The sequence below is a fragment of the Emydura macquarii genome, unplaced genomic scaffold (genome assembly GCF_026122565.2).
Source record: "Emydura macquarii macquarii isolate MOO-44397 ecotype Brisbane River unplaced genomic scaffold, CSIRO-AGI_Emac_v2 contig_1230, whole genome shotgun sequence".
Lineage (NCBI taxonomy): Eukaryota > Metazoa > Chordata > Testudines > Chelidae > Emydura > Emydura macquarii.
Genome location: NW_027131367.1, coordinates 16,603,932 through 16,733,166, shown reverse-complemented (window position 1 = coordinate 16,733,166; position 129,235 = coordinate 16,603,932). Strand labels below are relative to the sequence as shown.

Below are 129,235 nucleotides of genomic sequence, written 5' to 3'. Positions count from 1 at the left end.
TTGTCTGCTGCCTATTTGTGTGAGGGGAGAGGTGTGACAGCAACCAAGAATGCGAGCAAGAGTAATAAATTGCTAGGCAGAAAGCAGCCAAAGGAAACTCACCCAGTCTCAAGGCTCCATATCATTGTCTAACTACAAGTCCATATTTGTGATGAGCTCGACTGTTAGTAAAAGAGGAAACTAATGCAAGTAATCAGAAATAGCTGTGTGCCAGGCAGCTAGATTCTCGTCTTTCAAAACCTTTCACAAAACTCACTCCTTCCACAAGGCCCACAACTCACTGGGAGCCATCTTACCTCGCCATTTTACCTGCGGCTGTGGTAGGTGGGCGCTTTGTTCATTTGTTAAGGTGAATGTGCCAAGCTCAGTGCTAAGCCACCTGGGGAAAAAGCTGGTGTGTGTCTCTATTAGTTGTTGTTTTATTTTTAAAGTAAGCTTTCCTCTGGATCTTCTCCTGCATCTTATATCTCAGTTGTGTTGTCTTAAGTTTAAACTCCTAGGGGGAGAGTCTAAAAACAGAGTGCAAGACTGAAACATGAGCACATAATATATACATTCCGACTACCCCACTACATCCTTTTAGGTCCTCAGAGGATAACGGTTTTCAGATTGATGGTTTGGTGGTATTTTTGGCAATAGAAAAAAGTCTACAAGAATAATCTTATTCCTTAGTGTAACATTTGACAGCTTTGGGACATTGTGGATAAATACATTCATGGGGCCTGGTCCTTGGTGTTCTTCATGAAGAAATTTGCCCCAAATATCTTTATCCATTTCCTCATGCCCCCACAATAACCTCAACTTTGGCCCTCTCCCCTTCTTTCCCCCCTCCCCCCCCTTCCTCCCACTACTATCTGAATGGCAGAAGAGTCCCAGCTACAGACAGGCAACCTCAAGCTCCCCACTTGCCATGCCTCTGCCCAAGTCATCGGATAACATTGTATGGGAATTGCTCATCTGTGCTTTGCTTGTAACAGACTGAAGACCACAGAACCTTCTTATAAAGAGTATGCTGCTCAGTCTGTGATGAACGCATCCCAGACGTATTATATTTATTAGTGCTGACAGCTTTGCAGTTTAATACCTTCCTTGTAGCTAACTGCTACCCATGAACCTTGATATTTTTATCTTAAGAACTGGAACTCGGGGCCTCTCAGCTTAATTTTCTAAATGCATTTTGGCTCTTGCAAATGGCTTGTGATCCAATGAATCCCCGTGCGCTGCAGACATTATCACTTTCAAGGGAAGTTTAACATGTTTCAGAGCCTTTGCTGGGATTTTTATCTAGGCCTCAGCCTCAGCTATTAAAACGTCTTCCTCTACTAATCTTCCCTGAATTAGACACTCCTTACCATTAAGCACGCACAGCGGGGCTATAATCAAAAAGCATTTCCCATGTCTGAATCCTGCAGGGAGGTACCTTCATGAGAAGCAGTTCTAAGCTAACTGTTCTTTCTTTGCACCAGGCCAGCCTTGTGATTTGTAGGGGCCTGAGCAAAGGCAGAAGCCAGAAGGGGCTTGAGCTCGCAAGGGTACTCACGCTGAAGTCTTGTTGAGAAGACGTAAGAAGCAGCTGTTGCCAGGCACTCTTTGTAGGGGCTGCATAGTGTTGGAATTTGCCCCCTCGTCCAGTCCAAATTAGCCCAAATCTGACGTCATTAAGGGCATGCCACAGAGCATGTCTTTCTTTCCCAGACATTAGAAAATGGGACAGAACTGGGAGGAAGGTTTAAAGTTTGAACTGTTTTGCTAGCTAGGGGTACTGTGCACCAAGCTCTGGAGTGATCTGATGTATTTTTTTCTAGTTATGTCAGGGCCTTAGAGCATGAGATTAGGCATCCTTTGTGCGTGTATAAAGCTACGCTAATTTTGCTCATGCAGCTTTTTTTGTGGGGTTATGGGTTTCTGAAATACATGAGCCATGCCTGCTAGAATTTAGTGTAACACAAGCTTCACCCAGCTACCCCCATTGAGGCAGGCAAGGTAGTTTTCTATGGACAGAGAGAAGAGAGGGGAGGGACCACTAGTTTGCCTGATCTTATCCTACCTCCGCCTATGCCTCTTACAAACCTATTGGGCTGACATTTGCAATACAAATGAGACTTGTTCTGAGGTGGGTGTGTAGGGAAAGCTACAAACTTGAGAGGGTGGGGGGAAAAAAGTAAAATCTTCTAGTTTGAGACTTTAGTACTTAAAACAAAAGAAAACCGAAGGTGGTCTTACATGAAAAAGGCAATAAGGCAACATTAGATTAGACACCCAATTCCATACTTAGGCATCCAGATAAATGGCATCCATAGGAATGGATGCAAGTGACTTCCATGGGCATTGTGAGTCCTTAGTATCTCTCCAAAATAAAACTAGCCCTTTATATAAATCAAATAGCAAACTGAGCCTTAAAAGGTAACCTTCAAAGCTGGTTTTTAAAAGGCTTTTTATTTTGTACCTAATTTGAGGGCCCGCTCGACTTGGTAGCTAACTTAGTCCTTCATATAGACTAATCCTTTTAATATTTCAGAGAGGGGTAAAGGCTTCATACTTCGGAAATTATGAGAGAGGGAAGCCACCTAGTGCACTGCTATCAGATTATGGGCCTGTCCCAGGCAAGTGCAGAATGTGATGTTTCCCCCGACCTCATTGCAGAGGATATGTTAGATCTTGATCTTTTCATTAGCTAGTTATTGTACGCCGTGCACTCAATGTTTACATGGGGCCAGGACTCTGCCAGTTTGTCTGCTCCTCCTTTGTGAGCAGATGGTATATTGACAAGGATTCCAACTGCACGTTCCATTTAGGAAATAAAGCAATGCTCATGTTTTTACCCTTAGCAAACTGGCTGGTCACCACAGAGAGAACACCAGAGGAAGTTTAGGTTTTAGCGGCTGGCTTCGAAAAGGGGCTCTAATTTGTTGAATTTGGGAATATATCTAGCAGGTGGAAGGTTGCCAGATTTCCCCATAGATCTCCAGTCAAACAGAAAACTGGATCATGTGACAGTGGGGAAATGAGCGAGGATGTTTTGTGGGAAGAAGGAGAGGATGTTGGGTTGGGCCTTTTGTACAGGAGGGGCAGATAGAAGGGGATGCAGGATTGTTAGGAAGCTGATAAAAGGTATCTCTTGTGGGGAGGGAGGAGGAAGGTTGCAAGGGAGGTAGAAAGCTGATTGGGTGTCAAAAGAGGAAGAATTAGCTGTTGAAGGAGGCTTGTGGTGCTTTGGGGGTCAGGGGAATAGAAGAGCATGAGTACCACCAACAGTGCCATGTACAGAGGACATGTACTAGTCCATAGTGCTGTAAGGTCTAACCCTTTCAGTACCTCTTCATGCCCTGTTTGGCTTTGCAGATCAGCAGTTAGTGCTAACATCTGAAATGGTGTCAACAGCAGGTGAGGAGGAAGGTGAGATTTGCTATTCGCCCAGAGACAGAGCAAGATGCAATATCCCTTTGCCCGAAGGGCTTGAGTACGGTGTTCAGTGAATGACTCGTTCAGTGTAGAGGAAGTTCAAATCAATTTGCAGAGCTCCTTGAACCTCTCTTCACCTATTGAAGCAAAGCCTGTTGGGGCAAACTCCGCGCAGCTTCCCAGTCGAGTAGCAACAAGACAGTAATGAAGCAAGCACAGAGCCAGAGACTTCATGCTGCCTTAATGCATTGAAAAGCTTTGGCATGGACACAACAGGGAAACCGGATCTAGACAATCACAGGAGCAGGGTGCTAACCACCACCTCCAGAATCCAGCATAAAATCCAAGGCTTCTGATCAATGCTTAGCTGCCACAGAGACAGGAGCTCTATAAAAACCTCAGAAGAGCCTGAAAAGAGCAAGTCCGAGTTGTTCTCCTTGTGTTAATTAAAAAGGAATCCAAGGTAGTAGCTAAATTGAAATGATTAAAAATCCCTCAACTAGCCCTTTATATAAATCAAATAGCAAACTGAGCCTTAAAAGGTAACCTTCAAAGCTGGTTTTTAAAAGACTTTTATGCACAAAAAAAGAGGAAAGTTTAAAAAAGCCATGCTTTCAAAAATAGTTCATGTCAGGAGAGAGTCTCATTAACTGCTCTCAGCAGGATTCAGTGAAGGATTGGTTGTTGATCTGAATGAGAAGAACACCCAGAGTTACAATAATAATGATTAAAACAAACCAAAAAAGCCAGGGCCAGATCCTCAGCAGGTGTAAATTGGCATAATTCCATTGGAGTCAACCAACACACACACACCGGGTGAGAATCTGTGTAGAGTGCCAAGTATCTGAGACATGACTTAGCCTACAAGATCTACATAGGATTATAGACTAGTTATTTGACTAGCCAACTGCAGTGCTATTATATATAATATATTACATGCAAAGTAGAGTATCATTTCCATTTATGTACTCCAGGAAATAGTCTGATTACCAGCCCATACGTCAGTTTGACACTTTAGAGTGATGTAGTTAATACTCTTCTTTAAGGGGTTCCATGTTGTTTCTCTTCCTGATGTCATGGGGTCTCTATTTAAAGTCATGGGTCTCTTGAAGAGATGTTTTGCGTGGTTCTTTTCCCCTCCAAGTGGTTCTATTTTTATTCAACTAAATTCCTCATGGAGCTCCTTCTCCACAGCAGCCTGGGCACAGATTGCATGAGGTATATTCATTTGGAGCACTTTGGCATATTAATTTGGAACATTCAGTTAAGAACTGCAGTGGAGTATTTTACTATTTCGCTTTCCTGATTGTTTGCTCTACCTGTTTGAACATTAGTCCTCAAGAGACTTGAATTCCATTTCATTCAGAAATTTTGTAACCATGGGTAACTGCTGAGCTGATGTGACTTTGGTTTGCTGTAGGGATGTTGTTAAGGTTGTCAGGTTTTCAAATCAACTTGCTTTGGCAGTTTTTTCATTTCAATGCATTTACCTTATGATTTTTGTCCTCAAAGCAGTTCAAATTGAAAGCAAAAAAACACCCAATATATTGAGAATGGTGCATGTATGCTTTCCTTCAGCACACGTGTCCCAATTTCTTTAGATACACCAGCTCTCCAATTTAAAAGATGAACATCAAAAGAAGTCTAAACAAGTCACCCTCTTTTGGTCAGGGGCATGGCTTAGTGTGAACTGATCCACCTTTGTATTTCAGACTTCCAAGGTCAGAGGAGCGGAGTAGTTTGAGATCAGTCCCAGTCTCTTGTCAATGGTTGGGTCCATTTTGATTTTTTCTCTTGGAAGTTCAAACGATTCTTTCAAACTACAAAGGTGATCGATCTGCATATTGAGGGTGAAGGACTTCAGTGGCACTGGTTCAACTTTGCTGTGCTCCTAGACGTCTCCAATTGGCCTCACCTCAGAGTGAGGACAGTGATGATAGACTGACCAGCAATAAACTGCCTGGCAGCCAATACTAAGAGCTGTAAAAGAACATCTTGTTCAAAAGGGGTTTGTCTCATAAGGAAGCTTTCAGAAAAGGGCACATTCTGCATCATCTTCTATTGAAGGGGGAGCTGCCTTTACACTCACTCCTCCCACCAAATGTTTTAAAGCAAAGAAATTTCCATGTATTTTCTTTAGTGGCAGGAATCTGCTTGGGAGCCATATGGCAGACAGGCTTTGCTGGGGTCTTTCAAGACTCGTCTCCATTCAGAGCGAACATGGGTGTCTCAGTGAATCTGATGGGAAGTTCTACAGGGATGACCCAGATGTCCCTTCACAGTACCCCGTAAAGAGTCTTGAGGGCCAAATGAAAGTGGTTCCATAGTCTGCCCTAACTTTGCTATTGCAAAAGCTGCACCGGGGTGGAATTTGCACTTTGCTCAGATGCCAGTGGCTCTCTTGTACCGAACAAGACCCTGCTGAGAGATGCAGGTGAAAATCTAGCTCTCACTTATTTTCAGCCACTGGAATCCATGTACGTAAATATCCTGGTACTGCAGGCTTCTTTTCGCTAGTACTCTAGGTTTCCTGGGTAGGCACCTCAATGCTGAGCACCACCTCATTCTGTTGTACATGCTCTAACAGTCTCATCTTGCAAGTTGCTTAGCATCCGTAGCTTGTATTGACATCCATGGGCCGAGATAGAGACGGTCATGGACAAATTTGAGAAAGGAGCAGTTCAAGCACCATATTGGGTTAGAGTATTCATAACTGAATGGGAGGGAGGGAGGCCCTGGCTGCTGCCATCAAAGTGTTAGTCCTAGAAGTTTGGGGTCCATTGCTCTGATTACTGAAGTTATATGGTGGATCATGTACAAGCTATTCTGAGTCTGAACACACGTTCTTGCAATAATGCACCTTATCCCTCTCAGATTTTTTTTTTTTTTTGCATATGGGTATCTATAGAAAGATTTGATGTAGGATGCGGCAAACAAAGCCTCAGGTAGGCAGAGTATTTTGGATTTGCGATCTGTAGTAGAGAGAAAGCCTGCAAGTTAGTTAATTAAGTGCTAAAGCCACCTGCATGTCAGGTGCAGTCTCTTCCTTGCCAAGAAGTTGTGTGCAATGTGCAGCTGTCTTGTGGTTGTACACACAGATGCTTCTGTGGAATTAGGGGGACTTCACTGTCATGAAAGGAAGAAGCTTAAGAAACTTTTTGAAGAATCCAGAAATTAAATCTTTCAGTTAATAGCCCGAGTGAGGTTTCCTTAAATGTTTGCGGACACTTTGGTGTGGTAACGTTTAAATCTTACTGTCATCACGTCTTTGCTATCAAACCTTAGGACACTGAGAACACCGCATATTAAAATAATCATGATTTTTAAGCTAAATGATAAGTTTAGGGTTCTTTTTATTTGCCTTTTGGTGTGAGGCTTTGCATTTATGCTTGAGCTTTTTTCTGAGACCAAAAGCGGTAGGTTTTTATTTAAAAAACAAAACAAAACAAAAAAACCCAAACAATGAAGGTCAAGATTCTCACATCACGTGATGTCATCACAATTCTGGGGTTAACTGCACATCTGCCCCCTCCATGGACTGCTAAAGGGCTCCCCTTTAGATTTCAGGCCTCCAGTCTTTACCTCTTTATGGGAGGGACCCATGTCCCTCTCCTTCCAGACCAAGAACTGAGACTTGCAGTCCTCCCTGCCTGGCCTTAGTCAAACACCTGTGGTTCGCTGGCTCTTAGAGACAATGACAGGGTTTCCAGGGCCTAGCCACCTTTCACAGCACACACAACATTTCGTTTTAGGACAAAAGGATTACAGAGAAAACATAAAACAATAAACAAGCTATTCACATGCATAGTAGGTGTCACCCACCTTCCATAGGGAGAGCCGGGCAAGTCCCAGTCCTTCAAAGCCTTGCAGTAGGGTATTGCCCTCTTGGTTACAATCTCATGTCAGTTTTTGGATCCAAGTGAGGGACCCTGAGCCATTCCCGGCTGCCTATTTATATCGCAAGCTCTTTCTCTGTCTCCTAGGTCTCTTGAACCTGGTCTGACTCAGTCTGTGCAATTCCCTCAGGGGCAGGTACTTCTCCGAAGTTGTTTACCTGTCCCAGGATCTGCAGTGATTACTCCCACACAAACACTAATTTGAGTCCTTGAAGGGGGAAAGTTGAGTAACCCGTGCCCCTGCCCCGGTGTAAGAAACCAGTCCTTAGCTCAGCTGATAACATTTATAGATACAAAAGTTTATGGCGGCGTAACAGCAATCCTTTGAAATTTCCATTCTTCCAAGGTCTTGCCTCCGTCACATCCAGAAGCTGGGGCCTAAGAAAAAACCCCAGCAAGTATTATGAGATTCGTGGTAGTCATGGGTTGGCAACACTGCAAAGATATTTGTCCTTTCCCCACATAATCAGCCCTGACCTACTCTCCATTCCTTTCCTCCCTGTAGCTTGTCTGAATGTAGGAAGAGCCCGGATTACTAGGCAGAAAGTTTCAGGCTCCATCCCTGCCTCACCTTTGCCACTAGTAGCACTTCCTGTGTGGAACCACTCTGGACTCCAAACGGAACAGAACCTTGCTGTGAATGTAGGGTGCAAAGGGGGAGTGAGGGGAGCTACTGAGTAAGCAAGCAGTGGGGGGTAGCTCAAGGCTGGGAAGAAGCATCCTAGCCGTTCCTCCTGCTGCTGGTTCCCGGTGCTCTTTCCGCCCCCTCCCTTGCTGACTGACAGCCTGTGATGCTCCCCAGCCCCCTAGATGCTGGTGCCCTGTCCCCTACCACACCCCAAGAGCTGGCGCATGTGCTCCTGCCCCTTCCCCAGGCCAGCTGTCTCCTTCAGGACCCACAGTGGCTGCAAGGCAGGGAGAGAAGTGTGTAGCTACCGGCTGCCTGGCAGCCAGCCTGATCATGTGCACCTGCCGGCTGGGTCCCCGAGTCTGCTCTCCTCCTCCTCTCCCCTCACCCCCTTGCACACGCACAGGGGCAGAAACACAGCCCGATCCTGTTCTTGCCTTTGAGAGATAGTGCAGGCAGAACACTTTTGGGGGGACAATATATTAGGCACCCCACCCAACATTTCTGTTGCAGTGGTGTTAGCCCCTCCCACCCACCTGATTCCATGGCCCCCGCTGGACTCCATGCTAGAACCTCTGTGCTCCCTGCCTCGGTTGTATATTGCCTGAGGGAAGCAAGAAGTTTAAACATCAGGAGCAGTGGGGAACAGTTGCGACTCACTGCAGGCAAGAATCACATGGCCCTGGACTAGAAACCCTACCTGCTTCTTTCAGCTCACCCCCAACTAGCAGACTCTCCTAAGTTCCTGGAAGTTAGCCAGTCCCCTGAAGACCTCCTCCTGGCATTAAACTAGTTCCCTAAGCATTAATTCTTTGCAAACTAGTCAGAGATGTCAGTGCATTGGGTTACGTCAGCCATAATAAAAAGAGTGCAAAGTCTATAAAGCCTTTCTCCATGATCTGGGTCTTGGGACTCTGTTAGAGTCTCCTACTTCATTCATTCTGCTTGGTGTTTATTTTCTCACCATACAATCATAGTAAAACAAGGCTCCAGGAGCAAAGGTGGGTGTGAGGGCCCTCTCACTGTAGATACTTCTGGAGGATGATGGCAAATAATTTGAGACTCTGACTCTTAACTTAAAAATGACTGCCCAAAAAGAAAAATGAAATGATGTTAGGTAGCTGAAGGATAACACGACCCATCTCAGTTCCATTGCAGGAGCCCCGTCCATACACACAATCATCTCTGGGTGATTCTCACCACATACTACATAAGAGAGGTTTGTTTGCACACATCTCTGCAGCTGTAGTCACTAGCAATGCATATACAATATTGTTGTGCAAGTAAGAGTCCAAGGGACAAGACTTATAGGTTTGTTCCCATCTCTAGCTTCTATTAGGCCATCTAGTGCCCATCCTCTGCACAGTATGTCAGATCCTCTGCTGGTGTAAATCAGTGTTGCTTCATGGAACATGGTGGAGCTACGGTGACTGAGGATTTGGCCCTATATATTTTCTAGTGGTTTATCCAGAGCAATTTTAGATGTTGCCTTCATATTTAACAAGGCATTTGGGAAGAGGTGTGTGAGGGGTAAAGGGTGACTGTATTTGGGGGCTATAGGCTTAGTGGTAAATTGGTCAGGGATCACTGTTTTGTGCAAACAGCACAGTATGATAGACATACTGTGACATTTACAAATACAAAAAAATATGTACATGCCTAGAGCCAGGGGTAGGTATTTAGGGTTTTATAATATATATAATTTACTTTTTAAAAGCCAACGCATTCTCTATTGCATCCTGGTACTCCTAGCAACAATACACTATATGCTTCCTTGTACCATGCTAAACTCTAGGCACTCTCCTGGATGTTTCTGCCCTTTCAGTTATGTCCTTGTATCAGCCCCAAACTATACATCTTTAACTCTTTTAGACTCGCCTCATAAGCCATTTCTCCCTCCAGGAAGTGATATTTCATGAATGGATGAGCGTGTCTTTTTCATTCCAAAATTTAGAGATGCCCTAAATCAGTGGCTCTCAACCGTTGCAGATTACAGTACACCTTTCGGGGGTCTTGCATAGCCCAAGTTTCACCTCATTTAAAAACTACTTGCTTACAAAATCAGACATAAAAATGCAGACGTCAAGACACTGTTACTGAAAAATTGCTTACCTTCTCACGTTTAACCATATCATTATAAAATAAATGAATTGGAATATAAATACTGTACTTACATTTCAGTGGCTAGCATATAAAGCGGTATAAACAAGTGATTGTCTGCATGAAATTTTAGTATATTATGACTTCACTAGTGCTTTTGATGTAGCCTGTTGTAAAATGAGGCAAAAATCTAGATGAATTAGTGTACCCCCTGGAAGATCTCTGTGTACTCCTGGGATACACGTGGTTGAGAACCACTGCCCTAAATGCCCTGGACTCTGGTTGTGCTATTGCTTGCCAGATTTATGTTTCTTCCCCCAAACTAGCTGCTTTTCACACTTGCTCCTTAAAGGTACCTGGTAATTACCTGGTGCTAATGGAAAACTCCATCATAATAGGAAGACTTTAACTGCTTCATTTATTTACAGAGAGGAGAAATATCACAGGTAAGACTATAAGGGCTGGACTCTATGGTCCACTAAGGCCACTTTGTGCCAGGTAAATAGTGCAAAGTGGACTTAAAGCAGCCAAACCTGGGCAGGGGATCTCTCTGTACAGAGCCACCTCCAACACCAGCTGCCACCCTCCTCCTGGCATGAGGGGAGGCAGAGGGGGTTGGGGTTGGGTTGTGAGTGGGTCAGGGAACAGAGTGGGAGCAGAGTTCTGCTATGCCTGATCTGACTCCATCCAAGCAGAGGTCGGATGGAATGGAGAATCGGGGCCTACACATCTTAAAACATGAATCAAAATCAGTCAAACAGACAGGGGCCATCTTGAAAATTTAAAGATGCAGAATAGATTGTAAAGATTATTATTTCCCAGTTAAAGTCTCGGAAAGCAGGGACTGTCAAAGCTGTAGTATGGCAAGCTCTGTTTTGGACAAATAACTGTAGTCATGATTAAGCCAACTCTTAACTAACCAAATGGGGCCCTTCCCCTACTTAGCTTTCCAAATTATTCAATAACAGAACAATTAAAATGAGCATGTAATTATTAGCTATTCCAGATACTGCGGTTGCCAGTTGCTGCTTCCTAAACCACCAGCTGTTAACATACTGAAAAATAAAGTCCATCATGCAGAGTGGACTGGTTTGAAATCAAGGTGATTTAATCATGATTTAAATCATCAAGTGGAAAGCCTCGATTTAAATAATTGATTTTAATCAACTTTTCCATTTGTATTTAAGTTATTTTTCTAAAGAAAAGTATAAATTGGTTGTTTTAACCAATAAAACATGGTGATTTACATTAGATTTGGTAGATCTTTTTGCTACCTAAGAGGGTACATAACGCTATACATTTATTTAGGCAATTATATAGCTTAATATTTTTAGATTCTTATTAATTGTACATTTTTAGTATATTAGAAAATGGTGAATGATCTATTTCTCATTTACTAGATAATTAACTTTTTGCTCATGATTTCTGTCAAGCTTCATTAGGATGATAACTGGAATTTAATTAAACACACAAAGCAGCATATAAAATGTATTTTTACTAAAAAAACCAATGTATAGTAACCTGCTGTGCAATATTCAAAAAACTTGACCTCAGAAGTTGAAAGGTTTGACTCTGATTCTTTTTTAATGCAGAAAAGCAGCCTTTAACTCAAAATTCTGGATAGAGGCTCATGGATTTAGAATATTTATTTTTTTATTTAAGATATTTTAAGAGATTACAGTAAGTTTAGGCCTTAACATATTTTGTATTAAATTCAGATTTTATTTTAAACAGATTTAATTTGAAAAAGAAAAAAATTATTTAACCAACAAAATAAAAAAATCCAATTTAAATAAAAATTCCAATTTTTTGGATTTTTCAAAAACTCATTGATTTTTATCTACCCTGCTGTCATGCCTGAGATGAACTGCTGCAAATTGGGGGGAAAAAGCAACAGAACAACCCTTCTCACCCCACCATGTATTTTAAGAAGCAAACATAAAGAAAGCTAAAATCCCCAATATAGCACGTAGAGAACTAGAATGGGGTAAAACCTCTAAGATTTAACACCTCTCAAATAAGATCAAAATGTCCAGAACTCAGTGTTTTAAAGGGTATTATAAACTTTACAGCAAAAAAATGAAACCTCCTAATATTTCTTAACGGTGAAGCTGATCTTTTTCAGCCCTACTTTGCATCACAAGAAAGCTTTATGTAGCATTAAGCCTCCAATAAGGGTGGAGGGAAAGGAATCAATAGTCCTACTCCTTGAAATAGAGAGAGGGGAAACTCTATAACATAGAGCCCTGCATCAGATTTTAGACAAATAGGTGCCAAACACCCACTCTCAGAGATGCATTTACATGGCCCATGTGGCCTATTCAGGCTCTGCAGAATCTAAGCTTTTGTTGGAAAAAGGGGAAAATTAAAATGGTTATCTACAGTAGAAAGTTACATCAGTACTACAAAAAGTTTATCTAGAATCCCTAATCTTGATAATTAATCTAAACTGATTTAAATGTCAGTGATTTACCAACTTTTGAGCTAAATCAAAATAAATGAGTTTTAAATGAGTTTAAGTGCATCAGCATTAAGGATTTGCAGCAGCGTAACCAGAATGAATTAAAATAGAATGATGCTGGTGCAACTTGTCTAATACAGAACAGCCCTAAAACTCTAGCTCATATGCCTGCGGAGATCCCTGGGTAAAGCGTTAGCTTCTTGTGTTTGCACACAGTCTGAAACAATAGCTGGGAGATGTGTAAAATTTCCCTAGCCCCCAAAACTCTCATTGGGGGTTAACTCTAACTAAAGTCTGATAATGACATTAAATATCAATGAACTGTTTCATTGCCCATAATTTTTGCAGATGAATGAGAAGTGGAGTGGGACTGGGAGCGGTTGGGATGGAAATGCAGAGGGAAGAAAGGAGGATGAGAAACAAAGGCAGAAATAGCAACATTCTAAAGATAAGCAAATACTCCCACTGACGATAAGGAATAAGTGAATAACTATAAGTTCAATTACTACAAAGGCCATATTAATCCTTGACCTTTCTGTAGCCATCTGTTTGACATCAGTAGCAATTACTGTGGACTGAGGGGTGTCCATGGTCCAAAATTTATACCCCAGCCAAAGCCTAGAATGAGATGGGGATTTCAGCCTTTTGCACAAATAGAGCTTGAACCCCATGCATTAGAGCTTTCTCAAGATAGGGGGCCTAATTAGGATGTGAGAGGAAAGAGAAACTAGACCTTTTTTATTAAGAGCACTGTCTTTCCCAATACTATTTCCATGCTTTCTTGTTTAAAAAAAAATACATACAATCTTTAACTAGGAGCAAGTGGTTGTCAGTCCTGCTTAGAACACGCATCCAGTGTCCTGCTTTGAATTCCAGATATTTCTAAGGAAGAGGAAAAGAAAAGCACCCGTTGTTTTATACCTTTACATACCTACTAACAGGGACGATGGTAGAGATACACTACCTGGAAACAGAAACAAGGAGAGCTTTTGGATTGGGTCTTACATGTTCTAGCAATGGGAGTAACTGTGACTTCTCCAAGTTCTTTTCATATGGTTTCCATCATGTAATGGCGGTTGGAGCACTACAACGAAATACCTTTACAGGGACACATTAAAGTTGTTGGGCAGTGTAGTGAGGGGCATGGTCTCCCTTGGAGACTGTCGGGAAGCCATGCCCACCGCCCCGGAAGCAGAGGGGTTGAGCCAAGACAGGAACTGGAAGTATAAAGGCTGGGCCCTACAACAACTCAGATTCACAGCCGCTGAAGGAAAGGATGTCTCCTGCCTGCTGCTGGAGAGAGGCGCTGGTGAGGACCCGGCTACTCTGACTCACCCAACCCGTTGGATAACTAAGACAGCGAGGGCTTGGTTGGACGACCACTGGTAACGCACCCTGGGGAGGCTGATGATGACCCTTGGCCGCAGGTACACGGGCATGGGGTGGAGGAAATAGCCCAGGGTAGCTGACTTAGGTCCGGCTGGGCTTGTACTCGAGCGCCTATCAGTGAGTTGCAGCTGGAGTCCCATGACCCAGTGGCGGACCGCTCTGCCAACGATAGGGCCCTGGGCTGCCTGCGTCCCTCTCCCCCCTTGCCACCTCACCCCTGCTGGGGTAGCCTCCTGCGAAGCAGACTGCTTGTCTGCCCCTCCCTGCCTGAGGGCTACAGACTCTTTTGTCCACCCGGCCCTGCCTGAGGGTCCAGGCCTAGAGACGGAAGAGAACTAATCCCATCTGGAGTTTGCCTACGCAGGTGGTGCGGCAGTGATTGAGCCGCTGCATGACCTCCCTCTGAGCCTGACAGGAAGGGACAGACCAGCTCTTCCACAGGCAGCTAAAGCTTTTGGCCGCAGATCTTAAATGCCTGAGGTGAAATTATGGCTCCATTAAAGTCAATGGGAATCTTACCATTGATTCCTGATCCCAGGGGAGGGCAGTGAGTATGGGTCGATAGTAACTTCAAATGGATACATGCTGGCTAAGCCATAGCCCAGCCCTCAGCATAGTCATATTTCCCCTAATATATACTTGGTGACTAAAACAAAAACACGGCAATGCAATCCACTAAGGATAATCTCCATGGAAATTTAATTCACCCATTCATTGCTTTGCTATGTGGAAATACCCTAGATAGTTTTTACACAGGATGATGATCAGTGCAGCTGGTGGAATTACTTGAAGACACATGATCTAGCAGTATGCAAATTAAGGGGAGAACAAGTGACAGTGAGACGCCATAAGAATTGTGGCCTCCCAGAGAAATTAAAAAACTGGCAGAGATGCCCTATGCCCACTTCCACCAATACTCACTTACGACACTATCTTGCCTTATTACATAGATGTGCATGCTCAACATGCAAGGGAACGTCACATGCAAGTCAAATCTTGCAAGTTTCTCCCCGTCCTGCTGTCAATAGGGCAGCTTCCAATGCTGATTTGTGATGGCATGTCCGTTTCCAGATAGTGTGTTCAATGTCTATGAATAGCCGCAGGGTTATTGTTGGTCCAGCTTCTTCACTAAGACAAGAGAGTGACAAACACAGCATGAAAGCATCAGGCAGCATTAACTGGCCTTGCTGGCAAGAGAGGGAACCGTGTGCCATGCTAGCTAGAAATAACTAAAGCAGGCACACGTACAGATTTGCGGCTGTGGTAGCTCATTTACTGTTGGGCTCTTCTCCCTCTCCTTGCAGAAGGAATGCAGAGCCAGCAGCACTAGTACCAAGATTGCCAAAGGTGAGAGTGGTTTGCTGATTTAAAGGTCGATCTAACTGCATCCGGTGAAATCCTGTTCTAGCCCCAGTTTACGATCAGGGTACTGTGACTGGGGCATTTGCCATAGACTCATGCTCCAGAACCACAGCGCCTTCTTTTTTTTTTAAAGACAGTTTCTAACGCTTAAGATTGTGATAACCTTGAAAGCAGAGTGTGTACATTGATGCAGTGCTGCATTCCCACGTCTGCAGAGCGCCTGAAGCAATAGCTCAGAGGTCTGCAGTGGTCTATCCATCCTAATGAGGAGTTGAAACGTGAACATGACCACTTAAGTGCCAACAGTAATTATTTCACTGCTGATCACTTTAGCAGAAACATCTCGGTAATGCATTTGTCCCACAATCTAAATCCCTCCCCTTTTCCTTGGGTGCCAGTTGTTCCAGCTTCCCTCTGGCTTTTGTAATTCATTTGTCAGTACAAAAATCTTTGACATACTGAAAACAGAAGTGTGAGGATGATCAAAATAAATGTAATGTAAAAAACCCCCCACTCTACTGCATTGATTCTATGTTCATATTTAGTTCAATCTTTTAGTTAATCTTTTAATGGGCTGCAGAGTTTGCAGAGACAAGGTGGGTGAGGAAATATATTTTATTGTACCAACTTCTGTTGCGGTCGGCCCTGCTGGAGTGCTACAGAATCTAGGGGTCTTGCTGCAGATCTGAAGTGCAGCTTGCTGTGGGAGTGCATGGGGCCTCTGTGATAAAATGACACGAACGTCCTGGCTATTTTGTGACATAGCCTGTTATACATGCATTGGGCTGTTTTCTGGGTCTCTTTGAGGGGACCTGCTGAAGGAAGAAGCATTCTTTCTCATGTCCTGGACCTGCTTTAAATTCAGTGACAATCACCAACAGACAAGTGGCAACTCAATGAGACACTAGTGTGCAAGGAGGCTAGCTGGCCCCCTCATGGAGGGGGATTTGGCTATTCAAAGGTTTTGATTTCAGTAGAGGTTTGGGCTGGTTTTAGCCTGAGGTTGTATCACTTCTCCCTGACAGAGGCTATGTCTACATTACAGCTTATGTTGGCATAATTTATATCACTCAGGAGTGTGAATAAACCACCTGGGTGACATAAATTATGCTGACAAAAGCGCCAGTGTAGCTACTGCCTTCTCCCGCTGGTGTAGCTGCTCCTCTCATAGAGGTGGTTTTACGATGCCAACAGCAGAGCTCGTCCATTGGCATAGAGCGGCTTCACCAGACATGCTGCAATGGCACAGCCTGTGCTGCTGCAGTGCTGTATATGTAGATAAGCCCCTAGGAAAACACCTGGAACCAAAGCATGCATGGGGAGGGGAGAGAAGAGGAATTGTTTGTTTTCCCCCCAAACCGACTGTTATCAAAATGAAAGGGCAACTTAAACCTGAAGAGCCCTCTCAAAACAGTTCAAAGAGGCACCAAAATCAGCTGCAAGAATGATGGTCTGCTCTCAAATCACCAAGAGTCTTTTGAAGGAAGAGCAGAGCAGGGCATCTGTGGGATGCAGGCAGACTTCCCAGAGGCTGCTTATCCTCCATTACCCGGGTATTCACATTCGCCAGGGAGACCTGATGTGAGGGTTGAGGAGGTGCTTTGCGAGTAGAGAGCCATTTCCTGTGTAGCTAAAGTTGCACTTGGAAAGAGATGACACCAAAGCAAAGCAATTCAGCTGATATTCCTTCTGCTTTCTGAACTCTGAAAAGTTCTTAGCTGCGCCTGCAGGGGGACGCTTTCTCAAGAGATGTAATCTTTCTAAAAGGTGTCAGTGAAATGACCACAGGAAGCTCTGCTCATTTAGCAACCGATGAAGCCCCTAGGCTGGGATTACCTAGGGATTATATTTTTGCTTTGTAAATCCCCTACCCCTGAGAGATCCAGCCATTAGAGCAGGAAGCAGCATAGGGTCTGAGGGAGGCAGTGCATAGAATCATAGGACTGGAAGGGATCTTGTGAGGTCATCTAATCCAGTCCCCTGCCCTGAAGGCAGGACCAAGTACTATCTAGACCATCCCTGACAGGTCTAACCTACTCTTAAAAACTGCCAGTGACAGATTCCACAACCTCCCTAGGGTGGAAGAAATTCATTTCCATACTAAGCAGTTTATCAGCAGGAAGGCTACAGACAGTGTGTAAATTTCATAGAAAAAATGAAAAAAGGAAATTTTAAGTTAAAGTTTCTGGCATTTATTGGCCAAGATTGCACAGACCTTACACTCAATTCAAAGGCCTCTCTCTGTCTGTCACATCTCATCAATTTAAACATTTCAGGGAATATTCTAGGCGTCAGTGGTTAGAGCCCTATTGATTTTTGGGGGAAATCAGAAAACCAAAAAGGGGGGAAATGGGGAGACACATGGATCTCTCTCTCTCTTGGTACAAAGCTCCCATCACGTTAGACTTGAGAGACAGGTGATCAGAAATAGCTGATGCTGGGAGTCAAGGATCCAAGATTTGACCTTCCCACCTCACCTCCTATTGCAAGTTCTAACTCTGGGAGATGTTCCAGAAACTGCACTGATGCTATGGAACTGAGAAATATTTTTAGCAGCAAAATCATGTCAAGCCTGCCAAGCACAGCTGTTGTATTCCTTGTGGTCTGAATTATAATCTTAGCTGACTAGCTGTCATTAATTTAAAAGTGGCATATAAACTCTTCTGATACACAAATGTTTCCTCCTTCTGTCCATTAATAGCTAATGGAAACATGAGATCTCCCTAAAGGCATGTAAGCCTTTATCCTTTCGTACTTAGCACTTTGTCTTTTTGTACTTAACACCTTTCATCCAAGCATCTCAAAGCACTTTACAGACATTAATTAGGTCTTTAAAGTCTCCTGTAAACCAGGGAACACATTAATCATCCCCATTTTATATATGGGTAAATAGAGGCACAGAGAGGTTAAAGGACTTGTCCAAGGTTACCCAGTAAGTCAGTGGCAGAGCATGAAACAGAAGCCAGGAGTCCTGACCCCCAACCTTCTATTCTAGCTATTTAAAAAAAAGGTCTCTTTTCAGCTCAGAGGTTTTAAGGCTGTCAGCTGTCTTATTCTAAACCTGCATAATTACACAGCACCCCACTGCTAGAATTGTCAGGAGGGCTGGCTTCTGGGCCCCGGTGTCAGATGGTGTAAAGATAAATACATCACTGAGATACTGATAGCAGCATGAGTGAGATACAGTCACGTACAGTGCAAGCAGGCTCTGTGTCAGCTCCCCACACAGCTCTGCTAATGCTCCTTAATCTGGACCTTGCGGTACATCTGTTGTTCTTGCAGAGGAGCTCTCAGCTTTGCTAATGTGATCTTGTCTGAGAGCCCATCTGTGATTCAGGTCCCCTGCAAGGAGAATGCAATTGATACTGAATTGTTTGATGGGGACACACACAAAATAGGGATGTGGCCACGATCCCCACACACATTTATACACAAAACCTAAATCAGACTTGAAATCAGCTTTCATTTATACTAGAGCGAAGCTGCAGAAACTCCTGTGAAATCAGTGAAGTTATTCAGGATTTGCACCAGGGTAACTGAGAGCACACGTCAATCCCAGCTCTTAGAGGTTAAATAAATACACTGCATAAGCTTCACAGGGCTTTGACCTGCTCGAGGTGTTGAGGGGGAAGTTTTAGAGGCATGGGTGTCCCAATTTCCCTCTTCTTCCCCCCATGCGCTCCTGCAAGACAAATAGTTAATTCAATTTCCCCTTTTCCATCCATGTACATTTTTGTTTATATTCAATTAGATCTGAAACGTAATTACTCTAGAGAAAACTTGGTTAGGATAGAGCTCACAGCTGCAGTCCTGATGGTTCTCAAATGTGAAATTAACAGTTCCAAATGAAAAGAGGTGGTTGAATGACACACGGTTTGCTGGAAGGCACAGTAGGAACATGTATATGAAGCTGTGACTCTGTGGTGTAAGGACCCTGGTGCAAGAATAGGCCAGGGGCCGCCTTCCTGATTCCAAAATCCACCCCCTCTTCCAGCACCCCCACAGCCTCGGTCCCTCCAGCCCCTCACACAACCCACTATTCCCTCCATGACCCCCCCTTGCTCCCTACAGTTTTTCCTCAACTCCCTTCAGTCCAGCCCTCAGCTCCTCTAGCCCCAATCTAATCACCCTTCCAGACCCTTTTAGTTCATTGCCTGCCCCACGCTTCCCTGAGCCACAAGCCTTTCCTCCCCTCCCGGCTCCCCGCCTCCCCCAGCAGTGCTCACCTTATATCTTTTAGCCTAGTGGTTAGAGCACTCACTTGGGATGTGAGAGACCCAGGTTCATTGCCCCCTCTCTGCCAGAGGGGAAAGAAGATTTGAACTGTGGCCTTCTACCTCTCTCGTGAGTGCTCCAACCACTGAACTACGGGATATTCTCCCAGGGGCTCCCTCAATCTCTCCTGTTTGCTCTAATGTAGAGAAAGAGTGATTGGAGTAAAATGCCTCCAGCTGCGTGCCCTCACTCCTGGATTACAAAGTCTTTCTCACACTCTCTCTCAGGCCCAGTGGCTTTGAAGTAATAGAGAAAACGGGGGTCCAGAGAGCAGGATTGTGAAAGGGTTAAATTCCATTAAAATTCCATTGTGTGTCCCACTGAGAGACAGGGAAGTAGGACCCAACTGCAGGAAGTGCTCTGCAAGGGTGGTTCTCCTTTCCTCCTTCCAACTGTCCTTATCGAGAAGAAAAACAAAATAGGGACTGGCGTATTTTCACCTTGAAGTGATGTTTACATGGATGATGTTTTCCTTGTCTGTGGAAAACACTGCAGTGTTATTATCTAGGGTCTGTGAGGCTCCATTCTGGATCAGGTAGCGGGAGATGATTGGCCAAAACTGATTGGGGGGGGCAGGTTTAATGGACTATATATAGAGATGGTCTCCACACAGGTGCTAATTTCAGGTGGAAACTCAGTCTAGTTGGGAAGTCTGCTCCAGGAGAGGCTCAGTCCAGCTGGAGAGTTTAGGGTAGTCCAGGAGTTCCCTGCAGCTGGGGAATGTATCAGAACTCAGAAGCCTGCCTGAGCCTGGGAGTTTAGTTTAGTTTAGCTCAGAGCAAGAGCCTTCAGGTGTTTACTTCAGTCCTGCGCACCCGTACCAATTTCAAAAGCTGCAGGTGGGTTAAAGTTCAGTCTGACTAGAACCTAGAGCACTGAGGTGCTTGTATTACCCCTGCTGCCATAGTATCTGCACCCCTCACCATCTGTAATGTGTTTATCCTCACAGCCCCCCCTCCATGAAGCTGAACGTGACATCGCCTCCATTTCACAGGCAGGGACCTGAGGCACAGGTGAGCAGCGCAGAGCCTGATTTCTGTGCGCCTAGAAAATCACAGGGCGAGTCACAAAGCCTTCATGAGGTGTCACGGCTCCTGCGCAATAAATGGGGGGAAACGGGCACCTGAGATGGCGGTTCACAAAAGCCTCTGAGCACGCCCAGTGGATCAGGGCCCACACGTGGCTTTGGCCAAGCAGCCATCTTCCCCCAGTTCATGAATCACAAGCAGAGACCGGTGCCTCCCTGCAGCCCAGATTTAGGCACCAAATGCCATAAAAGGGCCAGGGCTTAAGCATACACTCCCTTTGCTGGCATTCCCTATGGGCTAGTTTAAGGGGCTCCCCCCGCAGAGTGCTGTTTTCTGTGGATCCTATTCAAAGGTACCTATCTGTCCCCATTCATTGCATAGGAGCTTCGGCTCTTGACTCAGGCTTTGTGGGTCACAGTGTTGTTCCTGTGATTTTCTAGGTGCTGTGACATTGAGCAACACACACCTATGTCTCTTTTGTGGAGCTTGGCCTCCATGACTGAGTCAAGGTCACTCAGGAAGTCCATGGCAGAGAAGGGAGATAAACCTTGGTCACCTCAGCCCTAGGCTAATACCTGAGTCAGTGGGGCCATTCTTCTCCCCTGTTAGCATTCAGTTAGAACCCTTCACGCCTGTGAAGGAGGATGTATAATAAAGGGGTGTTTATGATGAGCCCACAAGAATTTTGTAAATTAAACTAGCATTGGTGCACCCAGCCCCTGCTCCCCCCCAACAAACAAACACCAGATCAGTCACCAGTGTTACGTGGCAAATTAAAACGAGTTAGTAAAATGCCAAACACTGGTTAGTCCCAGCTAGGGTGACCAGACGTCCTGACTGTATTGGTACCCTCCTGATATTAGGGGCTTTGTCTTACATAGGCAGCTATATCTCCTGCACCCCTGAAAAAAAAAAGTGTCCCTTTTTTCACACTTGTTATCTGGTCACCAGAGCTTGGCACTTTCCTCTAGAATGTTTCCAGGGAGGCTGGTGCAGCAAGTCACAAGACTGGAGCCAGTTTGGATTCTGCCCCATTAGAAACACCAGGAAGAAATGTTAGGCTATGAAAATAAGATCTCTCTCCTTAAAGGCTTTCTTCTCCACGTGACACTGTTAAAGGAAGAAAGAGCTAGGCTGGTGCCCTCATTACCCACAATCAGCATCTTTTAGCAGCTGAAGTGGGTAGTGAATTTTTGCCTTGGGTTATCCACAGGAAATGCCTGGATGGGCCACTAGGAGACAGCACGGCTCCACAGACATACCATAGCTGGCACATTTCACTGGATGTCAGTAGAGCTGCACAACAGGTAGGAAATAACTAACTGCCTTGGGGTGGCATTCTCTAGCTCCTCTCATTCCAAACCCACGTGGCCCTCTCATGAAACCAGGAGATTTCCCACATCCTCTCCCTTCGAAGGGAACCTCTGTAAACCAGCCTCACTTGATTGCATGTTTAACACGGAGAGCGGGGAGGATTTTTTGTATTGATATTGTGTTCGGTAAGGAAGAGACGCACGTTCCAACGAAGTTGACAATGATCAAAGAAGTGGCCTCACAGGATTCGTGGGAGCTGGGACAATGTCATGGGTGGGATATCGTGGGTCGTGTGCATCACGTTGTTTTAACTGCTTATCAGATCATGGCTCATTGTCTGTTTGCTTAGTATGAACAGCAGAGAGGGCTGCTTTCCCCAAGGACTGGCTTTAGGACTGACAAGAATCTAAATGACCAGATGCAGGAATGTCCTGCGGCTAGAGGGCTGGGGTGGGAAGTGGGTCTGGTTTGCCTTCTCCGCTGGTCTTGCTGCTAGTGTGGAAATTGAGCATAAGTGGCTGGTTCTGTGTGGAAAGGAAGATCCTTAAGAGTTGCTCATCATGCTAGTGCCTCAGGCTGATCCTGCCTCTCCTCCCACTATTAATTTAAGGGCCCACTATATATACAGGCTACAAAATGTTCTTAGAATCACTCCTGTTATTGTTCCTCTTCTCATGTTCAATGACATAGTAATGAAAACTGATGTTAAAACATGACTTAGGAAAACCTAAATCATTTGATCCAAATATTAATCTCTGAATCAAAAATCTTGCAAACTCCCTGCCGCATGCACCAGCTTTGATGTGCCACAGAAGTCATTAAAAATGGACAGCAGCCCCTTCAATTATGTATTGGGAGTTTATTTTAAAAGGTGGAAGAGCCAGCAACAAATGGAAGTGTCAACAGAAACCCAGCATGATTCAAAAGAGCTCTCCTGTGCCTGGGAAAACAGAAATATTCTCACCAGTCCCACAGAAGAGCCCGGTTCTCTTTTTAGACCAAAGATAGAAAAACTACAGTGTCTGCAATAAATGAACGAAGGGGGAAAACTTTTGGGGGCACTGCATTGACTAGTGGTCCTTTTTGTGGTTATTATTTTACCATAAGCATTTAATGAGTCTGGAAAAGTTTTCCCATGATGAAACTATTGATTTTGCTGAGAAATGGGCATGGTGTTTTTTTAATTGCAATCTCTGGCCAAACAACAACAAAATGCTGTACTCCTTCCTAAAACTGCTACTTCCATTTATCTGGAAAACTAGCTGAGATCTGGGATCTGTAAGTTTGGATCAGACAAACCAAAGCCTTGTCTCAGTGGAGTCTGACTTGCATCAGGGAGCCATTTTAAAAAACACAGGGTTAAAAGTAGTTTTTGCCTGGTCAGACTAAAAAAGAGCAACCCAGGTAAAATTGTTTTCAGACAATGTTAGAAAACAGTTTTCTAGACAAGGAGTTATATTTTCCCCTTGGTTACAAGCTAATTGACCTGATTTACACCTATCTAAGTAAAACCTCAGGTTTTAACAAGTTTTGTGATTTTTATCACGAGTCTTAGGATATCTGGAGTTTTTTTGTAAAGCCCAGCTCCTGGATTCATGTTGTTGTGTGAGAATCTCAGCTTTCATTTTTTAAAAATTAAGTGTCTAGCCCTTGTGGTTGTAGAAAAAGGCTTGAAAGCCCAAAGCGAGCGCACCCTAAAAGCACAGAAACCTGGAGGCAACAAAAAGGACCCAAATCTCATGATCTTTGAGAGCCTGACTCATGATTTTTGCAAGCATGGGGTTGTCAATACTACCAACTAGTCTAAAAACAACTTGCTAACACTGTTTTAAAAGTGGTTTGTCTGGTTCATATTCACTAAACTGACCATGTTTTACCCACTTCTGCAGAACCATTCAAACTGTGCATGGATTCATGGGGTCCTACCATGAGTCCAACTCCAGTGTGAATTGAGGCCAAAATTGCAGACACCTTGCACTATTCCCCACAACCTCAATGTACCCGTTGGGTCCTACCTGTTTGCTATTTACCTAGTGGCTAAAGAGGCTTGTTTGCCCACGTGGGTGTCCTATTGACCGTCTGCCCAGATCTGCTATAATTAAAGCCAGCATTAAAAGCCGATAGATCTCTGGTCTTAAGGACTATTTCAGCTTTAATTAAGGCTTTGCTGCTAGTGGAGGAGTTGGTTAGGCCCATTCCAAAAGCTAGCATCTTAATTAATTTTGGGGGGGGGTTGCAGTTTAAAAGGAAGATACATGAATATAGCCCTGCAAATTTGTGGATATCCACTTTATATCCACGGACCATTTTTGCAAATCAGATGCGGATACAAATTTTGTATCCACGCAGGGCTTTTTGTGGGAAGTCTTATACCGTGTTTGGAAAGGGTACTCATTCCTAGTTTCCAAAAGTAACAGACACCTCAGTTAAAACACCAGGAGCGGCTAGTGTCAGCCACGTACAGACCCAAAGAGCTGGTGTAAAATATCCCCTCTAAAAGGATTTCTATTTTTGAGTGGATCAGAGCTCTCAAGCTTTGGTAGTTTCGTTACTCCAAGAAAACAGGGAGAGTGGGGGTTTGCTACAGACACCTTCACCTTTTTAGTGGAATTCTGCTCACTGGGACTAAGAGAAATTCCTGGGGAGTCGCATTTGCACAGGATTGCAAGTCAAGCTGTGCTTGTAGAAGGCAGTTAGAAGGTATATTAAATGGAATAATGCTTGCCTGTGATGCTGCTAGAAAGTTGCCATTGAATGTAGCATAACGGTAGTCATTCCTGGAGTCTGGTCCCTGGCCACTTTTGTTATGCCAGGCTCTCTTCTGCCTATCTACTTCGTCTGCCTCTCTGTCAGTGCCTTGAACTTGCACCTCCAGAAGCAGCATCTCCTGTGGTTCAGTGTGAAGACAGAATTGCTTGTGGAACGGCCCTTTGCAACCACATGCTTTGGTGTCAGTTGGTATAGCGGGCTCCTATCTGGAGGAGTCCACCAGGGAAGTGTCAGAGCCTCCCAGCTAGCTGCAGGTGGATGGTGATGGTTTTGGGGTGGGACTAGACTGAAGCAAACACTAGCACCAGCAGTGCAATGTCAAAGACCTTATATCTTCCCTTCTAAGACAGTTCCCTCAGCCTTTTGTTGTTGCTCTTCTCTGAAATCCCTTTGATTTACCCAGTGTTCTGGAAATATGGCATCCAGGGAGTATTCTAACTGCACTGTCACCAACATCATGCGATGTGGGTCTCTCCCTTTCTGGGGCTGACACATCAGGATTTAGAATATCACATTGGTCACATTGGTCTATTTTTTGTCCCCATGTTATGTTGCAAGCTTATATTTAATTTGCCCTTCACTATCTTCTCTAGGTCTTTTTCTGCATAATTACTTTCCAAGTTTATCACTCACATTTAATAATTACTTTTTGGGATTATTTCTCCTCAGATGTATTAGCTTGCATTTCTCCAAGATGAAATCTCATGTATTTTCTAATATTTCTGATCTATCTAGGTCTCTTGTATTATTTCCTGGTCTTCATGGGTGTTTTTATACTTTATGATTTACTATTTTATGTGATATAATTACCCCTTCTCCTTTATCTAGGGAAAAGCATAGGCACTCATACTGCACCCATCACTATGGTATTAAAGAATCTAAATATAATAGAACATCAGAAGACGACAGATACTAGGACTAGCATTGAAAATGGGAATGCTGCAGGAAAGGTTCTGGGGGTTATAGCAGATCACAAATTGAATATGAGGCCACAGTGTAATGCTGAAGTGAAAAAGACAAATGCCATTTCTGGGCTAATATTAACAAGAGTGTCGTATCTCAGACGTGGAAGGAAACTGTTCCACTCTTCTCAGCATTGGTGAGGCCTCGGCTTGAGGACTGTGCACAGTTTTGGGTACTGCACTTTAAAAAAGATATGAACAAATTGGAGTGAGTCCAGAGGACAGCAACAAAAATGATGAGGTTTAGAGAACCTGGACTATGAGGAAAGGGTGAAAGAACTGGGCATGTTTAGTCTAGAGAGAGAAGGCTGAGGGGGACATAAGTCTTCAAATATGTGAAAGGTTGTTATAAAGAGAAAGGTGATCACTTGTTCTCCATGTCCACCGAGTGTAGGAGAAATAGTAATGGGCTTAATCTGCCGCCGGGAATATTTAGGTTAGATGTTAGGAAAAACTAACTGTAAATTAGTTAAGCACTGGAACAGATTACCTCGGCTGGTTGTGGAATCCCTGTCATTGGAGGTTTTAAAGAACAGGTTACACAAACAGCTGTCAGAGATGGTGTAGGCATACTTAATCCTGCCTCAGGGTGGGGAGAAGGTCTAGATGAACTCTTTGAAGTGCCTTCAGCCCTACTTGTCTATAATTTACTTTAGTCATCCACAAAGACTGACTTATCTTCTCCATAACTTTGTAATTCTACTTCCCATAACATTTTCCCATGGGAACATCTTGTTACAGTTGCCAAGCGATAGAAGTCAAGAATACCCCATATTTAACAAGACCAGGCTGCAGTCAGCGTAGATTTTTTCACTGTATGGGTCCTGAGGAAACATCCCCTTTACTCAGATATGAGCACGTTGCAAAGACAACATCTGGAATCTATACAGCCTGGCTCAAATAAGTAGTGATTCCCCTCTCAGCATCATATTGTTCTGGTCCTTGATAGCAGCAATCCTCTCACAACCAGCAGAGACAGATACACTCAAATCTCCCCACATCTCCTTTCAGAATTACACTTAACCTTGGTTCTTTGTTACGGGTGCTGTTTTCTAGTGAAGACAAGCCCAGAAATGTGAAGCAAAGTAAAGGAAACAATTTGCTACCAATTATTAATCAAAATGGGGATTAGTTCCAAAAAAAGGCAAGTACTTAAAATGTTGTAAAAGTACATGATACATTGTCTGTCTTAACATGCCCTGTGTCTTGCCACCCAGACGCCTCAGTGATAAGCACATTAGATCTATGTAAATCTACCTAAAGCTCATGCTTCAGGGTTTCAGCTGTCCACTGGGCAGGAGTCAGGAAGGGATTCCCACCCCCACCCCACCATGTATTCTGAGAGGGCTTTCTTTTAATCTCCTTTCTCTGCAGCATCAGGGATGGCCATGGCTGGAGATGGGACTGTGGGGAGGGGGAGTGGGCTAGAAGGGGGTTGGGCCAGGTTGCTAAGGTGGCAGGGAGCATTCTCTCTCTCGGGTGCTTGGCTGGCTGGTGGTTGTTCACATGTGCGGGGTGTAACTGATCGCCATATGTGGAGTTGGGAAGGAATCTCCCCCAGTCCGATTGGCAGTGACCTGGTTTTTGGGAAGTTTTTTTTGCCTTACTCTGCAGCGTGTTGGTCACTTATTAGGGTTATCTGAGTATATCTCACTTAATAATTTCCCTGCCATTGTAGGGGCCTTGTACACTGGTGGACCTTGATCCTTCCTATCCTCCGGGTGGTGCTGCTGGCCTGTGATATGCAAGAGGTCAGAGTAGATGATCTAGTGGTCCCTTCCGGCGTTAAACTCTCTGATTCTATGACACATTAGCTAGCTAGTCTCCATGCTAAGGGAAGATAGCTATGGTTTCCTCCGTCCCTGGCAATGGCCAGCTGCTGTAACAGTCCCTGGGATCACCTGCAGCTGGCACAAATTACAGCAGCCTCCACAGTGCTGTAAATGATCCCAGGGAGTGACCCAAGTCACAGAAGAAACATGGCTTAAAGTTATCTTTGTCCCCACTCCATGTTACTTGGGAGCGAGCTCGCTGAGAGTAACTTGGGGCCCTGGTACATCATGTTTGCTGGGGCCCCAACCCCTGCCATTTCATCCCACTTAGACATTTTGAAGGCAACTGAGCTTGAGGTACTGGTACAATTGTCCCCTCTTCCTCTGCCTCTTGTCAGCCCTGACTGTGCGCTCCTCAGTAGTAGCCAGTCGACTGAGGGGAAAACCACTGAACCATTTAATTTTAATAATTAAATATAATAATATTAATATTAATAATTTTGTCTGAATTGAGGTTTTACCCTTTAAAAAAAGGCCACAAGCATATTATTGAAATAGATGTGCTGGAAGTTTGCTGTTAGGTGGAAGAACAATAATTAGTAGTATATATTGAACCACAGTGACTTGAGTGGGGTTCTGCCACCAATTAATTTGGCCTATGATGTCCATTTCTGACCTCTTTTCCCTAGAAAATGCAGTAAAAAGGCTCAAGGCAGCAGAGCAGTTTCTAGTTGTTGAATTACACAGTCAGAAAACACCACCAGCATGCTATTTAATTCTTTGAGTTCCTCATCTTGCTCTTAAAAGAGACTGCTGCAGACTGCAAGGAAATTCTGCCATGAACATTGCTCTAATGCATGTCCTCCACAACTCTGATGCCACCTGTTGCAGCTTTATCATCAGTCTCACAATATTCGGTGTTTTTCTTAAAACCTGGCTCTTGGCGTCAGCTGATTACAAGAGAATCCCAGCGTTCTTTTATAAAAAAACTTTCTAGCCCTCATGATTACAGAGAAAAGCTTGAAAATCTGATTCCTAACAAAGAAAACAACAAAACAAAACCAACCCCAGTAACAACAACCAGAAGGTCAATAAAAAGAACCCCAGATGTCTTATTCCACTTCATCTGATTTTTAAGACAATCTCATGATTCCAGAGGACTTGGCCCATGAGTCTGTTGTGCCTGGGCTTGCCCATACTGCCATAATGAAGGTACAAATGTAGCCTTTGCCCACTTCTGAGAATGAAGTTTGATCAAAGTGCAGATCACACTATAAAAGAGAGTTTAACTCTAAGATGAAGTAAGAAAGGTCTTTAAAAGTCTCCTGAGGACATTCTGAACAGTTAATAGTAATATGTGCAGGACAAAGGAGATTTCAAACCCCCAGGTGTCTTAGTCATGGAGCCTGGGTTCCAGTGGATGAGTACATAGGCAGTGCCACAGAACCACAGCTCAGCCATGCAAAGCTTGGAAGCCGTTTGCCCAAGATGTAAACAAAATACCCAGAAAGCCAGTTCCCAGCTGCACCTTGGCTTTATGGGCCCCTTAAGCCTTACCTTGGCCAGACATTCCTCTGGTTCCCATGTGTCTGGAGCCCCTGGCTCTCCTCACTTGTCCTTCAGTGTGGCCATGCCCAGGGACTCCGAGCCGTAATCATACTGGTTGCTGGAAGACATGGACCTTCCCCAGGAGCACTGCAGGTTGGAGCTGCGCTTGCGGAAGGAGGAGGTGAAGCGGTAGAAGCTGCGGTGCCTGTTGCGCAGGTACTCCCGGTAGTTCTTGGTGAGCAGGGTGTAGAGGAAGGGGTTGATGCAGCTGTTGCTGTAGGTCAGGCAGGTCACCAGGTAGTTAATGGACTTTTGGGCCTGGGAAGTCAGCTGCAGGGAGCCGTGGTAGAGGCGCACCAGCTGCCAGATCCAGAAGGGCAGGAAGCAAGCCCAGAAGACCAGCACGATGCTGAAGACCATGATCAGCACCTTCTGCTTGGGGGACCGCTTGCCCTCCTTGTGGGGTGGGTTCCTCTGGGACTCCAGGTAGGTCCGGGCCAGCCGCGTGTACAGGTAGCCGATGATCACCCCCGGGGCCATGATGCTGGTGCTGAAGAGCACGGTCAGGTAGATCCTGTAGGCGTCGGCGCTCCAGGTCGGGGCGCACATCCGCTTCACCCGGCCCCCGGCCTGGCCCACCTCGGTCAGGGTGACCATCAGCATCATGGGCAGGGTGAGGAGCAGGGAGACGGACCAGATGGCCCCGGCCGTGGCTTTCCGGTAGCCCTGGGAGCGCTTGAGGGTGTCCAGGGGCCGGGTGACGGCCTGGTAGCGCTCGGTGCACATGAGGGTGAGGGTGAAGATGCTGGCGTGCATGGTGAGCAGGTCCAGGCTGAGCAGGATGCGGCAGCCCAGGTCGCCGAAGTACCAGTCCTGGGCCAGGTAGGTGCAGACGATGAAGGGGATGGTGGAGAGGTAGAGCAGGTCGGCCAGCGCCAGGCTGACGATGGAGCTGTACATGGGGGCGGCGCAGCGCACCGGGTGGCACATCACCGCCAGGGTGTAGCCGTTCCCCGCCACCCCGGCCACGTACATGCAGGACAGCACCGTGCCGAAGGCGGAGGTGATGAGCAGCTCGCCGCCGCCGCCCGCCCCGGGGCCCGCGGGCCGGCCGGACGCGTTGCCTGCCCCGACGGCGGTGAGGTTGGGCTCCATCGGGGGCTCAGGGGCGGCGGGCTCCGGCTGCCGGGCGCACGGCGGCGGGCATCGCCCCCGGGGCTGCTGCTGCTGCGGCGCCCGGCCCGACGCGCTCCCCCCGGCGGAGCAGGCGGGACGGGAGGCGACGGTGCCAAGAGCCGCCGCCAGGCCCCGGCCAGCTCCCGCCGCGCCGCGCCGCTCCCCGCGCTGCCCTTCCCCGCCTGCCCGCTGCGCCCTCTGCGGCTCCCCCGCCCCGGGGCACGGCCCGGCCCGGCCAAGCCGCCTCCCGCGGGCTCCAGCCCCGGCCCTGGGGAGCGGCGCGGCGCGGCGGCAGCGGCTCGGGGCCGGGAAAGCTGCCGGGAGGCGGGCGGGGGAGGGGAGGTGGCCGCCGGGTGGTTCTTGGGGTGACCCGGGGCCGCGTGTCTGAGCGCGCACGTGGGTGGCTGGCAGCCAGGCTCCGGCCGGCAGGGCGGCGTGGGTGGGGTGGGCTGGGCCCGGCTCTCCGCCCTCCCCGGGCTGGGGGTGTCTCTAGCCCCGCGCTGGCTTGTGGCTTCCTTCTCCTCCGGCAGGAGCCGCTCAGCTCAAACCCACCCCAGGGAAAACGGGGGTGAAACAAGCCCCCCCCGCAGGCTCGAGCCCCCAGCCGTGCCCCACCCGCGGCGCTCCCACGGGCGACACTAGGCACGGCCGGGAGGGACGCGCCCCGCCCCGCCCCGGCCCGCCCACGGTGGCCGTCTCCTCCCCGGAGTAAGGCGAAGAGGTGCCTGCCTGCTCCGGAGCGGGCTGGCGTGTAGGCAGGACTTGTCTGAGCACCTGGCCCCGGGTTCATGGACGGGCAGGACGCCAGGCAGGGTTGTCAACCTCCGGAAATGCAGGCACAGGCAGTAAAAAACTGTGCCGCGTTAACACTGCCGGTGAGTACATGAAAATGTCCCTGAAATCGGGTAGAACTAAAACATTTAGCAGTTTCTTGTTTTCTGTGGTTGCACACGCCCAATTGATCAATTACCTGCAGCTAGACAATGGGTAATTCCGAATTCCCGTGCACAGAAGGTGGTGAGCCAGTACACACCTTCTGACATTGTCGTTTTGTTTATGGTATTTTCAGTGATGTCAGTAAAAAGTTTATGGTGCCAGTTAAAAAAAAATCAACTTCAGATCTTCATGTCAGTAAAACCTAAAATGCTAAATGAGCCGGGGGCACAGGTCGCTTGCTTCATCCTTTTCTGGACACCGGGATGATGCCCCCTGGGGCCCAGCTGGCAGTGAGTGACAGATCCTGATCCTGCGTTTCACTAACATTAACAAGCCAGATTCTCTGCTCAGGTATTGCTGCTCTGTGGGGGCAAAGGAGTGGAGTCTGGCCCTATCTGCCTCTCCTGGTGTGATGCCATGGGAGGCTCCTAGGCCATCCCTCCAGGGACCTGTTGGGAGAGTGTTTAGCCCAGGCTATGCCCGACCAATTCTGACCCACTGTATGTTGGAGCAGCCCCTTTGAGTGAGGAAAGGAATGATAAAAAGTTAGAAAAGCTGATCTATGAGGAAAGGCCAATAACTGGCCATGTGTAGTCTTGAGAAAATCAAACTGTGTGTGCGCACAGAGGGACCTAACAGCTGTCTTCCAATATGTGAAGGGCTGTTGGCAATAGGATGGTGATCAATTGTTCTCCATGTCCACTGAAGGTAGGAGAAGAAGGAAGGGGCCAAATCGGCAACAAGGGAGATACAGATAGATTTAGCTATTAAGAAATCTTTGTATCAGGATAGTTAAGCACTGGAACAGGTTAGCAAGGGAGGCTGTGGAAAAGCCTCTTCATGGAGGTTTTTAAGAACAGGTTAGAAAACACCTGTCAGGGATGGTTTAGGTTTACTTGGTTCTGCCTCAGTGGGGGAGGATGGAGTAGATGACTCCTCCAGGTACTTTCCAGCCTTGTGATTCTATGATTTACACTGGAGCTGGACCAGTTTGAGAATCCAATGGCCAGAACTAACTCCCTGGCTGCTCCCCTGCCATTCCCCCTTACACAAAGTTGATTTTTGCACAAGGGACAATCAGGATCTTATGTATTTAATTTCACAAAGCCCCCCTTCAGGACAGGAAGGATCATTAACTCCGTTGTGCAGACATGCCTTGTCCAAGATCATACTGTGAGGCACTGGGCACAGCCCAATCCAGCTTTATGCATTCGTCACCCTGGCACAAATGAACTGCAAAAGCCACATGGCTGTGAATGGTCAGCCGCAGCCTGTGCTAGAAGGAAGCAGAGAAGTTAGATCTAAACATGAAAAGACAAAGACAATGGTGACATCTACGCCCTCTGACCCCAAAGGGTCCTAGAGACCAGGCTCCAGCCCAAGCCCACGTTTACACAGCCATGAAACAGCCCCGCAGCCTGAGCCCTGGGTTTTGTTTTTGCTGTGTAGACATACCCTAAGAGGCTTTCTACCTTTGAATTGAAATGCTATCAGGGATTGCTGCATGTTAGCAATATTTGCATATGACGAAGGAGGAGGTCATGTGCCAAATTTACAGCATCGTCGGAGCATTACCTGATATTGTCAAGATGATCAGAGGAAGAAAACTTGAGTTTCCAGGACCTGTGGGCCAGAGGAGCAGAGGAAGATTGCTGAAATGTGTGTGTTGCAGGAACTGATGCCAGGGACTGGGGCTGGGGGCACCTGTGGTGACTGGTTTTCGATGAAGTGGCTGACTGGACAGGATGCAGTGTGACGTGCTTCTCAAGGCTGTGTAAAGAATGCAAAACCATGGAGGCAGATTGCTGGCCAATGACTCTTGTGTGTCTGTGTTTATTGTTCACTGTGACGTGACTCTATAGTGGTTTGAGCTGAGTTTGTCTACACAGCGAGGTAATGCAGGCTATGGGGCTGTGAATTGTGGAGTGCGCTAATGTGCTGTGTTCCACCTGGTCCACGTAGACCCTGGTGGCACTGACTAAAAGGTACGTGGTTCATATTAACACAGTCCTGTTTCAAACTACACCACCATGAGCTAGGTACCTTTAGCACACCAGCAGGGTCTACGCACAGGACAGCTGGCGCACAACCCATCAGGACCTTCTACAATTCACACTCTTGTAGTCTGCATTGCGCCGTTGCATAGACAAACCCTATGTGTGCATGTCGTCTGGGTTTAGCAGCCCTCAACCATGGTGGCACAAAGGTTGCATGAGTGTAACCCCCCACGAGCTCTCCGCAGACATCCAGCCGAGTGGGACTTTGCTCCATGTTATACAGGTGCTTCGAAGTAAAATCTTACTAACACTGAGCACTCACTTTTAAAGGACTTTGCAAAGGTGAGTAAGAAGTAGACCAAGGCAGTGAGGGGCAAAGTGACTGGAGATGCCAATGGAGGGTAGGTGGGTTGGTGGAATGAATGAATGAATTAATTAATTTTGCTCCAGATTGTGGAGCAGTGGAAACCCACAAAGGCTGACTAGCCTAACCCTTTTGTCCCTCTCTTGCTTGAAGAAATAAAGTATTAGGAAATGGATTTCGAGATGTAAGATTGATGATGCCATCAGCAAAAGCATATACTGTCATAATCCTCCTCTCCCAAAAGAGCGACAGCAAGATTCAGACTAAGATGTGGACTTTTCATGGGACTTTGCCTTGCCTTTTTTCATTGCAGTTTTCCTCTTCTTTCCAGGATTTCCTTCTTTGGCAAGTGCCAGCTCAATGCTTTACCTTACAGCTGCCAAATGAATCGAAGCAGAGATCACCCTGTCAACAGCAACAGCAACAGTGAGAAACAGAGACAGACATTTATGTTTCTCAGCTACTAAGTACCTATCATTCTGGGCATGTTCAGAGACAGATCTGGACAGCAATGGCCAGGTTTCAAGAGCAGGGCCAGTACTGAGGAGGCCCGAAAGAGCATACCTATTTTTTTAAATGGCTGTTGGTTTATAGATCTTGTTTGTTCTCTATCTGCTTTTAATATCAAGCCAGTATTGTAGATAAATTGAAATCTGAGTTTTAAGGTGACAGCTGATTCGTCTTGCTATTCCCAAGCACCTAAAGGAATGAATGAGGTTTATAAGAAAAACTTATAACACAATTTTGAAAATAGAGATGGGCAAATCTGAGTGTAGTTTTAGTTCTGTAAAACCAGTGGAGGTCCAGATTCTGGCCCTGTTTTAAAGACTGGCGTGGGTTTAGGACATCCATATTTAAAGGGGGGATTTTCCAACGGCATAATGGGAATTAGGTCCCCAATTACCACTGACTTCCAATGGGAACTGGATGCCTAGCTGACCTTTGTGCTTTTGAAAATCTCCCTGTGTCTCCATCCTGTTGAGATGACGCCCATGTTTGTTTATGTTATTTAACCACAACTGAAAATGTTTTAGTTTAAGCCCTGGCTCAGTATTGTAGCATGCTACGAAGTGGCAAAACTCCCATTGACTTCAATGTGACCAGGATTTGGCCCTTTAAAAATATTCGATTGACTTCTCATCTGTCATTTACTACACGGTCTGACAAGAAGCCACAGAACCAGGCTCTGCCGCAAATATGTGTCTGTGTCTTCACAGCTATGCAAACTTTTAAACTACCTTGAATAAAGTGGCTGGTTTAAATGTGATTTGAATCCTGATGGAGGGGGAGAGTGAGATTCTCCAATACAGTTCTGTTGGACAGGGATTAGCTTTAAGTGGTTCAGCTGTGGTATCGAAAGAGTTTAGATCCAGGCACTGGGACTAGAATTCTCGCCACCATAAAGTCTGAATCCCCGTACAAGGCTGCATTCCGTCCTGGAAGCTCCCCTGAGCAGCTGGGAATTCTGTAGGCTGTGTTATACAGGAGGTCCGACCTAATGATCTCTTCTGGACTTTAAATCCAAGGAATCCCACAGATTTAATCTGTAATCTCTTAAAATAATTAAAGTATAGATTATTAGTAATATGATTTATTATTATTTACTTTTATTTATTTTATTTATTAATCTTCCCCTACTGAGGCACTTGGGTTATGCACAAAAATACAATGCAGTAAAGACCGTTTTAAACTATAATTTAACCTTCTGTTTTATTGATTGTCCACTTTCAGAGGGAATGGTTTTTTCAGGTACTTGGAGCCTGCTTATTAGAACTTCCTAACTAACTAATTGATTCATTAGGAAAAGGGCAGCCGTGGTGTACAGGATGGGAAAGGAATGAGCAGTCATGTCCCATGTCATTTTTATGACAGCATTGGCTTCCTCAGCTAATAGCTGCTACTTCATTAATGAAGGGCAGAAGGCAAGCGTGTATAATGTGGGAAGCTGAAAGCCATAGCCTTTGTAAATTGGAAACAGGCTCGGGCTCCTCCATTCAGGTTTGACTGGCTGCACAACTAGTGTGCTGGTTGGACAGGAAGGAGTTGAGGGGCATGCATGTATGGGAACTCACTCATGGATTGAGACTTGAGTGCCATGATCATTTTTAAGTAGGAGTCTGTTGGTTTTTATGCATATTCAGGATGAATTACATGCCTCAGATAAGAGGTTGTGTCATTTGGCATTCCCCCCCCCACATGCTGCATCCCATGTTTGCTAAAGCCATGCAGCACACCCTCCAGCCTTCCGAATGAGGAGGATTGGATAGAATTTCTTTCAGATCTAGCAAAGTGTTTCTGTATCTGGTCAGCCAAGCATGCTGCGGTTGCTGCAAGCGTTCCTGTCACAGCAGGGGCAGAGACATATCTTGACTCAAGGTGTATCAAGCTTGAGTCTTGCACATGGCAGTACATAGCTCTCATTGGACACCCCAGGCTAAAGAAAGGACAATTACTGCCCTTGTAATTCTGCCTCTCTGAAGAGATCGTTTTGCAGGATTTTCATGTCTAGGTTTCAAACAGATGGGACTCCACAAGCTCTAAAGGAGTAGTGGGTGGAAGGGCAAGACCACCATTGGTGTTCTTGTGTCATCTCAGAACTGAAATGCTGATCCTGGGACCCATCTGTCAGTTTCTGATTTAACAGGAAGCGAATATTCTTCACAGACAAATTAGCTAATCACGAAACAAAATACCTGGAGAATTAAGTGCTCAGTTTGTGCTGAGAGCTCAGACCGCTCTTAACACCTCAGCAGGGCAAAGGTCAAAGGCAGTACCGCAGCATTTGAGGCATCTTCAGAGATGTCCAGAGATTGAGTTGGCTAGGTCCCTGAACACACACTGCCAGCTGAGGCTCCCCAGATCCATCGCTCAGCCCTGAACCTGTAGGCTCAAAACTCAAAATAATCAACCTTTAAATGTAGAACTCGTAAGTGCTTTGTAGCTTTAGTGTGGAAATAGAGGAGAATAAGGCCAGATTCTCAGCAGGTGTAGCTCTGTTTAAGTCAAAGGAGCTACATGGACATACATGCAATCCCCAGAGCTGAGCACAGTGCTTACAGCTATATATAGACTTATTGACTGCTGTGGGACCCCATGCAGCAATAAGTACTATGGCTTAGTAGTGGGTGTTTGTAGCATCTTGTCCTTGCACTGGAGCATCTGAAAACAGATCTCACCCCACTGCCTTTGACGGAGAGTGTAACTTTTGTGCCTTTTGGGCGGAGGTTACAGTGATGCTAGGAATTTCAAAGAAGAGAGCCAGCCCTTGGAAGGATGGTGTGCTTGGGGTTAAGGCACTGGACTGGGACTCAGGAGATCTGGATTTGATTTGCACCCGAGCTCTCTATCTGACTTTGGGCAAGTCACTTGATCTTTCCAACTCAGTTCCCAATCAGTAAAATGGGGATGAAAATATTTCCTTGAACTGACTTGTCTGTTTAGATTGTGCAGGTACTCTCTCTTACTCTCTGTCTAGCAGGATGAGGATCTTATTTCACTCAGGGCCTTTAGAGGCACAACTGTAATACTACTAATAGCAATAAGCTCAAGCCATTTCTAGAGGCTCAACACCTCTCTCCACACATTACAGCAAGATTTGAGTGGGGGAAAGCCCTTTAGATTCAGGACAGTACATTGCAGGGCATTGCTCAACCTTGTTTGCCACTCAGGCTGGTGCAAGGGAGGCAAAATACTGGCTGTCGGAGAGATTTTCTCTTACACAATATGTCAGTGTACAGTGAGGAATCTGTGTCAAACAGTTAACAGGTCTCTGCTCCAAACTATGTAAATAGGAGTGCCAAAAAAGAGGCAAGTTTGATCTGGGAACTTGAACTCCCCTGTAGTTAGCTGGCATTCTGGGAGCAGAAAAGCCTTTATAGACACCGCTGCTTTTGCTGCCTGATTCATCTTTGCTCAAGTGAATCCAGGAAAAAGTCACCAGAGTTTGCACCCACACATTTCTCTCCCACTGAGGAACTAACTCACTCCAGGGTCTAAACTCTTCTCTGACCATTTGGAAGCTAGGTCAGTATTTTTACTGCCATTTGTAATCCTAATCCTGTATTATTAGAGGTCTTAAAGTACAGGAAAGGCAACTTCCCCTGTTTATTTTCCACCTTCCCTTGTAAGAGTAGAACAGGGATGTCTCTTTTGCAGTCTCTACACTGAATTTGTTGGAGCAGTTAATACTTAATCATTGCAAAGTCAAGGTAAATACATTGAATATGTTTGAGAAGAGGGCAAAAGGGGAAGGAATTTCCTCCTGTGAAATAAATGGTTCCTAGTCAAACCTCACCCTTCGGGCCTGATTCAAAGCTCAGTGAAATCAGTGGGGATCTTTCCCTTGACTTCAGTGAGCTTCAGATCAGACCCGTGATGCACAAACAATGAACTTGTTGGGCCTACTCTAGAAATGGGCTCAAACCACCACTTGGGACTCAAACAGCCCTAGGAGACTTCGAGGACATTTGAATCTGGATTATGATCTTGACATTGCAGCATAGGATCCTTTTCATTGTGGATGCTTTATAGCTTTTCCAGTAGTGATCACACACGGTGCATCATGAAGCAGTAATAATAGCTCTTGGGTAGTGTGTTGTATCTTTAAATCTCAGTGTAAAACATGATTAAACCTCACAACACTAATGGGAGGTAGGGGTATGTGTGTGTAAATCCAACCTTCTCCCTGCTGCTATGTTATTTCTATCCCTTTCATCATCTGCTTCTTTTTCTTTTACATTTCTTTCCTCTTCTCAAGCTACCTCATGGAGACACACAGTATGGGGGAAAAGAAGAAAGAGAACATGAAACAGCCCACTCCACTGAGAGGGGATTCCAAAAGCTGCCAAAATCCTCCAAAAAGACAGACTTCGTCCTTTTTCTTGCCTTCTCCTCTTGGGAGTTCGCAGTGTCTTGTGATCCTAGGAACAATTTGTGTTCTGATGTCTTTGCGTCTTAATTATTCAGCATCACAGGTTTGAATTTGTCACTGACAGAGTTTCCTGCTGACGGGGATTTCTGCCCATGAAAAGCTGCAGCTAAGAGGTCTTGGCACTTGAATGTACATCAGCAAATAAAATAAATGCATCATAATCATCAACTTGTGGGCCACTCACTTATGCAGTTGCAGCTCAACTGGAGTCAATAGAGTTAGAGTCATTAATACCAGCAGTGAATTTGACTTAATATCTAGATTTGGTTCAGACATGTTTAGGAAAGTCCAGGCACCATGCTAAACAGGACAAATGTGTTATTTACTCCATGTGTGCCCCTACATTCCTATTTTTGCAACTGTTTGGCCAATGATCTCCGGATGGCGGGTCCATGGAATTGATGCACTGTTAGATGCTTCTGCTGAGCCTACATGGGGTTTTTACCAGAGCTTCCTAGATTAAGGGATCCATACAAGAGTCTGCACACAGTGCATAGAACTACTACATTGTACCATGCCAGTGTGACACCATCCACTGCAGAAGGGTAGCAACTGTCTTCCCAAAGCAGTCTCTTCTCCTTGCCAGCCCATGACATGGGTTTCCATGGAAGAGCTGGGTTCTGGCAAGGAAGATCTGAAGCAAAGTGAAAGATACAGTGATGAAAGAGTTGGTTTTTGTTTTTTAAATGCAACTCTCTAAAGGAGTAGATAAAATTCAATATGAAAATCAATGTCAGGAGACCCGATAGGCTGTGTATTATAATGCCTATCTCTCAAGCTTTCTCCTTTACGTTGCAGATGACCAGAGTCTTAACCAATCCATGCCTTAGCTTTGTAGGTGTCAGGGTGAGACTAGATTAGATGATTTTCATGTCAAAATACGGGTACTTTTATTAATGCAAACATCCTGGAGCACAAGTCCCTACACTTTGTCTCTAAAATGGAATATTTGATTTTTTTCCCATTAGTATCATGTTGTTCTCGTTTCCTGGCAGCTAGAGCAGAGTCTCTGGGGTACATGACGTGCAAGAAAGAGAACATTAAAATCTGCCATGCCATATAATCAGATCACATTGTAATGTGAAAGTCTGGCATAGTGCTCCATAAGGCTTTGGGGCCATAAAATGTCATTCCTCATTTCCCAGGATAAATTCATGCCCTCACCTCAACTTGTCTGGAATAGTCATTTGTATTTATTCTCATGGTGTCTCTTGCTTTGCTTTCTTTTGATTTAAAGTGTATTTAGGTCCCGTCAAATGAGCCTGTTTTATAGCTGTGGAGAGTGAAGTCCTCTGTTCTTCTGCAGAAATACTGGTGCAAGCCTTCCCTGCCCGTGTGCCCTTCCAGCCTGATGCCCAGGGCTTGCTTCTAAGGGGTAGGAGAGTAGTTCATTTACTATGGCCCATTCATACCGTGGCTTTCCTTGCCTAGTCTCAGTAAGCGCCCATCCTATAGTTTATCCCCCATCACATAGATTAACTGTCATAGTACAGTGGATTGCTCACTCCTCTTCAATTAGCTATACAATAGTAAAACAACCCCTGCCAAACAGAGTGCAGCAAACTTCCTCTTGCTCTGCCCAATCCTGCCCTAACACCTGGGGAAAGGAGCATGGCAGGTACCTAAGCATGTCACTTGGTTGTGGGAGATTCTTTGGTGGAAAAACCTTCTGGTAGGAACAGAGATGTCATGCAGACTATTAGTTGGTAATAATTTTCAATCCCCATTGATATGGGTCAGATTGGAACAGCTGACTTAGAAATGACAGACACCAAGGGCTTTTATTTTGTTGAATATATTTCTTTATGGGCCGAGCATCCTTCACCGTAACATGTGTGCATCTCAAATGTGAAGGAATTGAGCCTTTGATAGGCTAAGGAGCAAGGAATGAGAAGTAGAGATGGTATATCTATGAAAACATTATCTAGAGAAGAAAAATTGTTTCTAAACATCATCAAGGCAAATCTCAAAGGAACGTAGCCTCCTTGCAGATCAAGTGCCATCCAGATCAAGCTCTAGCTATATCATTAAGATGGTCTAGCTGGATGTTCAGTCTGTGACTGTCAGTCATTGTCTATCTTTTTGTGCCACTGAAGCTTTGGCACCCCTGTTATCGCTGGGCATGTGGCAGCATTCCTAAAGAAACGTGCTTAGTGATTCTTTGGTCTTCTGTCCTAATCATATGTCTGTACCAAGAAAGCTGCTGAAACTGAGCCATTGCTAATGAAGTGGTTGGTAGGTACAGTTACAAATATCCTCATTGCTGATCTTGTCCTGTCTCTTAACATGGAGCAGTGGATGAAGATGACAAGACTGGAAAATGCCGATCTGCCACTCTTTGGCCTTCTTCACCACCCCCTGGTTCACTGCCATACAATATAGTTAGTATAATGATAGTTTGCTAGATCTGCAGCTATGTGGTAATCTTAATGTCCCAGCATCTCCACCGATCCACTGATGGCCAGCACATGTGGTGGCTGTTCTATACAAGAGAGATATTTCTAAACAGAAGGTATTTTAAAGTTTACCGTAATGTGTCAGCAGCTCTTTAACTTGGAGACACTAGTACAGAGAATTAATGTTCATGCAGCGATGAATTTGTCTCTAACAAGTTTTTTTCTATGCTGGATGTTAAAGGTAAATTTCACTCTGTCAAGCAGCTCTTAGGAAGAAAACACCTGGCACCATGCAGATGAATTGCCTATTTAAAGCTTAGGGCTTTTTGTTCTTTTATAGAGGAAAAGAAGTGAGCTGAATAAAAGTCTGGGGGAGGATTGTTCAGAGGTGACGAGGCACTAGAGGAGGAGGTATTAAACTGGGAGAGAAAATGCCATTTCTTCTTATCTCTTGTCGTATTGCAAACCCAACTTTTCCACCCCCCACTGAGCATGGCTGTAAAATATTATGGTGGCTCAGTGGAGTTCAGTATCTCTAAGATGGAGTTCCTCTTTCTCCCTTTGCTGAGCCTTTACCAACTTCTACCTTTGTGGGTCTCAAAGCCCAGGTTACTGGGGGACATTGTAGCACCAGATTTTTAAAGAGCCAGTGCAGTGGGCATCGTGATAGTGAAGCAGACAAGTGACCCAATCTCTGAAGACACTTACTTGGATTTGGAGGTGGAGCCTACTGGCTAGCCCCAGGGAGTGGCCTCCTAATTGCCCCTGGGTGCTGCAGTGGTAAAAGGGCACTAGACCCTCCTTAGTGAACGGATTAAGGGCAAGCATGTATGTGGGGGCTGGGACCTGCTGGAGGAAGGGGATAGAGTGGTGTCGTAGGGTGGATGGGGAGGTAAAGGGCCTGACCTAAATGTTTTTCCCCACAGCCCCTCTTTAGGTTGGGAGAGGTCTGGGGTCTTTACTCCACTTCCCTATGTTAGGAAGAAGCAGGGACATTTTAATGCCTCTGCTTACCATAGCAAGGTGAGGGAGAGTTGGCAGTTGGGAAGAAATTTTGTTTCCCAAGTCCTGGTGAACTGGACAAAGAGCAATAGGGGCAGGCGTTTTCTCCCCTCCCTCCAACTAGGGGCCATAACAATTCTTCTCTTTCAAGGCCCATGGAGATGAGCCATTGGCTGAGTCTATCTTCCCTCCCTTTCACCGGAGCCCAAGGAGAACAGCAGCAGAGGGTGTGTTGTTCTCTCCATACCCCGAAGAACCGTGGGAGGAGAGTTCATGTTTTCCCACACCCCACTCCCATTCTAAGAGGATAGAGGAAGCGCTGCCAGCCTGGTGGGGAGCTTCTTTCCCTCAGCCCCATGGAACATGGAGGAATGGGGGGAGTAGCTGGCAGAGTTCAAGCTTTACCCAGATCCCTGAGCTCCAGGATGGCCCACTGGCCTCGAGCGGTTGAATATTGACTGAAAGACTCTGAGATCCATTTTGGCTGGAGGTTGTATGATTTGATTTACTTAGTCCTGACTCTCATTTAACAACTAAACCACACGTCCACCCCCAGTGGCTTCTGGGAGGTGTAATTCCATTGGACTACTGCTCTGTATTGAGCGGAACACCAACAGGGAGGATTCTGTGAGACCAGTTGCGTCGCCAAGCCAAGTGATGAGACACTGGCTAATGTCACTGGCATGTATCCCAGCATTTTGTTTGTTGACTGAAGGTGTTGCTTCTGAGAGATCCTGGAGGTGCCACAGTGCAGTTACCCTGCCAAGATTCAGGTTTCTCTGAAGTCTCAATTAAATATCAATTGAGCATCAGAAACATTTATTCCATGTACAATTACTGTCACAATGACTTAGCTCAGGGAGCGCCATAGCAATGCATGTCATCAGCTGTAGGGTATAGAGCTGGGTCGATTCAATAATAACAGTTTGCTCACTAGTTCTATAACGCAAATGACCAACACTTTACATGGTTTTTAAATACACTTACGATGCAATCTGGCATCGATCAAATCTATGATATTCAAGCATTCCATTTAGGAACATGGGACATGTCATACTGAATCTAGCCAGTGCTCTGTTGAGTCTAGTGTTCTTCTCGGCTATAATGCATGTAGCTGATGTGCAGTGATCTGGGACACTTGGAATCTCCAGAGGCTATTGTATCACTTAAAAAGCCTTATATGTACCTTTATGAGCTAGGGATTATATACTGGCCCTATGGGAAAGTCACAAGGGTTTCCTACAGGAACTAAAATCATGTGGGGGTAATTAATGCAAATCCCTTAAGAGTAACCCTGGGTGCCCCTCAATGTCAACTATCCAAGGACCCACCATGCTGTAACCCACATCAGGCCTGACACTCTCTTTGTCCCAACACACTTGTCATATTCTGTATCTAAAATGTGTCATGTATGGTATCTTATGTAAACTGGTGGCACGTGGGTTCTGAAAATCATTGTGTGATGTATGTACAGACTACATACAAAAGGTGATACAGGTGTGCTGGATATATGTTTGTTTGGAGGCAGAGCATAAAACCAACCTGCCCTAGACAAAGGAATATGTATTTACCTGTCTGACTGGCTTGATTACAGCTAGAGAACAATGGAAGTACATTTGCATATAAGCTAAACAAAGCCATCAAGCTAAATGAGTGGGGGAGAAAACCGTTTAACAATTATGATGGGCAGACAGAATCTGCACCCCGGGAAGCCTTCCTGGGTCTTAAGGCAAATACAGTTCACTTTGAATAATATAAGGGGAGCAAAAGGGACATTGTAGTTATCCATCATAGAGGGGGAGATAGGGCACAGCACCCTTTGAACCTATGAAACCTGGATCCTCTTGACCTGAAAGGCAGGAGATTCTGCCTGGTAACTTGATGTAAGTAAGAAAACTGCTCAGGCAAAGCGTGTAGCTTGCTAACATTAAGTTTTCGGTACTTAGAAAGTGTGTTTCATTTTGTTTGTGACAGTAGCTCTCTGTTATTCTTGCTTACTATCACTTAAAGCTATGTTCTTTGTGGTTTATTACAAACCATGTTCGTGCTGTGTATTAACAAGGGAGGGAGCAAACTGTATTAACTGTCTCTTGGAAGGCAGCAAACTTAATAGCTTCTGTGAATGTCCAGTGAGAGGGACTGGAGACCGCAGGGAGACGTCTCCGAGGAACTTGGAAACAGGGATAGTTACTTGCAAGGCAAGGACTGGACTGGCAGAGACCTGCAGAGTCTGCTGGCAAGGCAGACAAGCTGGTATGTTAGGGCGCTGGCATCGAGCTTAACAAAGCTCACTTGGCGACTCCGAGTTCTGAGCAAGATGTCACACTTCAGCAGGAAAACAAGTCTGGAGAAGTCTCCTGCCCCTGGGGAGAGTCGTTTCTAACCTTTGTGGTGATCAGTTTATGACCTGACGCACCCAATTTGATTATCATAGGAAACAAGGGCCGTATTTTCAACGGTAATTAGGTGCCTAGTGGAAATTTCAAACACACCTAAGCAGGTTAGGTGCCTGATTCCCACTGATTCACTGGGACCTACGCACCTGATTAGTCACTTTTGAAATTTCCCCTGGGCACATATCTGCATCTTTAGATGCCTAAATTCCTTTGTAAATGTGGCCCTGCATGTGTAAAGTGCTAATTCCCTCTGGCGATGGGAGTTGAGGTGTCTCAGCACTATTTAGAAAGCTCTCCATATTTCATCAGATCCAATACTCTGGCATGAATAACTACTTATGTTATTGCACTCATGTTGTAACCATGTCAGTCCCAGGATGTTAGAGACAAGGTGCATGAAGTAATATCTTTTATTGGACCAACTTCTGCTCCTGAGAGAGATAAGCTCTGAGGATCTGAGGAAGAGCTGCTCTGTGTCAGTTGAAAGCTTGCCTCCCTCACCCACAGAAGTTGGTCCAATAAAAGATATTACCTCACCCACCTTGTCTCTCTACTTACTTTATTATGGATCAGAGAATTATCCGCTACAGAGGATATTTTTGCAGCTTCCGCTAGGGTATATACAACAGCTACTGTGTATTATGATTGTACAATTGTAATACATACAATTAGCTACATGCTAATTAAATACTAACTGTTAATTTAAAAAAATGAGGCATGAATCTATATTGCTAGCACTGGAGGAGTAAATACTGATTGCTTATTAAGTAAAGATCAGCTATGCTTTACTATGCAACCTCACTCCGATATAGCTTATCTGAATGCATAGTGCAGAGTATTTGGAAAGGATTTAAAGTGTTGCCTGTTGGTATTACACAGCCAAGGAGTTTACTGAGTGACAGTCATATTGCAATTTAATCACTTAATGCTTCCAGCTGTTAGTGATGAGCTTGGCTGTGTTTCAGCCATTCAAAAATGGGCAGATTCATTAAGGTTTACCCTGTGAGGTAGCTGGTTTACTCATGCTTAATCCTCCAGATAGATCACCTGATACTTAACCTCTTTTGTTTGCATAATGTGAGGTTTTATGCCTGTGGCAAGACAGTTTACATTCTTTATCTGTAGGCATTAGAAAACTGTGAAAGGAAATCAAAGCCCACATGGATGGAAGAACTCTTGATGTTTCACATTTAAGAACCATTCAAAGTTGCACTGCCAGGAAGGGAAACAGGCTTTTGTACAGTCTGTCATTTGTATAAGTCTTTTCAGTAACTTAAGTGCTATGTTAGAGTCCAGAAAACGGCTTTGAGACTAAGCCAAGTTAAACTATCAGAACATGTAATGTAGCTCCCTCATCTAAATGTAATAGCAAAGACTCTAGTGTCTGCTCAAATGGGACAGCAAAATACATCATCAGTAACCCATGCAATAATCACACTTGTGCAGCAGTATTACACTTTATATTCCCTGAAGGCTAAAGCCCCCAGAAGCCTGACTGCTAGTAAAGGACAGTAGTGACAAATACAGCGTTGTGGAAGCACAGACAGACAGACAGACAACCGCGTAAGTACAGGCAGTAGTTTCAGCTGAACGATTCAGCCATTCATGAGTACAACTTTAGGGAAACAGAGTTTGTACTTGTTAAAAATATTCTGACAACTGTTCTGTGGAGATATTCCGGTGCCTCCAGGTTTTGGAGCAGGGACGTGAAATTTGGCAGTGGGTCACCCTGTTGCCAGGGATGTTCCTGTTGCCATCTTTGTGAAAACACTCCCAATTCTAGCTACGTGATAAGTCTCTGGGGAAAAAAAAAAAGCTCCGTGGCCATGTGCTCATGCTAGAGTTTTTGGCACCTCGCAGTTCTGAAGGTCCTGTCTGCACTGAGCATGCAGCTTCCTGTGCACCAAGCACAGGCACTCAGTGTGGGGAAGCCTGTTGCTCCTGCATTGTGAATGCTCCGCCCATGGCCAGCCCTAGGTATTTTGTCACCATTTGTGGTACCCCTCCAAGTGGCCAAATTCAAAAATAATGGTTGAGTGGCCAAGTGAGGGGTGTCTCTTCAGTAGCTGGCTGCCAGGCGGCAAGGAAGGAGGAGTCATGCTGCTGGAGTGCAGAGGAGTGGGGAATTATAGGGAGAAGGGAAACAGGTGAGGTGAGTTACAGGCGCCAGAGAATGGGGGCAAACAGAAAGGGAGGGAGACAGGTGCTGTTTGGGGGAATAGGAGCCAAGGGGACAAGCAGGAGCATATAGGTGCAGAGGAGGAGAAGGGCAGCAGCCAGAGGATGGGTGTGTGTGTAGTACCAGGGCAGGATAGAGGCGGGCTAGGGCACACAGATAGAAGGATCTCAAACCACTAGTTCACACTCCCTTCCAGAACCTCACCTGGAAACCTGGTGTCCTGAGCCTCTGCATTTCCTCTGCTGCCAGAAAAGAGCAGTGAAACCCCCTGCTAGTGTTTCTCATTTCCCCTCTAGTGACTGGTCCACATCAAGGATACCAGTCTATTACTGCTACCCGTGACTTTAACTGCACTGGAGCCGTCTGTGCTGCAGAGCTCAAGGACTGAACACTACTGTTGACTCAAGCTGGGCGTCAATATGATGCCACGTGATGGAATTTCTATTTTTTCCAGTTTTTTTTTTTTTAAATTATGACAAAATACATTAAAAGTCTGTTGAGGTTTGAAAAAAGTCAACCCCTCAAAAGTTAGAAAATGCCAGAGGGAAGGCTGCTTGCACACCCTTAATTCAGTTCCCTTTTGTCAATGTACAATGCTTAACATTTCCTTACTGCAGTTCAGATTCCCCCACTCATACTAGAGCTTTCCTAACTCGGCTACCACCTAGCACGGAACTGACTCTTATTAAGAATACACCTGTTTCTGCCTAGCTAATCTCTCACATTTTTAAGGCCCCCTATAACCTGTGCAGCTGCTAGTTACACTGCAAGAACACCCCTTCCAGCAAAGAAGATGTCAGCATACAGCCAAAATGTTATTCTTTCCCACTCTTCTTTCACGGAGATGACAATTCAGTGCTATATAATTTACTGCTAAACTTACATTGCACTGAATAAATAATAGGCATAGGTCCATGTCTCCTTTTACAATGATCTGGAAGTGGTGTAACTCCATTCACTTTGATTCACATTGGTGCAAGTAAAAGGAGAATTAAATCCTATCTCTTCAAACACTACCCCAGAAAATATAGAAGGATTGTGCTGGGAAAACAGCAAGGAAAGCATGCTTGTTTAATGCAAAATGAGGCTAAAAGGGGATGCTGAATGATGTGCTTCTCAGAGCAAGACGGCATTAGAAGTAATGTTCTGCTAAGAATAGACACCTTTTCTGCTTTCATCTTCCATTTAAGGCCTCAGACTCTGACTTCCAGGATCTTTAGCCCTAAATGTTTGGAGGCAGTAGCACCTTAAATGGATTTCAGCTCATTGCTTTCATTCACAAAACTAATCAGCCTAAATCATCTTCAGTGGGAAGTAATGAAGCTAAACTCAAGCAGTTCTCTGGCTGATTTCCCGCTTGTACGAACTCAAGCTGTGATGCAATTACAGAACAATTTAATTCTGTGGCTCTCTGGGGACTTCATCAACAAGAGGAGAGTGCCGGTAATTTATCAAGACAAGACATCAGTTTACCAAACATTGCTCAGTTCCCCCTTTCAAGTCATTGGCGATCTTCTATATTCTTATAAACAGGAACTGAAAGGGTAAATATTTGGTTTGGTTTTAAATAGCTAATTCCTTTGATCATGTTATTTACCAAGAGAAAAAGACATTGAAGTTTCCTTTTTATTACCAATATTAAGATGTATTGACGTGGTAGCTGGGAAAACAATATTTATTAAAATTATAATTTTGGCAGCCTTGAACAGAAAACAGACTACAGTAGGAGTAAGAGTGGGTACAAATGCAGTATAATTGCAATACATTTGTATAATTAATATTAATACAAAAATAACAGGGCTATGAATTAATTTCAGTTCATAGGCAATAATCATAATTGAAGACAGCAGGATGTTGTGGATTCTTAGCAGTCAGCATCTCTTAAAGGATATTAGCTTGGCTGGTTAAATATCAGTAGGTTTGGAAAGCTTAATATGTAGTGACCTGCTAACAAATATTGTGCATTTTTATGACGCTTCACGGTTGTAGGTTTCGCCGTGACAGGAATGGCATCCCGTGTTCTATTGAACCAACATTCTGGAGTGCACAGGTAATGGATTCTGCCAGCCCACAGCAAATGTTAATCCCAGTGAACTATTTGAATGTCTCAGGAGACTGGCAGTGGAACCTGCAGTCCTATGCACGTTATGCTCAGTGCATGCCAGTGGTAGGGCCAGATTAAAGCCTAGGCACCCTAGGCACATGCCTAGGGTCCAATTCGTGAGAGGGGGTCCAACCTGAGCTCCAGCTGGTCTGGTTCAGAGACTGGTGAAGGAGCTGGCCCAATGGCAGTGGCGAGAAGTAGCGGCGCTGGCTGCCCCATGGCCCGCTCAGGTTTGGCCCCACGGCCCTTCCATCACCATGGAGGTGGGGGAACAAAATTGAGTGGCATTGCTACCTGGTGCCTGGGGGTCACAGCTTAGCTCAGGTTTTGTCCCACAGCAGCCCCTTCCTGGAAGGGCCATGAGGCCAGACCTGTAGGATATCAGAATATCCCAGAGCTCAGTGGTTCGAGCACTTAGCACACACCCCTCTCATCAGCATCTTGCATTGGTTAGCTCAGGCGATTCATTACCCAGTGTGCTAGCTTCTGTGGATCCCGTCTTAAGGCACCTATCTCTCCCCATTCATGGGGGGGGGTGGGTGTCTATGTACCTAACTGAGGCTTTGCAGATCACCATGTGTTCCTGTGATTGTCGAGGTACCTAAAAGTTGGGTGCAGTGATGCTCAGCATTGCACTGCCTAGGTCCCTTTGTAAATCTGGGCTCAGATCCTTAACAGTATTTAGGTGCCTATCTCCCATTGAAATCAACACCTGAATATCCTTGAGGATCTGAGCTTAATGTCTGATGGTGGATCTCAGTCCAGTTCCCAGGGAGCGGCAGTCAGTGATACAAAATCATCATATCTGGTGCTAATTGACCCAGTCACGGGTGGTCTAAACTGAGGTGTAGGCTTGATTTGATCAGAGAGAACTGAGTTCAGGCAAATCAGCAGAGCAGCGTGTGGCATTGACTAAAATTTTCCATTTATCCAGAGGCCAATGCCTCTCACCAAAGCTGAATTCACTTAAAAGTCCACAAGAGAGTGCTTTTTCACCCAAAGAATAATCACAGGGAATAGAAATTGCTGAGCAACAAGATGAGCTATGTAAAAAATAATGAATTTGAGGCAAAGCTGGATAAGTGTAGACATCACTAATATTATTGGATATGCTTTTCCGCTGTATAGGTTACCTACATGTCTGCTTTGTTCATTTCATCTTTTTGTCTGCACAGAATTGTTCCACAATCTTTCCATGTTTAGGGGTTAGAGTTGAAGACTGTAGTTTTAAGCTAAAGTGGTCAGCAAACTGGTACCTTTTAGGGTTTGTTTCAAAGCATTTGGGTTTTTCTGATCTTGTTTTTTAGCTTTATTTTAGGAGTAGTGAGCAAGCTTACTGCTGTGTGGTGTTAACAGACATGTCTAGTAAAAAGAAAATATGAATCAATACCTGGTGATTCTGTCAGTCTTAAAGAGTTGGGTTTAAGAAACCTTCCACCTCCCTCCAGGTAATCACATCAAAAACAGGATGATAAACAGAACAAGAGAAAAAGAAGGAAGCTGTGGCAGCATCGAGGGTGAGGAATTTGGGATAATGATACAATAATTATTTCTTAGCACTTTTCCTCTAAGCAGCACAAGGCGCTTTCTGCAGGTGGGCGAGTATTGTTGCTCCCTCTGTTGAGTCATTGCAGAACAGTTTCCTGTTGAAAGAGAAATCAGTGACACTGAGTCTGGGTATTTTCTTAACGCTGTGTACACCAGACCTGGAACAGAGGGGCCAACAGCATCTAGGCAGGGCCGCGTATAGGGGCAGGCGACTGTGTGAGGTGCTGGGCTCATGGGGTGTTGGGCTCGGCGTACTTTTTTGTTCTTGGTGACAAAAAGGAAAATAGAATGTTTGAAGTAAAATGGTTCAGGTATTCCATATGTGGATTCATTTTTCACTAGCCTCCTAGAATGTTCTGGATCTCTGTAGAATCTCATGGAACCTTCCAGACTTTCTGAGAACTACGTTTTCTTCGAACCTCCTAGAATGTTGTCAGCCAGGTCCTTGCGGGTATATAAGGGGCTGAACCATCACCAGTCATTCAGTGAGATATAAGGGCGAACTGAAGTGAAGTGAGAGCCCAGCCACAATATTGTGAAAGTGTACTTGTGTTTTAAGACTTGAAGAGTGTATCAAAGTGGTGAAATGGGCTACAAATGCAACATCAACAAAAAAGGTATTGAAAAGTTTAACAAATGGGGCTGGCAGAGAGGGTGCCAAAAACGCTCCTTTCCTGGGGCACCATTTGCTCGAGGGCGGCCCTGCACCCAGGCAATCTCCTCTTTCAGGAATCTCAGCCAAAACTTGCCAAGGCCTGGGCCTCATTCCCAGGAAGCAACTCTGCCCCAAGAATTGACTCTAGTTAGAAAGCAACCTCTCCTGCTGCTTGCTACAACTTCCCCCCCCAAAAAACTGGATCACAAAGCTAACGACAATGCAGTATTTTTTCCAAAGACTGAACAGTACTCAGATGCTAAGAAAAAACTAGTGGAACTATACGTAACAGCATCACCTTGTGACTCCTGCGAGGACAGTTATGCCTGTTGTGCAGCTGGGGGAGGAAATGGAGGCACAAGATAAGTGACTTATCCAGTTTCATAATAGACCAAAGGTAGAATTGGGAATAGAGCCCAGGTCTTCTGATTACCAGCCCTATACGCTACTCACTGTACATGCTGTGGTCCTTGAGATAGTTATGCCAGTGTCTGCATCACACTGACTGTGCCATGCGGCTGCATCAGCAAAGGATGCTATGCCAGCAGTAGGGGGCTTCTAGTCTGAGGATGGATGTGCCAGAATGGGGAGTATGGGGAATTGCTTCAATATGTGCGAGTATCAGTGGGGAGCAGGGAGTATTGCCAGAATTAGGGGAGAATCCGCCTGTGGAATAGAACGTTCCTCTTAAATGTGTTGTGCCCCCAGAATAGCAGTGACATTTCCTCTAAATGCGGAGGTTTGTGCAGGAACAATCTGGTAAAGGAAAAACATACCATAGTTTATGCTAAACAGACTAGGTGTGGGTGGCTAGGTTTATGCAGTCCCATTGAGATTCAGTATTCATCAGCTATTGCACAGTGCCATTGGATGATATGAAATGAATAGCAGGACACGTTTTTCTACATGGCTGTGTGTTAAATGAAAGCCAGCTCTCTGAGACGTGCAGCACTCCGAGCCTTGAAACAAAGAATGAAAAAGATAATGAAGCCATCGTCAGTGACCTAGGAGTGGAGGGAAGAAAATGAACCTTGGCAATGTGTGCTCTTCCCTACTTTCTGTATGATATGCCTCATCCTTCACAGGACCATGAAAGCAACTTTAAAACAAACAAACCCCAGTGTTCACATTTGTGAACCACGTCATTCCCAGTATAAGTACCAGACTTTATGATTATTCCTTCTAGCTTTTCGATGCCATTCAGGAGGAATAAGCTACAGTTAACGGAACAATCAGCAGCACACAGAAATCACAGTGTGGTCCTGTTCTGCTGAGGCTCTGTGCTTATTTTTGTTAACCATTTCTTTACAAAAAAAAAAAAAAAAATTTTAATAGCCAACACTGCAAACTCAGCTTGGGATTTAAGTCAAGCTGGTTTATTGCCTTGCCACCATTAACTCTCCCCCACTGGAGATATATTTTAGGTGTAGCTAAAGTTCAGTAGAGGTATAGCTTTATCCTGTACCTTCATGAGTTTATAATACAGCATCAAGAAAGGACACAGCTTGGCTCTCAGGTGCCACAGAGACTGCAGGACTGACGGTTAGAAAAGCTTGTTGCTTGTAAGCTGAGCCAGTGTGTTCTGGAGTCCTTGAGAGACAAACACACAGCTCCAGGGGCTCCAGTTTTGTTGGGTGATGGTCTTCAGAGGGAGTACATCCCCAGAATGCTCCTCTGAACGGGCTGAGAGAAACAGTTCAGTGCGAAGCCCAAATCTGACTCCACAGAATCATAGGAACTAATTTTAATAAACCGCTTCAGCAGCAAAAAAAAAAAATCTAAAGAAAATCTTAAAGAAGCTGCTGGAATGCAGTTCTGACTATTTCTTGTGCTGAAAAAAGAATTATGGAGGAGGCTACATGGATTACATCAAAGCTTCCTTCTTCCTCATACAGGAGCTTTCTCAGTGGGAATTTGACATCACAATCTGTAGCCATGATTATAAAAAATTTACTGAGCTGAACTGGGGAAACTGATTTTTGTGAAACAGGCTAGTCGGAATCTGCATCCTTCTCATACATCAAACATCATTCAGGGCTGGAACAAGGCTCCACTCTTTGCATGTCCTTTGTTGTTAAATCCCATACATTTTCTTTTCTAGTGATCTTTGCATCATACTCTTGTGTGTGTTCTGATAGCTGCCCAGTAGCACTCCTGCCTTGGCAGGTGCTTTGACTTCATTCTTAACTCCTGTCATGCCCCAGCTATTTCCATCTTCTTTCTGGACACTGTTGGAGATAAGGGGTTCTTGAACGCTGACCAATTTCCAGGCTTTTGTTATAACTTAATTCAATATTATACTTCGTATTTTCCTGAGGCATTTGCCTTTGAAGGCCTTTTAGACATCTGTCTAACCTGAGGGGATTTCCAGCTTTCAAGTTCATCTGTTAAATGCAAACAACATTTGAGTTGAAGCTTCAGAGTTTGATCTTTAAGTTGTGGATTTTCAATGCCCAGCTTGTTTACGCTGGTGAATACAGTTGGTGCCTTGCCAGTTTGTGGTATTATTTCCTTCTGGATATCCTCAGTTACTTGTATGGACTCCCCTCTTGTATTCCTGCACCTTCGAAAGAGATGTGTGAGTTGCGGGGGTTCTCATGATGATTAACCCTGACTTCTTTACAATGCTGGACAGTCTTGGTTTTTACTTGCATGTTGGTTGAGCTGTCACTTAGAGGAGTATCTAGTGGCAAATATTAAATCAAACACTAGTAACCTCAAATCAAAGGTGGTCTTGAGGTAATTCAGTAATATTAATTAATAATAATCCCTAGCTTTTACCTTGCACTTTTCATCAGTAGTGCTCAAAGTGCTTTACGAAGGAGTTCAAGTTTATTATTCCCATTGTACAGCTGGGGAAGCTGAAGCACAGGTAAGGGAAATGACCTGCCCATGGTCACTCAGCAGGCCAATGGCAGACCTGGAATGGGACCTAGTTCTCCTGAGTCCCAGTCCATGCTCTCTCCACTAGGTTTTGCTTCAGTGAATCACTGTGGCCAATTTATCCTTAATCTTTAACTAGAACATCAGTCCCACTAGAACTGTCCCATAATGCATATGCACAAGGGGCAAATATATATGTATATGAAAAAAGCCAAGCAATCAATTACATATGAAATTTGGTTTATTTCTACTTAAAATGCTATTTTATTTTTTGGAAACAGAATCACAACAATGGAAAACTGAAATATTTTAGCTCCAGAAATGTTGGTTCAAAATTAAACAATTTTTCATTTTAAAAATTCATTTTGAAAGGTTTTGATTTTTAAAAAAATGTTCTGTGAGGAAACCAGAGTGACATTGAAGTCGCTATTTTCCCGCAGAAACTGGTGGTTTTGATGCAATTGCATTTTTATAACAGGAACGTGTTCTGGTCACAACATTTCAGCCAGCTCTGCTCAGCGTTTAAAGATTTCTGTGGTTCTCTCTCCATATTTTGATTTTTGCAAGGAAGTAAAATGTCCAGTATAGGTAACTAAGTGATTCATTTTAATGAAAGATAATTAATTGTAATCCCACTTCCTTCTTAATTGAGGTATAAATGTTTCATGGCTAAGATACTTGTAGTGCCCCTAAGAAGTTGTAGAAATCTAAATGTTTACACTGAGAAGCATGGCTCCACAAGCATTTTTGTTGCTGCAATAAAGGAGCTGTGGAAGCTGGGTAGGGTATTACTGAGCTGTCCGTAGATAACCTGGCTGCACTTATACACTGCTTGTTACAACATCAACTAGGATTGCCCATTTTGGTTTGACGTATTCCTGGAGGTTTCATCACATGACAGTCTTTAAAGATTAATCTTTAATTCTGGGAGATACCAGGACAACCGTGGAGGGCTGGCAACCCTAAACACCCAAGGTACTGGTGTGATCAAGAGGAGAGAGTGAAAACCTTAGATTTTCAGTCTCCAGAACAGATCTTCTAAGTAACAGCACAGCTTGCAGAGTCCTGACAGCAAGCACGAGGACATGAAGTCCGCAACAATAAATTCCCTTTGTGATTTACTGCTTGCAGTGATAATTTCACAACCAGAACATTGTAAATGGTCTCCTTGCTGGAAGGCTTAACAGCAAAGACAGGGCCAAAGAGCCTGTGGGCTTTGAATGCCCTCCTGGGTTAGGACTGAGGCATGTTGGCAAAGCAGCAGTTATCAATTTTGTGTGTGTGTGTGTGTGTGTGTGAGTGAGAGGAGAGAGAGAGAGAGATCAGCACCTGCAAGTCTCCCCTTTGGGTGCTTATGCTCCATGATGAATCATAGCAGCAGGAGCAAAGTATAACCTAAGAGAATAGAGGATTTTAACCAGTAGAAGGGCTAGATCCATGTCCATCCTAGCTAAAGCTGAGCCATCTTGCTAGAAGTTTAGGAATGCCCAACTCCTTCCTATCCCCATCAGGGGTCTGAGTCTGTTCCCCACAGCTGCCTGCCCGTAGTCAGGGAGGCTTTTTACCTGCATGGTCCTTATTCCCAGCATTGGCAAAACCTCTCCTGTAACTTGGCTGTGTCTGGAAGTAGCATCTTCCCAGCTAATAGTTCAGGCCCCATGTCTTAATGACCCCTGCTGTGTTTACTGGGAGGTTGCTTCTCTGGATCCATTTTATTGCCTTCTAGCTTCTTTTGTAATAGTCCTACTATTAAGCTAAACCAGCCCACGCATACAGCAAACTTTCCATTAAGTCAGTGTATCCATTCAGTAATTACCGCAATAACCAGCTCACATACAGTACGATACATTATCACAGCCCAGCCTCGTGTGACTGTTCCTCACAGCATGTACCTCACTCAGTGCTGCTCATCGCCTCGTAACAGGCAAACGGCAGCACTTAGGAAGGGCTGGGTGCCTCCAGCCAACCCTGCACTGAGAGGTGTTGTGGCTGTAGAGAGGCAGGAAATAGTAACTGACAGGTGATTTCAGTGGATTTCTAAAAAAAAAAAAAGGAATCTTTTCGCTCCCAGGGCAACATTCCCCATTTTACAGGCAGGGAAACTGAGGTAGAGAAGATCAGTGACCTGCTACCCATGGCCACTCTATCAACACCTGGATTAGAGCCCGGGAATGCATGATTATTAGGCCTATATTTAAGCCATGCTCCTCTCCCTGACTACTCCAGTTATAGATGTTAGGGTGTGTGGAGACTCCTAAACATCTATCTAGAAGAATGTCTGGTTTTAAAGACCACCCAGATTATCCGGATAAAACTGTGTGAGATTAAAATCTTCAGGCTCCAGTGTTGTCCCAGAAGCTTTTTATACTGTGAAGGTCGTGCCAGCTCACCACTTCATTGCAGCTAATGAGGATTTTGCGAAAGCTCAAAGTGGAGCTACCCAAGATGCCAGCTGCCAGCTAGTGTCAAGGAACCAGAGCTTGGGACACGGAAGCTGCTGGAGACACTCAGGAGAAGAAAGGAAAGAAAAGAACAAAGAACTGACATCTGCGCTGCCCACTCCTAGACATCAAGTAGCAGCAGCAACAGGTGAATGAAAGATGCTTCTCATTCAATGTCCTTGAAAACATTACTCATCACTGCATGGAAGGCACAGCACAGTGGAAAATGCCCTGCAGTACAGTAGCAATTGGACAACCACATTCCCTTATACAGCTCTGTGAGCCCTCCTTTTCCTGCTGCAGCAGGGGTAACATTTAGCCCATGCCATTGTCAGCTTCTCTCATCGTGGCAAGATGTCACCTCATGATTAGTGCAATGGGAAGCTTCTGGCACCCATTCCCCCAAGCTAGGGATTTATTCAGTGTTGACTGGTGCAGTCATTTACACAATGCAAAGCAGGTGTAACACACTAGCATTCACACTCCACCCTCAATGGAGAATTGGAGCCCAGGTATCACTGTACCATGTGATGCTGACACAAAGGTGGGTATCTCTGCATTGAACGTAAATCCCATTTTTAGCCCAGAATTAGTGTTCACCGTAATGTTCTAGTCTTCCTCGTACTTTAATATAAGCTCGTTGATGGGATCACCCCAAATGTAATCAAGAAGAAAAACTCCATTGCATGAAGATGCTCCAAAAATAAATGAAAAAGCTAGGGGAAAAAAGAAACTAAATAAGAAAAATGACTCCTTAAAAAATGAGCTACTAAGTTAACATTTATTTAGTTTAGTTGTTTTTACTAAACTAAGGCTACATCAGATCTATTTCTCTTGATCAACTGAGCGGTCAGTGAAGACCCACTCAGTCGATCCAGAAATCAATGCATTAAGACCACTTCAAGTGGCGTAGGTTCCCGTCGGCGCAATGTAGTGAAGACAGTGCGCAGAAGAGAAGCAGAGAAGTTGACGGGAGTTACGCAAGTTTTTTGCGTAGCTTGCGTAACTCCGGTCGACTGCCTCCGAATCTCGGAGCTAAGTGTAGACAAGCCCTGAATGCCAAGGATTAGCTCAGTTTTTAAAAATGCAAACACAGACATTTGTCTCCTTTATTTTTAATAAGTGACAAGCTATTTCTGTTTAAAAATGAGCTAACATCAAATACCCAGCACTTACTAAACATTAGCTAGTTAAACTTTGTAAAAGTCCCATGAAGTGGCTATGTAAGATCTACTGTCAAAACTGTCAAAGGCTACTTGACACTCCCAGAACCAGAGGGATGGGCTCAAAGCTGGGGATGTTAATGTAAGTGTCTGTCTGTATTGCACAAAACCCCTGCAGCAGGGAGTCTGAGAGCCTGGCACTACAGACTCAGACTCGAAGGGCTTGTCCCGCTCAGGCTGGAGTTTGGGTTCTAAGACTTACTTCAGTGGGTTTTATTTTTGCAGTGTAGACCTACCCTAAGAGTTCCTGGCTCCTAGATCACTGGACTACACCTCTGTGCATGAGCCATAGTGATGGAAATAGATTGGTGTTTGGAAGCCAGAGGCACTTTCTTGGCCCAGCTCACTCATGGTGATATTAGAATAATTTAAAATAGTTACTGTAATGCCTGCCTGAGAAGTCTGACTGCAGTCGTGTAATGGATCAAATGCAGGCTCCTGTACAAACACGCACCGCTCCCTGCAATTTTGCACCTGCAAGTAGGGTGTCCTGAATTCAGGTTTCCCCAAGTTCCCAACAATCTCATCCTAGAGAAAGGAAGAGCAGAAGAGAGTGGAACACCTACTGGAATGATTAGAATATGCCGTGAGGAAAGAGATTGGGCCAAATTCTGCCCTGGTTTTCTCCCATGCATCCCCACTTGTTTCAGTGGAAGTGGAAGTAAGGACTTCAGTTCACAGGTAGTGGACAATCAGCAGGGCTCGAAAGCACAGAATTTAGACTATTCATATAATTCGGCAACCTGGAATTTGGCCTCTTCTTTTGCCAGAAGCCTAAGATGCAGCTATTAAGAGTGTGTTTACATTCTATACAAAAGTCATAAGGCTTCATAGCTAGGCTTGGCACAATTCCATGCATCTCTTTGTGAATTTTGACAGATGATCGAAACAAACATTGGTAAGTTTCTCTTCGGTTTCTATCAAGTTAAATGTTTCCAGGAACGGGAAATTAAAACTAGCAGCTACACTCTGATACTAAGTGTTGGTGGGACAGTAGAAGCTGAGATTCAGAAATAATTTTTTTTTAACCAACACTTAACTGTGGTGAAAGCCATCCTAGAAAGACTTTAAACATCACACTAAGAGCACAGAGACAGATCCCCGTTATCTACCCAGATGCCTTTTCCCTTTAATGAAGATATTGGGTTTAAAAACCTGGTTCTTGTTTTTCTCATTTACATACTTCTGGGGGCGGGTCACATAACTGTACCAGCCAGTCCACCTCAATACTGAAGATACATTATGAGAGAGCAAAAAGTTTATGCCCAAATAAATGTGTTAGGCTATAAGGTGCCACAGCACTCTTGTTGTTTTGCTGAAAACAGACTAACACGGCAACCCCTCGGGAACTCACCATTAGGAGAGAGAATGCCTAATCCGTGCTTCTCTGGGATCTCATAAAACAAAACATATAAACACTGGATCACAATAGTTTTTACAATCCCATGTATGGCTTTAAACCAATTACCTTAAAAGCAGAGCTCAGATTATTCATTTTTAGATAGCAGTGTCAAGAAGTTTGCTGGTTAATGCTGCTTTGTCATGAAAAAATAATTTTTTTTTTTACTTGTAATTTGATGACAGGATCAACTGGTTTTCAGCTTTCATTCCTTTGTTATTTCTCCTAATTCCTATGCTAAAAGTCCAGAGGATTGTCTAATCTCTTTTCATGCCTTATTTTATTACCCAGTGGGGGAATGAGCATAAAGGAGAGTTGCAAACAGCAAACACATTTAGGAACACGTAAAGACGATTGCTGTTTATGTACTGACAAAAAGGAGCGTTGGAGAGATGGCTTGATGGCCACATTCATCTGGAACAAACTGCTGCACAGCAGTGTACTCTTTGCTTCAAAGAAAATGGAGGTCTGAATCCTTGGATTGTAATAAAGATCCACTGAAGGGACTTGGCAAGATGATCGGAGCAGCAATATTTGCTTATTATATTTTGCACAGATCACACACACAGCAGGTTTTTAGTTGACTATAGGCCATTAAGAAAGGGAGGAACCATTCAGGCTGCATACATGAAGTTGCCTGTGGCAGACTTCATGAAGTGCAATGGAGATTTCAGTCTCCTCTGATGCTGATTAGCAATAAGGGAACATCTGTGTATCTCACGATAGACTCACTCATGAGGGTGTCATTTCATAACATTTCAATGGGCAGTTTTATCCCAGCAGTACCTGTCTCCTCTCTGGGACCTCCATTTTTACAGCTGGGGAGCTGAGCCAGAGAGGCTATATGATTTGCCCAAGATCACACAGGGGGTCCCGGCAAAACAGGAAATTTAACTCTGATTTTCCACATCCTAGATCAGTGTTCTAGCCACCGGGCACCATCCTTCCTCTCCAAGTAAGGGAACACATCCCAAAACGGCTGTCAGAGAGTAACATGCTGTGCTCTCTTGTGGAGATTTATATTTGTTCTCTCTTTCTTGCCTTAATTCTACATTGAAAGTATATGTTTTCCTTACTTGGAGGAGCAAAACAGCAGTCATTAGATTGTAAGAAATTATGTGACCAAGTAAACATCGGGGTAGTTACCAGTGAAGAGCCATTACTGATCTAGTCACACCTTGCTGACTATTCCAGCATGCAGAGCCCCACTCTCTAAGGTTGGACACTTGTTGTGTATACACTGAGCTCTTTTTTGAAGCCTCCCACTGCAGCTGGTCCACTGATCACAACACCAGGGCCAAATTCTCTGCTGCTGTACATGGCATAGCTCTAATGACTCTTTGATGGTTCATGCATTTACACCAGCAGGGAATTTGATCCAGAGTGTAGAGGAGGCACTGGTTATTACCACTGCCATTTTACCCTGCTCAGAGCAAGTCTAGATAAGAGTGCATTAAATCTGCAGTTTCCACCACTCTCATCTTTGGCAGCATTGTTACCGGTGCTGGAGCTGGTCTGGTAGGAGACCTTGCGAGAAAGGCCTTGTCTGCCATGCGCTAACTGGAGTCCAGAACCAATTAACTATGAGCTATGATGTGAAATGTGGCCAACCTATTTTTAACAAGAATGTCACCTAAGGGGAGATCTCATTGTTCTGATGAAATCCCATTGGTCAGCTAGCCTACGCCACCTCCCTCTGCCCCCACCCCAAGTTCCTGAAATGCAGGTAGCTGGGCTCTTCCACAGGGGCAATGTTACGTGCTTCAGCTCTTAACCTACAGCTAGCTATAGAATCCTCTTCTTGGGCCTAAGATACTGATTGTTGATGCCAGTAAGAATTGACTGGTCCTTCCCTCATATTGTAAGTTTGTGAAGGAAGGTAGATGATGATGGGAACGGAGTTCAGTGCACGGGGCTCCTAGCACTGCAGGCTTCATTTAGTCACAGGAGAAGTGAAAAGCAATCCCAAGACAGAGTCAACTTTTCAGATTGCTCTGTCCTCACCGGCTACCATTGCTGAGCAGAACACAGGGATTTACACAAACACCTGGGGGCAGGTCAGGGATTGTAAGACCCTCTTGTACCTCTACAACAGTTTATAATTTGTCACTGAACAGATCAGGGAACTAGTCATTGTGAAAGGCTCCATACGCGGGCCGGACACAGGTCTGAATTCAATTTCAGCCCAGATCAGCAATGACCAAAATTTGTTGCCATCTGATATTTTCCGTGAAATGAGTTGGTTTTGGTCCAGTTCCTAGCAGATAGGGGTCTGCATCATTAAAACCTACCACCCCCACAGGCATGAGCTGGAACCCTTCCCCCAAGTCTGAGGCCTTGGTGTACACTTAAGTTTTATGGCATAGGAATGTCTAGTAGGATGATAAAAAAAGAACCACAGCCCTAAACAACATAACTGTGCCAGTAAATGCCCCCGTGTAGATGCAGTTATATAGCAAAAGCCGGGACAGCTTATTTCATTTGTGGAACTGGTATAGCCTATATTGGCAAAAGAACATCTCCACTGGCTGGTAGAGCTATGCCAGCATAGCATAGCTATACTGGCAAGCATTTTCTAGTGGAGATGAGGCCTGAGAAGACCAGGCTCCCCATTCAACCTTTGAGTTGATTGTCCCAGGACAGGGTTGAGGTACATAGGCAGTGCTAGAATGAAGCTTGCTACAGCTTATACTGTAATTCTTCTGTCTCCAGGACTTGCAGGGTAGCTGCTTCCCCAAGCACTACACTCCCTGGAAAAATATTGGAGCAGATAAATCTATTTCCTACTATTAATTTTTGTAAAGTATTCCTCATTAAAGCAGGCATAGCTGCCAACATGATATGTCAATAAACTGAGAATATCTTCATAGAGCTACATCTTAGTCTGACTGTGTGGACCCTTTGTAATTGGCATGATTTTTGGAGCCCAAAGAAATCAAAGTGATCTATCAAATTCAGTGCACTCTCCATGCTGTCAGTGTTTGTCTCTCACAGATACCTCGATGAGGCATTTAATGCCTCATTTTCTTTATAGATTTGATGAGGTGTGTGAGCAAAGTTAGAGCTTGTGCTGCAGCCTCATTATCTTTTTTTACTTTTAATAGGTGAAGTTGCAGGCTAAACGGTCTTGTCCTTGAGAGAAATCCTGTTCAATTTGTTTTCACATCAGAGACTCACACAAAGATTCCTCCTCCTTTACATTGTACAATGGCTTTTAATATGGTGACAGGATTAATGAAGGAGTAAAGTTTGAGACACAAGGTGAATGCACTTCTTGGGTGCCATTCATAACACTATATCGAGGGTAAACACCTCAAGCACTGTAAAAGCCTTACCATCGAGTCAGACAGTTTCTTTGGGTACTCCAATCCATCTGATGAAGTGGGTTACAGCCCACGAAAGCTTATGCCTGCAGAAATTAAATTTGTTAGTCTTTAAAGTGCTACAGAACTCTCGTTGTTTTTTGCTGTATACAGGCTAAGACGGCTACCCCTCTGGAACTTTTCGACAATATTTATGTTATTCCCAGTCCCAAAGGACCATCACTTACCCCAGATCAATTGCATCTTAGATCTCACACCAAAGACAATGTTAAACTGATAAACTATCTAAAGATTTATTAACTGGGAAAAGGAAATGAGTTATTTACAAGGTTAAATAATGTAAATACACACACAAAAATGAGTTACAATCTTAGGTTCTAAAAGGAGATAGAAGTTGCTATAGTATGCTAGCTCTATATGTCTTTTAGGGTTAACCCAGGCTAAACAGCTAGGGATCCCTTGCTTATACAATCTTGCCCTCCCAAAGTCCAAACAGCACACAGATACAGTTTCTCCTTGTTAGGAATTTTTATTCCCTTCCTCCCAGAGTTCAAGCTGATGGGATTAGATCATGCACACCTCTCCTCTTCATAGGGGTGGAGAGGGTAGGTGGGAGGAATGCAGTTAAAGTCTTTGTTCTTTGATGTTTCAACGTGGCTCCTTTGGTTTCAATTGGCCTTCTTGGTGAGCAGGACCTAACACTTTCTGGAGGAAGCCAGCATTTTACACTGATTAATACTTCTTTCCTGTTGGATGACTTACACAATTACAGAGGATTGCAATGCAAACACTTCACAGCACCTTATAACCTTAGGGGGGGACAGATATTATATGTGAGATTAATACATGCAGCATCCTACAAGCATTTCATAAAGCCCAAAACAATTTTATAACTCTGATACCTATTTTAACACCACTAACAGAGGTGAGCCAGACTGGTTCCAGCTATGCATTTCTCAGCGTTCAGTTGAGGCGGAGGGACCTTGGCCTGAGCTGGCACCTGGTCTGCCAACGTCACAGCCACTTGAAACGATTTTGTCTCTTTCCAACTGCCTGATTCATCAAAGGTGGTTTGCTCCTGATTAGAGTGGAGCAGTCACTGTTTTGCCTAATTTCAAGCCCGCTATCATGGGGTTGATTATACATGAGTTTACACTTCACTTAAACTGCGAGAGAGAGGTTATGGTTTCTCTCCAGCTTTCTTACTGTATTGAGTTTTTGCAGGAAGAGCTTCTTGTGAAATTTGTTATAGGGAGTGAATCCCACAAGAGCCATGAACTCTTTCCAGGCTCTAAAGACACTTGACTTCCCTGGTCTACCCTGGCATCTGTAGCTGTCCCTTGGTCTCTTCCTAAACTAGAAGAAAGGTACACCCTCTTTCATGCACAGACCCAAACTTTCAACATTCCTCTGTGCTGCCTACCAAATTTCCTTCCTTCCCATGCTGATTGCACGGAGTCTAACAAGTCCCCTAGGGAAGCTTAAAGATAAACTCGAAGTCAGCCTGCTTCAGCTCGCAACAAAAAGATCAGCGGGGCGTGACTACTGCCCAGTGCCTACGTACATAAACACCCTGCAGGTCTTCTGGATTATATGCATTTGTACAGAAACTGGCAGCTCCATTCTAGCTGCTTGTCTGTCAGGGACACTAATGTGCATGATGGATGCTATAGAAGTATTCACCCATTCATAAAACCAAACAACAAACTCCCACGTTCTGCTGGCTTCTGAGTTGCTTTTAGTTTAATTTTTTGCTCCTGTGGTGGTTTAATACCTTCATAATTAACAAAGAGAGGGGGAAGGGCAAGATGTTGGAGCCTGTGTTGTGCCTTAAATAATGACGACAGCCCCCCACTAGCTATGCTTTCCCCTTTGCCTGCATCCCCAATAGAATCAGCTTTGGAGCTGCAATTTTTTTTGCAAGAAATGCAGTCCATATTTTTAATATAAATTTAGCAAGCAGCTTAGGAGAATAGTTTCTTAAAGAGATTCTCAACAAGTCAGGGACATGCAGTGTCCCAGCTTTTCAGATGATCTATGTCTTGGTGTCCCAAGAACTTTTTTGGGGGGCTGCCTGAAATGACTAAGCTGTTAGTTCCATCAGTCAAAATATTTGTTTCCTCTATATTAACAAAACCTTAGTTCAAACTGTATTGGTGCTACTCTAATGTGAAATGCCTTGTATCCCCATTTCACGCATGTGACAAGTGTGTGTTTTGGACTAGCTGCTGTTCATTTTGTTTGTATTGCAGTAGCACCCCCAGGCCCCAGTTCTGTAGGGCTGGGCAGGGCACAAGCTTAACAAAAAGGCTGCCAGTCAAAGCATGCAAGAAACAGGTGGATATGAAAGAGTGGGGGGGTGGGCTGGGGGCACAAGGTGACAAGGAGGCAATTTTGGTCTGTGGTCATAGCCAAAGTGAGTCATAATTTGTCCGGTGGTGATGTTTCAGTGTTGTCAATGAGAAACACCCTGCTCTGGCCCTTTGGGGGTGGGAGAGGGAAGAAGCAGGTAACCTAGCCATCTCTCTATTCCCCTCTTTCCTCCTCTCTCTGGTCCCTGGAACCCTAGAGGGCAAGGAAGCGATGGACAGAGGGGAGAAGAAGCAGATGGAGTTTTCTGACCTAGGTGAGCAGATGAAAGAAAGGAGCCAGAACATGGAGTGCTCGAGAGCTCTGCTAACAATTACTCATCCCTTTTTCAAGGATCAGTTTTAAAACCTAAAGCTTGCTGCCACAAACGTCTCTCCTTCTTTTTATTCTGAAAGTACGGTCACTGTATCCTCTTCATGTCAAGGACTCCCCCTCTTCCTGACTCTGGGACTTCATTGCTTCCTAGTGCCCACTCAAACTGCTCCTGCTGGCAATGCGAGCCTGACTCACTCCTTTCTCTCTGTGCCACCACTTGGCTTTTCTGTTACAGTCTGACTCCAACATCTTCCCCAGTCCTCTAGCCCGGTATTCATAGGGATATGAGTTATACCCATTTTTATGCAACAAACACCATTTCACCACACATGCTAGTAGTAGTTATAATGGACTTTGAGGTGATTATCTCAGGTGTGAGCCATGAGTCACAAAGCCTTGGTTCTAGTCCTAGATTTACTCCGGACTTGCTGTGTGATCTTGAGTAGATCACTTACTGCTCATAACGAGACCTATGCCCACCTTTGTAAGGTGCTTCTAGATTTAGGGATGAAACACACAATATAAGCATTGTTAACAATATCAGTGGGCGCTGAGGCCTGAATAAAGATTTTCGCCCTAACTTTGTGTTGCTAAATCTACTCCATCTGTTTATTCCATCCAAGGGGTGATGGAGAAGGTCAAACTGACTGATCCAAGTCTGTTCATAGAAATTAAACAGTGATAAGTTTCTTACAAATTATTTCTGTTTGGTCATATAGCCACAGGTCCTATATAGTATCCTGCTGAAAATTAACTAGGTTACATTATTGCTGTGCGCGCTCTTTAGCCAAGGTGGCTTTCTTCCAAAGGAAGGCGCAGTCCAGGCTCTTTTATAGACATGGGCTAGATTTTAAGACATACAATATTTGTCATTTTTTCTGCATGTTACAGGAAGAGTTTTGGAGATCACCTTTGGCGATCCTGGGGGCAAATACCACCTACATGGTGGTACACATTGTAGTCTAGATTAGACTAGAATTCGGTTTTCTATGACAGCTCTCATACCCAAGGCATTTCTTAAAGCTCCTTTCACAATAATGAATTAGGTAGTGGCAGTACAGTGACTATGTAGGCAACTGCTGCTGTCATTCTGCACCAGACAATAGCTCACACAAAGCCTTGGGCATTAGGAGTGGATCTATTGGGAGTAGAAATGGTTTTGCTGCATATCAGGGTTTTCCTTGACAAACTGCACTGTAAAAATGCAGTGAGGTCTTCTTGCATCTCCCTGGGCATCTACCAAAAACCAGCCAAAAGAACCTCCAGTTTTGCATTGGAAGAATAGATTGCTGCACCCCTTCCTGTGTAGTGCTGTAGTGTTACAGCAAGTAACTCAGAAGCTCACCTCCAGCTGTGGTAACTCCAGCCACATCCTTAAGGATGAAGGGAGAGTGTTATCCACTAGCTAAGAATGAGAACGTGGCTCTCAAATAAACTCACACAGGAAAATGATAAAAAACAGAACTACCAGATCATCTGTGGGTGAACACTTTTCACAGAGCAATCGCGCTTTCTCTCTGACCTGTCAGTCAACCTGCACAGCGCTTTCAAAAGACAAGCTTAGAAGCTTAAATTCATTACACGACTAACCACTAAAAGTCATGGCCTGAACAGAGACACTGGATTTATGGCTTATTACAACAAACTGTAAACCACTAATCCCCTCTTTTTGTCCTATGCAGAGATGTTAACAGGCCACTCTAGTGTGCATGATCCCTTACAATATGTGCTAGCTGCTTATGCCAAAAAAAAAATCTGTTTCACCTTGTATTTAGCTGTGATGCAGGCAGTACCTTTCCCAGATGTGAAGAAGAGCTCTCTATGGATAAAAAGTTTCTCTCTCTCACCAACAGAAGTTGGTCCAATAAAAGATATCACCTTGTCTCTTTAATATCCTGGGACCAACACAGCTCTAATTACATTGCCTATAACTTGCTACTTTATCAACCAGAAGAAAGGAAAAACCTAACAGGTACTTACCAGCTAGATAGAGATACCATACCTAATTAAAAAACAGCCATCTAAGGCCTGCAGCTGTTGGGCTTTGCCATATTTAAAGGGGAGGCAGCTGAAAGGCATGCTGGGAAAAAGGTTCCTATAAAAGGCTAACTCTGGCAGCGGGGGAATTAAAAAGGGTTAGGATGTTACTAAGGGTAGGGATGAGCAGACCTGGACTTATAGCTCTTTTTCTCATATAGTGTTTTTTGGTTCTGAGGAAATGAAAAATTATTTTAGCTTAGCTGGTGTGTGTGTGTGTGTGTGTGTGTGTCTTAGGCCTTTAGTACTTGAGATGGTGGGGTGAAAAAAAGTGAGCTGGTACTTGCAGAGGAGATTAGCAGAAAAAGGGAGGTCTCCTATCCCCTCTGAAAAGGAGGTGGGAGGGAAGGGCTAAGCTTAGAAACAAATAAGAAAGCTTTTTAGGGAGAATGGGTGACCTCAAAATTAACTGAAACATAACCAGATATCTGGCTCAGATATCTACCAGTGGGTGTTGCTCATTGGAGAAGGGGTAAATCTCCTGTTTCCCTGACTATGTAGGGATAAAGTACATAGGTGAGATGGCTATGCTTAACTGGAAGTTTTGCAGACAAGGACAATCTGTGTATACATCACAAGAAGTAGCTCCAGCTGGGACCCTTTTGTTCCTCTCAGCAGAACTCCTAGCTGGGCCTGGACTGAGGTGCTTGGGGAGTTGGGTGTGAAGTTTTCAGTGTACTTTTAAAAACATACAAAATAGATGCCACACAGCCAAAGTCTAGTATATTGTGCAAGTGTAGCACTGTGCTGTCAGAAAAGTGGTAGTTCTGTGGGGAAATGACATTTTCATACTAGAAATCCTAAATGGACAACTTTCCACGCTGTTGAAACTTAATTTTAGCTTAATAATGATGCCTTGTCTTTTCTGCTTCATGCTTGAGCTCTATTGCCTTCCAATCCTCTCAGAGTGCAATATAATTGAAGGCTGAGGGTTGCTTGATTCTCTTGAGATACAATGATCTCATTAAGCTGCAAGGCTTAGAATGAACCAGAACCAGTTCAAGCCTCCGGTGGTAATCCTATCAATCACCAAGAAAATTAACTCCACCTGTTCACAGCCTAGGTAGAGAGGGCATAGGTAAACAGGAACAGCACACACTTTCAGGAAGTGCTGACAAATTCAAGCAACCTGGCCACATCCATGAAAGCTCCTAGCACACCACTGAGATATATTTTAATTTTTAAAAAAGGTCCAGGAGACACCATGTCCAAAATCCCCAAGATGACACTTACCCAGGCTATTACCAAAGGGTGTTATCACCTTGTGTTTCCCAGGACAAAGCTCTTCAATATTACTTAATCTGGCTAAGTGTAGAAGTCCAAGATATGGAACAGATCACAGCTCAGTTTAGATGGTCCCAAAATTAAACAGACCATATGTTCCAACTTATAATGTCTTTTTCATGAAATACCTTGGTTTTTCATTTAATCAATTAAAATGTTTTTACAAGTACAAAATGTTTAAGACATAAAGCTAGAGTAAATAGAGTTTATTCTGCATTTATCAAGAACACTCTTTCCATTGGAAAGAAAGCCCAGTGTATGAAGAGAAAAATGAAATGCGTGCAGCTATTATGAAATCTGGTCTTAAAGTTTAAGATTAGTATTTCATGATAAACTCATTCAGACACTAAATTACTGGAAAAAATCCTCCACTTCAAAAAAAATGTCTGAGTCATGTACGTTAAAGAAGGGCTTTTGTACTGCTGTTTTGTGACTAAAAGAAATGCCATCATGAAAGTGCCCCAGACTTTGAAAATATAGTTACCTTGCCCAATGCTCCTTAGATCAGTGTTGGGTCTTAGCTAACATGTTGTAACTCCCAAGAAAAAATAACATTGACCTGACTCAAACCACAGTAGAAAGATTGGAATTTTCCATTTATATAATGAATAAACAACGTGTGTGAAATAGAGCTATACCAAGTACTGTGAATATTCTTTTGCAGAACAATACCAAGTAACTCTGGTCTTATGTATATACAACACTGATGTAGCTAAGCCCTGCATGCCTTCCTGTGTAATTGATTGCAAATGTCCCTATAAAACCACAGTGACAATAAATGTCAGGCAACTTTTACAGTCTCTGTGATGCATCCCGGTGCTTGCTTGAAAACCTTTTGGTTTCCTTCCCAGATTCCCTCCTAGTGGCTGAAAATGGAGCATCTTTTCCCATGATCCATTATGGGAATTCCACTTTGCTGCTGTGTCCATTCACACTTATCTAGGCATGGATGACAGGCTCCTTCATTCATTCACATCATCAGCTGGCTTAAAAACCTCTAGCCGCTAAGTATGTCACAGCTAGGGTGACAGATGTCCCAATTTTATAGGGACAGTCCTGATACTCGGGGCTTTTTCTTATATAGATGCCTATTACTCCCCAATCCTTGTCCTGATTTCTCACACTTGCTATTTGGTCACCCTAGTCACAGCTGGAGAAGAGGCACATCCTGGGGCTCTCCAGCCAGCACATGATTTTAAAAAATTGTTATTTTCTTTCCCCTACCAAGTTTTTAAAGATTGCATTTAGCATCTGCTTCATCAAACTCTCCATAGGGATGTGAAAGAATTCTTAATCTACATGAATAAAACATTTAATATTTAGTAACCAAATGGTCTCATGATTCATCAGCTCAGCTCAAATATTAAAAAATGACTAATTCAAACTGTCAATTGGGAACATTTGTTTAAGGAGAAAAAACTCTAACGAAACGTAAAGAGGATTTGAGATTGGATTTGAGATTTGAAATCAATGGGAGTTAGGCCCCTAATCTGCTTAGGCACTTTGAAAATCCCACTAGGCACCTACCTACCTGCCTCTTTAGGCACCTAAATACCTTTGAAAATCTGGCCTCTGTGACACAATTTACACGGCATCTAACTAACTATGCAGAGGACTCCCTTCAGTGGGCAGCAAGCAGCAAGAGATAAAGACGATCTTTGTTTCTGGATTTCTGTGTGTGTGTGTGTGTGTCCGGCCCTCCGTCCATCTGTCTGTCCAAAGAGCTAGGGACGAGGCTTATGGAAGAATAGAGGCTGGGGGTGGCTCTGAACGTTTCCTGAGAGCGACTTGTCAAATGCCTGGAACACGCTGCTGGGAGGTTTGGGACTCATTCCAAGCCGAAGGTGGAAGGATCATACTGGGCTCGGAACATCGTGGGTGCCTTAGCTAAGGCTGTTGTGGTTTGTCCTTGCTCACGGAGGCATGCTCACACATTGCTGCATCGCTTTGAAAGCTGGCTCCTGCGCGTGTGCTTCATGGTGGCTAATGCGGGTCTCCCAGGAATGTCAAACCCTGAAAAGCTGATAGAGCTCAGATGTGACCTTGCAGTGGGTTCATCGCTCCGGTTCTTTTCACTCTTTTCCTTACTGTGAGACACAAATCACACAGGAAACCAGAATGTCCCAGGATGGCAGGAAGTGACAGCTGTGCATTAAGACCCATAGACCCTGTTTCCAGGTGAAGATCCACTGTCTGAGCTGCTATATCTGGGGTGCAGAAAGATGCTCTGGCATCCTTCATTGGGGGAGGCAAGCTGCCAGTGGGCTTGGCCTGCTGAAAGAAGGATCTTAGCCATCCTGGTTGAACAACGCAGTGAGAGAGACTTGGGGGTAATCAGTATCTTGTTAGACAAGAGGGCATCTTGTCTGTTGCGGTTAGGCTTCCGAATGCATGTTATGATTTTTGTTATACATGTAACCCTTTGTTTCCGGTATTTCTGTTTGCTATCACAGGAATCTCTGCTAAATAAACTCAGACTTGCTGTCGCTATAAAGAAATCGAAGTGTGATTTGTTAAGCAGAGCTGGTGGCTAAAGTGTAATTCGCAAGCTGGCGTGTACTGTTTCTCTGGGAACGGCAGGCCTGGTTATTCTGTGAGCGTCTAGCGGAGCAGGGGCTGGACGCTGCAGGCTGATGCTTGGAGAACTCGGGGGTTGGAGTGCGCTATTGCTAGCCTGCATGAGGGACAGCAGAGCCCACAAGGGCTGAAAGTGCTTATGGGGAGTGTTTGTGTTGCCTGCAGTTGGGAGAGTCAGGGAGCTGACCCCCAGTAGGCACAGGCAAGGCTCTCACGCTAAGGGCAGGTGATAGCAAAGTGCCTCACAACCCTGGGCACCAGGAAACATCACACGCTCTCCTGCGTCTGTCTCAACACTCTTCCCTTTCTCTTCCCGTTGCAACATTATCAGGAGTCAGCAGATGGTGCTAGTTCTGTTACTCTGAATCAGGCCTGGTCAAACATTTCCTGCTGAAACTTTTTTTTGATGGAAAATGGAATTTTTGACTAAACAAATAAATGGCACAGGAAGTGTCCGCTGTCATTGACAAATTTCAATTCTTTTGTCGGAAAACTGAAGCTGGAAAAATTCAGTTGGCTGAAAATTTTTCATTTTTTGAGCAGCTTTTGGCTGAAAATCTTTGTTTTTGGTTGCCAAAAAAGAGAGATTCTTCTTTTTTATTTTTTAAATGACAAGTTGAAATTTTCAATGAAAAAAGTCAAAATTTCCCATGGGGGAATTAAAACTTGAGGACTGGCCTCTAGAGGACTGAATTAGTCTTTGGCCACCGCTGGCTGGCCTTTTTTGGGTCAGTTGCCTGCCTGGGAGGCAAAGTCCCCACACATAGAGCCCTGAAGATCGGACTGAAGTCAGGAGGAGTCACTGCCTGGTGGCAGTCACGAGATTGCCCACAATTAACCTGGTTGTTCCAGATCAGCAATAAAAACCCCTGGAGCTTTTTAGATGCCTGGAATAAAGTCGTACAAAGTGATCATGGATGTTCGGTGTTACGGACCTCCACTGTCTAAGCATGTTGTTGCTTGTTGTTGAAGAAAAGATTCCAGCCAGCTCTAATATGAATATATAGGAGTTAGCTCTTGGAGAAATGTCTGTCTACTTCGGCGGAGTTCGTTTCTGAAGGAGAACGTCACCAGTAAAGTCAGTTGTGTCTGCCTGATTCTCTACCTGAATAAGAATAATTTTCTAAGGGATAGTTGTTGCCTGTAAATGACACACACACAAGTAAACAGAAAATTAAATAGTGTCTAAACCATGCTCACAACTCTTCTTCCCCCAGCCTCTATTGATCCTCCATCTCCCCTCAATGAGCTCTTGCATCACCAGTGCTTTAATGAGGTCTAGTGAATAGAGCACGGGACTGGGACTCAGGAGGCCTGGGTTCTAGTCTTGGCTCTGCCACTGGCCTGCTGCGTGACCTTGGGGCAGTCACATCACCTCTCTGGGCCTCAGTTCCCCCATCTGCAATGGGGGATAATGTTAATGACCTGCTTTGCAAAGCGCTTTGAGATACTGATAAAAAGCTCTATGAGAGCTAGGAATAATAATTATTCAATAGACTCCCCCTGCTCTCAGCATCCCTTCTTGCTATGATTTTGAGCTGCCTCTCCTTTTCTCTCATACCCCCTTCATTGCTGACGTTTTTTCAAACAATTTGGAAAGGAGGGCATTAAATTGTTAAATTTCTCTAAAATACGTATCTTGCTGCACATGTGAAAAACCCACGACTGCTGTAACTGAACTGCTTGAGATGGTTTGTCCTTAATTACAGCACAGAAAGGGTATCTGATGTAGCGATGCACCGGTGATGCTGTCATGCTATGTGTATTAGATATGCAGAACCCGTATTAGTGGTGTAATTTTCAGCAGATACAAAGTAATTTATTAGGCAGGTTGAAAAACTTCAGATAGTGGAATGAACGGTGATTCTAAATCCATTTGTACATCTTGAAGCACAAGCCCCATTTAAATAGACGAATGTCATTGATTTTTAGATGAAATTTAAGACTGAATTACACATTTACATCGAGGTAGACGCTGCTGCTCTTTTATGCAAAAGGCTGGTGCCTTCCCACACCTGAATATTCTCAATAGAATATGGAATTGATTGGTAACTATGTTGATGCTGCTGAATGATGAAATGTAAAAGGTTGTATTAGACTGGAAATAAGCACTGGGATGGGGTATGCCATGGCAATTTCACAGATGATTAGGATGAAGATTAGCAATTTTATTGGAATGAAAAATTGAGTTTTTTCAACTCCCATATATCTGGAAGCAGTCCTACAGGGGAATGGGTGAGATCAGTGTAGGTACAGGCTGGATGGGTGATCTGGGATATTCTTGTATAGAAAAAAATAGATCAACTTTTGGTTTCATCTTCCTTCTATTCAAATAGTCTGCTCGTGGTTTGTGTTCTAAGCTCATTAACATTAAGTGGATCATTGCCTAGGCACTGTGGGGGAGAGATCTGGGAGACGGCGAGACTGTTAGAGAATGGTTTACATGGCAGTAAGAGCAGTGCAAGCATTGCTGCTGTTCTAGGCCATCTCCTCCAGTCAGTACCCAGACAAACAAGTACAAACGGGGTTTTACGGCATCCTAGAAATGTAGGGCTGGAAGGGACCCCTCAAGGTCAGCTGGACTCCAGTGCTGAGGCAGGAATAAGTGCCTAGACTGTTACCCGGGGTTTTGCCACCCCAAAGCTCATGGTAACTTTATTTTGTGCAAGGTGGTGTCAGGAAATAAGCCAAATGGAGACACGGCCGGTAGACGGACTGGTAGGAGCAGTATAACACAAGTGCTCTTACTACAAAGCGATGCTTTACTTAGGCTCAAGCACTTACACACGTCTACAACGGGTTAGTAAAACACCCCAACCCTCACCTCTTAATAATTACCGAAGTCTGGGGCAGCTTTCCATCCAGAAGCTGTGTCCAAGAAGAGATCCCACAGAGCTCAAGCTTCTCCCCCTCTATCCTTGGTAGTAGACCATACCAATGTCGCCAGAGAATTTAATTACTAGATGTGTTCCGACAGAATCTGCATCTCTTGAAGCCCCGACAAACCTCTCCCAGAGGGCATGCATAAATAATCTGATCGGTCTTTCCCTGAAACACAGATTCCAGCACGTCCACCAGAGCATCAGGGAGGGGCGGAGAATCAGGCAAAGGTCGAGCACGAGGCTATTGTTAGAAAACTTTCCCTAAAATCCAAGCTAAATCTCCCTCACTTCAAACTAAGCCGATTCCTTCTTGCCTAACCCTTCGTGGACATGGAGAATAACGGATCACCGTCCCCTGTATAGCAACCTCTTACGTATCTGGAGACTGTTATAATAGACCCATAGAAAACGACGGCCGCAAGGGTCCTTGAGAGGTCGAGTCCGGTCCCCTGTGCTCAGGCAGGACCAAGTGAACCTAGATCATCTGTCGGGTGTTTGTCCAACCTGCTCTTAAAAACTTTCATCAATGGGGATTCCGCAGTCTCCCTTGGAAGCCTGTCCCAGAGACTCCATGCTGAGCTGCACGCGTCTCCTCTTCTCTAAATGAAACATGCCCAAATCTTTCAACCTTTCCTCATGTCTTCTAAGCCTCCTGTCATTTCTGTTGATCTCCTCTGGACTTTCTCCCAGTTGGTTCACGTCTTCCTTAAATTTGGTGCCCGAAATGCAGCATTTCAGCTGAGAACAGGGTTTGTCCCTTAAAGAACTGGGACCCAGTACTGATCTGTGGGGACAGGTGGAGTTTCTGGCTTTGTACAGCTCGGGCAACTGTGCAATGTTTTGCCCGTTACTTCCACCAAAACTGCTTGTAAAATCACTGCCCCTTGGACAAGAGGGGAAGATAGCCAACCCTCGGCTTCGTTCCTGGGCTATCAGATTGCATGAAACGGGAATGTCCCTAAAGCAGCATAAGAAGGCGCCTGTGGTCGGTGCCCACACAAGCCCTGAGTGGGTTAATGTGGGCCAGAATAGGCCAATTGACCTTATATGCTGGATGTGGAGGGGAACCAAGGATTGATAGGGCCTGAAGGCAGATGCAGCCCAGCTAGGGGAGGTGCTGGGATGTGAGCCAGGAAGTGAGAGCAGAGGTTGCAGGGGGGGAGGTCTGCAGTCACTCCTAGAAGAAGTTGGCTAGAGACCAGCAGGAGATCCAGGGGGAAAGTAACCCTGGGGTCCTGCCCTGGTCTGGGGAATCTGGTAAGAGGCTGAGAAAGGTGAAATAGAGCAATCTCTGGTGGTAAACCCCAAGATGGGCAAGGAGAAGGGCAGGGTGGAGGTGGGCAGGGTAGAGAAGCCCAGGGTCTGAGGCTGAGCAGATCTGGATTGCTAGTCATCGGGTCTCTGGGCTGGGACCCTGAGTAGCGGGTGGGCCCAGGTTCCCCTGCCAGCCACTGGGAAAGTGGCACGGGACTGGAGACTTGGAACAGAAGACCATCTGAGACAGCGTCCAGACAGCTTGTCTGGTTGGACTTTGTTATCCCGGAAATGGGGGACTATATAGTGACCTGGCCAGTGAGCCGAGTCCCAAAGGGGGCACCCTGAGTCATGGAGAAAGAGAGGGGCCACAGCACGAGCGTCCGACAGAAGGGGAGATGTGGCGAGAGTTAATTCCCAGGCTGCTGAGTAGCTAGTGCCAACACAGTGATCAGTAATGTTATGGCAAAGGTGTTTTACTCCAGCGACACCCTGCCCAGGGGATCAGAATGGGTTGGCCCAGCCCAAATTTTAAAAGGCATTTTCCTGGCCACAGTGACGTGCTGGTGGCAGGGGTAGGGAGGGAGTGGAAGGGGAAGCAGAAGGGGGTTTCCTTTGTTGCAATTCTGCCACCAAAATGAAGGGATAAGGGGCTGAGGTGTGTTTGCTGCTAATGGTGGAGCTGACGTCTCCCTGGATGCTGCTAACGCAGTCGTGTCTGCTAGACATGACGTTCCCTGAAGTTCTTAGCACTCTTCTGAAGGGCACGTTTTTGCTTTTGGAACAGGGGAAGAAAGCTCATGATTGCTGAATCCGTCACCCTGCAGCACAGGTACCATTTATGCATGGGGCTAGCACAGGCTAATGGGGGCAGACTTTGGGAGTCTCATGTTTAAAATAGTGGCAGCACTTCACTGCATGGCCTTACCACTCTGATGAGCCTATTTTGTGTAAATGCAACAATTCTTCCCACTTGCGGTGAGTGAATGAGTTGCGTCCTGGTTTTTATCAGGAGGGAAAATCCCAGATAGATCTGACTTCCGCTGTCCTGCCATTGACTATATGGTGCATATTTATACAGCACGAGCACAATGATGGTAGCAGGACGAGGAGCTGAGCAAAGGCCATGGGTCCCGGAGATGTTAAAACAGACTTTATTTGTGAGCCCCAAATTCACTTTAAATGCAATAACCTTTCAAAGGAAAGCAAAGACAACAACCATCAAACTAGCCAGGATGCCTTTTAAAACGAATCTTTGTTCAGCAGATAGTCTTAAAAATCCATTCTGCACTTGGCACAGTGAGATAACCGAGAAGGAGAGCCAGCTGTAAAATGCCCAGGTCTTCACAATTTAGAGCATTAACCTTTGCAGATGGGAAATGAATACCAATCTCCACTGATATGTATTGCAATACGTATTTCATTATACATTGAATTAACGGCAGACACGCTTCTGCAATCAGCTGCAGTAAATCCTTACCATTTTTAGGTTGCAGTCCATACTGGATTTAAAAAAAGTTCGTGCTCATGAAGAAGGTAAACTAGCTTTGCTGTTTGTGACGCTACACTCGCCACTCGCCCACTCAAATACCTACAAGCTGTTTGCCTAAGAACAAACAGCAACTCCTCCTCCCCCCAAGACAACGGCTCTCTGCGCCAAGGAAGAATAATGACACATTGTACACAGCACCTTTCACTTTAAAGGATCCCAAAGCATTTCAGCCACTTCACACCCACTCTCTTGGCCGAATCCAATTCCCATTGAAGTCAATGGCAAAAAGTCCATGAGAGCATGGGAGACTGTAGGACCCTGCTTTCTTCCAGCTTATTTGTATTTTGGTGGGGAACATGTGTCAAACTGTCTAGAGTGGCTCACGAGAGTGACTGCCAACCTCAGGGCAGGCTGTCAGGAAGCAGGGCACAAACCCCAAATTGGCTATCTGTTCTATAATTAGATTTGGCTTATCAAGTGCGAATGCCACCAGCACTATAGTGCCTTACCATGGAGTCAGACTGTCCCCTTGGGTACACCAATCTGTCTCACTACCCAGGTAAGCTTGCCTTTGTGACAGATGGTCCCTTACACCCCAAATCACAACCATTTTCAGGTTACTGCCAGTCCTGAAGGACCAGTCATTTACTCCAGGTCAGTTGCACCCCCAGCTCACTCACCACAGGCCACACTTGTAGCCAGTCCTGTAATAAACTAAAGATTTATTAACTAAGAAAAAGAAATAAGCATTATTAACAAGGGTAAAGCTGGCAAACAAACACACACACACAAAGGAGTTACAATCTTAGGTTCCAAAAGGTGGTAGAAGCTTCTGTAGCAAGCAAGCTTTATGTCCTTTAGGGCTAACCAAGGCCAAAGAGTGAGGATCCCTTGCTTATGCTGGGAAATCTTGCCCTCTCCAAGTCCACACAGCACAGAGATAGTTTCTTCTTGTCAGGGATTTTTATTCATTTCCCCCAAGTTCAAGCTGGTAGGACAAGTCCACCGGCACATCACCTCTTCACTGGTGTGGGGGCAACAATCAATCAAGTCTTTTGTCCTCCGATATTCCACAATGGTTTGTCTGGTGTCTATGGGCCTTCCGTTGTTGACAGGAAATGACACCCCCTGTGGCAAACTAGTATTTCACCCTTGGTAATGCTTTTCTCCTGATGGGGGTGTTCCGGTTTTAGAGCAAGCACTTATAATATGAGATACAGATAGATGTGAAACCAATGCAGGCAACAACTTACAAGCATTTCATAAAGTCTGAACATGAAACACATTTTTATAAACCTAATGCCTCTTTTAACAACGTAACACACAGGTGAGCCAGGCTGTGCTTTTGTCAGTACTCAGTTGAGGCCTAGGGGCCTGGGCATGAGCTGGCACTATCATCTGGGGCACTTGGCAATTATACGACACAGTGTCATGAACAGAAGACGTGTAATTCACCTGCTAATCATCCTCACGTTGAGTCATCTTCAGTTTGGGGTCTGCGCATGGTCCCAGAACTCTCTCGATGCGAGAACCATACATGACATATTCTTTCCATGCAAGGAAGCAAATCACTTCCTTGCACTAGTGCAGTGTGATGTAGTATAATCACATGACCACATCATGGGCTGAGTCCATCCTGGGTTTCTTCAGTGGGAGTCATAAACTCTTTACAGCCAGGTTGAATTTGGGCCACTGAAGATATGTCTACAGAGCAATTTAAGCCCAGGTCTGAGCCTGGTCTCAAATCTAACCCCCTGTGTCCACATTGAAGTTGTGCTAAACTAGGATTCGGACCCAGGGTTTCAGGACTGTAGGGTTACCACCTCTTGAAATGCAAAAAACCGGCATTCCCCCACAAGACAAGTGGACAGAACACACACAGATAAGATTGATAAGCTTGCACATCTCCTCACTCTCGTGTGACTCAAACTCTCGCTCACACACGTGCGATGCATCTGGATGGTGGGGGGCAGGCAGCTGCTGTATTTTTAACAGTATTGATCTGTAATTGCTTAAACTGCAGAAGTGGGAACACTGCAGCATCTTTAGCTGGACACAAACTTTTAACATTCGATCTCCCAGGGTACTGTGATAACGCAAATCTTTAGACCCACGTAAAAAAAACCTGGCAGATTAAATTATTTTTCTGGCAACTGGCAAATCCATAAAAAAAACCTCAGCCACTCTGGTCAAATACTGGGCAGGTGGTAACCCCACAGGATCCTGCAGGGCTGGAAGGTCCAAGCCTGTGTTAAGCCATGGCCTAGAGTCCAAGCCCTATTGGTTTCCTGTGTACACGTGGCCCGACTTGACTCAGGTCCCAGAAGTCTTTTGGATGTATCGCAGGGTTCCTGGCAGTAGAGTAGTAGCGCTGTAGGCAGCCAGTGCAGGGGTCCAGCAGTACCATTACTCCCTGGTTGAGCACCAGCTCCCCTTCCTGTTCCCCTGCGGCGTTGGCGGCAGCTTCGGTTCCTCCTCGCTGCTGCATGGAGCTTGCCCAGAGCAAAGGTGCAAGGTGGGAGGCGGCTTCTGGCCGCTGGGATGTTGGGCAGCACTTGGCCCTGCTCCTCTCTCTGTCCCTTGCCCCCAGGCTCCCCCACCCCTCACAGGGGCTGCAGGGGCGCCTGGGCTGCGTCCACTGTCAGGGAGGGTCAAACTGACGTCTCCTCGACATCCTGAACACTGATGCCACCGAGGAGTCAGTTAAAAGGACCTATTAGAAACCTTTGTGTAATAGGGTGACCCTACGTCCCATTTTGGCTGGGACAGTCCCCTTTTCAAGCCCTGTCTTGGATGTCCTGACTTTTTTGGCAAAACTGGGCATTTGTCTCGTTTGCTCTTGCCAGCTGATTGTCTTACCAAAAAGGTGGGTGGCTATGGTGCAGAGGAAAGTTTGGGGGGGGGGGGGGGGCAGGGGCGAGTGACAATGCCAGGTGGTGGGGCTCAGGCTGTCAGCCCCAATAAATCTGTTGGCTGTAGCCTAGCACTCAGATACCACTGAATATGCTCCAAGGAGAAAGTCTGGGATACACCTTAACACTCTAAAACCGCCTTGACCAGAGAAGTAGATCACAACATGGTTTGGACCCCCCAAATACTCTGAGAGAACCTGCTTCAGAACAGACCACCCGCCCCCCCAATCCAACAAGCAGAGTTGTCACCTACCACTCTACACTGGAACCCATATGGGGTATCATTAAACAACGACAACCCACCCTTGATGGGGACCATATCCTAAAATAAGTCTTTCCCAAAACCCCTCTTCTGTCCTCCAAACAACCTCCCCATCTCACCAAGCTCCCCACAGACCAGGACACACCAACTCATAGGGGCACCGGGCCCTGCCAGAACAACAGATGCAAAACCTGCAGACATATTGCCATTGCTACCGATGATCAGCACCCTCCACAATGCACCTTTCAAGATGGGCGAGTCTTACATGTGCCTATTGCAACATGTGGTTCACCTCATTCAGTGCATAAAATGCCCCAACAATTACTATGTGGGTGAAACCAGACACTCATTACGCTCTCAAATAAACTCGCACAGAAAAATAAGACAAAAATACCCTATCACCCATGGGTGAACACTTTCTGCATAGTGATCACTCCATATCTGACTTCTCAGTCTTAGTCCTCAAAGGAAACCTGCACAAGACCTTCAAAAGACGAGACAGCTTAAATTCATAACTCGGCTAGACACTAAAAAATCAGTCTCAACAGACACACTGGTTTTAAACTCATTACAACAATTTGTAATCTACTAATCCTCCTTTGTCCTATGACTGCAGAGGTGTTAGTTGCTTACTTCATTTTAAATAGTTTCTTGCACCATGTGTTAACTGCTTATGTTCAACAATCTCTCACCTTGTATTTACCTTTGACACTTTGGTTACCTTTTTCAGACCTGAAGAAGAGCTCTGTGAAAAATCACCAACAGAATTTGGTCCAATAAAAGATATTCCCTCACCCACCTTCTTACTCTCCGGGGCTTTAATTTGGCACCTTTGCCATCCTGTTCCCATTCACTCAAAGTGAGCTGTTCATCTAAAATTATTTTTATTTTAGATTAAAGAAAACCACAAGAAGAAAGAACAAATGTAAAGTCTCCCTGAGAGAGCACAGTTTGTGTCTGGGTGTATGTTGCAGTAAATCTGAGAACTAAATGGCTGCTCTCTTTGCACAGTGCTTGGAAATTCAAAAGTGAAGAACAAAAGGCATCACAGTTCAGCTTTATACATCACATTTGCTTAAGGCTAATTCCTGCCCGTCAAACTGCTATAGAAGTGCAGAGCCTCATTCACCCCCTGATTCACTGGAGTCATACCAGGGATGAACTAAATATGCAGAAGGCAGTAGAAACAGTTCAGTTCTGTTGTGCAAGGGAAGCAGACTGCAGAGGTACCGCATAGGGGCCAGAAGAGAAGTTTGCCTGGCTCCCTGGGGACTGTGTGTCCAATGGTGCAATGTATGTGTGTGAGAGGATACGAGTACTGTTGCTTTGTCTGTAGCAGGAAGCCAGGTAGGGGTGGCTGGGAAGGTCCCAGGCAGAAGCCCTGTGCAGCAGGGTGTGGTGGTGAAGGAGACGCATTAGCACAGGGATAATGCTGCTTTCCTTATTCACAGTTAGAAGGAAGAACTGGAGACTTGAGTCAGTTTCTCCTCATCACGTGACTGAGGGGCTTTAGGAAGTGACTAGCAGATCTGTTACTGTCAAACTCAACCCCTGGACAGGTGTGCGAGTGTAACTGCTGGAAGGAAAGACCCGACAGGCTGTGGTATAGGCTGTAGGGCAGCTCTGTGGACCGAACAGAGGATCCCCCCCCGGCCTTGCAGAGAACCTTGTGCTAAAACACTTTACTCTGCCTTTGCTCCAAGAGGGATGATTTGTCTCTTATTTTGTGAGAAGCCTTGTTGCTTTAAAAGGCAACAAAGTGCAAGAGAGGCTGAGCAGCCCCAGCCAGTGAATCTTGCAGGATTCAGCAGCATGGATTTAGACTAGTGTTTCTCAATAACCAGTCTGCGGATCTCCCTGACACCGTTTAGGAAGGCAGCAAGCCAGTCCCTGCTATCAAAAAACTTGAGACACGCTGGTCTAGACCACGCCTGCACTTGCATGAAGTTGCTCAGTTTAAGCTGTAAGTGACCTTCATTATATTTCAATAGCTTCCCAGGTTTTAGTAGGTAAATAGCGAGCGCTCTCATTCTCCCAGCAGTCTACACGTGTAATTCCCATTAACATAGATGGCAACGACTATTGGCCAGAGGACCTCTTGAGAGGTCTGTTTTTATTGAAGGTTACTTGAATAGGGTCTGAGAGTGATCATTGCTAGTGAGCAGCTGCAGTTTGGCTTGGTCAATAAAAAAAGAGAGAAATAATTAGCTGGCACTGAATGGAACCTGGTATTACTATGTAATTAAATGCTTGACTGTTGCCATGGCTAATGCCTCCCATGCAACTTGAGGTACTGCTCATTTGCCATCCCTCGATCCTTAGGTACACAGCCGACTTCCTCGTCAGGATTAACAAATGAACAGTGTGCACACTGAATGAACATTCACATGTACACCTAGCACTATAAGCCAAATTCACCCCCCGGGGTTCCAGCTTTGGCTTTCACAGTTGTTGTACCGGGGAGGACTTTGTGGTCAATTGTTGCATGGGAGCCTTGCAAAACTGGGTTCTCGCATGGGGAGCTGGACTCACGCTGGATTTTAATTGAAATGTCTCTTTAGTAAGAAGAAATGGGTTTTGTCAGTCGATCTGCTTAACATTTTATGGAAGGCGGAATCCCCTGTTCTCTGATGATTCTGTGCATGGCAGTACTTTCACTCACATAGTAAATGTGGGAGGAGGGAGAAGCCTGGGGATGCTATTTTGGAGATCATCTTTTATCTTCTAAAAAATGGAGCTAATTAAGCAGTACATTTAGAATTGAAGAAATGCCCAAGGGCCGCACGGCTTAAGTTGAAAGAACTGGATCTCTAGCACACAGCTGAGAGACCCTATTACTCCTTGGCTTGTGAAATAGCTCTATCCATAGGCAATTAGCACACTCTCTTCACTGTGGTATATCCGTGCTGATTTATTTGCATTGTGTTTCTGTTTGAGTTGATTCCTTCTCCTCCCCTCCCCATGTTCCTAAGAATCAGAAAAATGAACTCCAAATGGTCATAAATCGGTGTCACCAAGCAAAAGGAGGTGCTATGTCCAAATACATGTTTCACGCATCTTCAGGACTAGGCCTAACACGATGGCTAGCTCCAAAAATACTCCTTTCATTTTTGTCGCATACTTGTAAGCCACACTGGGATAACATGATGATCCCCGTCTCGTTTCCATGGGGATTCCATACATTATCATGCTTTATATAAAGCAGAAAATAAATATAGCAGAGCATGCAGTCAAAGAGCAATCAATCTAAGGATACTCACGCAGTCGTCATTTCAATTCATTTTGCAATGACCTTGAGTTAAGATAAGGGTTTAAATTTTTCTCAAAACAAAAATGGCTGAGTAACAGATGCACCTTGGTACCTTCAAAAGTAGAGCGGCGTGCCAAAGCAGAATGCTGGATCTGTGCTTCTTTTGGGCTTGTTCAGATCCAGTTTGAAAGTCTTGGCTTGGCCACATCTCTGTTCAAAACATCGGTCCAATATGTGCCACTTGTTGCCATGTTTGGTCTCAGAAAGGTGACTCTTTGGTGGGAAATACATGGTTAGCCAGCATTTCCAAGGCTATAGTGTCTTTATGGCCCAGATCCTGGTTTTAATGGGAATTAGGTGCCTAAATACCATTGAGGATCTGGGCGTACATGTTTCGGCATGTGGCATTCCATCAATGACGAGTGTGTGTATATGTGTGTGAGTGTATATATATATTAGATGGCGGGCTGGTACAGTGAACATGGTCCAGCCATCTCTGAGAGCCAGGCTAAGGAAAAGGACATTTGTTTTGCTCAATCTGGATTCCAGCTGGCATTACCTAACTTTTGAGCAGTTGACTTTGCAACCCAAAAAAGTTCCTTTAAGGCAGGTTTTGTGTGTAATTATAATATATGGTGGCACTCGCAGTGGAATGGTAACAAAAATAAAGCTGAGTCAAAGTCCAGGAAAACTTCTGGTCTACATTTTAAATGAATTCCCTTTGTGAATAAATATGGTGGAATCCCTTTTCGTTTGCTGTGGGTGAAGATTCCAGATGAATGATTTTACTGTCTGAAACACATGGGGCCTTAAAAATGACACGTTATGCAATATTTTTTAAATGTACAAAGCAGTTCCCGCTGCATGCACCTGCATAAAGTAGAGTCCAGAGTTGGTATCACCACAAATAACTAAAGCACTGAAAAGAATGGCAGGAGACTGCCCCTGCTGCCTTCGGGGTGCTCTGGAAAATAGTCATCAGTTTCTGATAGGTAGGGGAGGAGAGGAATGAACAGGGAGAAAAAGAGGACCAGATTTTACAATGGGCTTAAGGACAATGTCCAGTTATCTATCATGCTTTAGAAAGAAGGAACTTCGGTCAATCAAAAATGAAATGCATTGGCAGAGTTGTATGAAGTTCAGACCCGGACTGGAGTAGCAGGGGCTGCTGCAGTTTAGGACTGAAGACTATTGACAGAGCGGTGTGCTGGAAGTTTGCACAACACCTGTGTGTATTATGGTTGGCTGTAGCCATGAATGAGGCCTAGATCCACAAAGATATTTAGGTGCCTTATTCCCACTGGTTTCAATGGGAGTTAGGTGCCTAACTACCTTTTAAGAATCAGGCCCTGAGTTTTGATAGCAATGAGTTCACATACTGGTTTTCTTTTTGAAAAGGCAAACAACCCCTGCCTATCTTTTCCACCACCCACCAACAATCTAATATTTCACTGATAAGTGGAATGTAAGCATCAACTCCACTTTTTTTAAGAAAAAAGTGGGTTTACAAACAAAAGACTAAAATAGTTTTTGAATTCAACACATCCCTCCTTCTTGTGGAGATATAATGCTTCAAATCCCTTGATTAAGTGCCATTTGGTAACAGAATGAATATTCATCACTTATTTGTCCAGGCACAATGTGTTCTTTCTTATCCTTCTCCATTATCCAGCAGGCTCTGACTTATCAAAACCAAAGTGCAGATAAAAATTCTGTTGTGGCAAGAAAGCAATGAGAAAAAGCCTCAGACAGAATTTGCAGCAGTATCTTATGCAGCTGTTCTGCATCTGTTGCTGGGGGAAATAACAGTGCAAATGTTCTAATTTATGCAAATGAAAGTTTTAGTTTGTGGTTTGAATTTGCTTATTAATAATGTGACCTGTTTTGACAGACTCTGTGACTGTCTCTTTCTTAAATGCCATTAAAATTTACCTTGAGCTGTCTTTGTCTCTTTTGGGTTGATATCTTTTATGCCTTGGTATGGAGTGACGGAAAATATTTCTCAGATTACTGTTCAAATTGTAAGGAAAAGCCAATAGTTTCCTCCAACTTCTTTCTCGATCCTTTTCTTTCCCTTCACAATACGAGTGCTGCCTTAGAGCCCTGAAATATGTGAAAAGAAATTTGCTATATTCAGTGGAAGTTTAAAGTCATTGTTTTCATTCTCTGTGTTGGGTTTTTTTCAATTTCAGGGTGGCACTTGGGGGCATTTGGACAGGATTAGAAAAAAACATGGAACTGGCATCTGAGCACCAGCTTAAATGCTATCAAATTAGCAATAGGGGAGCAGGTGGTAATTTTCTCTGTAAATGGCTTTGCTAAATTGCAATAGAAATCGTTGAGCTATTCTGTATGTTTATGGTGGTTTTGTTTGTATTTAAAGTCACTTTTCCACTGTGGGGAAAGCAGTAACTGTGTCTCTGTTGTTGTTGTTGTTGTGGTTTTATTTTTGAGCATTCAGTGTCCTCTGAGAATCCAGACAAATTTTTGCTCCACTGTCTGCATTATTCCCTTGCCATTTGACTCAGTCTTCGTTTTGCCTCAAAACTCCACTGTACAGGTTCAAATGGCTCAGGCTGTGCTGAGATAATGTCTGCGGCAGACTGTGGTTAGCAGCAAACCCAGCATTTCATACATTTGCTGGGGGAACACCAAATAGAAGTTGAGTGGAATGGATGTTAGGGTGAGGAAGGAAAGTAATCAATGTTGGAAACATTCAGGAACAACATATTCCTCATTTCCCCTGTGTACATATAGGGAACAAAAGTCTTAATTGCAATGCTTGCTCCAGTTTGCTTGAGTCACTTATGTTGTGCCCTAGCCTCTGTTGCTCAGGGGAGCTCAGTACTCGAACTCAGAACAAATCGAGGAGAGCTGCTTGGAAAAATCTTCAATGAAAGTGGGGGGGAAAGAAAAAAAGGGTTTCATCAAAGTTTTTCTTTGAACTTTTTCAGGATTTTTGTTGGGGGGAAAAAAAACCCCAAAACCTCTTGAAAATTGCAACATTGCAACCAAACCCCCACAAAATTTCCAGTTTAGGAGCAATCATTTTTCCCCATGAGAACCTGAAACATTAAATTGAAAATGAATATTTTCCCCAAAATGTCCATTTTGATACTTTCCATATACCACGTCTACAGTGGACTCTTAGTAGACCAGTTTTCACAGGCGTTTGTCCCCTCTAGTGGCCCTGGAATTTTATTTTGTTTTCATTGGGTTTATTCTGTTTGTGATGCTGGCAGATCAGGCTCATGCCAAGACCCCTCTGAACGCAGACAAATGCATGGCTGGAAACCAGGCTGGCTCATCTGTGTGCTAGCATTATTAAAATAGATGCTTAAGTTGATAAGAATGTGCTTAGTGCTTAGACTTGATTAAATGCTTGTAGGATGTTGCACGTATTAAACTCACTTAAAGCATCGGTCGCTCACAGCATAGAGTCGTAGTGAGTGTTTGCATTGTGAACCTCTGTATCTGTGTAACTCACCAAACAGGCAAGAAGCATTAATCAGTGTAAAGTGCTGGCCCTGCCGGTAATGAAGACCCATTGAAACCAAAGGAGCAATTGTGAAATGTCAACAATCTCCTCCATCTTTGTCCTTTGATTGCCTCCCCACATCCTTGAAGAGGAGCCAGACACTTGTTCCATCAGTTTGAACTCTGGGGACCAAAGAATAAAGATGCCTGACCAGAAGGAACTGTATCACCGTGCTGGGCGATGGCAATGCTTCTAAGCATAGGCAAGGGATCCCAAGCTGCTTTGCTTGGATGGGCATATGGAATTTGTATATTACAGTAGCTTCTGTTACCTTTTGAACCAAAGACTGTAGCTCACTTGTGTGTGTTTACCTGCTTTAACCTTGTAAATAACTCTTATTTCTTTTTCTTGGTTAATAAATCTTGACTTAGTATTATGGGATTGGTGACAAGCACTGTCTTTGGTTTGAGCTCTGAGGTACAATTGACCTGGGGTAAGTGACTGATCCTCTGGAACAGGGAGTAACTTGAATAATATTGTGATTTTTGGTGTAAGGGACCATCTATCTCAGAGGCAGGCTTACCTAGGGGGCAAGACAGACCAGAGTATCTCAGAGGACTGTCTGTGACTCCATGTTAAGGCTGTTATAGAGCCTGAGGTGTTCACACTTGATACTTGGTTGGTGAAATCTATGTATAGAACACACACAGCCAGTGTGAAGTTTGTGCCCTGTTTTTTAATAGTCTGCCTTGAGGTGGGCACTCATGGTCGAGCACGCTAGACAGCTTGAAACCGTTATCCAAGATCCATTTTTAAAAGGCTTCCCTGTATTTCACCAGCACTTTGCCTTCCTGCAGTAGCCTTTTGAACATACGCTTATTTACAAATAGGCTGGGAAGGATTAGACTTTTATCGATAAATGTAGCTAAACGTCAGTTTCACTGTACCCACAGAAACGAATGAAGAAAATACTTCCATCCATAATAATTTACAAATAGGCAAAGTAAGAAACATGCTGCCTGAGAACTTATTAGAGTTTGATTTAAGGCTATTTTATTTTGTATAATTTGACATGTGGATGTTGATAATTTGTGTTTTAATGATTATTAAGCTTTAAGATTTTTGAATCTCAACATCAACTGTCATTAAATAATTATTGTCTGACCCTGTCTGTTGTCTGAAGCCCCCATACTTTCCCTCAGCTGAGAAAACTGAAATCAATAAATACTGAAAAAATGCTTAAACCCCATAATTTTGCACAGCTGTGAAAATGTAAATAGATAAAAAGAGAAAAAAGTTTAAAAATAATATCAGTGTTTATAAAAAAGGGATTTTACTCCTATCAGTTCGGAAGTTCTCAGACCTATGAAAAATAGTTGATTCCTTCCTTCAGATTTTTGGCCCTACACATTGTAGCTGATGACATTACAGTGCACCTTAAAGAACCTGACAGCCGGTGGGGAGTAGCTATCTTGGAGGCAGCTCTCTTCTCTTCCCTCTAGATTCCAACATGAATAAGAGAGAGAAGGCTCAGAGCATATTTCATCTTCAGGGGTGAGTGTGAGTCTCTTGAATGCTGCTTTGCTTATTGCTGTTTCTGGATTGACAGTTAACATGGAATTTTTGTAATAGATGTTGTTTGAATGGGAAGCTTGCAAAATGCCACAATCCATCAGCTACAAGATTAGCAGCACAAGCTGTCTATAATAGAGTGATACTGGGGGGCCGATTCTCTGCTTGCTCACAGTTGTGTGAATCAAGAGGAATGCCATCCAAGCCAATGGAGTAAAACTTGTGGAAGGGAGAGGAGAATAAAGCCGTGTATCTGTTAATGACGTCTATTGAGGAATTTGATGCTGACATTTTTTATTTCTGCAGAACAGACTCAAAAACATGAATACCCAGAAGGGCAAGTATTTGTTGTGCTTTTTTTTTTTTTTTTTTGAATGGCATGGCCAATGCTCGCCACGTGGTAGTAAGCTGATTCACTGCCAGTAGGACATAAAGGTTGTGGGAGTCAGCAGTTATGCTTTCAGCCGTCAGTAAGTTATGAATCCTTCCCTTTAAGCAAAGCCTCCCGTCCAGCCAGGTTGTGCCACTAGCGGACAGCGTGGGGCTGCACTACATTGGGAATTGGGCCACTGCTGTGTCACATATAGGGGAAACAGTAGGAGCCCCCCTTCTACAACTGTCTGAGTTTCTTGATGGGAGCCTCCTCCCCTGCATATTCAGAGGGGTTAGCTCAGTAGCTCCAGCTCCTCTCCCCCTTTGCCTTGGAACCTGCCTTGGTTTCTACCCAGTAAAGTAATGGAGACAGTCGATGTCCCTAGCTAGCTGATTATTCCTTGAGCAAACGAGGGGTCCAAAAACCTCCTCACCGCAGATGCTCCAAATTGCCATTGTGCAGATGCTTCCTCCACCCCAGATTAGAATCAGTCCCACCCTGCCTGAGCAGTGTGCTGGGGGTTTAATATAGGCGGTGATTATTTGGGATTTGAATGAAATATTCCATTTTCATTTTTTCAACCGAGAGTTTGTTTTTTGTTTTGTTTGGACATGTTTAAAAAAACCAAACCAAACAACTCCTCCTCCCCCGACGGTGAACCTAGGCTAGGAACAAACCCTTGCACAACATAGGTCCCTGACTGCCCAAACAGTGAGTAATGAAAGTAGCATAATATTTGCTGGGGCTTTGAAATGCCTTGATTCACTTCCCCATCCACCAAGGCTGTAGGAGGCTGGTTTTTAGCTACTTCATTCGGTGTGTGGGTGGAGGTGGAGAGCAGAAGGCATGTGCCTATTGCTGGAGTGAGGGCATTCTGTGCAAGCCACTTACACCATGAGAAGGCAGTGGGGGTGGCATTGAGTCAGCTACCCTTGCTGAAAACTAGCCAGGTGCCCACGTGCCAGAGGAATCCTCACCTGCTTTGAGGGCATCTTTACATCCCTTTGTGCTGTCAAAGGAGACTTTGAATCCTAAATCCTAGAGGGAGGAGAGCAGGGATAGTACCAAATCCAACCTGTATGCATCCTGAGCTTTGCTGGACTGTAGATGGAGGAAAGGCATCACAGATCTGCAATTCACTAATGGCACAGGAAATTTGGATTTTTAAAAATCAATGTTTAGCGTTTGCCTGTGTCTGCTGCACAAGATGGGACTCCATTATATACTGCAGCCTAATTCCGCTCTTGCTTAGGTGAGTTAACACCATTGGCTTCATGGCGTTATCCGTGAATTACTTCGGTGTAAGAGTGAGACGAATCAGGCCCTGGGAGCTGAGCTCTGCACCAACAACTTTTGGAAGAGGGCGGTAATTACGCCTGCAATATAGCAGAGCTCTTTGTGTTTTGCTTGCTATGCAAGACAGATGTCTCTAGTACAAACAGTTCAGGAAAAAGAAACACATGCAAAGTATTTTAAAAACCAGATCAATGCATCTGTTGTACGTATTCTTTTATTTTACTTGGGATTAGATGATGGTAGCAACTGCACTGCAGTCCTGGCTGATCTGAGTCTGAGGGGCAGGAGATTTAACCTTTCCTGTTTTTAATATCTCGTATTTAAATACTGGGCCTATCGTTCCAGAGCTACTTGGCATTCTGACCCAGCTCATAAAGCCCTACTCTCTGGCAAAAGGTGTTTCTCCTCCCAGAGGCAGTGAATGAAGCCTAAAATCAGGAAGGGAAGAGAGCTATACTTGAAAAAAGATCTTGCAATGAACATCAGAATTTGCCTGAACATAGCCTGTTCTTGTGACTAAGGAGGGTTGGACCCAGGTAAATTTGGGATAAAGGTTTAGATCCTCAAAGGTATTTAGGGGCCTCATAGGGCCTAAATGGGGAGTTAGGCACCTAATTTCCCTTGAGGATCTGGGCCAAAGTCCACTGTGTGTATCTGGGATGTGGGGAACATAGTGGTGCAGATGCTTTCTTCCCGCCTGCAGCCCTGTTTGATTCTAACTCTATGCTACACAAGGCAGAGTGTCCACAGAGGCCAAGAATCTTCCTGCTGCATTATCATGAGCTGCTCCTTGAATCCTAAACTACAAATGCAGAGTTCTCCAGACTAACATCTAGCATAGCTTTGTTGCCTGACCTTTGCCAAAGCATTGATGGACCATTTTTAGGGTGGACCGGCTTAAAAGAAAAGAAAACAAAATGTACTGGGATTTTCCAGCTTCAACCACACTTGCATTTAAGCAAGACAATGTTGTTTGAAATCAAGACTGTCAGGATCATGGTCTGTTTCTGTGCCCATTGAAGTGAATGGTGCAGGATCAAGCACGTATTAAGAAATCTTGGAGATAAAAAATTCAGCCTTAAATCAACCTTCAAATTTAGTGATTTTTTTTTTTAATACAAGTCTCACTTTTGCAGCTGCTACACTCTAGCAGCTTTAGAAAGCCAATTCTCACTGATGCTGGGTCACTGACTTATAAGACCTTTAAAGGTTAGACAAAAGGACCCCATCCATTTGGAGATAGTGCTTTTAAAATCCAAATACATGCTATGCATAAGTTACCGCCATCCTCTGAGTTTGTTGCTTTTTCTTACAGGTCAGACTGCTATTAAAGGAGTACTTTAATTATTGTGCCTAATTAAAAAGATCCATTCTACAGATGCCCTGCCTTTCATCTGCTGCATAACAGCTTGAGATAACTATGTTACCCAGTCAAGTGGCCTTAAGACAGGGCTGGAGTGTTTCCATCTCTGGTTTTTTACTTGAATTAATGTTTTTTGTGAATCAGAATGGCATGTAAGTACAATCCGCCCATGAAATAAGATATATCACATTGCTTTGGAGCTGGCAATTTGCTCTTGGTCTTTTCTTTTTTAAATTGCATTTGAGTGACCTTGGTGTGCATGAAACTAAAGGGGGGCTAATAACACTGAGCACAACTTGACGTTGCAAGCAGGTGCTCGAACAGCTTTCTCCCCAGCAGCTCTGCAAACACATCAGTTCTAACCTCTTCCAGTCTGCAGACTCATTTACTTGGACCTACGCCTAAAGTTATTCGCTCTTTGTGCTACCTGATTGGCCACCCCAGTCACATGGGGGTCTTGGCTCTTGAACTGGAGGACCGAGCCTTTTCATTTCCCTCTTCCTCGCTTACAGTGTTCGGTGTGAACGCACCCGATGTGAAACTTTGCCGGGATGTGTGTTTGCCGGAGTTTTCACCAGACTTTCGATGACCCTTTTTGTGGACAGAAAAGATATTGTTTTCATGCAGGTTCACAAAACCCACCACGGGCGTAAAGATCACCCAAGAGAGTGTTTGTCTTAGGCACTGCTCTGGGCCCCGTGGCTGTCGTACCTAAGTGCCCTTGTGACAGGGTGTATAAACCCCGCACTGGGCCTGAAGAGGCTTAGGAGCAGCTCTGAGCCCAGGTGGCTCCTCCCCACCACACCTGCAGAGCCTGCTCCGGCTGGAGGAGGAGCTGACAAGAGCACCAGACAGGGCTGGACTGCCTGAGAGAGGGGGCAGCAGGAGTCCTGGCTGCAGGGGAAAAGGTGTGCGAATGGCAGCTCCCACGGGCCTAGAGAAAAGGACTAGCTTTTCCCTAGAACTAGGGAACCCTTCACCCAAACTTTAGGGGGATCCCTTGCAAGGCTTTTGGCCATGCCCGAGGCTGGGAGGGTAAGTAGTAGGAAGTGGCCATGGGGAGCAGCCCGAAGCACTCTGGGTGTTTGCGGTTGCTGCCATCTGTAGAGTCAGATGTGCAGTGGAGAGGGAGGGTCCTGGCTCTCCTATCAACCACCCGCTTGTGAAGGGGGCACAAACCTCTTCTTCCATCCCACCCTGGAGCTGAGAGGGGAGGGAGACACTAAAAGCCCAGAGGCAATGGTGCCCAAGTCCTAGGAGCCTGGAGGTGGACTGAAGAACCTTTCTTTTGTGGGGCTGTTGGACTGTCAGGGGGTGGACTTGGTTGGTAATCTGCCTGGAGGGCTGAGTCACCACCCTCTGGAAGGTGGACTGCCACAGCGTCAGAGTGACTGCTCGCCAGGGATGCTGGAGACGGGAGGGGGGAGCTCCGCTCCAATGACCTAACCACTAGGTGGCACCACCCAGCCTCGTCACAGCCTCCCAGTCTACAACGTCACAACACCCCTCTGAGATTGTTTATCTCTAAGTCACTCTATAAACTATTAGTAAAAACCATCGGTAAAATGTTAAAACCTAAAACCTGGCTCTCACTAAAATTGTTCCTTGTTCCTCAGGAACGTCTCTTATGTCTCCAAACTGGAGATTTTGTGTGTCCATACAACCGGCCCCTCCCTTATTTATTCTATCCACAGAACAAGGAGAGAGCATCGGTCCCGCTCTATGAATTATTCCCCTAATCCATTTTGCACTACTGGCCGGGGCATCAAAGCCAGTAGCGGGGGCGTTTTTAACCCGGTCCAGCGCCAATCTGGTATGAAATATATATTCGTGTTTCTCCATAATTAAAAGATATGACCCTTCACAGGGGGAGGCTACTCGTTACCAGGGGGGACTAACCCATACCTGGGGGAGTCTTACTCTTACCAGGGGGCAGAAAGATGTTGGGGCTGCCCTCCCCATCCCCTCCCGCGATTAGCCTGGTTCTCCACCAGTTACCGACTCTCACCACGAGGAGGTTGTGGTTGGACTTGTCATTCAGAGGCTTTCCTCACAGAGGGGTCCCTGCCAGCTTGAAGCCGAGCCCTAACGGGAGGGTGGAAAAAGACTCAGATCTAGGGAGAGAGACCTTTCGGCGTGGCTCTCTCCATCTCTCCTGCACTGATTAGCTCCACCACCTCACCCTCAGGTTCCTCGGGAAGGGACTCAACCCCTCCGATCGTCCGGGCTCGACAACTGATCAGGGTCCAGAGATGCATGAATGGCCTGTAAGTGCGATTATCCCTGTTTTACAGCTGGGGAATGGCTGTGTGGTAGTGCTGAAGTTTATAGTGCAGGAGCCTTGCCAAAATGATCTCAATTGCTAATTCTGCCATGCAGCGTCTCCAAAATTTATCCTGGGTGTGATGTCCCCATAAAATAAAGTCCCTATATTCCAAACCTCACTCACAGTTTACCAGTACATTTTATCTAATTGAAAATCTGCACAGCAGCAATGAGACTTCTGACCTGAGTAATAGACACTTACTGTGCCACACAAAAACATGCATAACTCAGCTTTCGTATGGCAAACTGCACACTGCGCAGCAAGGCGCCTCCACAGCACACAGGTTAGTCCAAAAGCCCATGGGGGTGCACGCAGAACACTGGCTTTACAACATGAATATTTGCTGCAAACGGCAAATCAAACATTTGTTTCCAAAAGAATATTTCACACTGGTCTCAAATTTTACTCAAGATTTTAAATTGAGAGTTTGCAAATCTGGAATGGTGTCAGGTGACTGACTCTATGATAAAGGATTACAGGCTTCTTTCCTGGGGCAGGATTATGAACAAAAGTGCATAATGGGACATTTTCTGTTTGCTTAATGTCAGAGAGCTAATAGGGAGAACTTTCCTTAGTTAGTATCAGCAATTTGCTCATTGACTTCTGTGGCACATGAGTTTATGCTCAATCGGCTGAATTTTCAAAAGGGTCTCAGACAAGGGTCTGAGTCACCATTGTGTTACTGCAGTTTCAGTTGGTGTAACTATATCTATATGGATCTATATGAATGGAGTTACACTGCTGTAAAAGGGAAATAATGCAGTGGGGAATCAAGCCCCAAATCTTTATATCTGAACCCCACAATTTTGCCCATGGAAAATCTTGCAATTAAAGCAGAAACAGTATTTGCTTTGCATTCACCAGTCACGTGACTGGGCACCAACTGCATTGTCACAAATATACAGCCCAGTCTTGAAAATGTGGCCTCTGTCACAGAACCAGACACAAGGATCCATACTGCCGTGCAATTAAAAACAAAAACAAACAAAACCTTCCAAACAACCTATCAAAACATTCAACTAAAAAATGAAAAGCCCCTCAGCGGATCGTTATTTTATGTTAATCAGTTTAAATTGTTTATGAAAGGCTGAGAGAACAGGGAATACTCCTATTTAGTTTTAATTTATCATTATATTTTCATCATGTTTAGGTAGACTTTTGGCTCCCTGATCTGTTCATTTTAATTATTCAGTCAATTTGTAATTAGCCACAACATCTTCCACTCTGTTTAAATACTGGCTTGAAGACGTTTAAGCTCACACCAAGTTCTCTGAAATGCAGCTTGCGTTCCTGTACTGTACTGAATAACAAGATGGATAACCACGCTACAAGAAAGTGTTGAAATCAATTCTTTTTCTCACGCACTTATAAAAGTAGACTTTCTTTTCTCCCTCTGAGTGTGTCCTTACTTGAAGTTATCAGCTGTGCAGGATTTGAACTCCTGGGTCCTAATTGCAAGCCTGGAGGAATTCCCCTCATTTGCTGCCTCCCACAAGCCAAAGGGTACAGGATCCATAGGCAGCTGCATTGGGCCGCAGCTGCCAAGGGGTGGCGGATTTTGGGGGAAAGCGGCACTGCAGATCGGTCTCCGGGGCGTGAATTGCAGAGCGCTGTAATGTGTAGTGCTCTGACAGCCCTGTGTAGATGCTGCGGGGGTGAACTAAAAGGTACTGAGTGCGCACGGATGTAGTCCGATGCAGCAATGCACACTAGGTATCTTTTAGTTTGCATCAGCAGGGTTGATACGGGGCAGGTAGAGCACTACACATCGGAGCACGCTGCAGGTCAGACCCCTGCAGACTGGCCTACGGTGCTGCTTCTCCCAGAAATCTGCCCCTCCCAGACAGCTGCCTGCCTGTCTCCCTATTCTGAAGCTGCCTAGTTTGCCTATAGCTAGAGCAATCCCTGGGGGGGACTATGGGTCACCCCAGGACGGGCAGGGAGCTAGCGCACGAAGCAGCCGGCATGGCGCTGTGCCTCTCCCCTCCCACTCTTCGCTCCTGGCTGCAAAGCCCACCTGCTGGAGCTGGAAATTTCCATCTGGCTGAGAAGTGGGGAGCCAGGGAGGGAGGCTAATGGGGGAGCCTGGGATGAGGCCTTTAATTGTTGGGCTCAGTTGCCCAGGCTGCCAGAAGCAAGCAGAAATGTAAGGCTGAGGGTCACCATAGACTCTGAACGCTGCCCATGTGCTGAGTACTGGCCTCCCCCTGCCCTGAGCCCCAGGCTGAGCTGCTGTCTGCCTGAGCTGACTAGGAGGAGAGGCTGGGGCAGATACAAGGGAGCTCCCAGACCCTAGCCAGTACAGGGGGAGTATATAGTAGCCTGGGACCAAGGACTGGGCAAAATTTCCCTGGACCCAGCAGCCTATCTGGGGGCAGGGGGATGGGATGGGAGGGAAAGACCAAGGATTGCCCCTGGAGAAGGAGTTGGGGCTGTGCAGGAACCCGGGGTGAAAGGAACTGGCCTGCGTTCCTGTAGGACAGCCCATCACGCAGAGTGGGATACAGGTACTGACCGGGCTCCCTCCCCTCTTCCTTCTCCCTCTTCCCTGCTGGCTCTCAGCTTCCCGCTGGTCCCTGGCATGGGGAGGAGCTGCCGTGGGTTCCAGCAGGATGGCAGATAGAGAGGGAGCCAGGTGCTGGCTAGGCTCCTGAGTCCTAGCTAGGCAGGTACTTTCTGCGCCTGGCCCGAAGGGACTGCTGGGGGCAAGGCCAAATGTGATTGGTGTCGCCAGTGCACCAAATATCAGCACCGCTAGGGCCTGATTTCAGGTGCTGGAGCACAGAGAGGCTAAGTGATTTGCCCAAGGTCACCCAGGAAGTGATAGAGCAGGGAACTGGACACGGGTCTCTCCGGTCCTCAGTTAGTATCCTAACCACTGGGTAATCCTTCCTCACTTGGCCCTAGTTTGTTTTCTGGCAACATTAGGGATCATTTCACTCTCTGGGTGACACCAGGGCCATGGGAATTAGCTGAGTTGGAACAGGAAAGGACTTTGGACACAGCCTACTGCCTGCACTGCTCGCTCACACTGTGGTGTGTGCTGGATTTGGTGACATTCACAACATGCCACATGCTCCTCTGCTTTCTGAAGGGAGCATATTGACCAGGAGTCTGGAGTGGATGGGAAAGTAATTTACTTTGCAGGGTGGAGTTCTTTGTACATTGTTTCTTGGCTGCTTTAAATATCATCTCTGTCAGCATTAGTGCAGAGTACCAGATGGGCACATTTATATACCCGAAACAAACCAATGACACAATCAAAGGGAATGACACATGCCTTGTATTATGTCAGCTGTCTGTCAAGTCTGAAGATTGCTTTCCCTTCTCATTGTAATGTTCCCAATGGCAACGCAATAGCCTGAGTACCAACCTCAGGGCAGACTTAAAAACAAGGGCACAAGCCCCGTAATTGGTTCTGAGCGCTAAACTTAGATTTCACCAATGAACTGCAACTCCTCAAGCATGTTAACAACCTTAACCCAGAGTCACAGAGAGTCCCCTTGGGTACTCCTGTCTGTCTTGCCACTCAGGTGAGTGTATCTTTGTGATCAATGGCCCCTTACACCAAAAATCACAGCAATATTTAGGTTACTCCTGATCCCAAAGGACCAATCGCTTATCCTGGATCACCTGTGCTTTAGGTCTCACACCAAAGACAATACTTGTAGCAAATCCTATAGTAAGCTATATGAAGATGTATTAAATAGGATAAGGAAATTGGAGAGTTATTTACAAGGTTAAAGCAAGCCAACATAGACAAACAAATGAGTTAGTCTTAGGTTTCAAAAGGTAATATAGGCTTCCATCAGCAGCAAGCTCTTTTTGTCCTGTAGGACTAATCCAGGCTAAGCAACTGGGGATCTCTTGCTTATGCCTAGAAACACATTGCTGTCTCAGAGTCCAAGCAGCATAAAGAGCCCTAATTCCCTTTCTTAGGGGTTTTTAATTCCCCGGAGTCCTACCATATGCTCTGAGCCGCAAACTCAGCTGATGGGAGGAGGCTACTTGCATGATTCAACTTCACGGGGAGGGGAAAATATCAACAATAAGAGACTGTTGTCCTTTGGTTGACGATTCCTGAATCCAGATGTAGGGAGTTTCCAGTTGTAAGATCTACACATAGCCTGTCTGGTATTGATGGGGCTCTTCTTGTGGGAGGGACATAACAATTTCTGTAGAAGAGCAGCTCTTTTCACTCTAAGGTCCCTCTCCTGGATGGCCATTCATATGATCACCAAGGCTCACAATACAGCTGCTCAAATATTCCTTTCCATTATGGAACACCGGCATTGCAAGTGAGATTAATGCAAGCAGCAACTCACAAGCATTCAACAGAGTCTACACACTAAACCAGTGGTTCTTAACCTTTCCAAACTATTGTACCCCTGAAGCCTGAGTCCCACCCCCACGGGGCTGAGGCATGTAACTTAGTTTCATGGTGCCCCTGTGGCTCCAGGCAATTGCCTTTCTTGCCACCCCCAATACCAGCTCTGCACTTGCGACCCCTCTAAAACCCCAGGTTAAGAAACACTGCACTAAACACTTCCTCATAATTCTAATACCTATTCTATCAATATTAGCCCATAAGTGAACCAGACAGATTCCTGCTAAGTAGCTGTCAGTGTCCATTTGAGAGATGGGGGCCTTGACATGCGCTGGTACCTGGCCTGTCAGCATCACACTCATTTTTGAGGTACGTGAAACAATGGTTGGAGAAACGTTAATTTGTATCTAGTAAATATGTAATACCAGAAACTAAATACAAACAAATGTGTGGATTTGTTGGTGCTTGCCAGTGCTTGCTTTGTTGCAATGTATTGTATTCTCTGTTTCCCTGTAAAAGGATTTGTTTTTTAAAGCATGGAAGCATCTTTAATTCAAAGGTAGATCTTAAGTATTTTTCATTTTGACTCAGCAAGGTCCTCTATTGCTGGTGAAATGTAATTAGTAGGCAGAAGGAGGTGGTTAAATGAATTATATATATGTCAGGAAGCTGTCTGTTGTGTTAGAGCTTACCGTGGCTTCCAGTATGTCTTGGAGATGGTATAAGTGAAAAAGAGTAAATTTTTATGACTTTGCCAAGGTGCTAGTTAGGTTTTAAAGCTGAAATCGAACAGGGAATGTTAGCTTTCTAATTCTAATGCTGGCTTCTTTTCAGGTCAAGTTTTCACTTGAATGGGATTTCTGAAATCAGAACACTTTGTTATTCTTAACCAATCATTTATTAATTCAGAACCTCGTTAGTATACCATCAGTGGTTCACCACTCAAGTGTAGCCATAACCAATGTTCTAGGTATGTAATGCACACACAATATAGGGTATGTCTACACTGCGGAGTGAAGTTGATTTAATTTCAGTTGACTTTCACCTGCCGAACTTATGAAGTCGGAGGTGCGTGATCACAGCACGTGCATTGTGTCGGGGGTTTGCGTCCCTACTAGCCGTGCTTGCATCGATAATTAAAGCAATGCACCGTGGGTAGCTATCCCACAGTGCAACTACCTGCAGTGCCTTTTGGGAAGGTTGTCATCCCCCCATGATGCAACGTGCTCCCTTCCCACTCCCCTCTTGTCCAAAACAAACAGGACATTCACGCCATTTTTCCAAACCCATCTCTGAGATGTTACTGAAGCCGCCTTACTACAAGCCATAGAAGAAAACAATTCCCGTTTGCAGGCTGTCATGCAGCATCTTCAGTCGGTGGAGCGCTGCTTCTGGTGTGGGGTGACCTCTAGGGGTCTGTCTACACAGTAACTGGGCACCAGTGGCTGGCCAGTGCCAGCTGACTCAGGCTTGCAGGGTTCAGGTGGCAGGACTGTTTCATTGCTGTGTAGACATCCAGGCTCTAGGACCCTGTGAGGTGGGAGGGTCCCTAAGCGTGGGCTCCAGCTCAAGCTGAGAAGTCTACACCGCAATGAAACACCCCACGAGCCTGAGTCAGCTGGTATGCGCCAGCCTCGGGTTTTTCTCGTCAGTGTAGACAGACGCTGGCAGAGCTAGGAGTGTTTCTGTGATTTTTTTCATTCCTGTGCGCACTCTGCTAGAGGAACTGCACCTGGCGATCATAATGGCTTTGGAACCAAGCCGAAGACGTCAATGCTACGTTCCAAAGTCTCATGCTATTGCTAATGCTTCGAAACCCAAGGTCCCGCTTCCTCCCCCGTATCCTTTAGTTCTCAGAAATGGTGCCTGCCTGACAGCATTGGAGACTGATGATGGGAACCTTGCATGGCCCCAGAACAGGGACTGCACAGGCAGCAATTAGTACAGGTTTCTTTGCCTTTGCTGATATGACTTAATCCTGAGTTGGAGATGGCAAACATCTAAGGATGAGGGTCAGTGCCCATGCTTATTTAATCTTTGACGATTTTGCTTGGGCTGCCAACAGAGGTATCAATTAATTCCTCCTGTAATGGCTGTTTTTGGGGTATTGACAGTTGTCCACCAGATACAGGACTGTAGCACCACTGATTTCACTCCTCACCTGCTTTTGATTATGGTGTCTTTACAGGGATGTCTGGTGCAAATTACTGATAGCAACAAGTCACTGCCTTCCCTGTTCTGCTTTTGGTAACTCCAGGAGAAAGTATGCTGATTTTGTGTTTATCCTGAAAATGCATCCTGTTCCAATGCAGAGTTCATGAGCTGTCAGGAACAGCAGAGCTCATGATTTCCAGCTTTCTGAGAAAGATGCTTATTGAAACATACAGCAGTAATTCTACCGGGAGGAACTAGGGAGGTTTTGGCAATCGATCAGACAAAAAGAGATCGTTTTCGTTTTGGACATACCGTAACACAGATCAGTGGGAGTACGGACCAGATCCTCAGCTGGTGTCAATCAGCTCTGAAGGCAGTGGAGTTACAGCGTTTTATGACAGCGGGGGATCTAGCCCTCTTTATTTATTGATTGATTTCAGCTTTGCCTATTTCCTTTTTTGTTTTAGAATACGCTCCCCGGCAGGTTCTAGTTACATTTCCAAATGTTAATTTATACAAATGCACATTGTTAGCTAGCAATGCTGGACATGCAAACTGGATTTGATTTGCACAAGATTCCAGATTTTGAGGATAGTGAATGTGAAAAATGTACAAAGCTCAGCTAGTTTAAACCAGCTTAGCTCTTCTTGAAAGTGGCTTAAACTTTCAGGAGTTCAGTTTCTTTAAGAGCTAATGTGATTTTAATTCTTTAAAGTCATTTAAGGATTTAAAAAACTGTTAAGATGCTAAGCCATTTTCGACCCTCTAACTCCTTGAAGCTGTCTTGCAAAATTCTACACCTGGGGCGAGTAGTTTATTTTTAAGGACAAATGTTAGAATTCGTGCTTTTTTCATAATTTTCATTGTGATAGATGGTGGCAATTTCCTTCCATAGCTTGGACTAACCTCACTGAATTAAGTTTTAGTATGTTAGGAATTCATTGTATTAAAACTGCAAATGTTTGTGGGATTGTATGTAACATTTCTAGGGAGGCGACCAGAATAATGTGAACCCCAGAAAGTGTTATAAGCTTCAAGGACTATTTGAAACGGTATGAACTTTTAAAGAGATCTGGGTTTCCTAGAAAATACCCGGGCGATGGGAACACAAATTTTCCCTGTCTGGAGCCAATCTTTTGAAGCTACACCTTGAAGAGAAACCCATTGTCTGACCGATTATCGATTCATGCTCATTAAGGATCAAAGACCCAAACTGTATAAAGGAGAAAATTACAGCTTCATGGGGGTCCTTGTTCTGAGTGAAGGCAGTTATGAACTTGTAAGCACAGAAAAAACCTCACTGGTGGGGTTTGAAAGACTATTCACCTGCCAGAACCCTTGCTGGAGCTGAAGTGATCTCTGGTAAGCTTCTTATCATGCATGCAACGAAAGACAATAATGCTCAAATCTTCCAGGCTTAAGGGAGTTTTTTAAAGGGAGTCTGCCCCAAAGGAGGACTGTGGATTTATCCTCCTCCTGCATGATCTCTGCTTGTACTGCCTAGTTATAAGGTTGCCAGATACTTCCCATTAAAAGATCACGAACTTTGCCAGATCTAGAACATGCTGTAAAATGCTAATTACTCTGAACAATCAGGTCCTATATGTCTCAAACTGGGCACATAAAATGAGTGGATTTGATCTTGATATTTCTATGCCTTTAGTCCTCATCTATAAAACGGGGCTAAGAGCATCCTCTCACCTCACAGAAGGTTTGTGAAGATAAATGAATGAATTGTTTGTGAAGCACTTGGATACTCTTGTGATGAGGGCCACAGAAATGCCTGTGAGGAAATTAATAATGCTGTCTTCAGAGCAGGGTTTGAACAGCGTGAGGTAATAAGGTTGGTGGGCCACACGTTGAACAATGAGGAAACAAAATATTGAACAGCTGATCATTAAGTCAGCACCATCCTTTCTGTGCACTGAATGAGGCAGGAGAGCTGTGGAAAAAATAGTGTGTGATCATGTATTAAAAACTGTATCATAACGTATATTCATAAGGGGGGCCAAATTAAGAGTAACCTGAATTCTGGTATTTCCTAGCTTTTGAGGGCTTGACTTTGCAAGCTTAACATTCTTTTAATATAGTTCATGTATGTATAATAGTGTATATATAATTAACATAAGACTTGGTTCTAGGCCAGCGTCCTGGCATGGACACAGTCCATGCTTCAGAGGAAGATGCAAGGACCTGGCAATGGGCAATTATGGAGTAACCTACCCATAAGAAAAGTTTCTTCCTAACCCTGTCAGTTTGTGATTGGCTTCTGCCTTGAGACATGATGATGTATAATCCTATATTTTGGATCCTATGTACAGTAACTGTGGATGTTCTGATTATCCATGTAAATATCCAAACTCACCGCTCCCACTTTTTTGTCCTACTTAGCTCCTCGCCTCCATGCTTACCCAGTGGCAGTGAGTTCCACAGGTTGATTGTGTCACGTAAAATAGTATTTCCTTTGATCAGTTTTACTCTGGACTATTGTAATAATATATGGGCAATTCCTGTTGCAGGCCTTCCAGCAGGTGAAATTAGTTACACAGAGTTACTGAGGGAAAGCAGCAAAATGGGCACCACGTAACATCGCCCCATCAGCCTCCCTCAGCGCTGCTGTTTGGTTTTTCTCTGCCTGGGTCTATTTCCAGGGCAGGGTAATACATTTAACATCATCATTATTTATCATTTGTGTTACCGTAGCGCCGAAGTGCCCTAGTCATAGACCAAGGCCGCCTTGTGGCAGAAGAAACAGCAGGCCCTCGCTCTGAGGGTCTGAAATGCTTGGCCAGGTCAGCATCTGAGTGGGTCCCTTGCTCTTAATGTAAACACAGGCCTGCAACTCTGAGTACTACTGCAACCCCCAATGGGTCAGCTCCTCCTCATCCTCCACACCAGTCACCCCTCTGCTTCCGCCCAGCCCTGCCCAGAGCAGGGGGCTCCACTCTGTGTGGTGGAGTTCCTAGGCCGATGGCTGCTCACAGCTCCTTGGTCCTGCAGCAGCAAAGGACCCGCCCCCCCATGGGATGGGAGGTGGGTGGGGGAATGGGATGAAGAAAAGGTGCTGGAGGGTGGAGGAATTGGACCCCACTTTCTACACCTGTCTCCTGCTGGGGTGGAGGAGATCCTTCCAACTCAGGCATCCCAGGGGGAGACAGGAGAGGGGTTGAAGAGCCCACCCGACCCCCTGTGGGCAGGGGGAGACATCCGGGTAATCTCTTGTTGAGGCATGGAGACACGCAGTTAGTTGTGGGGTTGAGCAGAGAGCTGTCTAATTAACCTCACTTAGGGGGGAAGAGACCAGAGGTTTGGGGACCCAGTTGGCCCCACTCATGGGAGAAAAGTAGGGCCGTGGTCATGCTAGTTGCTAGTTGCCGTCATGTCCAGGAGTGGATTCAGCTATTCGCTGGATGTGTTGGGAGAGAGGCAAGAAAAGCAAGACTGGGGGATCGGATTCCCCCCAGTGACAGAGAAATGGGAAATGAGGCCAGGGGAGACAGGAGGCTGAATGCACCCAGCGAGCCCTCAGCAGAGAAGAGGTGCGGGGAGGAGAACCCCAGGGGAGGAAAGAGATGAAGTGCTGAAGCCCCTGATGCACGGATCTCAGAGAAATCACAGGACAGGGCAATGAGAGACACAAAAGCAGAGAGGAAAATTTCACACAGAGAATAAGAGGAGAGGTGGAGATGGAGGGAGAGAGAAAGTCTTGTCCTCAGGCATCTCCTACCCTAAGATAGGGAAAATAGGAAACAAACACAAAGGACCCTCCTCCCCCACTTCCCATTGACTTTGATGGATGCCTGCACCTTTCATCTAGAGAGCGCAGAGTGCATTGCAAAAACGGGGCAAGTATCATGAGCCTAATTTTACAAGTGGGGAAACTGAGGCTCCACCTAAAGTGTTATGCTGCAAGTGACTGGCATTGCTGGGAACAGAAACAGAAAGTGTTGCTTTATCCACTAGCCCACACTGTGTCTTTACAGAGTTGGTCACATTATCAGACTCACTCATGGCACGTAAAACAGTGCCTTCTGCTTGCTCTTTCAACTTCTCTTATGCAGGAGTAGTCACTCTCTAATGTTTTCCATCACAATCATGTAGTGGTCTAAGGAAGGACCTATCATTTATGCTGCTGAGTTCCTGGGAATGGCATGTGATGTGATTTTGGTGGGGAAAGACTTAACAATGCTAAACGGGGTGACGGAATAGATTTGAATAATTTGCTAATTTGGTGGTGTAGAAGAGGCTACTCAAACACTGAGGGTGGATCCTAGTAATTTACTCCTTAAATAATCCCAGTTTGCATCACTTGCTCCTTCTGTTGGCCTAGCTACAACAGGCCCAGCCTGCGCCTATGTAGGTAATCAGATTTCCATCCTGATTGGGCCCCAACCTATTGCACCTTCTTAGGCCTAATACCTGGGCTGATAAGAACAGAAGAGGATCTATTTGGAAGTGAAGGCCCAGCTGATGTTAGCAAAACTGTCTCAAGTGTGCAACAAGAGTTCAGCGTGGATAAGCCTCCTTAAGCACAGAGAGGCATCTGTAGTGATGATCTTAGAGTTTATCAGCCCAGAAAGGGAAACTGTGTGGTGCCTTGGACTGCAAATGCAGAGACTGGATTTAATCTCATTACTGTGAGCCACCGTATCTTATAAAGAACTCCATTAACCCCAAAATAATTTTTGTGCAAACAAGTAAGAGGAAAAAAAGTTGTTTTTTAGCATCCCTATGGGAAACTATCAAATCCCAGGTGTGAAGTGTTTGGTTTGCTATTAGCAAACACAGTTTTTTAAATAAAAGTTCACGTGCTTCTGTATTTAGTTCTTCCGGAATAAATAGTGCAGTTTTTTTCTTTTTTCCTCTCTTAAAAACAAAACGAAAGTTTGCTAGCAGCCCAGCACTGGTAAGCAACCCTACAATAATAAGCCAGTGGCCAAAGCCAGCTCTCAGGGCCAATTTTGACAGATAACCAAAGAGCAACAACATTTGCTCCCACTAAAATACCCTTGTGAACCAGAAATACATTGTATCTGGAATGGAAATAGACGTTTAGATGCTGAATCAGCAAACACTGAAAAAGGCCAAAGATCCATTCATTTTTGTTGCTGTTTTTAGAAGACGCCCATTTAGTTTCTGTTTCTCTCCCTCTAACCCCCAGGATTCTCATGCAGCAATGGGTGACATGACTGTGCTCTGTTTATTGCCATCTCTGTGCACCAGTTTCATTAGTGCTGTGCTCTCTGCTGCCAGGAAATCATTAGTGCTGCTTTGCTTAGTGCTGAGGTTTAAGCATCTGATGTACAGAGGAGACCGGTGCACAGCTGTTGAGAATGGCAGCTCAATCTGAGCACAGGATGGTAATATAGTCCATCTGGCAGGCCAAGCCGGTGTCTCAGGACCAGTCTGGATAGACATATACCATCTGGATACCTTCCAGTAATTAGAGAAAATACCTTGCTCACTAGTTTGAAAATGGGTTGAGTGGTAAAGAAATAACCTGGAGAGAGGTTTCCTGTTAGACTTCATTAGCATTCAGTACCTTGGTGGAAGCATAGAGGAGAATTCCCTCCCTCACATGCGCCTCTGCCTCTGTCACAGGAAAGGAGAAGGTTTATTTCTGTCTGTCTTGTTGACTTTTTCTCTCTCTCTAGCCTGGAGGCAAACCCTTAGCTCAGCTGGGAGGAATGGTAGCTTGGTTTCTGAAAATCTCACCCACAAGGATGGAACCACAAGGAACGTGGTGGCTGCAAAACCTGAGATGGCATCTGAGCAGCTCTTGATTGCTCATCAAGGGCCTGGGGGGGCAGGAATTTCCCTCTTTGCTTGCACTTTTCAGCACCTTCATGTTGTGTGACTGTTTCATGCTTTCACCAGCTGTCTGGGCACACTCCGATATGGGGCAGAGAGGACAGTCACACACAGTGCCGGCCCAGCATTACCAAGGTCTCTATGAGCCACATTGCCCCCAGAGTTGTCTGACCCCGGACCCAACAAAACTCAACTAGCTTCAGCAGTAGCTCCAGTAGGGCAAAAGAGGAAGTTCCACCCCCTGGCTGGGACCTCAGAGCCTCTCAACACTTTTCTTGAGCCCCACCCTCTGCATGTACCACTGGAGCTGGGCTCACCTACCTGCAAGGCTCATCTCTTCTCCCTGGCCTGCAGGGAGAAGGGTGAGTTTGAGGGATGATGGGGATTTCATTGGTAGGGTTTATCATATGCTGGGTATCTTTACATTACTTCTGGGTAGTGTTGCTAGTGGGTAACTGCTAGAGTTTGTTTATGATTAACTGCTTTATTAAGAATTTGCCCAGGGTGCCCAGAGCGTGGGCTCTTCTGGGCATTGATTGTAAATCTAAATAAATGAGCAAAGAGGGGAGGATGGATGATCCTGTGTTGCCTCGGATTTCGGACATCTTGGATCAATGCCCAGCTCTGCTACAGACTTCCTGGGTGACCTTGGGTAAGTCATCATATAGTCTCCGTGCCTCAGTTCCCCATTTATAAAATAGGGATAATACTTTTCAGCCCTGCAAGGGTGTGATGAGGATAAACATATTACAGATTATGGGATACTCACGTTACACTCTCAGACCAAGCACAGTTTTAAAACAGGGGTTTTGTTAAATTTAGTATAAAACCCCCCAGTCAGATACAGCCTGCACAAGCCTCTTGCTGCTTAGTCCTTTTAGAGCACGTGGTATTCTGCTGCTGCAACCAGAGCGATCCCATTTGACTCCCTCTGTAGACCTTCAAAGGGACAGGGCGCAGGTAAATCTAACCCTGACATTCCCTTCCAGGTGCTACCCTCTCCTCTTGTAAGTGTACTGCCATCCTGACATTTCTCTGAACAAACTATAACATATACAGTCCATCTACTTGACTTATTAGCAGTAGTCCATGAGTTTGACAAGATCATAAGTGTCATTTTCAATCGAGTCTTGTGGTGCTCTTAAATGCCCCATCTCTTCACGTAGTTCCTGATATACCTGCCTTTTGGATCTTTCTGGTAACACCAGTTGATTTCGTAACTTAGTTTTCTGATTTTAAAAAAAATAATCCATCTGTATCCAAATGCAACTCATACCATTCACACATCAGAGTGGAGATCTTACCACATCCTCCTCCTATGATCTCTTGGTCGTTCGGTTTGTGCCCACAGGACTCATAATGAGGAACTTTAGTAATAGATGGATCTTCCTTCTGAACTTCCAAAATGACTTCTCATAGAAAAGGCTTGGAGACTAGTCAGCGAGTGAGGGTGTTCCAGTGTTACTAGGAATTTAGTGTTGTCTCATCTTGTGCAACTTTTGCACTCTGGTTTTGAGTGGCTTTCTTACAAAATTCCTATATGACTGTTTCTCTATAATTATACTGTATGCAGATCTCTGCGTTCTGAGTCACTGGCTGACAACCTTTATTGCCTAATCAGAGTTTTCATAATCACATGGAGGCTATTTAAAAATCACCTTACTGTGATTGTACAGATCCTTCCACTCTGATTGGCTAGTGTAATTCATCATCACTGACTGGCTCCTGAAATGTAATTTATGAGATAGGAAAAATGTGAATGGGAGAGAAAGTAGAGAAAACCCATCTACGTAGCAAAGAATAGGGGCTGGGAAATTATTTTAAAAATATTTAGATTTATTTCCCTTTTTCTGGGCCAAATAGAATTTTGACACTGACGTCAGTGGCAGGAGGGTGAGGCCCTGAGTTTGAAATGCCTGCTGACAGACAATAATATCTCTGTGCTGTTGGGATACAGATTCACAGACAGGGATGTTGGTGACATTTCTTACTACTAGATAGGAGCCCCCATTCCTGCCAAAGAACAGTGACAGTCTGCAGTTATTGCTACAGAATCACAAGGGGGGAAAGGAGAGAGGCTGATTGAGAGAGAAAATAAATTGACTTTATTAACAGGGAATCAGTATCTATCTGGCAGTGAACTGCACGTTTTCACGCCTTCACAAGCTTGAAGAGGTTTTTCAGCATCTTCCCACATGTAAGACGGCAATAAACTCTTTAGCAGTCAATCATCTTGAGGCCGTAGGTGGCAAAGAGCAATTTCAACTGGAAACCAGAAGGTTTCTCCAACAAAAGGGCTTGTGGGTAGTGAATGTCTCTGTGTTGCTCTATGGCTTTGATGAGTCTTAAGAAAACGGGTGGCAGCCTCGTAACCAATTCCTGGGGCTGGTTTGTCACTTGAAGTCTGTAGATCAGCCATGGATGTTGGAACTGGACGGTGCTGGAACTACACGTGTCTGAATATGCGCCCAAGGCCTCTTTATCTGAAGTGATGACCCGCTGATTGTGTGGCTTTGAATTATTGAATGCTAGTTTTGTGTTTGGTTCCCTTGTGCTTTTATAATGCACAGAGAGATACAGTCCATTGGGAACCCAGCTCTGCAATCGCCCTGCAAGAGCCCTGTGTGCATGGGGACATTTCAGACCACATGGGACACAAGCCAGGGGCAAGAGGGTGTGTGGCTGGGGCAGTTGTGTGCTCCAGCTATTCCCCTGGAAGCTGCAATTCCTCTACTGGCCTTGAATAGCTGGGAGCAAGGTAGGACTATCCTAACCAGTCTTGGGAACTGAATTGTCATGGGCAGCCCCAGGATTGGGTCATGGAGGCCAACCCACCAATATCACCATGAAACTGCATCCTTACTGTTCTCAAATTGCCCTGCTGCATCCCAAAACACTTCAAGAGACAATGCAGAGGTTTATTCGAGGGTCTTGGCACCTCTTGGCAGACATCTTCCCTTGGCTCTAACCAACTGTTACATGGCCATTAATCTTTCATATGTGCTTTAAACAATCACGGAATATTTACAGTAGTTCACATGCAAATAACATCACTTTTCAGCATGCTGAGCTAATGCCAAAGGCTCCTAAATGACTATTGTCTGAAAATAAAATGATTAATGCAAGTCCCGATTTCTACTGGTCAGCCTCTGAACTTTCAGATGGCTGTGAAGAGTGGAATGATGGTGTGTGTGAGTGTTTGTACAATTTCTGCTTCATTGCTGCTGGAACATCCCAGCTATCTTGGCAAATTTCAGCTATCAGACTTCCCTAAGACACTAGGGTTACTGACTTTCTTAGGCTCAACAGTAGTTTTCCAGACTGAAGGTCCCTCTGTGCTCATGGATGTTTCCTCTGTGCCTGGTTTCCAGTGATAAGAGATAAGTATAATAAATTCTTCTGAAGATTGCTTTTCCCTGGCCAGGTAGCCAAGTGGATAAAAGGCAGCATGCGAGTGGTTTTATTGGATCTTGACTGCCAGCTCTCAGTACATTTATGGAGTTGCAGTAAGGTGGGGTATGAGTCAGAACAGAAAGGCAGTTTGCTAGTTTTGATTGCTGTTTGTAAAGTAATGTGAGAAAATATTTTTCCTTATTTCAGTGTAAATTTCTAGGCTCTGTAAATCCTGATAATGTATAATTATATATTTATAAAATGTATAATCTGATTTCAACAAGATGAAATTTAATAAAGATAAGTACAAAATGTTTCACTTAGGAAGAAAAAAATCAAATGCATGACTACAAAATGAGGAGTAACTGCCTAGGTGGAAGTCCCGCTGAAAAGGAGCGGGGGTTATAGTGGATCACAAATTGAATACGAGTCCCCAATGTGATGCAGTTGCAACAAAGGTTAATGTCATTCTTGGATGTCTTAGCAGGAGTGTCACATATAACACACGGGAAGTAATTGTCCTCCTCTACTCCGCACTAGTGTGGGCTCATCTGGAGTATTATGTCACGCTTTAGGAAAGATGTGGACAAATTGGAGAGAGACCAGAGGAGAACAACAAAAATGATAGGGCAGGTTTTTTAAATCTTTTATGTGGAAAGGTTAAACAAACTGGACATGTTTAGCCTTGGAAAAAGAAGACTGAGGGGGATCTGATACCTATTCAGATATGCTAAGGGCTGCTACAAAGAGGTGAGGATCAATCGTTCTCCATGTCCACTGAAGGTACTACACGAATCTGCAGCAAGGGAGATTTAGGTTAGATATTAGGAAAATCTTTCTCACTATAAGAGTGGTTAAGATCTGGAAGAGGTTATCAAATGAGATTGAGGTTATCAACCATCACTGGAGGTTTTTAAGAATAGGTTGGACAAACACCTGTCAGGGATGGCCTAGTTTTACTTGGTCCTGCCAGTGCAGGAGGCTGGTCTTGATGACTTCTCTGGTTCTATGATTCTATAATCCAGACTGACAGGTGTTTCTCTTGATGGTCTATGAAATTGGATGTGTGCCCTAAACTGAAATCCTAGGTTTCCAAAATTGCTTGGGAATTGTTATTTTTTTCAGGCTAGTGGCTTGATTCTGCAGCCCTTTATGATACAAAACTTCCCTTGACTTCAGTGAGAACTGTGTATGATTTAAGGTTGTAGGAGTGTGGGATCCTGGGTACTTCTTAGTATGCAGAAAGGGCCAAATTTACTATCTAGGTCCCTAAGGAATGCCAGAGTTTGTAAATGTCACAGGCACCTGGTGGCATTTACAAATTCACTTAGGTGAACTAGACATCTAGGCTGCGGAGGCACTTTTGAAAATCCCACTAGGTACCTGTCTGTCTTTTTAGATACCTAAATACCTTTGAAAGTCTGGCCTCCTTGCTTTATTGGCCCCTTTTAATATGGTTTCTTGGTTTAGCATTCTCCTTTTCTATCTCTTATTCCATGTAAACAGCAACAGTCATTCAGGAGGACAGAGTAATGCCATGTGCTTTCTTACCCTGAATTAGTTTACAGCCTATAATAATGACTGGGAAGACATCAATAACCACAGCTAGATAATTTCATGCCGTATGGCCAGACTTCAGTGTGGATTTTGCTGATATACAGGTTGCAAGACTGGACCCATTATCCCTTTTACTGTGTGTGTCTATCCCTTTTTAGTGCTATCTACAATGAGCACTTGTTGAAAGATCAGACCTTCTAAGATGAAAACACTTTCCATTCACCTGCAACGATGTACAGCAGAGCCCTTTGAAATGAATCTCTGCTAAGAGGAAGGAACTTTTTGAAAGCAAATTCCCAAGGCACCAAAAGATACCATGCCCTTGAAAGCTGGCTCGATGAAAGAAGAGCCCTGTGAATGCAATATGTATTCAAGGTACTGAATCGATCCAAACTACATACTTAACAAAACCGGAGACCTTTGTTACATGAAACCCTATTAAAGGAACAGGCCTTGTTAAGAGATCAAAGAGTAACACTTTGGAGCAAAAAAATGATCTGGAATAGTGGATTCTTGTTGTATTTGACTGACTAAAACATTTGCTTACAAAACTTTCTGCCCAGTTGTTTTAATGATCTGCATTTTAATACCCTGCTCCCAACGGATGCACCAAGACAAAAGAAATTGGATGCAAGTTTTAGAAACCCCCATAAAACTTGAGTTCACTGTAGGTACTTTTTCTTTGTTTATTGTGCATGTGTGGTTTGCCACAGGGCTCAGCCGCTATAATGGGGAAGAGCGGGATTCTGAATAAATTGCTTCTTGGAAGAAGGGTAGGGGGAATGAATGGAGATTTCAGCATCTGAGAGGGGTGCTGGTTAGGATCTTCTTTTGGGTGTGAGATTGTAATATCCATGATGTTTACTCTTTCCTATGTGCAATCCCGGGATGCTGTGGTTCTTATCCATTGAATAATACTAATGCCCTTCTAAAGTGCCAGCCATGGGACGATGTTGGAGCACTTCACATACATTAATGGATTAAGTCTCATAGCTCCTTGATGAGGTAGGGAAGGACTATCACCCCCATTTTACAGATGGGGAAACTGAGGCACAGAGACGCTAAGGGATCTGGGAGCGATGCTACAAGAGGGGGCGGAAGAAGCCTGTGCAACTGTAAGGAAGCTGTGGACCTACGGCTGGATTCTTCTACCTTCTGTATGAGCTATATATCCATGCTCATCTAGAAAAATAGCTGGGGAGTAAACCCCTTACTAGTTCCTTGTCTGTGAATGCAACGTGTCCTCACAGAACAGCGGTGAGGAAAGCCCCTGAGTAGGGTTGTGGGCTTTTCTAACTAGCGGCAGCCCCTGGCTCAGTGCTCTCAGGTTTTTAACTGACCTTGTCTGACCTCAACAGGCAAAACTGAAGGCGTTCGGGATTGATGGGTCGCTTCCTCCTGCATTCACAGCCCTGCAGTGTCAGCAGAGGAAGTGCAAGCAGGAGACGTCTGAAGTATCCTGGCTTGTGTTGGTATAACTCTGACTCCGAGAGTCACTTGTACATTGTTTCATTTTAAAGATACAGACTCCCTCTCCCTGTGCCTTTAACACAGTCCTCACAAAGGAAATTTTGACTTTCTGTTAAAAAAAACAACAAAGTGGGAGCTCAAAACAGATACAATTAATGAAAATCATCATTTAGTCAGTGTCACAGATCTTTTCAGTCCCCCTTCCACCCACTTGCCGGTCACCCACCAGGCTGCTGTGGGGGGAATCCAGCCTTTGGGTCCCCGGATGTGTTAAGCCTCCTGGATTCTGACTGGAGCCACTCCACAAATATCGGGGTCCCTTGGCACGGCTGTGGGGCACACAACTGCCAATACAAATATGACACACACACACAAACAATATCATCATTCTTAGCCGACTATCGCTTTCCTAACGGTACCGGGCATGGCCATTCTTTTTCTATAGAGGGCCCCTGAATGTGAACAGAAGAAGCCTATAGTTCCGATCTGTCCTTGGATACAATCACAGAGCCTTCAGTCTTTGCTGCTTTTCTAGCACCCTGCTCCTTTTTCTAGATTATGACTAGCCTCCATCCCATTAATCCAATCCCTTTATCAGACAGAGGTGATTCCTGTGATTCCTGCTTTCCTTACGTTTACTTTCTATACCTTATCTTGCACATATTAGAGTCATTCCCTTGTTCTTTCCTGAGACTTAGTGCATCTTGGGAGAAACAAAGAATGAGATGACGACAGAAGCCCCGCTTGCTGCTCGTTTTGTCCCTCGTTAATTTGTTTCCATGTGCATGTCAAAATTTCCTTCAGGCCAGTAGACTATATGAGTGTAGGCACCAGGCAAGCGCAGCAGAAATTTCTTGACTTAATAGTTGCTGAATAATTGAAAGGCAGGACTTCGTGTTCACCTTTGCATTACCAAAAGCAATTAGGAACAAGTCAGGTAGCCTGGAAGTAATTTTGGTGGATGGCAGCCTCCACTCCTGTCTGGGCCGAGTGAGCAATCTGCTGCCTATGAATGCCAGCCACGCTGCCTGAGACTCCAGAAGACAAATGCAGCCATTTCACACTCAATCTCCCAATTCTTGCACTCTCCCCACTTTTGCCTGATTAATGTTTTCAGCTGAACTTCGGTAGGAATGGTTGGAAATGAGCTTTTGTAAAGCAATGCTTTAAAACCACAACAGCGCAAGCGTTTGCTTCTCTGGGTCTGTGGGAGACTTTTATGGGCTCTAAGGATCCCTCTTTTAGTCTCCACCCTCACTCAGCACCGAGTGCCAGGGCTGGATTAACTGTCCTGTGGGCCCGAGGCTATTAATTTTATGGGGCCCCTTATGGTGGTGCTCCGGGGGCTGGGAGCACTCGGGCTGGCCTCGGGCAGACCAGCCACCCTGGGAGTGAGGTGGGCCAGCACCGTGGCGTGGTGCAGGCCAGCAGAGCTCCAGGGCCTGGGAATGCTCAGGCCGGAGGCGCTGTGGGCATGGGGCAGGCTGGTGCTGTGGTACGGTAAGTGCCGGCCCGGCAGTGCTCCGGGGGCTGGAGGGAGCGCTTGGGCCAGGCCTGGGGCAGACCAGCCAGCACTATGGCATGGGTCAGTGGCGGTCCGGGGGCTGAGAAAGTTCAGGCTGAAGGCGCTCCAGGACCTGGGGCAGACCGGCCAGTCTGGGGGTGGGGTAGGTCAGTGCTGTGGCATGGCGTGGGCTGGTGCGTGGCGGCGCTCTGGGGGCAGGGGCAGACTGGTCAGCCTGGGGCTGGGTAACTGGTTGGATCCGCACCTTGTGCTGGGGCACTCTCAGGGGAGGGGAGCTGCTGGGGCATGGGATGGCTAGGGTAGATTGGGGCAGGGCAGCGCTGGGGCACGGGCTAAGGGGGCTCTTGGGGCGCTCCGGCACTGGGGCCACCCAACCAGCCTGGCTGGTGCTCGGGCCATCCAGAGCGGGGCAGGGTCGCCCAGGCTCTGACAGGAGAGGGGTGGAAGGGTCGTGACTTCGGGTGGAGTGGGTGGGGGACTAGCCTCCCTGAACAGGCGGTTCACCAGCCGCCTGGATGTATTTTTGCGGGGCCCCCCTTAGCCCGAGGCCCTGGGCTGCAGCCCCTAAAGCCCCTGCATTAATCCGGCCCTGCCGAACTCGAATACCACATCCAACCCGTGAGCCCAGGATGCTGGCACTTCGCCCCGCTTAGAACTCTGCAGGCTGGTCCTTCAAGGTGCCGCTCACTCTCCACTATCAAATCAGTGGGAGTGGAAAGTGCTCACTTTGGGCCTGATCCAAAGCCCAGTGAAGTCAATGGAAACAACTAATGCCTAACTTAACAAGCTAAGTGAATTCAAAGCAAAGTCTCCCACCACAGCAGTCTTAGTGGTTGAATTTCTTTCATTCAGGATCTCTCCCCCTGTCCAAAGCTGTTTCCTTTGTTCTTCAGGTGCTGTGGATGCCTTGCATAGAGAGAAAGGAAGGAATACGTTGGGGGCATCTACTCTACCTTCTTATAGTTCTTTCTCTTCTTTGCACAGCATCTCCCAGCTGAGGTTCCCAAGACAGAAAGTTTGTGTGGATGGGAACCCCAAACTGTTTCTTTGTTAAGATGTAGATTTTATTTTTTGCCTACACCCTCTTTCCTGCTGAAGAGTGGACACTTCGCCAGGTGATGGTCCATTTGATTTTGTTGACACCTGGGTAAGGCATTGAATAGTCTTTGATCTTTGGGGAACTGGTTTGTGACTGTTCCCCAGACTTGGAACATCTTAGTAATATCATACAGTAGAATCTTATAACTTCACACGTCATGGTGCTAGACATATTTTACCAGGACAATAATGGTCAGGAATGATGAGTTTTCAAATGATTCCTCACAAGTCATACTATGTACGAAATTTATCATAGTCCTCATAGTCCTGTAAAAGGGGTGAACATAGGGGGTACAGACTGTCACATCTGTCCTCTGCAACAGGAGACTGTTTAACCCACTGGACATGAGAAACTCTGAAGGATCAAAGAGAGCACACAGAAATGTATTTAAAAAATATTATATGATGGCCTCCCAGTTTAACAAAAGTCCTGCCTCAATACCAACTCATCTGATGCCTGGGGAAAAACAGTCATGATTTGTATCAGTTTAAGCTGAGCTGTCATAGCTAGTCACTGTTCGTTTAAAGAATGTAACCTTGAGACTCAATTCTGCTCTGTTATTGAAACTAATACATTGGGGAAATATTGCACCAAGAAGTGCACTGTGCTAGTGGTATACAACCAGTCACTCACTAAAAAACTGCTTCCTAGGATGGTGAATCTGGAAATGATGCCACAACACAGCAATGTGGTGCAAAGTGGTTTCAGCAGATCTTTTCCACACCAGTCCATTATCAAACTTTCCTGAAATTGATCTGGTCAAAGACAGACTTTAGAGAGTGTTTGTCTGCTGAACATTTCTTATTTCAGATCATCTCTCCATTTTAATGAGAGAAGGAAATTTATATTTTGATTTATGAGATTGTGGCATACATTCATCTGGAGGGTAATTTGACTAATTTTCATTGGATAAACTGACAGCGCAATTATCAACTCACTTGACAGGTGTTTTCTTGCATTTCAAAGAGAGAGCACTGTTTTCACCCCACACTTCTGAAGGCAAATGGCTTTTGAGAAATTGTTTGGGACACAGCCTGGTTGCAAGTACGTGGTTAGATTTTTTTTTGACACAGAAAATGTGTTTCTACAGTATCAGAGGAAAAATGTGTAGTGAGGGAATCCAAACCAGGTTAATGACAGCTATGTGAATAGAAGCAACTGGGGGCAAACAGTAGCAGAGACAAGAATGAGAGGAACAACCAGGGAATTGCCAGAGGCAGTAATTTGGATCTAGCATTTGAGCATAGGTGGAGATGAGAGATGAAACAGAAAAATGAAGGTGTGATCGGTTGGTAAAATGTGGCAGCCTGTGACAAGATCTATTGCATCCCACAGAGGGAACTGGGAAGACAGAGATCGGTGGTCTCAGCTCTGCCTTTTTTTTTTTTTTTCCCACAAAGAGACACGGTTTCCAATAGGATTATCAATCTTAAGTATGATGTGCAGTAAAGCACCCAAGGCCTAATTCAGTCCCTGGTGACATTCAGGGAAGTGTTTTCATCGACTTTAATGGGCATTGGAGTGGACTCTTAAAATAACTCTTTGAAGAACCAGAACCAGTTTTCAAATGTGGAAGATGCATGACGGGGATTAGTTAGCACTAGGCCAAAACTGGTGAACAGATAGAGACAGAGCCAAATCCTGGCCACACTGAAATCCATGGGAGACTGGCCATTGACTTCAGAGGGGCAGGGACTGGATCCTCACTGAAAAGATGCCAAAGGCTACTCTATAGAAAGATGGGACCATAGGTTGCAGAGCTGGGGGAACTACCCAAGCCACAGCCTGACCACTTTTTGGCCAGGCCAAACATGAGTGGTACTGCAACCCCAGGTCACAACACCACTCACTCAGTGGGAGTGGGTGGGAGTAGATGGTTATGGGCCCAGTGGGTCAGATTCTTGGTGGTGGTGAGGTGCCTAAGAGAAGAAAAGGAGGGTTGGGTGTGTGTGAATTTATGGGGCTCTGCAGCCCTTTGATGGGAGTGTTTTCAAATTGCTGTCCCCTTATCACCCTCTTCCGGGCACTGTACTTATTTTGCCTCCCTGAAAGAAATCATGGCCAAGATTTTCAGAAGTGACTAGTGATTTTGGAAACCTCAATTCTGGGTTGTTAACTTGAGACACCTTAAAAGGTCTGATTTGCAGAGTGTAGGGACTCAACCCTGCCTATAAATCAGGCTACTTTAAGGTGTCACATTTTGGGCACCCAGAAACTGAGGAACTGAGTCACTTTTGGAAATCTTAGGGGCTCCCAAACACTGGCCCCCATCTGGGGATTCTGGGGCTGTGTCACAACTTCTGTGGAGAGAAAGTTGAGTTTTTTCCTTTTAATTCTTCCCCAAAAGAAATGTTGCCATTCAAAATGCAGTAGAAGTATGGATGTGGGGGTGGGATGGAGTGATGGTGTCTTACAACCAGGTATGTTCTGTACTAGCTGGTGAAATGGTTAACTGGGAAATATGCCTTAATTAGATAATTTCATTTAACATGCCCATGAAACCTATCAATTTATACAAGTTGCCATAACATGAAAACCAGTTGCCTTAGATACAAGGTATCTCTTATCTACTGGCAAAAGCTTTATAATGAATGACTATAAATAATATATGGAAAAAGTGCACTTGAGTTACTGTTCAGGGCCATTTAAACGGCCCATATACTTCCTGTTGTAATTGTATTCTACCAACAGAAAAGTTGTTTCTCTGTGTTTCTGGTAAATCAAAATAGAGATGTTTTCCTCGGTAAATCAATGTTTTTTCTGACTGAATATTCTGATGAAAGCCATGGGAGGAAAGCCACAACTTAAGGCATACCTTGGAGCATAAGACATGGTTAGGGGACCATGGCGTTACCATGCTGGGTTGGGTTGTGACCAAAAGGCCAGATGGATGGTAAATATTAAGGAACAAGAAATGGAGCCATAAGAAAACTGGAGTATTCACAACTGAGAATGCCCACTAGGTCCATTATATAAGGAATTTTATACTTAGGTAAGAGTTATGGCTGGTAAAAGAAATAATGGTCCTTGGATAATGAGTAGAGGGTGGGAGGATGGTGAAGATAAATTTAAACCCTTTAAAGTAATAATTGAAGAAAATAAGAACTGAGATCATGACCCTACAGGTCAGACGGCAACCAGGGATGTTGGTGTTTATTGACCACGTCTTCTATGAAGAAAAATGCTTTCTGGAGTTTAGATATTTAATGAGTCCTGTTATTTGAAGAGTCCCAAAATGTCTGTCGTAACATTAACTATGTGGATTAAAGAAAGCTCTCTGCAGTAAGGGTGAAATTCACTCCTGTGCAGAAGGTCCACACTCAGCCAGTGCAGCACCTGTGTCTCACTTAAAACCTCAAAGCACCAAAGAGGTGACTTTCACACTTAGGTTCCACAACCCACGTCAGAGTCATTTAACAGCAGTGTTAGTTAGTGCTTGTACACTGGTTTGAGAATATATAGCAGTACAGAAGGGCCAATTATTCTCTTGATTCATAGTATGGGTGTTATGGGAAGCTTCACTTTAAAATATGACAGACGCTGCATTTTTATGCTTCCTGCTAAACAATTCACCAGGAGATATTGCTGGGAAGTTTAGATGTGGATTTTCTGTCCAGTATTTACATCCTCACCAAATGCGCATAGATTTTAAGGCTCGAGGGGACCATCATGATTATCTAGTCTGACCTCCTGCACATTGCAGGCCACAGAACCTCATCCACCCCTTCAACAAGCCCATAGCCTCTTTCTGAGTTACTGACGTCCTCAAATCTTGATTTAAAGACGTCAAGTTACAGAGAATCCACCATTTACTTTAGTTCAAACCAGCAAATGACCCGTGCCCCACAATGCAGAGGAAGGCAACCCTCCCCCCCCTCAAATAAAACAAAGTCTCTGCCTATCTGACCTCGGGGAAAATTCTTTCCAGACCCCAAATATGGTTATCAGTTTGAGCGTACGAGCAAGACCTACCCATCTAGTGTCCCATCTCTGGCTAATAGCAGTCGCGAATGGGCCATGTGCCACCGTAGACAATCTCATCATATCATCATCCCTTCCATAACTTACCAAGCTTAGTCTTGAAACAAGTTAGCTTTTTTGCCTACACTTACTCCCCTTGGAAGGCTGTTCGAGAACTTCACTCCTCTGATGGTTAGAAACCTTTGTCTAATTTCAAGCCTAAACTTGTTGATAGCCAGTTTACATGGATTTGTTCTTGTGCCAACATTGGCCCTTAACTTAAATAACTTCACTCCCTCTGTATGGGGTGATTTTGAAATACCAGGAGAAGGGCCAGAGACCACTTGATAGTGTAATATTGATGATCATACTTGTTTCCAACAGCAGCCAAAATCGGTAGGCCTTTCTGCAGGCCTGTGCAGCCTTGGCATGACTAAGCCAGGAGGGGTGGGGAGCCTTTTTCTCAATCTTATCTGACGCTGCACCCCCCTCCCCTGAAGTCTCTGGTGTACATGCTGGGATCTGTGTTTTAGGAGAAAAGCAAGAAGCTTATCTATCTATGCATGCCCTCTGGGAGATGTTTGTCAGGGCCTCAAGACATGCAGCTTCTTCAGGAACACACCTAATTAATTAGTACTGTGAGGCAGCCTCTTGATTAGCTTTTGAAACTGCTTACCCAATAAGTTTTTTCTTGATGTGTTATTGTCTACTAAGAAGGATAAATAGGGTGTGGGGGAGAGATTTAGACTTTTTGGGATCTTTTCTTGGACACAGTTTTGGGGTCCCCCAACAGCAGCTGGATGAACCGGCCAATCGTAAAGCTGCCGTCGTTCTGCTTGAGGGCCATCTCAAACTTCAGTAATTATTGAGGGTGAGGGGTGTTTTATTAACCTGTTGTGAACGTGTGTAAGTGCTTGAAACTAAGTAAAGTATAGCTGTGTTATACTGTTTCTACCAGTCCATCTATCGGCTGGACAGCCGTGTCTCCTTTTGATTTATTTCCTGACGCCACCCCACACAGAGTAAAGTTACCAAGAGCTTTGGGTTGGCAGGACCCTGGGTAACATCTCCCTGTTGTTTATCCCTCTGTTGTAATGGAGAGTAATCATATCTCCCCTCAGCCTTTGATTTTTTAGACTAAACAAGTCAAGCTCCTTAAGTTTCTCTCGTAACATAGGTTCTCCATTCCTCTGATCATCTTACTAGCCCTTCTCTGCACCTATTTCAGTTTGAATTCACCTTTCTTAAACACGGGAGACCAGAAATTGCACAATATTGCACCTTTCTTAAATATGAGAGAGACAGTATTCCAAATGAGGCCTCACCAGTGCCTTGTACAATGGTAATAATACTTCCCTATCTCTTCTGGAAATACCTCACCTGATGCATTTTAGGATTGCATTAACTTTTTTCATGGCCACATCACACAGTTGGCTCATAGTCTTCCTATGATTGACCAATACACCATGTCTTTCTCTTCCTCTGTCACTTCCAACTGGTAAGTCCTCAGCCTATAGCAAAATATTTTTGTTGTTAGTCCCTAAGTGCACTTTGCACTATTAAAATTCAGCCTGTTTCTATTACTCCAGTTTTCAAGGTCATCCAAATCTTCTTGTATGATATTCCGGTCCTCCCCTGTATTGTCAGTGCCTCCCCACTATGTGTCATCTGCAAATTTTGTTAGCACACTTCAAGATCAGGAATGAAAATGTTAAATATTATTGGTCCCAATCGACCGATCCTTGAGGAACTCCACTAAACTCTTTCGAGCCAGACAGTTCACCTTTCAGCATGACCAACTGTAGTCTCCCTTTAACCATTTCCTTGCCCCACTTCAATTCTTGTATTAATCCCCATCTTCTCCAATTTCAGTAATGCAGTTCCACATGGGAAATTATCAAATGCTTTATTGAAATCCAGGTAGATTAGATCTACTGTCTAAAAAATTGGTTATCTTCTCAAAGAGAGGAGGTTGGTCTGGCATTCTCTATTTCTTATAAAACCATGTTGTATTTTATCCCAATTACCATTTACCTCTGTCTTTAATTAATCTTTCTCTCAAAATTTGTTCCAAGTCCTGTGTATACAATTAAGGTCAAACTAACAGGCTTGTAATTTCCTGGATCACTTTATTTTCTTTCTTAAATATAGATACTATATTTGCAATTCTCCAGTCATAGGGTATAACCCCCATGTTTACAGATTCATTAAACATCCTTGCTGTTGGGCTTGAAATTTGATCCCACCTCAGCTGTGGTAATTCTGCTTCCATATCCTTGTTCCTATTAGCTACCTTGCCACTGTCCCCAAGCTCCTCATTACTCTTATTAAAAATGGAGGGAAAGTATTCGTTTAGGTGTTGAACCATACCTATATTATCTTTAATTTCATTTTGTCTTCAGGATTTAGCGGTCCCACTTCTTTGCCCCTTGATATATATGTCTAAAGAACCTCTTACTATTGTTTTTAATTTCCTTGCAAGATCCAGCTCTGCTTGGCTTTTGACAATTCTCCCTTATCCTTACACTTTCTGACCTCCAAGTGGTAGCTTTCCTTGCTGATCCATCTCTTCTTCCATTCCTTGCAAGTCTTCTGCTTTCTCTTAACCTGTTTGAGACACTTGTCTATAATCCCAGTCCTCCTCCACATTCGGATCCTTGACCTCTTCAGTCCAGTCACCTTCTCCAACTAATTCCCTTAATGTTCTGAAGTTTGCCCTTTTGAAATCAAGGACCTAGTTGCAGACTTATTTTCGTTTGTGTCCTTTTAGTTTAAATTGAATTCACTTAAGATCACTTGAACCAAGATTGTCCTCTATAATCAATTCTTCTGTAAGGTACTCACTACTTACCAGTACTAAATCTAAAATGGCATCACCTCGGTGACTATTTGATGAAGAGATCTGTTGGATATCACATCCAGGAATATCTGGGCCCTATCACGATTGGTAGCATTTGTCCTCCAATCTATATCTGGGTAATTAAAATATCCCATAATCACATGATTCCCATTAGCATTTATTTAATTAAAAATATTAGAGGTCTCTATCCATATCCAAAATGGATCCTGGGGTTGTGTAGCAGACTCCAAGCCCTGCCCCAGTGGTCCCTTTGTTTCCTTTCTTCCCTGAAGTGATTTTGACCCGAACAGAATCTGTTTAATCAATTCCATCACTTCTTATTTCTTTGCACTCTACCTCATCATTAATATCCAATGCTACTCCCCACCACTTTTATCTTTATTTTTGTCTTTCCTGAACAGCACATACCCTTCAATACCTGTATTCCCGTTATGACTGCTATTCCACCAGGTTTCCATTATCCCTACAGTATCTGGTTTCACTTCCTGCACCAATAGTTCTAGTTCCTCCGGTTTGTCACCCAGGCTCCTTGCATTGACATCTTACTTGTTTCTGCTTGGCCTCACTCATGTTCCTTGCTAGATTAGATATAGTCATTTTACCACCAGTATCACCGACCTGATGGTTACTGTCACTCTTAGTGATGCTATCTTTCCTCTTGTTGTCTATTCTCCTACCCACTGTTCCTTTCGCCATTGCTATATCCTCTTTTACTTGCTTTTCCTCCCACTCAGTATTAGAATCAGGCATGGTGAGCATCACCCAATTATCTGCCCTGAATTCCTAGTTTAAAGCTCTTTTAATCAGTTGTGCCCGCCTCCATCCCAGTAGCCTATTACCCTCCTGATTCAGGTGGAGTCCATCCCATGAGAACAGTCCTCTCTTTCTGAATGCCTCCCAATGGTTGAACTTCCTAAAGCCCTCCTTATAGCATCATTGCATGAGTCATCTGTTGATCATCATAGTCTTGTCTCACCTTTGCTCTCTTCCTCTAGGGACAGGTAGAATCCCATTGAAGATCACCTGAGCTTCCATTTCCTGAAGTGTCTTCCCCAGCCTGGTGTAGTTTTCCTGCTACTTCTTTCTGTACAACATCACAGAAACTTGTCCCTCCTCCTCCATTCCTGTTACCCAGGAGATGGTCCAGGCTCTGGTAATTCTCTGCCTTATTACTGCCACCTTTGCCTCATTGATGTTTCCCATTCTTCAGTCCATCCAAAACGCAACTGACAAGACCATTTTCCTTTCCTGCTACTCTGACCACATCTCCCTCCTCCTTGAATCTCTACATTAGTTATCCCCTTTTCTTCCACATTACATTTAAGACCCTTTGCCTCATCCTGAAAGCTCTCCATCGCTCTGCTTCTGTCAGGCATGACAGAGGGGTAGCCAGGCTAAATCTGAGAGGTGTTGCGACCCCGTGTGCCCACATTAACAACACCTGGAGTGGGAAGCCGTGCTCAGCCACATGGACAGGAGCTGCTGCTGCAGGGTTTCTGTGGATGCAATTGAACCATAAAACTCTGCTACCGACACCCTTGTCCTGTCTACATCTTTCCTCTCGTCTCCTATAACTTTCCCCATTCCCTCCTCAGTGCCCAACTTATCTCCTAACTGCACCATTTGCACACTCTAAATTTGATGCCATCTTTCCTTGCACTCTGTGTGATAGGAACAGGCACCTAATTAACATACCCCAATTCCTCCTCCCAAAAACCTCCTAAACTCCAGCTTCTTCTCTGAAACGACTCACCGGAACGATTGTTCAAAGCTGTCTTTGCCATTGTACTGTGCTGTAATGTACTTTGAGCTTTCAGTCTGTGAACTCAGCAGCGTAAGGAAAGGGCTCTGTTATTTCTCAGGAACATTCACTTACTGGTTAATATTTGTATTGCACTTTGAAAATTTAAAGTGCTAGGTGAGGAGAAAAGTATTATTATTGTTAATAACAGTGCACTCTGTCAAGAATGAGGATGATGCTACTATGTATAAGTGATAAATAATAACCTGCTCTTCTCCTTAGGTCAGTCTGTCATCCACATGACTCACTGGTCTCTCCTCTTCAGACCTGCTAAAGCACTTTTCAAGCTGCCTTTCTTTTCTCCAGCTGTTTCGTTCTTTGTGCGCATTTGATTCCACCTGAAATGGAGTTAAATAGAATTTACTAGTCAGATTCAGGTGACCAGCCAGATATAATCCAGTTGTTAAACCACTCTACGAATCCAGGATCTAATCAGTTTTTCATTAACCTGTCTGACCTTTCAATTACTGGCCTATGATCTGTGTGTCACTCATTAAAGCCCATTCATCTTTCAATGGAAATTCAGGTTATATCTAACTCAAGGGGTGAGTTAGCTCACTGAGTGGTTATGCTCAGTCCTTTCAGGATTGGATCTGGATGCAGGAAGAACTGTAAATCTCACGAGGGAATCTCTTTGTATAAAAGTCTCAATCCAATTGTGTAGACTTAAGAGGTCTGGAAAGCTCAGCTGAGCTGCCATGTTGTGGATGCTTTTTGTAAACAGAACCTCCAAACCCTTTTTCCATTGCTACCCTTAACCTCTCAAATGGCCTGCTACTCCCAGGAAATGCCTTTGACCACTCATGTGGTCTCACCCTGCGGTTCCCTATATTTAAGAGACATTCCCTTAAAACTGCTATTGGAACATGTTCACTAACGGACAGCAGTGAAGGACTTAGAGATAAATCTCCGCTGTTTAGTCTTAGTCAATGGACGTCTTGGTCATCTAAGCATCAGGTTTTTAGTCTCCTAGGTTCCCCAGGAGTAGAAGTTTGACTCCTGACGGGTCAGTTCAAGCTCTCCAAGATTGATGAATTTACTTCCCTGCATTCTAGTGGAATGGGAAGGAGGGAAGGAATCTGCCCTTATTAAGTGAATATCATTCCAATGTGACAGCCCCCCATTTAAAATGGACTTTGCTGGTTTCTCAGTAAAGCATTGGGGTTATAGGAGTGACTTCTGATACCTTAATGAGAGTGTCTCAAAACTCAGGGGAGACAGCAGCTCACAAGTTGACCGGCCTGAGATATATTTTGGCACAGATAGTAAGGCTCCAATTCCAGGATGGTGTGGGGGGCAGTGATTAAGCACAGTGGTAGCCTTTCTGCTTCTCCTCCAGGAGCTGAGAAGGATCAGCAGATCCCTGTAAGGGAGAGGAAGAAGGGTAGAGGGACAGAGGCTTGACAAGAATGTATATAATATGGCATCCTATCCATTTCTTACTTGAAGTGAACCAGAGAAAGGGTTAATTCAGAGACAACCCAATTGAAGGACAGTTTCCTTATGGAGCTGGTAAGTGGAGTCTTTGGGGATTCTGGCGAGTGTGAGAGAAACATGCGAGTGGGTGAGGATATGACAGATTACACCGAAAGCCTTCATTTCCCTTGGAAGTGAGGACCGACCTAAGTGCTCATTAGTGGAACCTACAAAGTATTTTTTCTAATTAATAGAACAGGTTTGAAGTCATGATTCTATATGTGCATGTGCTTCAGCTCTATGGGCTTCTAAAAACCAATGCAATGTCACAAGGACCAGCCTACTTTTGACAGGCTCCTGTAAGGGAGACCGGACAACTCAGGCCCACCTGCAAGTAATTCAATCTCTAGGGGACTCACTGGCAGCTCAGCTAGATAAAGGGCTACCTGGGCCCAGCTGAGGTGGATCCTAAAGACAAGAAGCTTCTGAGGAAAGGGGCTCCCAGGCGTGTTCACTAAAACAAGGGACATGGAAGGTGTGCTCTGAGGCACAGGGAACTCCCAAAGAGCTGCCGCAGGAAGCCCAGGCTGTTGGGAACTACTTGAAGCCCCAAAGAAGACCTGCAGCTGGCAGATCTCTGCAGACCATGGCTCTGGGGAAGGGTTTGTCCTAGACACTGGTGAGAGGCCTGACTCCAGGGAAAGGACATGCGTGGAGAGAAGCCTGCGGGAGAGGAGTGGTGGAACCAGGTGGGAATGGATAAACTGAGACTGACTCTGTGTTCCTGCTAAGATGCCTGAATGAAAGCTTGTTCTGTTTTCATTGGCTCTTTGATTAATAAACTAGACGTCTCAGAAGGGGTGTTGTTCTGTACGTAAAGCCTCTGAACTTGCTGATGATGTTAGGGGAAACTGAAGTGGGGGATACCTATAGCGCCACATGTGTAGCGCCTCCTGCTGGCCAAGGCAGTTACACACTATGACACGGGGCCAATTAGTCGTGAAGGGTTTTCTTGTGTCCATTTTAGCTTCATCCTCTGCTCATGTGTGCAGAGGGGACGAGTGTGCAGAGAAACCACCTTTAAGACATCACATCATGGAACTGAAGGTGAATGGCTAGGACACAGCTTCCCCTCCCTCGGAGTCAAATATTTACAGACAAATTTTTAAGTCTCAGTTATTGGATGCCCAGCTGCAGACACTCAACGTAAGGGTCTGATCTTTCAGAGGTGCTGTAGTTGTGATGGGCTTCAGTGGCGGTGGTGGGCGTTCAGAGAGACGGATATGACAATTTCCTGCAATACTGAATTAAGTTTAAGTAACTTAGGAGTTTATTGTTTTAACAACACAAATGGGTATTATTGTGGGAATGTGTGTAACTTTTTTAAGGGGGAAACAGGGACTAATGTAAACCCTGGGAAGTGTTACAAGCTTCAAAGGACTCTTTTAAAACAATGGGCCAGACAAAATAAACTTTTAGTTGAGTGAGTTTCCTAGGAAATACTTGGGAGAAGGGGAATGTGAATTACCCACCTCCAGACCCAGCCTTTTGAAGCTGTGCCCTGAGGAGAACCATTGTCTGCTGATCACCTGTTACAGGAGGGAGGCTCAGGAGTGACTCACAGTTTCATGGATGTGTCTGTTCTCAGCTAACAGCTGTTATGAACTTGTGATCACAGAGAAAATCCTTGGTGTGGTTTGAAGGAGTGTTCACCTGCCAGAGCCCTTGATGGCGCTGGGGTGATCTCGGTGCAAGCTTATCAGCAGGTGTGTAGGTTCTTTTATTGTTTTTAATGTTTTCTGTGTAATGCTTTTAACTTACGAATAAATGTACTTGCTTATTAAGAGCCCTATGGTAACTTATCACTGTTTATAGCCTCTGAGGAGAAGAGCAAAGCTGGTTTGCTTAGTCAGTCTGACTTGTTGGGGAATCCACAGTGTAGGCAAGGAACTGTGCCGCTTGGAAGCGTCCTGGTTGGGAGGGAGAACCTTGAATATCTGCCCGAGAGGTGATGGGTGGGGAGCCGGAAGCCTGAAAGCGGGTGCCCTTGCTGGACCATGAATGGTGAATACAAGTGCAATTGCCTTGAACCGCGACACTCAGCATGTCTGAAAACCAGGTCCAAGGTGTGTGTCTCCTTTATCGTGAGGCAGTTCAGTGGCGCACACAGATGCATATAAAGCGACAATAGCTCCAGACAACTTAATGAATATTCCTGACCATGCCTGCATGCTACAGCTGGAATCGCTTACCTAGGAGTTACTTTTTGTTTCCTTTTTTTTTTTTAAACAATACAGGGAAAGAGGCAAGAAGGGAACGTTATCAGAGCAATGAATCAGGAAAAGCTTCCTACAGTGCAATCTGTGAGATGATGGAATAGTCTCCAGAAGGAAACAGTGGGCATGGGACCTGGGACCTTAAAATAAGACTGGACAAAAAACCCTACGATCTAATGGGGACACATTAGAGTGTTATCCTGTATTGGCAGGGAGATGTGCCCTGTGTTGCCATTTACTCCTCTTCAGATACTCACCCAAATCAGAATTCCCCACTTGCTTACACCATTCGAATCGCTTCACACTGCTATACATGAATGCACAAGTAGGAAGGCAGTGGAGAAACAGGGCCTAAGACTCAGTATTGGACCTGGGTCCAAGCTGCGAAGTTTGGATCTGGATCCAAATTTCCCCAGTCTCTAGCTTGTGGTAGGGGTGACATTCGGATCGGGTTCTAGTTTGAACCCAGTTCTATGCAGTGTTAATGTAATAAACTAGCAGCTTTAAAAAATACAGTGAAACTCTTCTTACCTGAAACCCTCCCCCCATCCAAAAGTAGAGTACATAATATCCCCCAGCATGCACCACTTACATGGAAAACACCCCGGCTGAGCTGAACCCCTTATTTATCTGAACAAATTCCATATCCCCCATTCTATTTGGATAAATAGGGTTCTATGGTGCAAATAACCTGGCTAGACATCTACCAGTGGGCTACCTAGAAGGTACCAAATGCTTCTCCCAAGAGATGCTGGGCCTCGAGTCAAACCTAAAATGGGTTCTTTGGGGTGTCACCTCTATTGAAGAAGTTCCTGGCATGTTCAAGAACATGGACAGGGTCTCTCCTGGCCATCTCACGCACTGGCCCCAAGTCTCTTCTCACTTACACTGGTGTGTAAATTGGACGTGACTCCAAGTACTATGGTTGAGGCAGCCACGAAAGCAGACAGATACATCAGTGGAGTAAAATCGGAAGACGGGAGAGGAGAATCAGACCCACTGAGGTTTTTTACTTTTCATTTTTAGAAATATATGGTGACAAAGGAACTCAAGCTACCAAACGTTTTTTAAAAAAAATCAGCAATGTCAGAATGATGCTTCTCTCTCAGTTACGTGTGGCGTGCGGGAAAGCTGAGCATAAACAGGCAACTCAAAGCTCCCTGCCACACAGAAGACACAAGTGATTAAGGCTTTCGCTTTAATGATCTCTAATGATAATTGCGGTGCATGCACTGCCATTTTGGGCAGCAGTTACCCACCGCCTATGTGGGGAAGTTGCGTGGGCGGCAAGGTGGAAGAGGAAAAGGCGGTGGCTGGAGGAAATGATGCTCATTGCTCTCTCTGAGGGTCTGTTAGGGAGATAGGGAGAGAACATACACTAAGGTAGTTTGCAGGGAGAGCTGAGAAAAGCGTTGACACCCTCTCTTTGCTGTGTGAACTCAGGGGAAATACAGGGTGGTTTAGCATGGATTTTAGCTCTGATGTGGAAGAGGCGATACTGATCCCTTTGGTATTTTAAAGAGCTTTTCGAAAGGGACAGCAGGAAGGAGGTGTGCATGTTCTCTCGCAGTGCTAGAGAAAGTCCAAGACCAGAAGGGAATTGTTATAGGGTCTGCCCCTGCCTCTTGCCTGGCCCCAATTGCACATAAGTGCGTCACTAGCCCGGGCCTCTTTGTGGATGGGTGCAGGGTTGCTGGGCCTGTCAGTGTCCGTTTGAGACTTGGGGACCTTGGCATGACTGCCTTGCCAGCATCACACTTTGTTTGACCCAAGATATAGAGCATGCATTTGAGCCAGGAAAGGAAGTTAGTGCAGTCCTAACTGATCTGATGGCAGCCCAGAGAACTGTGTGGCACATTGTGTTGACTGCCAAGCTGTGAAGTTATTCCTTGTAGGCTGATTGTGTGGTTCATCCAAGAAATCAGTCACCTTAAACATCTCCGTAACAGCCTTCCACAAGGATAATGGACAAACTTGTTGGGTTTTTTTGTTTGACACTATGGACATTTTTGGTTGGTTTTCTGTCAGAAGAGTTCTTGCCTTTCTAATAAAAGCCTTGATGTCTTCTGTGATGAGGGGGCTGTCCCTTTAAGGCCCGGGGCGGAGGGGAAAGCTGGGACCAATCAGTTCTGTGGAATTAGCTCTACCCCACCTCACCTGGGTAGGATGTGGGACTTAAAAGGAAGAAGGTCTAATTTAGCGCCAGGAGCCAGACTGGGAAGGAGTGTGGATTGACTGCTCCTTCCAGAAAGCCAGAAGCCCAGTGAGAGAGCTAGGATTGGCCTGGGGCCACTGTGTGACCCTGGAGCCAAGAGGGAGCAAAGAGGACCACAGACCCTAGAAAGAGAGCTATAGGGGACCCTTGCAGAAGGGAAGAAGGACTGTGGTGTGTGCTGATATCAGGGAGGAGGACATATTTACAGGTCCTGGTGTAAGGCCTGTGGACCTTGGTACCCTGGCAGGAGTGAGATTAAAGATAATTTCGCTGGAGGGACAAGTCACCAAAGCATGCCAGAAAGTATTGGCAGTTAGAGTTTTGGAAGACCAACGGGAAATTGAGGCAAAGCTGCTGCAGCTCAGTGAGTTTTATTACATCTTCTCAACTTCAAATTGCAAGATTATCTTCTAATGAAGATCAATCAATTTTTCTTCTCAGAATATGAGAAATTTGTAAATTTAGTGTGT

General features: G+C 44.9%; 1 protein-coding gene and 2 long non-coding RNA genes across 3 annotated transcripts; 2 read left to right on the top strand and 1 right to left on the bottom strand.

The window, feature by feature from the left end:
- Positions 1 to 7,559: 7,559 nt before the first annotated feature.
- Positions 7,560 to 30,061, bottom strand: LOC137152897 (urotensin-2 receptor-like). The gene is made up of 2 exons (XM_067547857.1): positions 28,916 to 30,061; positions 7,560 to 7,676 (listed from the first exon to the last, which is right to left on the bottom strand). The coding sequence occupies exon 1, from the start codon at positions 30,059 to 30,061 to the stop codon at positions 28,967 to 28,969; it is 1,095 nt and encodes a 364-aa protein (XP_067403958.1). The 3' UTR covers positions 7,560 to 7,676; positions 28,916 to 28,966.
- LOC137152898 (uncharacterized) lies at positions 20,150 to 87,881 on the top strand. The gene is made up of 4 exons (XR_010919644.1): positions 20,150 to 20,352; positions 20,463 to 20,526; positions 21,755 to 21,848; positions 87,850 to 87,881. It is a non-coding gene; the product is annotated as an uncharacterized lncRNA (long non-coding RNA).
- Positions 30,723 to 33,996, top strand: LOC137152899 (uncharacterized). Its single transcript, XR_010919645.1, has 2 exons — positions 30,723 to 30,957; positions 33,711 to 33,996. It is a non-coding gene; the product is annotated as an uncharacterized lncRNA (long non-coding RNA).
- Positions 87,882 to 129,235: the final 41,354 nt, after the last annotated feature.

Coding starts and splice junctions, on each gene's coding strand:
- LOC137152897 (XM_067547857.1), bottom strand. CDS start 30,061: ATGGAGCCCAACCTCACCGCCGTCGGGGCAGGCAACGCGTCCGGCCGG.